Source organism: Camarhynchus parvulus, chromosome Z (assembly GCF_901933205.1).
Source record: "Camarhynchus parvulus chromosome Z, STF_HiC, whole genome shotgun sequence".
In the NCBI taxonomy this organism is placed as follows: domain Eukaryota; kingdom Metazoa; phylum Chordata; class Aves; order Passeriformes; family Thraupidae; genus Camarhynchus; species Camarhynchus parvulus.
The window spans coordinates 35,557,601-35,692,230 of NC_044601.1; the positions used below are offsets into that span (position 1 = coordinate 35,557,601).

General features: G+C 37.9%; 1 protein-coding gene across 1 annotated transcript; it reads right to left on the bottom strand.

Moving 5' to 3' along the window:
- Window positions 1–20,760: 20,760 nt before the first annotated feature.
- On the bottom strand, window positions 20,761–86,190 carry LRRC2 (leucine rich repeat containing 2). The gene is made up of 8 exons (XM_030969073.1): window positions 86,066–86,190; window positions 74,170–74,380; window positions 60,983–61,139; window positions 47,402–47,538; window positions 26,575–26,720; window positions 24,317–24,472; window positions 22,344–22,480; window positions 20,761–20,810 (listed from the first exon to the last, which is right to left on the bottom strand). Exons 1-8 carry the CDS (start codon window positions 86,188–86,190, stop codon window positions 20,761–20,763), a joined length of 1,119 nt encoding a protein of 372 aa, XP_030824933.1.
- Window positions 86,191–134,630: the final 48,440 nt, after the last annotated feature.

Here is a 134,630-nt window from a genome sequence, read left to right on the forward strand (position 1 = left end):
GTTTGGTTTGAGATTCTTTGTTTGAGGCTTTTGATATACAAACCAGCTGTGCTCTCCAAATGCACAATATGATCCTCTAAGATCAGAAGGCTTAGCGAGAGAGAAAGGAAAGGAAGGTCTTATAGAGAAGGACACACTAATTCATCATCCAGTCAGTCTTCATTGATTAGGTTATTGTCAAGACTTTACTTCTTCTACCTCTTCCAAAATAGTGATTTCTTCTTGAAGATAAGTTGCATTTAATTTTCTGAGGCAAAGAAAGACATAGTAGACATAGAAACAAAAAGTTATGTCCTTTAGGGGAATGACAGTTCAATGTCTACAGCAAGTTAACATGAAAATATCTGATAGACACTTCTTGGTTATTCAGAAATAGCAATCTAATAATTATGCAAATCAAACCTTTCTCAATCAGAGTGCAGGGATTTACATAATTGAGAAATAAACATACAATTATGGGTCAGTGATGGCACAGCGTCAAGGTACTTGAGAGGAAATATCTCAATATCACTGTATTTAAACCAAAAACATGGAGTTATGGAAGGGCAATAGATGTAGCATATTAAGCCTGAGTCTACAGAAATATGAAACCTATGAAAAATCTCATTCTGTGCACCAGAATAAAGTACAAATCCTCAGCTGCTAAAAGCCTAAACAGCTTCACTGATTGAAATGGAGCTACATCAATTTCCATAGCTAGAAACAGGGCGCTGGTAGAATAAGTCAGTATACTGTGCAATCAAGATGAAGACATGGAACCAAGACAAAAGCTCTTAAGAGAATTACAGCCTTTCCCACCCTCACCTCCCCCCGCCCCCACTCCCATTTCCTCAGCAGAATGAATATTATTTTGAACCAGGATTACCCCTAACGTTATGAAGATCTGATGAATTCTCTACCAGTACTGAAGGTGGGAGTGGAGCAGCAGTCTCACAAGGTCACTGCTTATGCTACACACCAGGACCCACAGACTTAGTGGCAGATGCTTGGGCAAAGCCTTTTTGCCCAAAGGTGGGATTAAATGTTGTTTTCTGGTGTAATCTTCCTCCAGTTACAAGAGTTAACTGCCTCACCTATTTAGTTTAATTTTAAATTTCACAAATGTATAAAAAGAATGTTTGAAAGTTAAATACTATTTTTACCTTTTTTTCATTTCATTAAGAAGAAGTAGGGGAAAAAATGCCTGTAATAGGAAAAATAAACCTGTCACATTTTTCCCAACATTATTAAAAAGACTAAAGACTTTGCTAGAGGCCTCACAACAGACTATGAGCTAATTTTCAGATAACTATTAAAAGATTATATAATTTTCTATGTATCTCTTCAGACCCTTAAACTTTGGACCTCTATTCCTGTTTGGGATTTTCCGATTTGTCTTTTCTTCAAGCAAGAGCTTCACTCTGGCTTTTCAGCTCAATTATCCTACTTTGTAAATTATTTAGCTTCTTGCCAAACATTGTTTCCACCTCTTTTTTTTTTTGCTCCTGCTGCAATCAATGCCATCAATCCCTTGAGTGTCAGTCAAGAGAAGGGAATTAATAAGTCATTAATGAAAGTCTTGTCCCATGTTACGGACATTTCTTAAACCATATAGCAAAAAGAAAGAAAAGCCTGCTAGACTTAAGAAAGCAGATTACAAAAACACACATATAGTCTGTATTCATTTGCTGGGACAGGGAGCTGGAAGAACAGGGAAAGATGACTATTAACCTTTGGTGGCACCTCATACATTATTTCACGGAAGATTTAGGAATTCCCAGTTTGAGAAAAATATCTTTGTCCTTACCTTTAGGATTTGTTACTTTTCTGTTTAAATTCTTTCCATATACTTAGCCGAAAGAGGTCTGTCCTTTAATTCATCTGTTTGCTTGATTGATTTTCATTTTGCAAAAGACTAAATCAACCCACAGGATGATTTCTATTTAGGTGGCTGAAACATACTTAAAGGCAACTGAAATAATACTATTACATCAATAACAAATGTACATATTGAGTTTTTTACTGTGTATAGTCTGTTTCCTACCTGTTGGGTTACAAGAAATTTTCTTGAAAATCTTTGTTTTCCTCTGTCCACTTTCACTTTGAATTGTTATTTCACAAGTAGTTAGAAAAACACAATGCAAAAGCATTGCAGAAACTACACTTTTTAAAAAACTTCAACCAAAATGTGTGTTCTCATTTGTCAATATAAAACATATACTTCACAATTATAAACTAATGGTTATAATAAAAATCTGCTATATCAAAATATTTCTATAAGGCAGACTCAAAAAATATAACGAATATAAAACAAAGGAATGACTCAAAGTGCCACATTAAAACAGAGAATGTGTACTATACAACATATTAATTAGGCTTTATATCAGCACTGATTTTGAAAGGAATGTATTTTCTCTTTTTAAGTTGTAACAGTTTTTTAAAATAAATAGCAGAATTTAAATACAAGAAAGATATTTTATGCCTGTGATATTCAGTGACTTCCCACTGGCCTTATACTAGTGTTTTCTGCCTCATTTATATCTGACTTAATCTTACTAAGTTGAATGTTTCTGCAGTAAATTTAGCAAAAGCTATTATTTATTTTAGCAGAAGCTATAAATTATATCTATTTCCACTCTTATCTGAAAGATCATATAAAATGTGGGCACTTGTTTTCCTTTCATTCAAGATGGTTTGAGAACAAAATATAATCCAGAACTGAGTCCAAAAAATCCTTCTTCTCCTTAGCTGCACAACTTACATGCAGTGACCCTGGAAACCTGCACTTCATATATTTATAAAATCATGGAATTGTTAAGGTTAAGATTGGAAAAGATCTCTAAGATCATTCATTTCAACTGTTTAACTAACCGCTTTGTGGTCATCACTAAAGTGTGTCCCCAGCCACCAGACCCACACGCGTTTTGAACACTTCCAGGGACAGTGATTCCACCAGTACCCTGGACATTCTGTTCCAAAGTTTGAACACTATTTCAGTGAAGAAATTTTTCCTAATATCAAACCTAAACTTCCTCTGGTGCAATTTGAAGCTGCTTTTTCTCATTGTGTCACTCTATTACTTAGGAGAAGAGGTGGACCCTGATCTGGCTACAAACTCCTTTCAGGTAGCTGTTGAAAGCAGTAAGGTCCTCCTTGTCCCTTCTTTTCTCCAGGCTCAACAATACCAGGTCCTTCAACTGCTCCTCATGTTGCCAGGTGAAGAATTGCTTGCCTCTAGTGGGCTAATACAATGATAATTTTGCAAAATCATTAGGCCATGGAACGGCACAATCAAAAGTTACAATAAACATTAACCAACGAGAGAAATAGGAAATTATGCTTCATCGATCTGAGGATTCACAAAATAATGGACTAGACCAGATATGTTAACTTCTCTCCTAATTTGGAAAAATAACACCAGTTCATCATGTGTTTGGAAAAATAACACCAGTTCATGACCACCAGGGATCACCAACAACACCGTCAAGACAGAAGAAGCTATGTGCTGATGGAACGGAATATATTTGAATGGCTTTGGGGAAATTATAATTTCATATATGTTTCTTCTGGGAAAATCTATGAATGGGTATGTGAAATATAGTATGCAAACAGGTGCTTTTTCCACACTCAACATGTAAAACTGGAGCTGTCCCCTGTATATCTCATGTCACAATGAAGAATGCCCTGCTCCCAAATACAAAAATTATAATCTTAGGGAGTTTGCTTTCTTGTTGGTTTTTGCAACACTCATAGATCTTGTGCTCCCTATCCTTTCCCAGCTTTGATGACCTTCTTCAAATTTGCTCCAGCATCTCAAAATCTTTCTTGTAGTGAGGGGTCAAAACCTGAATAAAGAATTCAAGATACACCACCACCAAGTACAGGGAAAGGATCCCTTCCTAGTCGTGCTTGGCACACTATTCCTGATATTTGCACTAACAATGGCAACATAAAAACATGACTTAGCTTCTATGCTAATTAAAAGCTGTAAATGTTTTTCTTATCTTGCTTTTCTAATTGCCGTAGATTTAGCACACCTCCTTAATAAGTACACGGCATCAGCGGCAGTACCAGGTTGCTGGACAAAAGGAAAGAGAAAACCTCCACAGCTCCAAAAGTGGAGGAGCTCCAAAAGCCTTGGCAATAACATGTGGCAAAGACAGTGAAAGTACTGTGAATAAACACTAAAAGGTGATTTTAAATTTCACCTTGTAAGTTTTTTAATTAAAAGAGCAAGCTAGTTTTTTTACTTCCTGGTGGTTCCTCCTGGCTAAATTTTAAAAGACAGGCTAGATATGTGGCTGAGGTTTACTGTGCTTAAACAGGCTTACATTATTCAAACAGGGGGTGTTATAAGGTGAATTAGGAACCCACAGTTTAGCAACAAATTTTCATTTCCTTTTTGGTCACAAATCCCAGAAAAATATTGATACTGATCTTAATAAAACATTTGATTCTCTTGCTCCAAAAGGCATTTCTGTAACAAACTGATTAATTTCTGAGAAGTGAAAGCTTCACTGTATGTGCTTTTTATTTTTCTGTATAAAAGGGGAAAAAAATCTAATATTCAACTGAATAATCAAATTCACTCTGAAATGTAAAGAGACCATAAAATTAATGTTTCTATTGATATTTGTATTTATCATTGTACAGGATTTGGTCAGGATGAAATTTAATTTCTACACAGGGACCTATTGGGTGCTATGCTCTGGGTTCATGGCTAGAACACTGTTGGTAGCACACCTGTGTTTTGTTTATTGCTGAACAGTTCATGCTTACACAGCATTAAGGCTTTCTGTCCTCTCCCTTGTCCCCTGCGAGCAGCCTGAGTGTGGAGGGTACATAGCAAAAAGAGCTGACCAGATGTGGCTAATGCATTATCTCCTAATATTTGACAGCAATGAAAGTTCAGGGAGACAAGGAAGGAGGGATCTTTGTGGTTCTGGTATTTGTCTTCCCAAACAACCATTATACTTTTGCCCTGTTTCTCCAGGAGCAACATCTTCTGGGGAGTGGCAGACACTTCTCATTTTCCTTTCCAGGCGCCTTTTACTTTTCTTACTAAAATGTCGTTGCCTCTATCTATGAGTCTTCTCACCTTTCTTTTTTGTTCACATTCTGCAAATGTGAGTGAAGAGCTAGAAGGTTGTTTGCTGGGACAACCCACTAAACTCATTCTATGATTTTATGTGATTTTTTGCACTACTCATTCACTTTAATATTTCCTCTCTACTGCTTACCTTCTCTGATTAATGTATTCACCGGAAAATCTTTACATTTTTTGCCTTCCTTCCCCCTTCCCCTTCATATTTCCCTGTGGAAAAGTGTGTTTGATCATTTTAAAAATACAAGGATAATTCAATGAGACAAATGAAACAACTATGTGTGTCTCTGATGGCACACAAAATTAAGATTCTTAAACAGAATTATAAGATGTTTCATTTTCATAGAACCATAGAACATGCTGAGTTGCAAGGGACCCATCAGAATGATCGAGTACAAATCCTGGCCCTGCACAGGACCCCACAAAAGTCACACCATGTGACTGAGAGCCTTGTCCAAATGCTCCTTGAACACTGTCAGGCTTGGTGCTGTGACCACATCCCTGGGGAGCTTGTCCCAGTGCACAAACACCTTCCAGGCGACAAACCATCTCCTGATATCCAACCTAAACTTCCACTGACTCAGCTTCAGGCAGTTTCCTTGAGTCCTGCCACTGGTGAGTATTCTGAGGGTAGGAGAAAGCATATGTTTAACATTTGAGAAATATTTAAGAATATCCATATAGATATCCCTTCACAATCCTATAAAAAAGCACAAGGGCTTACCTTTGAACTTAATTCAAAATTTCCAAAAATATCAGCTGATTTTAAGGTGGAATATTTCATGATGGCAACATAATAAAAATTAAGAATATTTTAAGAGACATTGCAGAAGTATCCCACAGGCTTTTACACAAAAAAAAATCCTGTTGCAAAAAGAATTTCTTCAAAACAAAGCACATTCATTTTGTTTCATTGCAAATAAGTGAATGAAGTACTTGTGGAAAACTGAAATCATAATATGGAGACCCCTAAAAGTTCTATGCACTAAGAAATTGGTTAAAATGTAAGCCATGTGACTTCCCCTTGAGCATTTCAATTATGATGAGAAGAACCAAGATTTGTCAGTAAGCAACATGATGAAAAATCACCAGTGCGGGCATCCATAGAAAACCAGCACATTTTCTGTACATGCTTGAGTATATGACAAAACTCTAATGTTGCTCCACACAGTAGTGCTGAAGCACACACAGCATGATGCATGCCACTTTATTCACCAATATATAAAATAAAAAAAAGAAAGAAAAAACTATATATATATATATATTTATAGGGGGTGGTGTGTGTTGCTCAAAGCAATAAGACAGAGTAGACATCCTAGAATCAATGAACATACCATTGAGAGAGAACAGCAGATCTTAAAGAGTAAATGAAAATTGTTTAAGAATGAAAAATTTTGCTGATGCTATGCATAAGAGATGTATAAGGACAGGGAAAAATCTATTTAAGGGCAACCTTGATGCAGAACTAAACAAATATAAATGTTTGCTGCAGCAATCCACTACACTCACTCTATGATTTTTCATTATTTTTTGCACTATTTATTCACTACACAAAAATAAAAAGAGAGAAGGAAGTTCCTAATTGTCAGAATACGAGGCTTGACAACAACATTTGAAAGCATTAATAATGTGAACTTGGGAAAAGGGAAAGGATGTCATGAAGTTTCCCTTTTTGCTTGGCAAGGAAAACATGCATTAATAGATTTTGAAAAAAGTTATATCTATCAGAAGGCAGGTTGATGGAGCAATTTTTGCAATAAGATATATGAGTCTTCCCACAAGAACAACAAATGTAATTTAAAAAATTTTTCTTAGAGGTTAGTATAAAATGACTTTGTAATATAAAACTATAAGGCTGGACAATTTTAAAATAATTGCAAATAGCCAATTTATTCAACATTCAGTTAAGACCAGGCAGTCAAGTCAAGAAATACAGTGAAGAATGTGGTGAATCAATTACAAACTTCATCGGCACATTCTCTTAATTTCCTGTAAGTTCGGTATGACATCTTAGAGGACTTTTTATTAAGCACAAAAAGTCACTTGGCGTTAACACCAATGCTGGTTTACAAAAATAATGAAAATAAAAATACTTCCAATAGCCAGTTAAAGAAGAAAACAGCATCTGCTGACTTCAGATAAACAGAGCGCTTGCTGTGCTACTGTTTACCCAGCTATATCAATCTAAATTCTGTGGCTGCTTTCTTTTGATATCATCAGAATTTTTCACCAGATATATTAGTAATATCAAATTATAACTTCTTTTATGAGAAAGAACTACATTTTCAATATAAAAAATGGCAAGAAAATAGTAATTTTCTAAAACAGCTAAAAATGCACTGAAGATATCTGTAAACTTAGGTGAGAAAAAAAGAAAGAAAATAGATATGGTCTAAAGAGCATGGTTAAAACAAGGAAAATATTAATGTAATTTTTTAATTGTCAAGAAAAACAATAAAGTTACCTTGTGAAATTTATGCATCTATTACATAAGTCAGGCTACTTCCTATATGACATTAAAGCTGTGGTAATAATCTCATGGTACTCCTCTGTCTTTTTCCCATCACATGATAATTTCTGTAGATCTCTCCACGTAATTGGTGTGGAAGGGAGAAAGAGTAGGGGGTAGCTCACATTTCTGAAAAAAAATCTCACCTCTCAAGCTGAATCAACAAGTTTCAGAAACCTCACAAAAGAAAAGTTACTAAGAATGGTGTTTCAAGTATTCTAATGAAAGTTGGCTTCGTTGAGACTGAGACACTACGGGAGTGAGAAAACACAGAAGACATCCATTTGTGGGACAGCGAGGTCTGTAAGATAATTTGGCCAGAAATCAGTCACAGAGTACTTACACTATGAGTTACAGTCACTACAAGTCCAAGTAGTACATGTAATCCACAGGATAATTACAGTTTATGAATCTGAAGACATTGCCCTGTAGGAATGGAGGAGACAGTCATAGGAGATGTGCAAGCTGGAGGCAAAGTGAAACTATTCACTACAAAGTGAACAGCTCCAGAACTATTAAAAAAGCTGCGTGCAGTATAATGACGATGATACTGTAAATTCACATTTACTTTTTATTTTTGTCATTTGATATAAGGATTCTGGAAGTAGAGGAAAGACCTATAGTGCACTTGACAGTCTTTTCCACAGTGCTGGAAGTTTCATCTAGATACCTTAAACTTATTTATTATGCAAAATAATCCCTTTCAATCAATTTCATTGCTACAGTGCACTCACTGCTGTAGTCTTCTTCCTTCAATTCTACTCAAACACCTGATTAAAAAGAAGGATAATGTGAACATAAAATTCATGCTATTTTCTTTAACCAAACTGATCTGGACAGACACTAAAATGCTGGCAAGTTTCTACCCTAAGGCTTGGTACTGTAAAAGAAATTAATGTATATGAGTGTATGTAATTTCCTGAAAATTTCTACCATGACATCAAAAGTCAAAGCAGAGAATGGGAACACTTTTCCCACGGCAAAATGCCACTGATTTCCAAGCCAAGACTTATATGGACTCAATCACTCCAATGCTGTATAGCTTCCCTTCTAATAAACCTTTCTACATCTAATGTATGACAAGGCTTTATATTAAAGTGCTAGATATTACAGTAATCTTCAGAAGCACTACAACTTGGGAGCAAAATCTTTGTATTCTAAAGTATACTTATGAAACACAATTCCTAATAATTTGATCAAAATCTCTCTAAAGTGGTTGTGAAATTGGACTAATAGAAAGGTGCAACACATATTTATGGCCTCTAGGGCATAACACCAATCCCCAGGATAAGGCAAAGACTGATACATGTAGCATTTGTGCTGGACAAGCCGCTTCCAGCAGCTGCATGCCAATCTTGGGCACACACCTTTTCTCCAGCCAGGCAAGGAGAGGACATGAAATGCCAGTGAGCCAAGGTGCTCTCCGCAGCTCACCCTACTATCGGTGCATTTTGCAGAACCACAACAAGCAGGGCTAAATAAGAGAATTTAAGATTATTGGATGAGTGAGAGCTGTGCTTTGTGAATGTGGGAATTTGTGTGGGAGCAGTTAGACAGATTCTCCCAGGGTTTAGAATAAGATCAAGGTATACAGTAAGAGTAGGGAGAAGGGGCTGGAGGCTGCTACCTGTCTCCCACATTTGACAGCATCTGTCAGCTCCAGCTACTCAAGCCTCCTCTTTGTTCAAACCACTTGTGGTGCCAAAAATATGTCACATTAAGAATCTCAACCAGACCAGAAAGGAAGTCTCCCCTGCACTTAGCTGCCATTTCCTCAGCACTCTGCTGTCAGACAGAAGACATATGAGTAGGTAGCTTGCTTGTCACCACAAAAATCTTCCAGACACACCACTTGTCTCACTATCTGCCCTTACAGACAGCCTCTGTAGTCCCCCATGTGCCCTGCAAACTAGGAGCAGTTTGCATCTGGCTGAGTTGGAAATGGCCTTGCACTTACCTTTAGACTCCTCACTCCATGTCTATATGTCTGACATGGCTACAATAGTAAATTTCCTACTCACATTACAAAAGACAGAAGAACAATACTAAGCCATGGCAGTTTCTACCAACAGGTGTAATTGCTCTGCTTTCTATGTACAAGTACTGTCTCTCTAAAATGAAAATGAAAATTTCTTTCCCGCAAACAGAGGACCACAGAGATTCAGAAAAAAATACCTTCCTGCTTCCCACAGTGTAGTACTTCTTCATATATTGATTTTTCGCGTCTTGAAGTGACACAAATGAGGAGCAGCTAAATCTTCTGGGTTAGAAATCTTTCTAAAACTTCAGAAAGCCAAGCTCATACAAGTTTGGAGGCTTACTTTTTTTATAGACCACTGGTAAGTGATAAAATAATAAATGTCTTTCATGCTGAACTTTGAGCTACATGGACTAGAGCAGACAGCATATGGTCTTTTTCACATTAAAAAGACAATCTCTGTGACTATGAAATGCTACACTTAGTTTACCATCCCTCTCAAAACTAAAAAAGTCCTGCAGTCTCTGTTGCCCCTGCATTACAGAATTTCTGCAAGCCAGTCAGTCCTTGCTTTTTTGCCAACAGATGCTGAAATTTTACCTACAGATAAAGCTAAATTCTAATTCGTTGTCTGTACATTGCTTTTTGCCACAGTTGTTGCTGTATCTGGATGTAGGCTTCCAAAATGCTCCTTTTGGTCAGAAAGAAGACAAAAATCAGGTTCTTAAATACAAATGTATTTTAAAGCTGCATAATACATAATAAATTATTAAGGGTGAAATGTAGAATGAGACATGATGAAAAGGTAAAACAAGGAAAAATCATACTTGATAAAGGTGTTTTATAAGAAGTAACCTTGACTACAATAGTGAACACAATTTCAAATTACACAGTACTAACCTAGTCTTCCTTAACCTGTTGATTTTGTTCTGTTATTGTTTGGTTTAGTTTCCATTAGGGAGGAAGAAGTGCATAACCCACACAAAAATTCCAGTACCTTTGAAATAAAAAGCTTCTTGAGGTATTCTGGTACAGCCTGAAAACCCTTCAGACACGGAAGAATAGACCTGTTTATATACTGTAACATTAACAGAGAGGGAATAGAAGTCACAATACATTTTGAAATTAAAAGGTATTCCTGGCTGAAGATGTACATTTCTGATACTTTTCAAAACTCCTCTCTCACGTAGCATGCAACTATTCTCTCTCTAAATTTACAGTCGCATACAACAACAGCTGACCAAAAAACAAGTGAAAACTTTGAAGCTTAAGATCCATGCAGCAACATAAATTAAAACCTTTTCAAAATTCTCAAGTCTACAATCATGCCTCTCAGACAATAGGAGACTACTCATTTAATTTAGAAACACCTAGAGAAATCTGTTGTGTAAAATTTTTGGACTTTGTCTTTCCTAAAGCCTCAAGCCTTTTCCTCCATTCACACCATTTATCCTGAAATACCTTATATTGCCTCCTAGAAATTTAGAAAATTAAATAGGAGAAAAATGCCATGAAACTGGAAGGCATTAAAAAAACCTGAGCCTTGCACTTTGGATTGCAGTAACACGTTGAACCATATTTCAAAGTGCATATACATCAGTGTTTCCTTCTAATCAGTTGACCCTTGATGCTGTACAAATAATTAAAGACTTAAATTTATTTTTTTATGTTAAAAATACAATAATAGTCACCATTTCCCCTTTAACTAATCTATATGGTTTGATTAAATTAAAAATTCTAATGGAAAACTTGTCCAGAAATGTTTCTCTCTCTCCAAAATAAGTAACAGAATGATCAATGAATTCTCAGTCAGTGTTTATGTCTTGGGTTTTCTTTGTTTCTGATATTTGTGTCTATGTGGTTTTCAAATAAAATATAGAAATATATTATAAAGAATTCACTGGGAGCTTTTGAGGAAGCCAGATATGAAAGCTGTTGAAATTAGTAACTGCACAGAGCATAAGGAATGGACTGCAATTCCCAGAAGATTGCATGTAAAATGCAATACTTAAGTATTACAAACATGGCTGACAGGTTTTTTTCCCAGAGTTCATTCCTATTCCAATATTACAGAGGTGGTGGCACTTACAACTGTTACTCTGATATTTCACAGCAGCATTTCCCATGTGTATCTGCTACATTGATTTTAAATGGATCAGAAAATTTCAGGAGCCAACAACTGCGTAATCTACAATGGATAACCTACAACTTCTCCACAAACTGGTTGCTAATGAGGCAAGGCTGTAGTTTGGTGAACATTTATTTCAGAGGAAATGCTTTACTAAACCCCTTTGTGACAGTAGAAATAATCAGATAGAGAATTTACCGGAATTAAAACACCCCAAAAAAAATTAATCCACATGAGTTCCCTGAGGGGACCAAAAGCAATATGAAGAATAAATTAAGCTAACACAACACTAGAAAAAGAAATTACTGTCAAACTCTGACGAAGATACTTTACTGGTGACTTCAGAGATTTCATCTGAAACTTTTCCTACCTTCACTTGGCATTGTATATTTAAAACTATTTTACTTATTGACCTGAGCTTCTCAGAGCTACTCTTATTTCTGATTTTATTTTAAACACAGTTTTGGAGGGGAGGGGAGGGGAAACAGAAATCTGAAACAGAATCCTGAAGTCTTTTCTCAATTATTCTGAAACTGAAAGCGCTAAGTATTTTGGCTTAATAAAATATATTCTTCAGCTAGTCCAAAGGGCAAAAGGAACCATGGGACATCTTCTGAGCAGAAACTTTTCTATAGGAAGACTATCTAACATGTACCAGGTGTACTTATAGCATAAAAGCAGATATATATATTTTTATCCATAACAAGGTGTCATCAAAGATCACTTTAACACAATTAAAATACTATTGCTTTCTTTATACTTTCATTCCTGAATCATGAGGTACCATATGCCAACATGTTCTTTAACAGACAGCTTCCTTAGCTATAGAGAAAGTAAACCTGGCAGTACAGACCTCTTTAAAATGTAAAAACAAAACCATACTTACTTTCTTTTTTCTTTTCTTTTTTTTTAAATAACAGCTTAATCTCCTTGAGTTGCCTGTTTTTATCAAGTGTTGCCAGTAGTGGTTCCTGAAGTGGCCAATATGTGACCACTGAACTCACCTTCTCTGAATGCTCTCAGAGCAAACAGAAGACCTGGCATATTTCTCTGGGGCCAGGGCAGCACAACAAGCTTGGGATCAACTTATTTTCAAATATTTATCTTGACAAAAAGTTGTATAGATATCACAGGTGAAATATTATTACAGTTTTGAAATCAACAAACATTGAATAAGAATGAAACACTGAATAATATTTTATCAATTTAGAGCCCTACAGTATAACAAATTGGTTTTTGCAAATGAATTATTTTATGTCATTACATAATACACAGGCTCAAAGGGCGACTGTGCTATAAATTGTGTAACAAATGAAAAAGAAAATGCAATGTTGTATATGTAAATTTGAACTCAAATATTGCTCTTGTATAGACTAAAACTGATTTTCAGTTCTCTAAGATTATATTCTTCTTTATAGATCTATTCACCAGGATTTGACAGCAAATTTAATTACTTTATAAATGTCACTGTATATTTTAGGAAAAGTTTAGAAGTATTAATGAAAAATAGAAACTCTGAACATAGCCAAGGCAATATGTTTAAGATACAATTGCATTTTAGATATAAAAAGCATCTTTACTAAGATTTTGCTGAACCTTGAGTAGTTATGTTGCAGCTGGCAAGAAAACAGAAAGTTCCAGGGAGTAGTAAGAGACAGTAATGATCCTTTCATATTAATGACAGTCAGCAGATAATGAAAACACCATGCAAATGGCCTATTTACACTCAGCAATACCAGAGCTGTTAATGGACCAGTGAAGTGAAGAAGAGAGCAAGCTGCAGTAGAGAATGTAGTCACAGCTGGAATCAGCCCAAGTAGCAGATTCAGCAATTGAAAAGAGAGGAGACTCTTCCTGAATTGCTTAGTGTATAGTAGTTACTCTAGAAGTACAGAACTAGAGTTATGCTGAGTTACAGTTCTATTTATGAGGACCAGTTCAAATGAGGTCTCAAAATCAGGAGAAAAACCCTTATTTCCCAACCTCCTCCCATCCATCATGAAGCAGGAGCTAAACTGTGCAGAAAGTGACACCGAAAAACATGAACATTGTTAGTAATTGCTGACTTCTCACTGAGAGTTGCTGAAGCACCCATTTGCCATCTGGACCTCTCTAGAGAGGTTTGCTGTCTACTGGGGACTCACATTCCCAAGGTCACAAAGAGGCTGCCACACCTGGTAAAACCAGAGGACTACCATGCACTCCTACTTTTCCACACAGGGCCAAATTAGGCTGCAACAAGGAGTTCGCAAAGTATGAAAAGGGGCTTCACATCCTTCAGAAAGATGTTGAAGGGAACAGAACCATGGCTAGTGTTCTGCTCTATACCCCTAGCTGGAGACTGGGGACCTGGAAAGATGAATGGATGAAGAGAATGTTTGATTGCATGGCTGGTGCCACATTTGGGGTTTTGGCTTCTATGATCTAGGATGCGCCCTTGAGAAACAGCTGACAGTCAGTGCAGCTCACCTGACTGCATGAGATGAGCATGCCCTAGGAAGGAAACTGGCTGGACTTCTTGGCAGAGCTTTAAACCATACTCAGCAAAGTATGATATTTCCAAGTGTCAGAGAGGAACAAGGAAACAATAGCACTTCCAGGAAACAGCAAGAAAATACCTGTAAATCATCAGCAAGGAATTAGGAAGGATTCTCCCAAAAGGTGAAGAGATCTCCAGCACAGAAAGGGCTATATGTATGTAGGTCAGAAAATAAATTCCAAGAAGAGTGTACTCCCGTCTCTGGTAGATGAGAAGGGAAATCTGGAGAAGGATATAATACTCAAAAAGCTCTTTGCTTCAAACTTCTCCCACCACCAGACATCCCATGTCTCTCAAGTCCCCAAACATCTAGGTGGGATGGGGGAGTGAGTTCTCTCCCACTGTCAATGAAAAGCAGGCTTGAGATCACTTGATGAAGGTGAAAAATCACAAGTTTACAGGACCTAATGACATGCATCTGGGGTCCTGAGTGGTGATGTTGTTGCCAAGCACTTCTCCATCCTATTTGAAGAGTCACAGTGATCAGGTGAAATCTTCAAGACTTGGAAAAAAGGAAAAATCACTCCTATTTTTAAAAAGGGGAGAAAAGAAGGTACAGAGAACTGCAGACTGGCGAGTCACACTTCTATGACTGGGGAGTCACACTTCTATGACTGGGGAGTCACACTTCTGTGACTGGGAAGATCATGCGGCAGATGCTCCAAGAAAATATTTTAAGGCACATAAAAGACAAGGAAGTGATCTGAGGCAGCCAGCACAGGGACTGCAGGTAGCAGAGAGGGGTTGGATGAGCTGGGATGACCTTCCACACTCCGCACTCGCTCCCTCAAGCTAAAGACAATAACCCTTCTGCCTCTGGCCCCATCTGAACCAAGGCCCCACAATAATGTGGGTGGTATGGAATGAAACAGTCCCAGAAACTACATCCCTTTTTTTCTATAACCACAACAGTCACAGCAAATTTGGCCCGACCAAACTGGCCTTTTGTGATGACCAACTGCAACAGTTGACAGGCAAAGACTGATCAATGTCATCTATCTAGACTTCTGTATGACCTCTGACACTGTTCCACACAACATCCTTATCTCCAAAATGAAGACAAAGTGTCTTCAAATTGGACATGGATTTGAAGGGTGGCTGTTTGGTAGGTAAGGATTTGCTGGACAGATACATCCAGGGAATTGAAGTCAATGTCTGGGTGGAGCTGATGACTAGCAATGTTCCTCCGGGCTCTGTGCTCTTCAATATATGTCTCAATTACACAGACAGTGAGGTCAAATTCTCCCTCTTCAAGTTTGCAGATGAAACAAAGCTGAGTGGAATTGTTGACACACCTGAAGAATGAGACACCACCCAGAAGGACCAGGACAATCCTGAGAACTGTGCCCATGAGAACCTCATGAGCTTCAACAGGGCCAAGTGCAAGGTGATGCACCTGTATTGTATTTGCAGGGATTGCCGACGAAGGCAGGAATGATGCATCTGACTCCATGTTCTCTTCTAGAAGGCTAATTTATTACTTTATGATACTATATTATATTAAAAAATACTCTATTATACTATACTAAAGAATACAGAAAAGATACTTACTGAATGCTAAAAAGATAATAATGAAAACTTGTGACTCTTTCCAGAGTCTCAACACAGCTTGGGCATAATCGGCCTATGAGTCAAAACAACTCACACCAGAGTCCAATGAGGCAATCACCTTTGGGTAAACAATCTCCAGACACATTCCACACAGGAGAAGCAAATGAGATAAGAATAGTTTTCCTTTTTCTCTGAGGCCTCTGAACTTCCCCGGAGAAAAATCCTGGGTGAAGGAATTTTTTCAGAGAATGTAAATTCCACACACCTGTGTCAGGGTAATCCGAGATGTGAGCACAGATGGAGAACTCATTGAGAGCAATCCTGATGAGGACTTGGGAGTTGTTGTGAATGAAATGCTGGACATGAGTAAATAGTGAGAACTCAGCCTAGAAAAACCATCTGTGTCTTGAGATCCATAAAAACCAGAATGTCCAACAAGTTGGAGGAGGTGATTTTCTCCTTCTGCCCTGTCCTTGTGAGACCCTACATGGAGTACTGCATTCAGCTCTGGGATCTTCAGCACAACAAAGATGTGGACCTGTTGGGAGAGCCATAAACACAAGCAGAGGGTTGCCTTCTATGATGACAGGCTGAGACAGCTGGGTTTGTGCAGCCTGGAGAACAGAAGACTTTGGTGAGATCTTATGGCAAATTTACACTACCCTGACAGGATTTTAAAAAAGAGGGAAAGCTGTTTTTTATGCAATCTGATGGTTTTAGGGCAAATGGGGAACCATTTTAAAATTTATATTAGAATTAAATTAAACATTAGAAGAAATTCTTTACTCCGAGTGTGATGAGTCACTGGAACAGAGAAATTGTGGATGCCCATCCCTGAAAATGTTCAGTGCCAGGTTGGGTAGAGCTTTAAGTAACCAGGTCAAGTGGAAATTGTCCCTAGCCATGGCAGGGAGAAGTGAAACTAGGTGACCTACAAGATCTTTTCCAACCCAAGCCATTCTATGATTCTATTAAATCTTCACAAACCAGGACCTAGAGCCTCCACATCAAGAAAAGGCCATTCCATTTTTCATTTTGCTTGGTGCTTCCTTTGCAGAAAATAAACACAGTAAATCAGTTCTGATGTTTCATAAATGCTCAAGAGGGGAAAAAAAGAATGTATTGTACAGTGTTAACTAAGCCAATATCTGATGCAAGACTATGTTATTCCTAGACATCTGTAAATTAAATATGAGGTTATTTGCTATCATATGTTTGTCTTCCTGGCTATCCTTAGAAACAAGTCCATAATACAGAATAAGGAAAAGGAGCAAAATTAAATATGATTTTCTGTTTTACTTTTGCACATTGAACCCATGAGTATTCTAGAAGACACATTTCAATTACTCCCAGTCTTGCTGCTTTGAAATAGCAGCTCCCTGTAAAGTAGAAAAAAGTGTTGACTTTTAGGAGGTGTAGTTTGGCAACTGTAGAAAATGCAGAGTGAGAGAAAAAGCACATTATTTTCCTTAAGGTATCTAAGTATCTGACATCAGAAGCTTGTAAATAACATAAATTGCCATTGTAGACAAAACTGCTGTCATTCATAGAATTATTCACTTTCAAGAATTGAAAAAGTATTAAACATGCCAATAATAGAATTCTCTTTGGTAGTGTTGTTTCCTTAGGAAAGATAATAGTTTAAATTATAATTGCTAGTAAAACAGGTAGAAAAGCAATACAATTAGATCTAATTCAAAATTAAGCACCTTTGATATGCATATGTTTTTACTAGAGTGGAGGACTCTAATAAAGTTATATTTAATATCATATGATAAATATGCAAAGGACATAGAAGAATTACTCAAATGGAATTATATTGGAATTAGGTATTTCAGTAACAGATGGCAGCTGCCATTACCCACTGCATGTCTTAGGTGTAATGGAGACCATCGTACACCATTTTCCCCTTAAAACAAAGGTATCTTAAAAATTCTGTTAACAATGGTGACAAAAAAAATTCTTATCTATGGATAATATTTGAGGAAGTAATGTTCTATAAGAGCTAGGAATAAAAGCTTTCAGCATTGTGGGGGACTCAGGGATACTTGCCCATATGCCGGTTTCTAATGAATGTAGAATAGATCATGAGCTAGTTATGTGTTCTTGCAGCCAGAAAACCAGCCCTATCCTGCAACAAAAGGAGCAAGACCAGTAGGTCGAGGGAGGTGAGTCTCTATTCTGCTCTCCTGTGACTCCACCTGAAGTACTGCATCATTCTCAGCGCAAGAAAGATATAGGCCTTTAGAGTAGATCCAGAGGAGGGCTACAAAAATCGCTGAAACACCTCATCTTTGAGGAAAGAGCTGAAGTACCTCTCCTTTGAGGAAAGGCTGAGAGAGTTGAGGATGTTCAGCCTGGAGAAAAGAACTGTTATTGCAGCTATTCAATATAAATAGACTTATGAAAACATTGGAGAAAGATATTTTTTACAGAATTTTAAGTGACAGGACAAAGGATAAGTTTCAGTAAGAAACTGAAATGGGGTAGATTTACTTTTAGATTGGATCTAAGGAAGAAATTCTTTATAACAAGATTGGTGAGCCACTGGATGTTTTGGGTGTCCCATCATGGGAAATATTCACAGTCAGCTTGGACGGGGCTTTGAAAAACCTGATCTAATGAAAGATGTCCCTGTCTATGACAGAGTGATTGGGATAGATGATCTTTGAAGGTCCCTTGCAATTGAAACCAATCTGTGATTCCATCATAATTGGATTGAAAGGTGTCTGAAGTCAAGATGGAGAATACTATTTGGAACCCCTGTATTTGCATTTTCCATGATGTAAGTGTAACAGATTTTTTTTTTTAGGAACACGTAAACCTGAACTTAAAGATTTATGGTGATTGAGAATTTGTGTTTTATAAGTAATCCCATGGTTACTTTTATGGAAAAACAGACCTTTTGTTTCTAACTCAGATATGTGAATTCAAGTTTTGGTCTTCTGCCTTATGTTTGCCTGCTTCATTAAAAAATCCTCCTTCTAGACAGTGATCTTGCATTTATAAATATTGACAAGCAAATGGACATGGGAACAATGCTGTTCAATGAACGTAAAAGCGTGGATTTCATTTATGCTAATTTTTTGTTTCTGTCTCCAAATTATTTTTAGCACTCTTATCTGTGAACAGCAAAAAATTTTTCAGTAAGATCAGCAGCAATGCTGAGGGCAATATGACTTCTCTATTAATGTACTTTCTGTTATTTATCCAATACTGCTGATGATGGAATTTGCACTGGCACTTTTGTTTTGTTAACTGTGTTTGCATCTCTAGTTTTTTGTAGTTGCATCTCCATTCTATAAACAGAGCCTTTGTGATTTCCATTCCTATAATTTTCAGTGGATCATATTAGACTATAAGAGAATTCTAGAAATAGAATTTCAACCAATATCAGAATAGATATCTTACAGAAGTTTATTACATCAATATCAATACTTAATGAAGTAAATTTATAATTTCAATAATAGAAAGTTTGGTAAGTTAGTTTCACATAGCCTAAGTTCTCTGAGACCATTTTGACACTATTTTTTCCTATTTAAATTTCTTCATAATAATAAAAAAAATGTGTTCTATTATTCTGCTTCAGATCAATGCCAATTTTTCTAATTTTTTTAAACTTACCCCTGGATAAGAACTTGTTTAAAATCTGCATTAACATCTAGAGACCATTTTGAGTAGGTTGCATTTTGATAGTAACAGAATTGCAAAAGACTGTAAGTGGAGATAACACACCCGCTATTTAAATTTTTTTCTTTTAAAAGATTGAATGCTAGAATGTTGAAAAGAAAGCATCTAAAGTTCTTTTTCTAAATGGAAGCCTGAGGAGCATATCCTTCATTGCTTTGTGTTTTAAATATAGATACTTAAATGACATTCTACGGCACAAAACTGAAAATAGATCATCCATAACAAAAAACAATGTAAATATTGTCTCACCTAACTGCACTCATAAATTCAAGACCAATTAAATTCTACAATTTGAGTCTAATTTGAATCTCAATTCTCAAAGTCACAAGTTTTTTAGATTAAAAAGTTGGCTTTATTAAACAAAAAGTACATGTAAAACTGGGTTTCTGAAACTCTACTCTATATACACTTAAATAATTGTATATAAACAGATAATTAAATAGCAATCAAAATAATGTTTTACCAGCAAACTCATTCTTACACTACTTGGAAAATTTCAACAAATGTCCACAAAATCCTGTGATCTGAAACCATTAATATAAGACATGTATCATCATTTTGCTGATAGTGTTAGCTGACACCACTCAGTGCCTTAAAATCTTAGTACTCTACTATACTATAAGACTGCTTACCACAGAAATTTCAATCACATTGGTACTTGAATTTGCAAACAGGTTAGAGCTTAAATATGCTTGAATAAAAGGAGAAGTGCTACAGTTTTTATATGTAAAGTTGTTGAAACTTATCTAAACTGAAATTCCAAGAAAAATTTTCTTGCAGAACAGAATATAAATGCAAACCAAGGGTGTGTTCTCATTCGAATATTTAAATACTTAAATGTGTATTTGGTCTTCAGAAAACAATAGATCACATTCATTTTCTAAATCAGTCTATCCCCTTTTATAAAAACAGATCTCTTCCTAAGATCACATTTTGTGTTTCACTGTTTCAGCTACAATACACAATGTCGTCATTCTTCAGCTATGCCTGTGTATACTTAATTACAGTGAATATTTACTTTCAGCAGGTCTACATGCAAATTAGTGGCTGTTGCTGTGAAGTTGAAAATAAACATGTTGACTTAAAATGTGAAACAGCATTTTATGAAGGTTCTACTGCTCCTTGTTTTATCTGTAGTTACTTGAAAAGACTACAGAAACAAATAAATAATTCAATATGATTTTGATGTCATTCTGGCCATATATATTTTCATGTGTTTACTATTCAGGTGGATAAAAAGAGTTATTCAGATATTCAGTAGAGATCTAGGGAGTTTTAATCTTCAGAGCTGGAGACTGAGCATTACTTTTGTAGTGTAGGAAGGAGTAGACTCTGCAAAAAGAGAAAAAAGAAATAAATCTCAGACTTCAGCTATATAATCCAGCACAAATAAATGAAGCCCTGAGCTAGAAACAGGTGGGTTTGGTCTTGTTTCAAAGGTACTCTACGAATTATCTCTGTGCTGGTTCATATTTTATAGAAGATATTCCTTCTACAGTCTGTTTTTCAAAAGCAGCTATTGGCATTTTCTATAGCACAAAAGTTCAGAAGCAGGAAATACAAAAGTTATTAATGATCCAAACTCTTCATAAAAAGCAGGGAAGTGAGTTCTGTCTAGGAAGGAAGAAAACGGTATCCCTGAGCCGCTTTGCCCCAGAAGAACATAAACCTGGCTTGTGCTCAATAGGGTCAAGGCAGGTTTCAGCCAGCCTGTCATACCTCCACGTTTCCTAAGACTGTAATACAACTCCGTCACTACATATTTTATGTCTGCCTCTAAAGCCAAATTATGACTAAAGTTTTTTCCTCCATTGTGTTCTTCTCTCCATTTTAACCACTGTTTTTACCATTATCAGAATCCAGCACTTTTATAGCAGGCTTCAGTTTAGAAATAGACAGAATGAATATTCACATGCACAACTTATAGATGTTAAGGAACAGAAGTCTGGCATAAGAACATGAAAAGTATTATGAAGTCACACCCTTTCTTTATATTTCTCTTTTAACAAGTTTTGTAGGACCACTATATAGACCACTTAAATTAAATGCAAGGAATGAAAATCTAGGGTAAGATTCATTCCACAAAAAGTCCTTTCTACACACAAGCAATTAAAGGAATTACAATGAGCCTATGGGGCATTCTGTATCACAGGAAACTTTCCCCTTTTTCCCTAACAAATCTTATTAAACAACACTCAAGAGGACAAGGAACAAGGGTTTCTCAATGACGGTAAATATAAAACGGAACAGCGACATGAAGAAATATGTAAAGTTGCAGATGCAACTTAACATATCAGATATAATAAAGATAAAATTAGGTATTTAACTATAATTGTACAGTGGTTAAATAGATAGTATCTTGAAGCAGATAATATTGTCAAATAATATTCTACCAATACAATGAGGCTCTCTTATATATATACTATCCTTTCTGAGGAGAAGAAGCACTTCTTAAGGAATTCAAAATCATTACTACTAATCCCAAAAGAAGTAAATCTAGAGAATGAGAATATTCTTTGTGTACACCATCAATCAGTTGAGGTTAAGGCATATACCAACACAATTAATTTTGTATACATTTGTTCAATATCAAGGGTCTTAATTGGGGTCCAAACTTTTAGGAAAGCAGATTTGGCATTTCACTATTACTCTTATTTAATACTATAAAAGACAACTAGAGTTTAAGGATGTATTGCTTGTCTTCTTAAAAATGAATTGTCACAGTATATGTCTGCATTTATATTCACATTATTAATGACATAAAAGACAACTAGAGTTTAAGGGTACATTGCTTGTCCTCTTAAAACTGAATGGTCACAATATATGTCTGCATTTGCAGAAAGCTTACTGCATATTTGCACATACCCCTTTCCCTTAGGTCTTCAATGTATGCCTTCATAAACTCTTTCTCAACTTGCTCACGTTCACGTTCATTTTCTATAATTTCTTCAGTGTCTTCACATACAATCGTTTCAACTGGACTGTCCTTGAGACTTACAAATCTAGACAGAGATTAGCACACAAATGTATGTACAGGCAGCTGAACATCACTGGCCATCATGAATGACAGTTTAGAAATTGCTACCAGAGCCAGAAGCAGAAATGTAAAAAACATTATCTCAGTTTTGCACTATGGCATAGTTAGGATACATCTACTATAGAAATACAGATTTCAAATGGAACTTTCTCTATAATCCACTTTCCATATAAAAACGATCTTTTTCCCATCAATCTTCATAAATCATTCTTTGTAATAACAGGTATATTTCTTTATTGCAGAGGTTCTGGCTGACTACACTGTAGTTTCCCCATCAGTTAATGAGCAATATGACCTTAATCCTAACAATATTGCCTAGCAATCTGGAATTTTGCCAGAATCTTTCAGCTGCAATATGTGCCTCCATTTTTTGGTTATTGCATTGCTCATCTTTTACAATACCTGACAGGACATGCATTACTTTGTAATTGAAAATATTGTAAAGGTACACTTTGCCTGTGAAAAACTAAGTGGTTACATAAACAACTTATATCATCTGCAAATAAGTGCATATCATTCTGAAAATCTCTGATTTTTACTCCAAGAAGGAAAAAAATTCAAAGTTGTTGCTTTCAAAAGAACACGTGTTCCAGCAAACTGTATGGCTTTCTAAAATTCTAATGAATTTCTGTAAATGTGTGGTCATCTGACTTGCTTGGCCCAGGTACTCACCAAACACCTCTCTCTGCCCCTCTCTTCAACTAGGCAGAATAGCAAATAAAGGGAGAATAGCAAATTTAAAAATTGTAGATAAGCTTAATGAGAAAAATAAAACCTATGCATAGAAGAAAAGGAAAGCAAAGCAAAAAAAGAAAGCAAAGCAAAAAAATTACTCTCTACTTTTCAATACGTAATGTCTAGCCACTTCCTGGGAAGCAGAGTCTCAGTATATCTAGCTGGCTTCTTTGGAAGAAAAAAACTTCAATAGCACATGATCCACCACCCCTCTCCTTTCTTTAACTTTATATGCTGAGCATGACACCATATGGTATGAAACATCCCATTGGCCAATTGGACTCCACTGTTCTGGCTGGTGTCCCCCGCTGTCCTGTCTGTGTCCCCTCCCAGCCTCCAGCTCACCCTCAGCCTATGGTGCTTTCTTAGGGGATAGTTGGAGAGACAGCCTTGTTGATGCGCCACCACTGCTCAGCAACTGCTAAAAACACTGATGTGTTATCAGCACCTTTCTAGCTACCAGTGCAAGGAAGAGCTCTAAGAGAGGAAAGGTAATTCCATCCACAGCTAACTCCACTCTGAACCAGATCCAGTATACAGTCTGAAACAATTCCATAATCAAAAACGTGAACTTGCCTGCAGAAATGCAATATCTCCGTAACTGCAGACTGCAATTTAGGTCTTTTAGTCCTATCCTGCATGCACCAATAAGATGGTATTTTACAGCAAAGAGCTACTAAACCCATGTGACTTTACCTAACATTTTCCTAGCCATGTCTCCCTCTCCCAGCAAGATGCTTTTGCCATCACATCTAGCTTATCAGCAGCTAGACTCCAGGCTACACTCTGAAGCACAGTTTTGCAACTCCAGAGTTAGAGCTGCCATGACCCAGTCTACCCAGGAATAGCACTTTAGACACAGAGATGCACAATGTGGGTAACTGGTAGTTGAAAGTCATTAAATTGCAGATCCTGTGTAATTTTCAATCTTTTTAGTGCCTTCTTTACCACTCTGATATAAATTGGGTTAGAATTTGTAGAAACATGCTCCTGAAAGCATTTCTTCTGGATGTATCTTACCTTATCATCTTAAGAATATTTCCTTTTCTTTCTTGCTTTTACTTACTTTAAACCTGTGGTCGACTCACAGATGGCTGTGGGTATCTCAACCAGGTCATCCCCACTGACAACTAGCAAACTGAGTTTTGGCATATTGACAAGAGCTCGTGGAAGATAAGTCAATTTGTTTTTCTGTAGGAGAAGTGTCTGCAATTCATCTAACCTGTAAAGATGTCAAAGATAGAGATGATGTAAAATATTTCTTTCAAATAGGAACATCCAGCCAAGATAGTAATACTGACTTGATCTTGTGTATAATAGGAGCAATTGCATGCAACATCTTTGTCTTAAGAAGTCACTCAAACAGTACTTTCACAAAATTTCATCAACTTTAATGGAAATCTCCAGTACTGGGTTAGCACTATAGTGTTAATAGCATACCTCTGACAAGTAATCAGAAGCATGCTCAAGATAAAAGGTTACAAAATTTACTGTGTTTTCATACAGAAAATGTGGACAGAACATGATATAAAGCCTCAGCATGTGCATCCTGTAACTAATGAAAAATACAGGCCAGCAGGTCACACTTTTGCCCATATGCTGGTTTCTATGAATTAGGTATGTCTGTGGTAGGCAGTACATCTCCATCTATTGTTTTTTACTAGTAATTAATACTGCGGGGAGCAAGAGAAAGACCAGCTCCTTGTCAAAAGGTTCTTGCAAGTTGTCCCAATGAAATCAATTTAATGACAGTGTTTTGTGGAAGAACTTTTGTTTTATTTCCCCTGGTTTTTCCTAATGCAATAGAAATTTGTGTCTGTGCCTTTATTCTTAATATTAGGTGGAAGACAAAGAGCATAGCAAATTGATGAAACAAATTTGTCTTATTTGACTGGAAGGGTCCATTCTTAAAACACTGTTGGCAGGCTATGCTTATCAGGCCCGTGCAGTTTGTTTGAATTCAGGTAAAAATATTAAGTAAGGCTTCAGTTTACTGTCAACTCATCTTTATTAATCATAGATTGTTGTAGTGGTATTACAGACAATGATAATTCACAGAGGTTCTTTGACACCACAGGCATTGAAATCACGAGAGTATTAGTTTACTGATGCAGGGTTTGTCCTGACATTTTTTAGTCTTCTGAATGCACACAAGCCCGAAGTCAAACAAAGAAAATCTTATTTTTTATTGTCTGATTATGATATTCTAGCATAAAATCTGACAACTCAGTACAAAATGGAGAAGATAAAATGTAGAAAGGGAATAATTTGAAGCTAAGGGGATGTAGGTTACAAGGGAAAAAAGGCCTATAAGGTGAGAGGCTATCCTTCCTTAAAAGAAAAATATCCTCTTAGGAACTCTATGAAGTGAGTTAAATCTCTGGTCAGATCCCTTGGGAAAAACTAGCAAGCTCATGTTGTTTGTTGAGAATTACTAACACAAGTTAAGACCAGTGCTGCTGTCAAAATAATCTGTGATTACACCATGTTCCAGAAAAGTCTTTTTGCCCAGCAAAAAAGGTTTTGTGAAAGTTAGGAGTGAATGAGTTTTCTGTGAAGTTTATTCTGCCTCAGGAATTTCTTTTCCCAAATAAATAAATAATCTTGAATATTTTTTTTAATAATCTTTAGGTAATATGTCTGGGTTTTTTCGCATAAAGCTAGGTAAAGTTTCATAAACCAAGTTGCTGCAGCACTCTAGAGTAAGGAGTTAAGCTCAGGGATAAGAAAAGTGGTTTCTCTGCTAGCAAGTCCCATTAAAGGGATCTGAATGATTTTTTAAAAACTAGTTCTAAGTGGTTATCTAAACTGGGAGAATGAGTATATGTGCATACATTCATATTTCCTTCAGAGTCGAAGGGGAGAATTGTCAATGTGGTTTTTGAATTTTACCAATATTTTTCTTCTTTACTAACAAAGTTTATTAGGCTTTGAGTAACTTAAATGTTCTTTAGTTCACCTTCTCCTCCCCATCTACCTTCCTGAGAATTACTGCTGCCAATTCCATATGGTGAATTCCCTGCGCTGGAACTGGAGCAGAGTATATCTGGTGAACTTCCCAAAAAAACAATGTCTAGATAAAATGACAAATTATTATGAAAGCAGCAAAAAATACGTTTTGTTAACTGACTGTCATCAACAAGCTAGTAAAATTAGCTTTTGTTCTCAGACCCAGTCCATCAATAACAGAAATATCTTTATGCAAAAATACTTGATGTGTATTCCAAATGTGACTTTCTATCAACAGTGTCCCTTGGAAGCTTCTTACTTTCTAAATTCACTTAAGAGTTCCTATACTTGTCATTGAATTAAAACATAAACTACCTGTCAATGTCTTCTGGGAGATCTTTCAGGCTGTTGCTGCTAATATCCAACCACTGCAAATTAGACATCCGGAGTACACAAATTGGAATAGAATGGAACTTGTTTGCCGACACATCCACAAATGTGAGCTGTTTCAGGTTACTTAGCTAGAAAGAAGTGGTGCTTTATTTTAGTTACTTTTTGCAAATACAAGAAGACATTTCATTCATCAACCATTTTTATTCCTCTGAAAGCACTTAGAACGATAAGAATTCATTTTTTTACTCAGCCATTTTCCAGCCTTGTCTGTTAGTCATCATTTTATTAAAAAAGTAATTCAGAAATCCCTACCCTCCCAAATTGTTCATCAACTTTCTAACAGCATCAGAGTATTGGATGAAATTTTTATTCTTTAAAACCCTACAGGTTTAGATGACAGGGCTGGAACCAGAAAATTAGTTGGTTCTGAGGTAAAAAAAGACAATTTTTATAACTAATAGGTTACCATTCTCAAAATCAAAGATTAGATAACCCCTATCAAAATTACAAAGATTGCCTTCACTATAACTCTACTGTTCACTGAGAGTGTATTAGTAGCACATGATCAGAAAATGAAACTATCAATTTAAGCCAATAGATAATTAGGTCCAATATTTTTCAAAGACCTTTAAAAAAACACCTTCATACTGCAAACTAAATATATAATAAAGTGCACTAGATATTTTATTGAAATAATTTTCAAAATAATTCTATTTTTATGTAATAAACACTAAATGCAATGAAGATTAAGTACAAATGTAAAATATACCTGTTAAAGAAATTAATAGGTTGAATAGAATTCTCTGTGTAATGAATCAATTATGCGCTCTACCCGTGTTCATAAAAGCATGCAGCTAGCTAAAGCAAATGTCAAAGGAGTATAAATGTTAACAAAAAAAGTATTATAGAATAGAAATTGTATTTCTGAGGTTCTTATCATCAGTCACCATCACAATCAAACTCTTCAGATCATGATACAGAAAAAAGAGTAGCAAAAAAATTTCCTTGGCCTTTACCTGAAGGTACCTTAGAATATAGAAAAAAAACCTCAAACCAAACACATTTATCACTTCCAAGGCAAGCAGAACACATGCAAAAGATAAAATCTGAAGAAATTATAAAGTAATAAAGTACATTATGAATTCTTGACAACTATTTTTTAATTATTAAGAATTAAGACCTGGAGGGGGTTTTTTTATATTATCTATTCCAGCTCCTTTTTATTGCAATACCGCTAGACTTTCATCTTAATTTAACCCTTGCTATTTAAAATCTTCATATTCACAACATAGTGTTGTGACATAGCTAGTTTCTTTAGGGACTTTTTGATGATGGCTTTTTGTGGGGTTTTTTGGTGTGTTTATTTTGATGTTGTTTTGTCCTGATTTTTGTTTTGTTTTGTTTTGTTTTTTGTAGTGTTGGGGTTTTTTGTTGTTGTTGGGGTTTTTTTGTGGGATGTAGGTTTCTTGTTTGGTTTGTGGTTTTTTGTGTGCAATTTGCTTGCTGTTTCTTTTTTTCTAGTTACAGCCTCATAAGCTGCAGAATCTTATCGTCTTGAGAAATATTTTTAAGGTTTACTGAAGCTATCCTATTACACACAACTACACAATGAAGTTTATTTTTCAAAAACATAATAGAGGTTCAGAGTTCCTGAAGTAAAAGGCATGATTTCAAAATTTCCCCCCCGCCACTGTCTTAAAACAGTCCTGGTGAGTCATTACCATGGATATGTCTCACCACAGATTCAGAGCAGGCAAACACATTTTATTGTAACACTTTTTACTTTCCAACCATTTTATCATTTTAGGGACTGACTAAGAGCAATGAACACTCCATCATATTCTGTAAATTTTCCAGATAATGATTCTATTTTCCAGAAAAACAGAACGAACAGCAACTCTTCTAGAATGTAGCAAGAGGACAGTATGGAAAACCACTGGCCCCATCTTTATACTGAAATAACTTTGTTGTTTTAAATTATTACCACAATTGCAAATCCCAAGCAAATATTTAAATTTTCTCTAAACTCAGAATAACTTACTAAACTGCTGATACATGTGTTTCAACAAACTCTCCTCCCAAAAATTTTGCAAGTACAGAATTAAAATAATATCCCACAAGCTTAAATACCACCCAAAATATTCTCAAACCACCCCTAAAGAAGAAAAGCCATGACCTCTAAATACAGAGTAGCAGATGCATTTTAAAATATACTTTCTTTACCGTTCACTCAAGTTCCTAAACACTTTACTTTTACATGCAATCACCCACCACACTGAAACAACTTGGTAACATTAAAATTAGATGGTAAATTTATATTTCTTCAACTAATCTTCCCTGAAATTGCTTTACTGAATTAAATATTACAAGCTATCTTAATATATCAGTGTTACTTTTTTAAGTGTAGTTGTTTCTTTCATTTTTCCGATAGTATGGTATATAGATTGGTTTAATTCTTTAATACTTGGTTTGATTAAAATATACCTTTTCAGGAGTTTGTATTCCCATAAAAATGTACAAACAAAAGACAAGGCCATCTACTCAATCAATACAAATTTTGGTTCAGCATGCCACAGAAGACTTGGAGCCAGGTTATATTGTATATGCTGCAAGCCCTCAGTACTTGTACTTTTAGGGTAATATTTAACAAAGCTGTCCATTTTCTAGAGTATGTTGAAACCTAATGGAGTTTTTAATTTAATATCTTCATGATATGTTACCAATAAATGCATTGATAGATGATGCATTGGAAATTATGGTAGCTGTGTATTATATTTTCTGAAGAAAACACTCTGTATTTTATTTCTTCTTAAAGGACTGATGGATTTTTGCACCTTTTGCCACATTTCATTTTCAAACAAGCGTGGGTCCTATATAATTTTTAAGTTATCATTCATTTCTGTTCAACATTGATTTTTACTATTTTCCTTTATGGTGCAACTTTGAATCAATCACTATATAGACTTCATGCAAGTTCCATTTTTGAAAAATAGCCATATTTAATAGTCCAGCTACCTGGACAGACTTATTGTGATACTTATGTTTAATCATCCTGTTATTTTTCTTTGACAATCTGCACCATTTATCTTCATAATTTTGTTCATAGAATTATTCCAGATAACATCGTAGAGGTCCACTGTTTCTTTTTCTCTCTAGCAGTTAAACCTCCTGTTGAAAGAAGAGGACAACATGTACTGAATTGAACTATTATTTGATTAATGGGTGTAGTTTTATTTTTCTTCTGCTTTTTTGCAGTGAAAGGGATTTGCACATAAGGTTGCATGCTTATTTACCATGAATTGCCTGCTACTTAACATCAACACATTAAAAGGTGCAACGTTGTGTTAAAATACCATAATTTCCAGTGACTTGTAAATAACAGAAACTGCAACCCATCAAAGTCAATACATGATAAGATATGCAAAGGAATGTCTCTCCATGCATTACAAATGTGCTTTTGCCCAGAAATTTCAGAGGTGACTGATCAGAGAAAATTTGTACCCCTTCAGTAGCGTAGGCTATCATATATATTGCTTCCCATAGATTGACACTCATTATTAACCTGCTGAACACAGTATGATATATATGAAAAAGAAACACCCTGGGAGCAACTGCATCGTTGTCCAGTTAGATATGGCGACTTCAAACCAAGTGCCTATCTTTTCTTTCATTGAGCTGTAAGTGTAAACTCTTCTATAATCTCACTGACATTCATGGATAAAAGCAGCAATTACAGAAATGTAGTACAAGAATCATTAGAGGCAGAATATATCTTTCATGAAGATATAGTTGTATATTTATAGCCCAGTTCACAATCAGACTGCTAAACTGGACTCTTAAACTTGATAAAGCAAAGGCTTTCAACAGTCAATCCAATGGCTTAGAAACAAAGTACTAATTTCGTGTGTCTTCTGACAAAACCCTCTGAAGCCCAAAAATACATGAAATCAAACAGCATTTCATTTGATTGTATCTTGTACAATGCCTTAAAGATCACAGTTGTCTGTCTTGAACACTGTTAAGGCCACTGTTAAGGAGAAGGACTTTGCCAGGAGATGAGATAAGCACAGAACGGAGTGACAGGATGGCACTAACTCCAGGGCTGGTGGAGGTGAGATCAGTGACAGGATGGCACTGACTCTAGGCCTGGTGGAGGTGAGATTGGGGTACTACATCCTGGACAATGCATCCAGAAAACATTCACACTGCGATAAACTCTGCAAAGAAGCAACTGCTCATATGCTTATCACCAGTCAGACAAAGTTTACCCCAAGCTATGGTATGGATAGCATCCATAATCAGTGACGCCCCTCTGAAAAGACCTCTGTGGATACCTGGAACTTGGACAGCAAATTAAGCCACCACTTCAGGAGCTTGAGATAAGATTAAGGTGGTGCTATTGTCTGAGTGTTATCTCATGGGGGAGGTTAACAAAGCTTGGGGTGAAGAATCTATCACTGATAATGACAACAAAGAATGCAGAATTTATGGGCTTAAGGAAAGCCAGCTCAGCAACTGTGCTGAAATTGTGTCCATCTGGATAAAAGGTAATTCCTGCACGAGAAGATCACGAGCACCGACTCACAGCCTACTGACCCAAGAAACCCACCAACTCAAAAGAAGAGAAAAACCAAGGACATAGATTTTACTATCATTACAAGCGAGGTAATCATATGACCAGAGAACAGTGTAGCCAATAAGCATTAATTCCTTTGTTTGCTAAATTGCATAAGTAGTGTATAAGAGTTTTGAAAGACATTAAGAACCCCATCACCAAGAAGCCCAGGGTGATTAAGGGCCAGCGGGATGCTTCTGGATTCATGGTGGCAAATATCTTCTACTTTATATCTCTCTTTACCCTCTGCCTTTTCTACTTCTTTCTACCTCACACTGATTGTTAAATAAAATCTATGTTGTTGACTTCAGCATATGGTGTTGTTTGCACCTTAATTAGGGCAGAGGCATTTCTCACTGATTGGATCTTGGTAAGCTATACCCAAGAAATGTAAGTGAAAGACAGCCTTCACCATGATGGCATCGTTCTGATTTTGCAGCGCTAAAATCCTAAACCTTTTGTAGAGTTAATCCACCAATAGACACTGTTATCCTTATACCAAACCATTTACTTGGAAGCTTAACATTGTCCCCTTTCATTGCTCATCATTTTGTCATCCGAACAGCTAAAGTTTAGTGTCTAATAAGGTAAATATAGCTATGATAATCTTAGTATTAGAAGTTCATAGAAAGGGACTTTGCTTGTTATTAAAGCAGGTTTTTTGTATGTACAAATCTTTCATTAGGTCTACAAAAATGAGGAAATCAGTTTTATTCAATATTTACAAAATGCATGCAATACATGCAACACATAAAATGTTCACAAAAGTATCAGGTATCAATCATTCACAGGTGATTGAAGAATTACATAGTAATAAGGACAGGACTATCATCATACAGTTAAAATCCCTAAGAATGTGAATTATGTATTTAAGTCTAAGTATAGGAGTTGTTCTAAGCCAACAGAAGAGTCACATGTATGAAATTAAGTACCCAATTAAGGATTTCCTGGGCTAAAGCCAAAATATGTCTTTTGTCACAAAAAATAAAATTACGTTGATTACTTATGTTAAATTTTCATAGCTTTGATGCTGCAGCTACACACTCTGCATATATTATTTGCCATCATAAGATTTGCCATCATAAAGTCATGTCATATTCAAATTTCCAAAACTTTTAAATTAAGGACGCACTTTATAAGGGAAAACTAGACCCTACCAAAGGTCAATTAAAGATTCTTCATTAACTTAAATAGGTCCAGTAGCTCAGTTTGGGAGTGTGCTCTTCACATGTTTCAATTAAAACCATTAGAAGAGGAAGAACAGCAATGTCAGTAGCATATGGGCATTAACTGACCTATTCAGCATGTTTGGAGATAAAGTGCCCTTGAACTTATCAAAAGACTCTTTAAAGATATATTCTGTTCCTTCACCAAGAAATTATCAATATTGCTTACTCTTACAACAGAATACAGACAAAGCCAAAAACATTTTTTTATTTCTGCTTCAGGTGCATAGCAATTGAAGAAATACTATCCAGACAGTACCATCTTAAGTATGATTTAAGCATGTACAACAGTTCTGGTTTGCCATGAAAACACAATGCATCCTGTGAAGTTACCCTTCTGGTTCAAAAAACTGAGTATGCCCATTTGAGCTCATTCAAGCTCATTCTAAAACCCAGAATAAATTACTATATTCCAAAATGGGATGTGGGAAAAATATCCAAAAGATATGGAAATTTTATTCTGTAGCAACTTAAAAAATATATTATAAACAAAGATGACAGCTCAAAGAAAGAATTATAATACATTGGCTATTTTGTTTTACATTGATAAAATAGTAACCACCCACCTCAAAAGAAAGGATTCTCAAGGATGCTTGAAGAGGGAATATCAGCACAAGAGAACCAAGTAATGATGCAATATTAACAGATGCAAAGTAAATAATTAGGCAAATTGTGGGAGAAAATCATAGAAATAAAACTAAGGATGTGGTTCTGTAGTTCTAATTTGTTACAATCACCCCATTTTGATGATTGAGGATGAAATTATTTCACCACATATATACTGGGGCTGGGCAACGACAACAATCTGTGTTCTACACCAGATCAAGCAGAGATAGCCTGATAAGTTTGGAAAAAAGACTTTCATGAAATGTCAGCCAGAAATCAGCTTACTAATAAATTAAGCGGAAGACATAATGTTATGGCCAAAAAGATACTTCTACCTCAGCAGCAGAGGTCAGAAGATTTGCAATTTGTGAGCCACCTTTATGATACCAAGAATAACCATCTCTGTGGGTTTTTTTGCCTTGCAAACAGAAATGGTAGAAATTCTTTTTTGTCATGGCACAGAGTAACTTCACCAAAATGTACAAGATTCTTGCCATTTTTGGTGCTGAGAACTACAGCAGCTGTGGACAATTGCCTACCAGAAGAAGAACCCTGCAACTTGGATCTGGATTTGTCTTCTTGAAGCAGAAGTTTCATAAAGAATATCCCCATATTTGTGAAATTCACAATGGAGATAAGACTGCTTTGCACACTGTCACATATCCCGTCTAGAATTAGACCCTGTCTAGTACAGCATATTGTTGTAAAATATCCATTATAAAAGTTATTTTTCTTGTAACTTCACAGACTACATGTGTATGACACTGATAATATACAAGCCTACGACTGAGGACACTGTCAACAATTCAACAAAACAGGCCACTGCTTTGTGGCTTGACAGGATTACAGCAAATTTTCTCTTCCTCCTCTTCCTTCCTATCTTATAGCACTACTAGACACACATGGCTTTTTTGTTTACTTTCCTTCAGGTAGCAACAAAGCTAACAGGAAAAATTTTGACTATATCTCTTCCCAAAGGATTCAATTCTCCCTATTTTATAACAGTATTTCTAGTAAGTTTTATGTTGTGCTTTGACATAAACATGCAAAACCAAATTGAAAATAAAGCTAATATTAGTAAAATAATCAGATATGCAAGAGGTCTTTTCCTGACATGGATAAGAAAGCTAAGGAATGGCACATATATTGTGTGTACAGTGAGCAGGATTTTGTGCAAATAGGTATCTGGCTACTTACTAAGAACTGGTTGGTGCAATTAAGAGCATGAGGCTGTGAATTCTTACAGTTCTTGGTGCTTCATTGCTGTTTTGCACTACTCCATCCAGTCTGTGACTGAGTAACCTTAAGGCATCCATTGAATTACGTTGTTCTTATTAGGTGTCTGATAAATATAAAAATGAATACTTATTCATATGCATACCTTAGAAAGCTTGCAATGAAGCTGGACTTTCAAGATGTATTTTAGAGGTAGAATTCCCCTAATGTAAAATTTACAGAGATGTGACACAGGTTTCTGGAGAGCAGTACTCTAGCAATACTACTCAGCCATGTAATCTTTGGTAATGATGGTTACATAGCAAGCCTACAAATATCACCTACTTTTCACTGGAAAGTCTGGAAATTATCTCTTTCTTGGGTTTTTGGTTGGCTGTTTGATTGGTTGATTGGGTTTTTTCTATTATACACTAATGAAGCATTTGCTGAAATGGTGTATAAAAAAAAAATTGCACCTGCCTGCATAGAATATATTGACCAGGTCTTCAGCATAGCCAAGATGCTCTTGTATTGCTGGAAGCTGCTAAGTCTAAATTATATCAAGACCTCTTCCATTGGCTCAGAGTACCTCAGGTACATATAGGCACAAATGCAGCAGAAGGCTTGTTCCATAAGCCCCTTGGATTGCTAAATATTGTCCTGTGGCTCTTAAAAAACAAGAAAAAAATGGCTAACAAAATCAGTCATCTGGCCTGTCCCAGCATAGGTGTTCAGAAGACAAATTGCGCAGAATCAGGTTTCTGGTACTGAAACAGTATAAGCTCAGATACATTTTATACTTTTATTTCTGTGCCCTATATCAATATAAGTAGCTTACAAACAGATGTTTTACTACTCAATTCCCTCTAGATTGCATCCAAGCTACTTATCTTTGTTTAGCTTCATATTGCTGCTAGAGGCATATACAGCCCCAGTAATTTTTTAATAATAAAACAAAAAACTTTGACATATTTGTGTATATCATGTGCAATATCAGATAATATTTTCTGTGACCATGACATTTTACAAATACTTATATAATGCTTTGAGTGTATAAAAACATGAATATAACAAAAGAAAGTAGGACTGCTGAGCAAATACATAGGAGTAACATTTATTATTAACAGCATGCATCTGAAGCTGTCAAGATTTTCACAACTGCAAATAAAACCTAATACCAAGTGCAAGCTAATGCAAGAACATTTCTTAAACTGACTGAAACCTGGGAAAAGATGGAAAAATGAAAAAAGTAACTTCATGAAAATCTTGCACTCACTATGCATTAGTGGTGAAAAGAGTAAATAAATCATTGGATGTATATGTAATGTGATATACAATAATTAATCCCAAATTACTTCCCACTAATTAAAACAACACTACACACAAAACACCATAATTCCCAATTTTTCTCTAGGTAAATTATGGGATTTGGAGATGAACAATAGATAATAACAGAATGAAAATACTCATTATTTTCTTTAAATTTTTGGTTTGTAGTAGTTCTGAAAGATCTAAATCAATTATGGGATTTGGAGATGAACAATAGATAATAACAGAATGAAAATACTCGTTATTTTCTTTAAATTTTTGGTTTGTAGTAGTTCTGAAAGATCTAAATCAAGATTAGGAAAAAGGTTAGAACAATTGTGCAAGAAGTTGGTAATGCATGACCTATTTTTCCCTGACAATGTTCCTCACAAGAACAACATAACTGAAAAATCATCGCACCTCTCAATAAAATGACACCCCTACACAATTAGATTCTAGAATTTGCAACAACATGTTTTTAAATTACTTTGCAGAATTCTGAGAAAACTGACATTTACACAAATAATTAAAACCTTTATTTCTATGTCACAGTCCAAAGAAGCACAGTTCAAATTGTTTCAACCTCAGAATATAGCACAAACACCTCACCAGCGTTCTTGTAAAATAATACTGCTTATTGAGATTTCAAATGTCATAACCTCTAAGAGTTTATTTTTTTGTAAAGCAGATCTGCAATTTAGCGTTTATGACTCTACTAATATTATTACCAGAGCACAAAAAACTGGAAATAAATTTCTGTGATGCAAAGCTGTAAAAAACACCCAGTAAGAGTTCTCTATTGTGCTGCTTCAATACAATGAATAGTCACTACAAGCAAATGGAAATAATGGAACACAAACACAGTGGCAGGAAGTCACTTACCAAGGTGAAAAAGTACATCGCAGAAAGTGTGACACAGGTTTCCTGATTTCTAGTCTTGAGATGCTGAGGACCACTCCAGGTATGTAACATAACAAGTATATCAAGACTTTAATTATGGCAATGAAATTAATTGAGATTTAATATTACCTATAATTTTAGAACCTTCTAATTTCTTCCCTTTTTTTGAAAAATGTAGTTTAACATTCTACAGTTCTGAAGCATCAGATTTGGTCCTCTAATCTCAATATCTTTTTTGTTGCCTCTAACCACTATTTCAAAGAGCATTTTATATCTGAGAATAAAAAATATTTCAGCTATATTAAAGACAGTTTGAAGTAGCCTGGCCTCTCCTTAAATCAACTCTCTTCACTGAAAGGAGTGTATTCAAAGAGAAACCATAAGGGCAGAAATGAAGAGCAAGTCATAAAATGGTGATGCCTACATGTGATCCAGAGACTTGTAGCCCCTCTGCTACCACTGTCACACTCTTCAGACATAATTTTCAACTAACCATGTCTGTATTTCAAGATGAAATGAAATAACAGCCTCAAGACTAGCTGGCAGCCAGCATGTGACATAGCTGAAGCTAGGAGTCAGCAGCAGCTAGCCCTCAGCCACCGTCTGTGGTGCGTACAGTCCCCAGTGATACAGCCATATAATCGTGCATTGTGTAACCAGACACAGTCAGTCACATAGTCATACACATTCTTCACACAAACTCTACACACAGGCAAGCACTGGTCACTTATACCCCACATCCGCACTGCACGAATAAACTGGCACTTGGAATCTCAAATTTTGAGTTACAGAATTTGGCAAACCAAGACTATCAGTATCACCTTGGATTAACACAGAAAGAAGCACTTTGATGTGGCTACAGCAATAACAGGTGATGGGGAATCCAGTAGAACACATATCAATTAAAAATGGATAGGAAAAAATAGGTTGATTTTGCAAAGTAAAAGATAAGAGCAGTCTGGAAATCTTATTCTTACAAAGCTGTGTTTTAACCTTTCCATGACCTCTATAACATTTGCTTTTATTATTCATAAAATTACACATCTCCTTCTAAACTCCGTCAGTAGTAAATGGCTCTATGACAAGTAAAAATAATTAATTAGATGGATAGTCTAAACAGCTAGTGAAGAAATGTCTCCACTTTTTGTACTTGTTCCAAGCTTTCCAGTCATTCATTTCTTAACCTGAGCTCATCCTGCTTTGTAATACAGTTAAGAATGACAGAAGTCCAGGCTTGTGAGTTGGCATCTCAGGATGCCAAAAGCAGGAATCACTGGGATATATCCTTCTTTGAATTCCTTTACAAATTCAACATCTTTTCCACTTTATATTGGTTATAATTCTACACTCTTTTATCCAGGACTAGTAAGGCAGAGATCTTACCCGAGTTTTATACAAGATAAAAAAATCCTGGGATGATGTCTACTTTCAAGTGATCAGGCTATCTATGTCTTCATTGTCTTTCACACTGATCAATGATGATGAATAAAAATGACAGTCAGCCTTACCAGGTGCTTTTTACAGCTGTGAAGAGTTGATCAATCATGTAACTACCTGTAATTATTTAACAACTGATAGAAATATATTCAGTAATAAATTAAACACATTAATTTCAATTATACTCTCCAACTTTATTCTTCTTAAGGAATAAATAATACCACTCATCATCTGCATGCTTGTCTCTCCCTCCAGCTATAACTCTGTTTTGATTCCCATCAATCCAGGTATGTTGGCACCAGAAACATTTTTCTGCTAGACAAAACATGCAAGTCTGGTAGTGCTATGTATTTGTTCTGCTCTCTGCTTCTATTCAATAGCTGTATAAAATCTGCCTCAGATTATCTCACAGACGAATGGAGGATGTATTATTTGAATTTTGAAAGCCTATTTTCCTTTCAAAGAGATCTGGAGCTGTTTTGAGAGAAAGCAGGGCTGGAACAGTACCAAATACTCTTTCCTACCACTGAATTCTTTTACAGTTATATTCATGCTTTTTGTAATAATATAGCCATGTTTTAATGCTCACTTTATGCCCCTTTGGTCATTGTTAAGTCTTCCCTTATGCTGTAAAACTACTTATCTGTCATTCCCTATTGCAAAAACGTTTTAGCCTGTGCAAGGTGATACTACTTTTACTGAACTAATGTGAAAGGTAAAGGAAAGGTCGCTGGCACCACAGCGTGGAGGTAAGCACGGGTCAGCTCTCCAGTGAAGTGGACTGTTATTATTAGCTGCTGACTTATTCTGATAGTGAAGTGGTTTTAAAATTATGCCATATAAATCAGAAGGCTTTGGAAGCACAGTGTCAAGAGTGGGATCAACTGTCACATTTTCCCATGCTTAACTTCATAATCCTATTTCCTAACATAGATCTGTGTCCTTCTTTAGCCCCTCAACTATTAAAACATTTATGAGAACTCCTGCAGCAGTAAGGCCTCTGAGAATCTCTTCTGACACCTAACACCTTTGCACCTGCTTTTTTTGGGTTTCACACCCCTCCTGTTAATGTTTGATATTGCATCTTTCCACAACACAGCTGTTGTTTTGCATGGATTGACACTTTGACCACCTGCACTGGGAAACAACTCATCATGAGCTTTAAGCAAATTCAAAGAGAATATAAGCCGTGAGCAAAGAGGACAAGATTAAATTCTGTCTAATTGAGATACAACTAAGCTAAGCAATTGGAAAACCCCTTCTGATACTGAAAAATGTATGTACAGAAATGATGGCCCAATCACAGTCAATTGGACTCTTCCCAGTGATTTAAAATTAAAAATTTACCAGAAGTTGGCTTCCCGGTTCCAAGTTAATCCCATAACTACAGTACTTCTCTCTGTTTTGTGGTCCTGAAAAACCTTCACAAATAAAATTCCATTTTTAGCAAAACTTACAACCATTTTTAACAAATATGATATGTGGCTCCTTTGAAACCTATAAAAAATCTTACAGACATAAAGATTCAACAGATTCTTTACAGCCCCATTTAATAAGACAGGAAGGACCTGTGGGTGAATTCTTCCAGTGCCTTACTGGATGCTGAAACCACTGGGAAGCTAATGTCCTGTACATTTGATTACATTTTTTATTTATAATTGTCACATGCATTAAAAAAAAAATAGCAATGAAACAAGACAGGTTTGGAAGCATACGGATTTGAAGAAGAATGCGCTGGTAAAACAACCTAACATTTTACATTTCTATAGAGATGGCTGATCTCCCACCTACCAGGTAATGAGTTTGAGATGTGTCACTCACTGATCACAAAGACAAGAAGTTATATGAAAATGCCCAGTGGGGACTTATTTTGAAGAAGTGTCCACTCATGCATAGAGCTTGTGCCTCTGTTTTTCCTGCTAAATGTATGGCTTTGATGAGAGGACTGGACAGACTAACAAAAAGAGGACAAAAGAGACTGAAAATTTTCCAGTTATTGAACCACAGTTTTAAAATATCAATTGGAATTTTATTAATGTGTAAAAAGTTATTTATGTCTGTTCTGGATACCGTTGTGTTTGAAAATCATAGGTGACTAATGTTAGTGCCTAATAAATCCCCGATCATGTCAAGGGGTTTTTTAGGGTCACACCTGTTAGCATTATTAAACTATTTAAGAGACAACTGTTTATAATTATATTTTTCAGGTAAGCAAAGAAGAGAAATAACACCAGTTATAACTCCTGTGACCATAGAAAGCCTTTCCAGAGGGAATGTATTCCTGCACCCATAGGTCATCAATGCAAGTAAACTAATTGGTGACCCAAAGATTAGAAGCAACCTGGGCTGCAGTTATCATACACTAATGGAATTCATGGTCCTGAGGGATATGAGTCAGTTGAAGAGCAATGTCAGGACCCTGAGCTTTAGGAAAGCAAATTTCCAGCTCTTCAAGGGCTTAGTCAATAGCAATGCCTTGGGAAACTTACATCAGGGACAAGGGTGAAAAACAGAGCTGGTAGATATTTAAGGATGCCTTCCATAGTGCACAAGATCTTTCTACGCCCAGGCGTAAATGATCAGGCAAAGATGACAAGGGACTAGAATGGCTAATCGGGGAACTGCTGGTAAAACTAAAGGGAAAGAAGCAAACACATAGCAGAAGCAGGGACAGGTAGCCTGAGAAGACAATAGGAACATGCTCCATTTGTACAGGGATGGGATGAGGAAGGCCAAGATGAAGCTATAAGTGGATCTCTGCATCTACTTGGATGTGGAGCTCCATGGGCTGCAAAGGCACAGCTGCCTCCCCATGGTCTGCACTATGGGCTGCAGCAGAACCTCAGTTCTGGCACCTGGAGCACCTCCTCCCCTTTCTTCTGCACTAATGTGGGTGTCTGCAGAACTGTTCCTTTTGCATGTCCTTACCCCACTCTTCTCTGGTTACAACTACAGCTGCACAATAACTTTTATTTCATTATTAAATATAACGGAAGCATTGCCACCATTTCTGACTTACCCAGCCTTCACACTGGCTCTCCCAGACTTGGAGGAAGCTCCTAGCAGCTTCTGATAGAAGCCACCCCTGTAGCACCACACTACCAAAACCTGGCCATGCAAACCCAATACTCTATGCTAAGGCATGCAGAAGACTGGGAGATGATTCTGGACAGCCAGCAGATCTTCACCAAGGAAATGTTCTGCCTGCTCAGCCTGGTGGCCTTCTACAGTGGAATGACTCCATCAGTAGATAAGGAAAGGGTCATCTGTATGGATTTCTGTAAAGCCTTTGACATGGTTCCCCACAACATACTTCTTGCTGAGATGGAGAGAGCGGGATTTGATGGCTGGAGAGGTCAGTGAATAAGGAACTGGCTGGGTGGTGTCATCCCCAGAATACTGGTCAATCTCTCAATATCTGAATGAGAGTTGGTGAGAAGTGGTGTGCCTCAGGGGTCTGTATTGGAACAGTGCTATTAAGTATCTTCCTCAATGATATAAGCAGTGGGATCAAACGGACCCTCAACAAATTTGCAGATGACACCCAGCTGAGTGGTGCAGTTGACCTGTTTGGGTGATTGATGTGATGTGATGAGATGAGATGAGATGTCACCCAGAGAGGTGCAATGTCATCCACAGGGACTTGGACTAGCTTGGGAACCAGATCCACATGAGCATCATGAGACTTAATAAGATCAAGTACAAGGAGCTGCACCTGGGTCAGGCCAATCCCCAGTACCAGCACAGGCTGGGGATGAACAGATGGAGAGCAGCCCTGCCCAGAAGGACTTGGGGGTGCTGGTGGGTGAGAGGCTGGACATGATCCAGCCACGGGCACTCCCAGCCCAGAGAGCCAAATGTGTCCTGGGCTGCATCCAAAGCAGCGTGGGCAGCAGGGCCGGGGAGGGGATTCTGCCCCTCTGCTCTGCTCTGGTGAGAGCCCACCTGGAACCCTGCATCCAGCTCTGGGGTCCCAGCACAGGGAGGACATGGACCTGTGGGAGTAGGTCCAGAAGAGAATAAGAGAAATTATCAGAGTAATGGAAAGCCTTCTCTGTGAGGACAGGCTGAGACTGCTGGCATTGTTTAACCTGGAAAAGAGAAGGTTTCAGGGGAGACCTCACTGTGACCTTTCAGTTCTTAAAGTGGGCTTCCAATAAAGATTGAGACAGTTTTTAGTAGGAACTTGTGATAGGACAAGGGGTAATGATTTTAACCTAAAGGAGTTTACAAATAGACGATATGAGGAAGGCAGTTTTAACGAGGGTGGTGAAACACTGGTACAAGCTCTCCAGAAAGGTGGTAGATATCCTGTTCCTGGAAACATTCTAGGGCCCCAGATTAGATGGGGCCCTAGAAACTTGTTCTAATTAAAGATATTCCTGACCATGGCAGGGGGGTTGCCCTAAATGATCTTTAGAGATCCTTTCCAACCCAAACTATTCTACAGTTCTATGATTTTGAAAGGTCTTCATGTCTGTGCTTGCTTATATTAGGACTGAACTGAAACTGTGCAGCAGAAATACAAAACAAGATTTAATTTGATCTTTTGAAAACACAGTGTGTTAAAGAAACCATGTAGCATAACATTTTAATTTCTCAGAATTTCAAAGATCAGTACATACAGGATTGACATGAAGATGTAGGTATTCATAGATACTCACTCTGCTTGACAAATTATTCACATGCTTTAACAGTCTCTAATTTCTTCATTTTGCGCTACCCAGATGATATAGAAAAAATTCTGGTTACTTACTGGGACTCCTCAGATGTAGTATTGAAAACTGTCCAAGGCATAATGATGTTGAAAAAAAACTTTTAAATTTGTTTTCTGTATCAGAACATCTAGCATAAGCATTTCTGTCTTGCTCATGCTATTGTGGAATGTCTTGCCTGTCCTGTGACTGACAGCATGTGCCGTACCAGATGGTACGGATGGAGGAAATTAGAACTTCTTCATATTCCCTCTCTTCTCATTGAAGTTCCTTTGGGTCACATAGATGCTGTTGGCTGCAGAAATACTATTGGCAGAAAAAAAGGAATCCACAACAAACCTATCTTTTTGAAATATCATGCACAGGAAACTCTAATTATGTGGTTCGGTAAATAATTGTAGAAAGCAATACTTTCTGAAGAAAGCACACCTGAAAAAAAAGTCAGAGCAGTTTTTCTACAAACTTTAATAATAAAATATATTATTTATAATACAGGGCTTTTTCCTGGAAGAAGAATTTTATTGCATAACCTGTATGACGATAATAGTGAGAGGAACACTATCCAACAGTTAAAATACAAATACCAGCATCATACTAATGCTTAAATTCACATACAAAATAGACAAGAAATTTGGAAATAAATCTATCCATCTCCTTCTCCCTGTAACTACTAATATATAGTATATAGTATATAGTATAATGACACTGTGGTGGGAGAGGGACTGGATAAGGTACCAGGCATGCCTCTCCTGAGCATCTTAGCTAGAAGAACAAATTCCTCTCCACCTAAGAATCTTACAAGGTATGTGTCATATCAGGGAGGATTATGCCCTAGGCCTCATAGTGTACCTTCCTCTGCTAAACTTGGCTACTGAGGTCTGTGAGTATCTGTTACAAGCTGACTACATAAACATAATGTCATGTAGGTTGACTTTTCTTATGTACACTTATATTTTATTTCAATTTATATTTTCACTCATGTCTGGAGGAAGATATTGCTTATTTGCAAGTGCAGCTAATATAGATTTGAACTCCACTGTAGACCCCTAAACTTTCTCTGACAAGTTTTACTTTCAATTGATACTAATCAAATATTGATTTTAACTAATAGTTAAAATGTTAGACATAATATCTAAATATTTTATTAGATAATATCTAATCAATACCTAAATCTAAAAATGTTAGACATCCAACAACAGAACAAATTTTAAAATATTGAAAGCAAGACATTGAAACAGATTTCTCTTCCTTGGACATAATATGGAATGGTATGAAGTTCTAATCCTTGAGAAAGTAAAAGATGAGAGCACACATCCTCAATTTTTTTTCATGTAGCATCAGATTACCTCATTTTAAGATTTAGTGAGATGACTTACAGAGTATTGAAAGTGGCCTTTACAAGCAGACAAAGCCCTTTTTGCCAGGAAGTGAGCAATGTGCTTTCCTCCTGGTGCTATTGCACAAGGCATGTCCCTCAAGGAACAGTTCCAAAGCACAGTTCCAAATAGAAATAGTCCAGGCACTTGCACATGCATGTTTCTTATAGGCTGATACAGCCACTTCATGAGGTGCATTTGGACAAGAATAATGTCATGGTTTTGGATGGGGTGTCTCTCTGGCCATTACTCTATGTAAAAAAAAAAAATAAAATAAAATAAAAAATTCTAGCGGGCTTCAGCTGGCCTTTATTACTTCTCACTATGTTTTACACTGAAGAATACTGATGCCATTCTCGCACACTCCTTTAATCTTCCCAGAAGAAACTTTTAAGGACTTGAAAGTCAAATAAAAATTTAACTTCCTAAGAGAGGATAAACAGGAAACATATTTATAAATCTTCTGTGTTATTTTTTTCTATTGGTTGCCAAGTTTTGTCTTTCTTCCTAGTTTGTAAAGAGAATCCATTCTCCTACTAAAACAGAGCTTGCACATATTTGCTTTGTTATAATCTCCAATTCCTAGTACTGACTCCACATGAGAGATGCAGCCAACCCTTATGAGCATTTCACTGGATTAACGGATGTTAGCAACAATTCTATTGGACAATAAATGATATAAGCTAACTTGTGGTTATTAATACTTGTATTGTTTGTCCATGGCAATGTGCTGGCAGTGTGGGGAGTTCAGGGGAAGATGCTCTGCAGAAAGACACCAGAGGCTGCCCTAAATGGATACCAACAATTCCAGATGGCTCCAATGGATCAAGCACAGGACACAGAAAAGCTCCTCAGCAAAGTGTGTGGTGCCACTCTAAAAACTGATTTAAGAAAGAGGGAAAGATCCACCAGAGAAAGGGAGAAAATAGAAAGAGTGAGAAAGAACAGAGGAAATACCAAGTCAAAGCAGGAGGAAGTGGAGGTGCTGCATGGTGGAGTAGATCTCCACACTACAGCTCATGGAAGACTCATGCTGCTGCAGATGGATATTCCTGAAAAAAGCTCAGCCCATGGGGACCCCCATGACATGGCGACCCCCACGACAAGGGGAGAACAAAAGTGTGAAGATGAAGGAGAAGCAGCTATAAACCACTGCGTTCTGGCTGTAGCTTTCCTTGCCACCCTGCACTACTCAGGGACAGAATAGGAATCTGAAATTAAGCTGACCTTGGGAGAGAGGGGAAGATTTTTTTTATTGTCTTTGTTTCTTGCTACTGAAATATATGTTGACAAATATTAAATTAATCTTTCCAAAGTACAGCCGGTTTTACCCACAAAAGTAATTGAGAAACAATCTCCCTGTCTTTTATCTTGAACTATGAGATTTCTCAAAATATTTCCTCCCAATGTCATGCTGAAGAGGGGGATAAAGTGATCAGACAGGTAGGCAGTGATCAGACAGGTAGGCATTTGGCTATTCTAAGCTAGCCCAACACTATTTTTTTGTTTTCCCTTTTTAGACTGTTAAGACCAATTCAATATTTTAATTTATTAAACAGTTACCTGCTAATCACTATTTGTCTGAGAGTCAACATTAGACACCTATTATGTCAGCAAGGATTCTGATGCATTTGTTCTGCATAATATGAGCCATAGTGAGTATGCTAAAGGCCAAACACTTAGCAGCATTTCACAGCATTCAACAAAAGTGTTTCTTTAATTGTATGTTCAGCTTCCAAAGCTGCCCTTGAAATTTTGATTCTGAGAAACTGAGTTTATAATCTGAATCAGAAGAACTTGTGTAGCTTACCTCCCAGATCACTAAAAATATAAATTGAGTTTCGGCCTCCAGAGAAACACAATAAATAATGCCAATATTTTTCTTCTTGACCTTTTGTACCATACTAGCATGATGTTGCTTGCAGTTTTTACTATTATATACAATTATTTGCACAACTCCAATTTTTTTTCCTAAGTTTTAAGTGAACCATTAGGCCATAACCTACACTCACTTTTGTAGCTTTCAATTTCATTGAATAGGAGACTTTAGGAAGGAAACAATATTTTAGAGCTCTCCAAAAGAAACATCGGTCTCTCAGGCTCAGCCCTGAAAAGATTTACATGCACAGGTAGGTTTCCATGCAAAGGCTACCCATAATGCATAAACATGGGTAAATCCTTCCACTACAAGACCTACGTAAGCAGTTGGGAAAATACTCAGTGGTTTTAAAACAGCAGTGACAGGGAGTAAATTTACCATCCACAGGTTTGAATATACTCACATATTCTCACAATATCTTATATTCTAAGATAATTTTGTTTAATTCATTTGCCTCTTCAAGACATATGATTTCCTGATTTCGTTATGATTCCTTCTTACTAGTTAAATTCTATCTGTTTCAGTCACTGACTTTGCTATCCAAAGGAGAAGAGGCAGGAGAAAGGACACCTGCACTGCTTATTCTGTTGCTAGCATTTCTTTTTCATGTCCATTTGTTGTGGGAAGGTTCACTCTTTGTTTCCATTTTGTTCACTCAAATTTTAGCAATTCTTTTAAAATAAGCTTCTTTACTATGAAAAATCAGTGGAGGAAATTAATTACTATTACTTTCCTAGGGCTAAATCAGATCTCACATAAGTTTAATCCACTCCAACATTGCCAGTGAATTACCAGTAACAGATGTTTAGGGAAAAAGTAGGAATCAGTAAAGAAGAGTCTGACACTTTTCCCTGAAGGTTCCTCTACTCACCCCCCAGAAATCAGGATATTAAGAACCTGAGAAATACAGATGACAGCAAAAATTGTGATTAGGTACCAGCCAATGATTTTATTTCCCCCTGATAATAAGTCTCAGAGCAGCTGTGGCAGAGAGCAGTTATGCAGACAACAGAAAGAAAAGAATGCTGGTGCATGCCTGGGAGTCCTTTTCTCAGTCTATTATACATTCATGCCATTCCTCACATGTAATATCCTTTTCAGAGAGATATTTGTGCTAATAGCAAAATGCAGTGCTGTTTATAGAACTTTCCATACAGTTTTTAAACTAAAACAGACACTGGGAACAAAGTGTGTATGTGAATTTGACTACCAAGATGTATTTTATTTTTACAGAAAACATCTATTTGCAGCCTTCTACTTATTACCACAGCCAAATCCCCTTTAGGATCCTGTCCTCCTTAATATATCAGAATATATACAAGTAAAATTTAGTTACTGGAAAACCAAAACAAAGTACCTTGGCCCTATTTAAGTGCTTCTAAGACATTTTCAATGATATTACTAGTAAAACATTATTGTTGAAAACTTCAAGGAATATTATTTAATCTGTTAAGAAAAGATTTGAACACTATAATAAAATACATTTTACGCCAAATAAAAAAGATGGAAATGAACATAGATTGTTATCTTACTTCAAATGGGAGCTCTGTTATTTCCATATTTCCAGACAAATCCAGTTTTTCTAGATTCTCACAATCACCCAGTTCTGGAGGAACTGACTTCAAATTATTGAAACTCACATTGAGCACTTTGAGGTTTTTTAAGCAGCCTGTGAGGGTAAGATAATTCAAATCAGTGTACTTAAAAAATAAAAGAAAGAGAGAGAAAGCAAAAATAAAAGGTATACTCATTTAAGCAAAGAAAAAGCTCCTTATTGTGATGATGAATAAGATTAATAAATATTTTCTGCAGTGATCACTAACATTTTGAGGGGCAATAGTGCCCTTAATCAGCAATGTTTTTGGAGAGAGTTTGAAAGGAAACAGCAAAGACATTCAAAGATCTTGTTTCTTCTAACAATGAGATGACTCTTGACCTCATTTGAAACTAGTGAAGTTGGCTTTTGGCTTGGCCACTGTAGAAAATTTATTTACCTGCCAACTGAAACGCATCTTTGCAACTTTTATACAACCTCCTCATTGAGAACAATCTCTCCCACTAAACTCACATCAAGAATTCTGTCTTTAGTATCCTGCATAGCACACTTTTGATTATATAATGGATGTGTGCATGTGTTTCATTATTTTCTTTTTTGTGATTTATCATATCCACTGGCTTAATTTAAAGGCCATTATAATATTCTATGCTACATTTAGTAACAGTTTTTTGTTTCTTCAAATTATAACATTACATAATTGTGAACAAAAAGAGGGTTAGAAACATAATTAAAATGCAATATCCTGAAAAAAATGCAAGTTATTCAGTGATAAAATCAAACTGGAAGAGATTTGAATGTATCAAACAGTTAATGTGGTAGCAAAGGAATTATTAATACATAACAAAATGAGAACATTTTATGGAAAGCCTGGTTTTTGTATTACGTGAATGATCACGGAATTGCAAATCACAAATGGTTTCATTTGGAAAGAACCTTCAAAAATCATCTAGTACAAGGCCCTCTCCAATCTGTCTGAATACTTCCCATGATGAGTCATGCACAATTTCTCCAGGCATACTGCTCCAATGTCACATCTCCTTCATCATAAAAAATTTCTTAGGTCCAATCTACACCAACTCTCTTTCCATTTGAAACTGTTGTCCCTTGTCCTGTCAGTACAGGCACTGGTGAAAAGTCTCCCCCTACCTTTCCCATAAGTGCACTTTAAATGTTGAAAGGTGGCAATAAGGTGACAACAGAACCTTCTCTCCTTCAGTCTAAACCCTCCCAACTGTCTCAACTTTCCTTCATAGAAGTGTTCTGGACCTCTGGCAATCTTCACAGCCCTTCACTGAAGCCATTCCAGCAGGCTCATGCTTTTCTTATACCGGCAGCCCCAGGACTGGATTAAGTTTACCAGGTGGAGTCTCACAGTGGCACCCTCCCTTCAACATACTGGTCACACTCTTTTTGCTCAAGATACCATTGGCTTTCTGGGCTGCAAATGCACATTGCCAGCTCACATCCAATTCTCATTCACCAGTATTCTCAAGCCCTTCTCTGTAGAGCTGTTCCCAATCCATTCACACCCAGTCTGCACCAATATTAGAAATTGTCCCAGCACATGAGCAGGATCTTGTACTTTCCCCTGTTGACTTCCATGAAGTTCACATGAACCCACCCCTCAAGTTTGTCAAGGTGGTCCTGGATGGCATCCCTTCCTGTAAGGATATTCCTGTAAGGATATATATAAGGATCTACAATATTTCCCTCTATTAATTTATTTTCCTGTAGTATTGCCTTCTACCCAGTGACAGAATGCATCATTTAGAAGAAAATGCAGAAGTAAGAAACACAAATGCAATTCAGCAACTGGAAACTGGGAGAGAACAGTATCATTGTCAACAAGTTCTCAAAGCAGACTAGATATTTTTAATGCAAGAGAAGACACAGCAACCAAAAACTTACATAAATCAGAGTTCCAGGTCTGGCCAGGACAGGACTAATTTTTCCAGCAGCTGATAAAAGGCATGGCTAGGACCCAGACATTATTCTATATCACCTCACATCATTGTCAGGAGTGGGAGAAAGAGACTTTTTTCCAGCAAGAAGGGGTTCTGATTTGGGCAAGTAACCCTGGCGGAGGGAGCCGTTTGATTTATTAATTTTGTGTTGCCAGAGTTTTTTTTCTGTGTGAATGGCATCTTTTCTTGTAACTTCTGTCATTAGTATTGTGGTTGTTACTGTACATTTCATTAACTTATTGCTGTTTCTAGTAAATTTTTTCTTCTGTCAGTGTGCAATCTTTACTTTTTGTTCCTCCCATTCTCCTCTCCAGAGTGCTACAGAAAGAGGAGAAGGGGAAAGCCAGGGAGCAAGATGGAGTGGTGCATGGTTTGAAGAGTCTTGGGGGGCCACTGAATTGGGGGTACCACCTAAATCATAACAATCAGTCTTCTATTTATAACCAATTTTTTTTAAGAATCTGGTGTTTCGTTAGATTTGTTTGACACTGCAGAGTACAAAGTGTCCTCAAGTCAGTGTCGTAGTCCTTATCCTTAAGACATTAACATTTAGTTAAACTTCTCCCAAAGCAAATGTTGGCTTAGAGTTGTTCACCTTTTGCAATCTATGGAAATTCTCACCAGAGGGTATTTAGGGCTTCCACAGAAGAGGACAGAGAAGAGACATAAGGACTAGAAAGTCCTACATTCTTTTCCCTGAGAAGTTGCTGTTGCCAGAGACAGAGACATGTAGTTTGATGGCCAATGCTAGCAGTTGTCAGATCACACAGCATTTTACAAAAAACCCCACAGTTTCTCTTGGACACAACATTGTCTTTAAACAATGACTGGACCACCCAAATCATCTCACATGTGGCAGACAAGGCATATATTGTGATAACTCTGTTGCATTAATCTCAACAAGTTACAACAAAGAAAAACACAGGGTCTTCCACCCAGCTTCCTTCCAGTTCTAGCTCTGCCAGAAACTGAGGTGTATTTCAAAATTCAGTTTTCCTTTTAGGATTGTGACCTTATTTTCTTTTACTGTAAGCTGCTGGTTTAGTTAAAATAGAAGAAAAGATTTCTGTAAGACTACAACAGGCATCGTTTTGCCAGTACACTATTATCTGACAAGGGTCATTGGGGTGATAAAACAAATTTAATTGTATCAATATGTGAACTACATTTTAATCACCTGAAAGTAATAGAAGTTTAGTCTACTGATCAGGAAACCTCACCAGGTTTGGTATCATAATGTAGATGACAATATTATATCACGTGCTAAGTGTCATAACCATGAATTTACCACTTCATTGCAAAAAATTATGACTGAGACAGAAATGCCTTAAAACTAGAGAATCAGAAAATCACAATTTACTTCCTCAACCAACTAATCCCTTGATAAAGGAGAGAAAATCCCATTGGAATGAAAGAAGAACCATTTATTCAATAGCCCTGGAATGCTTTGCCTGTTCTTTCAGCACAGGAATATTGTACTGGTTCTATCTGGAATGGAGTTAGTGCTTCTCATAGCAACTCATATAGTGTTATGTTCTGGATTTATAACCAAACAATGGTAATAACTGAACAGTGCTAATATTGCAAAAAAATTTTTTCTCACTCTGGTGCCCCACTGAGTCAGCTAGGAGTGGGTGAGAGGCTGAGAGATGACAAGGCTGACACATTGGATCCAAACTGACCAAAGGAATATGCTATAGTCACATTCAGCAGTAAAAGCTGGAGACAGAGGGGGAATGGGAGTGAGTTTTAGGGTCTCTATTGCTTAGAGACTGAATGTGGATCAATTTGTGGTGAATGACTGCTTTTGCATCACTGATTTGTTTACTTCTTTTCAAACTGTCTTTGTCCTGATGCATGAGTTTCCTCACTTCTGTCTTTCCCTTTTTCTCCCTCTCCTCCTGTGGGAGACTGGACTGCAGGGGGCTGAGCAAGCTGTATGAAGCTTAGCTGCCTACAAGTGCTAAACCACAACAGATATTGCTAATTTTTCAGTCACTGAAAGTTCTACCTCTCAGTTCCATTAGTAATCGAAGAACTAACTACTAATGGGAGACTCGGCAAGGCATCTGGAGTTACCAACACGCTAGTCACTGTCTCATCTAACTCTGCTCAGGTGGTCATCTCTGATGCATTAGAGACATGGAGCAGAACCATTTATGAAAAAGAAATCACAAAAATATAACAGCCTTTCTGGGTAGTGGGATGAACTCAAGCACAGCTTCTCTGCCTGGCTTTCACAGCACCTGACATGTATGTCAATGTTCCCAGTATGGTTTGCAAGTATGAGAAAAAAGATAAGTTAAAAATGCATCACATTTTTTCTTGTCATATATAGTCTCTCTCTAACACAACAGAAGGGCACTACAGATTCTAGTCAATTTACAGTAATTGCTGTGACTAAGATTATGAAAATTACTGGGAAAAGGCATGAGTCATGCAATTGAATTTTATTTCCATAACAAATGCAGGACAACATAGATGAATGGGATGAAGCTTGTCAAGATCTGCCTGCAGGGAGTAATCTCTTGGAATTCTATAGGGGCTATTTTTCACCTCTGGGCTCTTCAGTTGATTAAGTTATGCCACTTGACAAGCGAGCAGTAGTCAAGCAATAACACACCCTTTAGGGTGATAAGAAATATATAAGACTAACCAGGATATCCTGGATAAAATCCTTGCATGACCACTTCACATAATCACGTTTTTTTTCATTTCTCACATTCCATTTGGAAAGTAGTTTATTTTTTACATCTGCTGCTATTATGCTATTATTAGAAGTTACTGAGTTTCCTAATTTTCTTTATTTTGAATAATCTTCAGATTGCTAGCCTAAATTTATTTGTAGAAGTTTTATAAACATCCATTCTTTTGTCTAGTTCATCTTTCACTAGTTTTTTTTTCCTTACCTGGTGTTTACTTCTGATGTTTTCATAGTTAACAGACATCTCAGAATTAATTTTACTAGCCTGAATAAGCCATTTTTTCTAGTCTCTGCTGACAAAATAAAAATTCCCCATCTTAAATGGTCTTAATAGACTTATTTTGCATCTGTTCTCATCTAAAATTACTGTATAGTCCTCCCGTGACTGTTAGATTTGGAATTTTATTTCTTCTGTTTTTTGCATTTAATGATCTCTGACATGCTGCACAAAAACTGAATACATGATCTTGAGCTCTGCAACTGTGAATTTAATCTCTGTATTTTTTTAGAAGTCTATCTGCTCATCAGCCTTTCCATATTTCCACCTGTTTTGCAGCGACAACACACAGACAAACTGCGTCAGAAAATTTCAGTAACCCTGTTCCTGAAAATTGCTAAGTGTCAAGACTGATCCTTGAGAAAATCCACAAATTACCTCCTTCATGACCAACACCTTCTCTTTCCAAGTAAACACATTTTTGCCTCTGGTTTAAGAAGTCTTTTGCTCATTTCACAATTGTGGCATCAAAGTGCATTCTGTTAGAGTCAAACATTCATTTTCCATAGTTCTCTCAAACATTCATTTTCTCATAGTATCAAACTGGTCATGGAATACCAGGTAGACAAGATCTACTGCTTGAAGCTCAATCATATTTTGGAAAGATAGAAACCAAATTAGTTGGGAACAATTGCTTTTCCTTTATAAAATTTTTATTTCAAACTGGTTTCCATTCAGCTCCACACCTCTAATGATTCCTTCCTGTAAATAACTGTTTTAAATGTTTGTAACAAACAATGTAGATGAGGACAGAGTTAGGCTATATGAGCTGTCAGAATGGTAATCCAGATTACAGAGTGAAACCTGCTAGGCAAACTTTGTAAGAGAGAGAGCACAAATGTCTGACTGTAAAAAACATGCATGAAAACTAAAGATTCTCAAATTCTGTGTTTTGACCTAAAGTACACAAAATTGTGGAGGGATGAATCCCAAAATATTCTTCAAATACCACAGACATTGCCATTTGGAGGAGAGGGAATAAGAAGGGTGATAAGGCAGTATGGATTTTCACAACCCTGAAACCTGCATCTAGGGGCTTATTTATGTCTTCTTAATGCAGAAGTTATCCACCATCTTTGGTAGGGTGCCCAGTAAAATCAGGCTTAATGAGCACTTAATACAGCCATTGAGGCACTTCAGGAGGGGAGTGAGGAGGTGACATCCCTTCCATGACTGCATAAATGCAAAACAGGATTTGACTCCCACACATGTTACTTATACATCCATATAATAGTCAAACACAATTTCTGAATTAAAAGTAGTAATAGTAAAATCATTGCTGTACAATACTCCTTTTAACTATGCTTCATGCTGCTGAATTTTCATTCTATAAAATATGTAAATTCTGGAATTAAACAGATAACATTTCTGTGTTTTCCATGGAGAGGTACTAAAAACCAAAATTAAATCTATGATGTCCCTGAAAGTTTCCCAATTAAGATTTCTTTTTTAGATGGGAGATCCAGTGTCATAGTTGTCGCACTTATTCACAGCTTAAATTTTTAATAAATTTTTTAAAACCTGAATTGGTAATTAAAATCTGCATCTGAATCGGTAATTAAATTCTGTAATTTCTAAAGAGCAAAGCAGCATTCTAATAATGCTAGTACAAATTCACCTTTTACACAAGCCTACATTAGTGGTTCTAACAAGGCGTCAGAGACAAAATACAGATGAGGTTACAGAATGCCTTATTGTCTAAGGATCCTATTCAATGCAAATGTAGATCCACTTGGAAAACGCTGGAAAATTTTTCCATTAATTTACAAGCATAGAATAATTGAAATATGGAATGGCTTGGCTTGGAAGGGACCTTATGAATCATCTAGTTCCAGCCTCTCTGCCATGGGCAAGGCCACCTTTCACTAGACCAGGGTTCTCAAAGCCCCATCCCCATCCAGTCTGGTCTTGAACACTTCCAGGGATGGAGCATACACAGTTTATCTAGGCAACCTGTTTAATTGCCTGATCACCCTCAGAGGAAGACTATGTAAGATCTAAACTAAACCTACCCTCTTTAAGTTTATGGCCATTACCCTTTGTCCTGTTACTACATGCGCCTGTAAACAGCTATCCAGCTATTTTTAGAGGCCTCCTCCAGGTACTGAAAAGCCACAGAAAGGTCACCCCAGAGCCTTCTTTCCTATAGGCTTAACAAGCTAATTTCTCTCAGCCTGTCATCATAGGAGAGGCCCTCCATCCCTGTAATCACCCTTGTGTCTCTCCTCTGATATCACTCCGACAGGCCTAAATCCTTCCTGTGCTGGGACCCCAGAGCTGGATGCAGGGTTCCAGGTGGGCTCTCACCAGAGCAGAGCAGAGGGGCAGAATCCCCTCCCTGGCCTTGCTGCCCACGCTGCTTTGGATGCAGCCCAGGACACATTTGGCTTTCTGGGCTGGGAGTGCCCATGGCTGGGTCATGTCCAGCCTCTCACCCACCAGCACCCCCAAGTCCTTCTGGGCAAGGCTGCTCTGCATCTGTTCATCCCCAGCCTGTGCTGATAGCAGAGTATGCCTCAACACAAGCACAGCACCTGTGTTAAATCTCAGGAGATTCACGTGATCCCTTTCATCCTTTCTACTTTCTTCTAAAATGGGCACAACATTTTCCATCTTTCAGTCACCTGGGACTTTACCTGACTGCCATGACTTTCAGAGAGTGGCTTAGTGGCTACATCAGGTAGCTCCCTCAAGCTTCTGGGATGCATCTTATCAGTTCTCATTGTCTATATCAGTCTATATTCAGGCTCCTCAGATGGTCATGAACTGGATCTTTGCTTACAGTGCAAATGATTTAACTCCCTCAGCTCCTGCCCTCAGTGCCATCCACTCAGGAAGTGTGAGAAGAGAGGCTGCCATTGAAAACTGAGTCCAAAATGACCTCATAAAAACAGACAACTTGTGACACCAGTGTTTAATACTGCCTCTCCAATGGAAGGATATAAACAAAATTTTCCTCTGTTTCATACAAGATCTAGCTGTTGGAAAAATAACACTGAATACTGAATAAATAAAGGTAATAGATGAGATTGCAGTTCCTCAGAATAGGCATTTAAGTTAAGAATATGTATTTTCTTCTTGGAAACTCACAAAACACACTGGGAATCTTATTAATAGAAAAAGCTATTTTAGGTATCAAGAAGTCACTTAAAATTCTATTACTAATAGTTTTCCCTTCTGAGTTCTAGAAAATTGGATTAATGATATTAACAAAGGAAATTTTATACTGTGCGTAGAAAAGAGACAAAAATTTTCTGTGATTTCATAATGAGGTATGCCTAAAAAGCAGTTATTTTTAATCCTAAATATTTGGAAAATCAAAAATGGGAGAGGACGCAGTACAAATATTTTATTAACAACCATTTGAGAAGTATAATTTATGGGACAAAAAAATCCCAGTATAACCTTACAGTTCCACGCCAGCACAAAGGCTTTGGCAACATATAAAACTTCAGTTCACTACTTCCTATGCGAATATGAGGATATGTTGTTGGATATTTTCAATTATAGCAATTACTAATGTACTAGCACTACTTTACGTGCAACAATTGCACTGCACCCACAGAGTCAAAGCCAAAGCTGTAATCTCACTCAGAAGACAAAGAAAACCCCCTTGCTACACCTCATTCATGATTTTTTCTCTGTTATTCCTAGGCAAACCATTTTAAGACAGACAACTCCATTCTGCGCTTCTTTTCTTTTTTCTTTTTTTTCTTTTCTTTTCTTTTCTTTTCTTTTCTTTTCTTTTCTTTTCTTTTCTTTTCTTTTCTTTTCTTTTCTTTTCTTTTCTTTTCTTTTCTTTTCTTTTCTTTTCTTTTTCTTTTTTTCTTTTTTCTTATTCTGATTAGAATATTTGCTATTACACAAGTACTATCAAATCAAAAGTATTTTCAGCCATTTTCTGTTACAAATATGTTCTTGTTCATTTACATATGTGACTATAAAAATCTGATATGAAATATCTGATAATGGATTCAACTCTTTCTTCTCTCTGATTCAGAGTGTAGCATTATCTTCTAAATCTAGTAAAACAGGAATATGAATGTCAATATTCCAGAAGTCCAGAAACTTCTACTGCAGCAATGATTCTTTTCATTGGAAATATTCCTGTCACCTGATGTTCTCTTATACCTTTACCTCTTGTGAGAATAAAAAGTTGTCATAATATGCCTAACCAGGTTATCCTCTGCTGGATGATTTGTTGATCTAAAGTTGACTTCAATTCTGTCTGAAGATTAAAGACTCAACAAAATGTAGTTCACTGCCAACATCAACTATCTGTCATTGCTCTCAAGTACGTTTGAGCCATGATATTTAACTAGTTGTTGCTATTTTGTAAGCAGAAGACAAAATGATGAAAACCTTAGCACTTAACCTTTTCAGACACCTTACTTTCTGATTTAACACTCAGTCCTCACTCTTTGCTTAGAGCTCCCAAATCAAACCTACATCGATAATTTTCCTTGTGAAAATTTAGTAGATAAGTTGACTTATATATAAGTATACTTAAAATATTAAAGATTTATTTAGAAGCAGTATTCAAAAACTTCAAAATATCCAAGACCTTCCATAATATTGCCTTATGAAAATAATTAATATTTCCAATACACATTAATATTCATCTCTGTATGTATATATAGTACATGAAATAAAAGCACAGCTATTTATAATTTGCAATCACAACCCTTTACACATAAACAAAGAGAGCATTACAAAAATTAAGACTAAGCTCCTCTGTAATTCATGCCATAACAAAAGAGCAGTTCCAGTGCCTTGCTAACAGGTGGCCTGTCAACACACAACATTCAGTAAGACTGAAGAGCATCAGGAAGTTTTGGCAAAAAATGCTGAACAGTCTTGGATTGGATTTTTGTATTGTTTAATTTTAGACTACATGAATGATTATGCATTATTTTCTGGATAGGCTAGAATTACTACTGCAATATAGAATTATATATAAGTTACATAGATAGATAGATATTAGATATAGATAGAGATATGGGTATAGATATAGATTAGATATATAATATATATATATGTAGGTATAAGTAATATCTATAGCTTAGCAAACTTCTTAATTTAGTTATGCGGTGTCTAATGTTCAAATCTATGCTTCCACTGAGGAGTTATTAGATTTAATGAATCTTGAGAAATAAAATTTCTGAACAAAAGTTGCCGGGCGAGAGGAGGATGGTGAGTGCTTTAACACCATGTCTGAGGGAAGCCCTACAACAAAGGATTTTCTAACATTCTCTGGCCCTTCCAGGCAAATATTTGCATAACAAAACAGCAACAAAAACATTGAAAGAAATAAATCATGGGTGTAAGCTAGCGAGATAAACATATTGGAGGGAAAGTGAATGGGAATTACATAGAAGATACTGATGAGCAGAAATCCCATAATTTTAATGCAGTTGAAAGAACAGTGATTGCTACTAGAAACAATGAGACCTTTTTCCTTGTTTCCCAAAAAAAGACTGATAAAGGCTCCACATTACCTTCTACTAGAACAATCTACCTCTCCCCTGGTCATCAGTGGTGTTCCCCAGGACTCAGTGTTGGGGCCAGCCCTCTCTAGAGTCTTTATTACAGAATCGCAGAATCACTGGGCTGGAAGAGACCTTCAAGATCATTAAGTCAAACCCAGATCATCAAGTCCGACCCAAAGATCACTGAGTCTAACCCAAAGTCACTGTTGATCTGGATGTGGAGATCAAGTGTCCCCTAAGCCACTTTGCAAACAACACTAAATTGGGTAGGAAGATTGATCTACTAGAGAGTAGGAAAGATATTCAGAGTCATCTGGACCAGCTGGACAATGGACCAAGGGCAATTATATGAGCTACGTCCTGTCCTCGGGTCACAATAGCCCCAGACAGCACTACAGACTTGGGGAAAAGGAGCAGGAAAGCTGCCTGGCAGAAAAGGACCAGGGGATGCTGGTTGAAAGCCAGTTCAGCAGTGTGCCCAGGTGGCCAAGAAAGCCAAACACATCCTGGCCTGTATCAAAAATAGTGTGGCCAGCAGGACCAAGGAAGTTTTTGTCCTATTGTACTCAACATTGGTGAGACCACACCTCAAATCCTGTGTTCAGTTCTGGGCTCCTGTCCTGGTTTTGACCAGGAGAGGGTTAAATTTTGCAGCTGCCAGGAGGGGGCATTCCTAATACCCAGAAGTTATTCTATACCACTTCACAGAGTTCACAGGGGTAGGAGAAGGGGTCTCTTCTGGTCAAGGAAGTGCAGTTGGATATCACTTTGCTCTGTAACTGACATTCCATCTGTTTCTAGTACATTGTTCTTATCTCAACTCGTGATCTTTACGTTTTGTACCTCAAATTTTCCTCTCCACATGACTGAAAGGGGAGGGAAGAGGGAGACAGGAATGAGTGAGTGGCACATGGTTTGGAGTGCTTCAGTGGGAACATTAAATTAGGGAATACCATTTCTAATCCACAAACCTCAGACACTGAGGTGATGCAGAGCATCCAGAGAAGGGCAACAGAGCTGGAGAGCACAAATTTTATGGGGAGCAGCTGAGGGAGCTGGTATTGTTGATCCTGGAGAAAAGCAAGGCGACCTTATCACTCTCTACAACTGCCTGAAAAGCAGGGTATAGCAAGGTTTGGGTCTGTCTATTCTCCCATGTAAAAAGCAGGAGAAGTGAAAGGATGAGAGGAAATTACCTCAAGTTGCACAGGGGGATGTCTAGATTAGATATTAGATGAAAAATTCTTCACTGAAAAGTTGGCCGGGCATTGGAACAGGCCACCCAAATAACAGGCAAAATTACCATCCTCGAAAATGCTAAAAAAATGTGTGCGTGTGTGTCACTCAGGGACATTGTTTAGAGAGGAACACAGTGGGGATAGGTTTATGGTTGGCCACAATGATCTTAGAGGCCATTTCCAATCTTAACAATTCTGTGATTCTGAGATCTGTGTTCATGCATTTATTGTAGAAAGAGATCTTAGTAGCATTAGTGGGTGTTTTTTTTTAGGGATCATTTTCATTAACAGAGCATAACATTATAAGAATAAAGAAAAATTTTAGTGCTTCTACCTGCCTTGATGGTTAAGCAACAACCCCTTAAAACCCTCCGTTTAATGCTTTAGGGTAGCATCTGGCAGCAAACTAGCAGTCTTTCCCTTTTCTTCCATGCTATTTCCACTTTCTTCCAAACTATGTCTTATAAGGAGTTTGTCCATTAAACTCACTGACCTATCTGAGTTCTGCGGTTGAAGTGCTGATAAAACAGTTAATGTTCATTTTATGTCCATTATGTCCTGCTCGTGTCTTGTTTACTATCTGTTAGTGTGTTTAGATGCCAGGCTGAAGCTATAAAATGGAGCTTCATGTCCATGTAAAATTTTCTCTCTAAAATATAGTGCTAGTAAATAAATCAAAAGCATGAGTGTTACTTGACTAATAGAATACTAAGAGAGTAGAAAGTTCTAGCTCAGATTTCTGTGTTTTGGGATGCTCCTTCTCTTCCTGCTTTTTTTAGTTAAACTTTTGATATCAAGAGAGGTGAGGTTTTTATTCTTTAAACTGTTCTTTCTTAATGTAGATAAGGAACGGCACTCATGGGAAAAGCTTAGGACTGCTGTATTTCAAATCAAAGGCTGAGGTATCAGTACACCTAGGTACATGAGCTTGACACTGGTGAGCCCACAATGGGCCCAGTTTCTTCAGCTCTCAAACATGTCACCTGTTACAACTATATTTTTTCATTGTAAGGGTAGTAAATCCCTCTCAATACCAATACAAGCTTTTCTATTGTAAGACTGAAAAAATTAGGTGAGGCAAGCGTTAAAATCATTGTTACGTAGCTTAAAATGGCAAGGACCAAAGTATTTAAGCATTGAGAATTTGTTTCTCTAAAACTTAGAACACCAGGTTGAGTAGATTTGGTTTAGATATCATAAAGAAATTCTTCACTGTAAGGGTGTTGAGGCACTGGCACAGGTTGCCCAGAAGAGTGGTGGAAGCAACATCCCTGGAAACATTCAATGCCAGGTTGGAAGGGGCTCTGACCAACCTGGTTTAATGAAAGGTGTCCCTGCCCACAGCAATGGGGTTGGAACTAGAAGACCTTTAAGGTCTCTTCCAATTCAAATTTTTCTATGAATAAATTGGTCTATGATATGTCTCTTTAATAAATTAAGATCATTACTGAACTCTTAAAAAAATTAAAATGTATATTTTTGCAGGATTCTATTTTTTTATTCCATTTCCCCGCAATCTTATGTTTCAATTCATCTTGTTTGAGGCCTAAAATTCTGTAATATTTCTATTTTTCTTAATCTGTAAGAAATATAAAACACCACCTGTTCCACAAACAACTCTCCATCTATGTGAATACAAGCAATAACTGCCTTAGATAACAAAAACGTCCTAACTTTTTCCCACATCATATTCATAGCTCTCAGGGCAATTTTGCAAGTATAATAAAAGCCAGAGAGATATAAAAATGTAGTGGGGACTGTTCAGTGTAAAGGAGGAATACAATTATCAGTAAATTAACAAGAATATCCATGGATACTCATTTCTCTGCAATAGAGTTAAATGGTATGAGTATAAAATATCTGAACATCTTGGACCAACTCACCAATCTCTGCTGGAAGATGGTTGATTTGATTTTTTGACAATTCCAATACTCTCAGATCTTGAAATAGTGCAAGGTAGGCTGGAATGGTTTGTATCAATGTATTGTACACATGCCATTCTTTCAGATAGACCTGTTCTTTCAGAGAATCTGGGAGCTCCTGTAAATGAAATAAGAGCAGGTAAATAGAAAGCATGAACTTAGAATTTTGTTACCCTGTTTCCAAATAGGGAGAAAAATTCACTTTGCCTTAATTATCTTGACGTAGAATAGTAGTTTGCCAACGCCTTAGAGAAGCTGTCTGCTTTTCAGGAGCACTGCAGCTGTCTTCATCACCACATATTCATTTTTTTAATTCCTAATGCAATTATTTGCTCTAAAACAGAAACCTATCTGAAGAACTCAATCTGTTTGGTGTCTCACACATTATTTCCTTTTTCCAGATGGAGGATTTCTTTAAAACGCATTTCAGTGCTTTAATTCACACATCAAGATGTAGTAAAATGCAGCACAGAACAGAGGGTATAGAGAATATCTAAACAGTGTTTGCTAAAAAAAGAAAAGAGGTGTGATTTTGCTCTGAATGCCTGCCAATGTTTCAAAACTTGTTTTCCAAGAGGGAACAGAAACCATTTCAGATACTATACACAAATATCACCTGGCTTAACTTCCTAAGATATTGTAGCAATGTTAAAAAAAATTTAAAGGATTTCCTTAGAAACAATGAAATTGATTTTTAAATTTAAAAACAAAATTGAATTTTCAATTGGTCCACATTTGCAAGTAATTTTTTATTTAATCATGCAAAATCCTTTGCTTTCAAAATTCAAAATAATTTTGAAATTTCCTGTAATTTCTGAGTTATTTTCAGATTATTCTATTTAACAAAAGTCTTCAATATATGAATGAAACCTAAATTTATAAAGCTTTACATTCTTACAAAATTGCTTTAATTAATTGGTAGTCACTTCAGATGTACATGTCTTTGTTTGAATTGTCACCAAATTCTTTGAACTTGAAACAGACAAAAATCAATTCCAAAAGTTGAAGGTCAGATCATTTAACCCCCACTTTCTTAAGCAATGCATAATTTGCCAGTCTGTCCTACCTTTTATAGCACTGTGCACTGGTAACGTGTGGAATAAATAATCTGGAAGAGGTTCTACCACTAACTTTGCTCTGTATGAAGAGATGTAAGTGTTTTGGCCTTTGATTCTTTTATAAATTTCAGATTTGTTTCCTGTGCACGAAGAATATGGCGCAGTAAGAATTACTGGTTTTTATAAAAAGGATGTTGCCCTCTTCTTTTTTTTCTAGATTTCACAGTTTTCCCAAGACATGTGTAAGAATGATGCATTTGAAATTTTTAAAAATGTTGAATTTCTAGTATTAGCAGTAGTGCTACTTAACTCTTAGTTAAATTAAAACATATAACTGTAATTACAGATATTCTGGACTGTTAATCAGAAGCCATTTTTTGGTTGTTATTGCCTCTCGTTTCAGTAATTTTCAAATTTACGCATGCAGACATAAAATCTATGCTTTGTTGTTCTGGCTTGCTACCTTCCCTTCCATATTTTATAAGATAATTTCATTTCTTACTTCACTTTCTGATTAGGTGTATGTGTGTATTGCATTGTGATCCATCTTCTGTATTTGTCAGTTTATGACAATTAAAAAATAAAATGCCTCAAATGCTTCAAGGCTGGTAGTGAGAAACCTCTCCAACTTTGTGGAATTAGTTACTATTTCTCATCTTCAATGCTGTACATTTTTCTGCAGCAAAATAAAATTACAGAGGACAACAGCAAATGCAATTAGTATTCTCTTTCCTCTCTTTAAAGAATAGAAAATTCAGCACAGAGGAGATTATATTTAGCTGGAGTGTAATAGATATCTCTGTAGGGAAAACCATGATTCAGAGAGAGAGATTAATACCCATATTGGAGAGGAAAAGATGTCTATATTAACAGACACTATTTTCCACTCTATTTCTCCACGCTGCAGGTCAGTCTCTGCTTTTCTTTTGACCTAAAGGGTTTTTTCACGTTATTGTCATGACACACCATCTCCAGCTCTTGGGTGGCAAATACAGCCCTTTGTCCCCTGAAGCCAACAGCCATGCTCTTCTCCCACACTGAAGGGAGAAGAAAAAAATTCTCCTTGATACATGCAGCATACAAGGCTCTCTACCAGATCAGGATCAAACTCATTCACCATTTTAGAAAAATTAAGCCAAAACAGAAAAAATATTTATTATTAATGCATAAATTTTTTTTAACTCTTAATGTCTGAGTTAAGACTTGTTTAGAGCACCAAGATATTCCTGTGCAGCAACAGAAATACATTTAGACACTACTTCAAAAGAATGGAAGTAGATTCCATTCTTCTACCAACTGCCAACTTGTTTTCCTTTCTTGCAAATATTTCTTTATATCATATGATCGTATTTACAATTTGCAAATGCAAGAATGTAAATACTTTGCTACTGTGTGCTTTTGCAATATTTTCCATTTTAAAATGTATTTATGTTTGTGTTGCTGAAACATAAATTGATGTGATATTTTGCTTCATTACAAACTAGATAGGAATGGGAATGAAACTTCCACAAGCTTTATGTTTGTTTTACTCTCTGATTCTCTTTTGTTCTTTTGTAATCTTCTGCTGCCATGCTAAAGCTGGAAGCCTGCTGATAAATTGCTGCGTGAAGACTGACACTTGGAGGATAGCCAGTCTTTTGCCTTTAACAGCAAAACAATACCTCGGACTTGTTTGATTTTTGGAAGAGAAAAAAAGTTTTAAAAGGAAATAAATAACAAACATACAACCATTGCTGATTATAATATCTCTAATTAGAAGAGAATTCACCTGCTAGACCTGAGCCTGAACTAAAACTGTGATCAAAGCTCTAAGTTTAAATTTGGTTTCTTTTCCAGCTCTATACTTTTATCCGTAATGGGCCAAAATAAAATTTTGAATCCAAACCTCCCACTCTTCTAAAAAAATTTGAAGCTAGTTCTAGGCACTCCTTGCTGCAGGTTCCCAGCACAACACTGGCACTGTCCTCATGCCCCTCCTGTCGTCCTAAAACAACTGTGTGTTTTCTTTCACCCAGTGTGTGAAAGGCCAATCCACACAAGCATTCTTTGATTAATTTACAGTTCTGCATAGAAAGGGTTGCTGGGTGGCAAGCCCTAAACTTTAACAGGGCAATTCTATCAACAATCCTTCTGACATCTGGACATCACTCCCCAGTCACTGGCTGCCCAGGCTGGGGGCACCCCAAGCAGCTGAAGGCAGACAGGGCTGAGATCAGCAGGGCCACAAGCACTCGGGCTATGTGGGAGGGGGTGGTTTAGGTCAGCTGGAGCCTCTGTGTGGGGAAAGCAGGGTCTGCCAGGCATTGCTGCTTCCAGCTGGGTTCCCCCAGTCCCAGACAGCTCTGCACATGCCACCCTGCTGTTATGAGGGTGCTGGGGTGTGTGGTCCATTGCCACAGCAGCACATTCCAGGGCCCTTTGTGATGCAGGGCTCTCATGGTGCCTAGAGACCACCGTTACACAGGGCCACGCCCTGACCCTGAGGTTACTTAAAGAGCACTAAAACCTGGAGTGCCCAATCCCAGGGGAACACTTCCTTCAGGAGGTAGCATCTCCCCTGGATGCCTCAGAGGCAGAGATTGCCAAAGGGGTACCGGGTGAAGGACTCAGGGGATGGGACCACCAGCTCCTCTTCCTACTCTTCCTCTTCCTCTTCCTCCTCTTCATCTTTCTTCTCCTGCCCACAGGTGGGCAACCTGCAGCCATAGGCAGCACTGCAGGCAGACAACCACTGTGTGCCTCTCACCACTGAAGCTCAAGAGATGTCCAAGGCAGCTGCTTCTGACTTCATCAAGCAGGTGACAGCAGCAGAGGCAGAGAGCCAGGGAGCTGCTGCACACAGCCCCTACAACCCACCCAGCAGCTCCTCGCCAAGCCCTTTGGAAGCCCACATCCTCCACAGGCAATGGGCAGGGGCAGCAGCAGGGGCAGTCCTGGAAGTACCAGAGACCAAGAAGGTCTTGGTAGAGGAGAGGGAATGCTTGAAACTCTACGACCTCCAACACCGCTTTCAAGTGGAACACAATGAAAACCAAAGTTGGAGTGCTAGAAAAGAGAAGCCTCCCCTCCCGTGCCTCACACGTCAGGCATGGTCAGAGTACTGGGGTTTTAACAATGGAACATCCAACCTCAGCAGCCCACCTCTAAGAAATAGAGAAGTGGGCCCAATTTGGACCCTGTTTTATGAGCCCCCCGGAAAGCTGAAATGAGGGGTATGAGGATGACAGCACCATGCAGAGCAGCAGACAGAGAGAGATAGAAATCTGCAATTCACAGGCCCAGCTGGTCATGCCCCAGCTCCTCCACATCAAGCTAGATGGAAGCCCATGTCCTCATCAGGCAGCAAGGAGGACTGGCAGCAGGGGCACTCCTGTCATCAACAGCAACCAAGGCAGAGGCCTTGGCTAAGAGGGAGAAATACTGGGAAGATAGCAGAGGCCACGAGCTGTCCCAAGAAAAGGACAGCACAGACGAAATTTGGAGGACTAAGGAAGAGAGTCTTTCCATGCCCCTTCCACATGAGGCAAAGGAAGAGCCCCGGGACAGTCAGCTACACACACCCACAAGCACCAAATTGGATGCGCCAAGGTGGGTCTATAACAGGCCTTCTTATGACCTGGATCTTCTGTCTGGCTTGGACAAAGGCATGGATTGGGAGGAAGAATGTTTTTTCCACTTTGAAGGCAATGACATGTGGGATATGAGGGAAAGAATCCCTTCCAAAGAAAACACTTTCTGCCAGGAAGAGTTGGTGGCATGCAATAGGAAATCATTTGAGCATATCCCATGCATATATGCACCTACAGCTCTCCCCACGCATCAGGTCTCCCTCTTCAGGAGGGCACTCGGTGCTCTGTGCAAGTTGTTCCACTTGCATCACAAGACAGACAGAGTTATAGCATCCCCCTGCCAGCATCAGGTGGACCTCTGGAGATGGCAGCTGGCCCTAAGCCTGTGCAAAATCTCTGTAAAATCCCAGAAGATAATGGGCTAATCTGTATGTCTCAAACAACAATATACAGATGGATAGCTGTGGATCCAGCCAAGTATTTTGGTAATAAAATATAAGAATTGTTGATAATAACCAAGAATTTTTGGTAATGACATCCCATGGGAAAGAGCAGGATGCGACTGGAGAAGGCAGCCATGCAGTAAGCTGTGCTGGCCCAGGTAGAGCTGCACTTTTCCAGGACAAACATCTTGTTGGAGCTTCCAGAGATAAGCGCAACACAGTACCACCTAAGCACATAACAAGGCCAAGATGCAGCATTTGACTGCAGGGGGATATTAAGGCCACCCAAAACCCCCAAAGTCTTCCATTCCAAAGTCTTCCAGAAATGCATTTCCAGAAATGTCTGAAAGAATGGACTGTTCATGATGACAAATTTGCATGGCAAGTGAGAGGCCTGCCTTTAGGGCAGGAAAACCTCTCTATAAAAAGTACCTCTAGTCAAGTCCAGGGGGAATTTCTCTCGTGATATTAGACTTGTGGAAAAAGGAGATAATTGTTTCCACTCACTCTCCTTGTAACTATTCTGATTGGTCAGTAAAAAAGACTGTATTTTTTGTAAAAACAGAAATTTTCTGTAAGTTTAAAAATTTAAAAACAAAATTTAAAACAAAAATTTAAAAACAAAATTTTCTGTAAAAACAGAAAATAGAGATTGACCATTAATTATGGAAAATTAAATGTGAATATTGCACCTTTAACAGCAGCAGTGCCTAACATTGCTGAGTTAATTGCCATAATACAGGAAGGCCATAATACACTTTCACCAAATACCTCAGGGAGACTAGGACTCCTTCATGCTAGCACATTTTACCCTAGCCCAAAAAATTATCTATAATTCCAGTAGATGAGGGGATAATAATATATTGATGACGTATTGATTATGGGTCCAGACACAGATAAAGTGGGAAATACTCAAAACTATATTATTAAGCACCTTGAAGATGTAGAGTTAAAAGACCCCAGAGGATAAAATTCAGTGCCCTATTTCCGAGAAAAAATCTTGGGAAAGGAGGTGCTGTTTGTGTCCCTGCTGAGACATTAACCTCAGTGTAGCAAGTAACTGTGCCACAAATAAAAAAGGAGCAAGGCCACCTAAGAAGCTCTGCCCATAGCCTGTCATCTCTGCACTTCTATCCCAATATGGTACCCCTTGACAAAGCACTGAGGGATGTTCCCACTCCCAAGCACACACTCCACAGGCCTAATTTGGGACTTTTTCACCCCGTGGCTTGACTTTGGCCCCAGTTCCTGGAAATCAAGATGCACTGGACCTATATCCAATAGGCAGTATTTGTGCAATCCCTCACACCCACTGCCTGTTAAAGATTATTTTGCTCCCATAGTGTCCCTAAATATATTTGATGGACTATAATGACACCTGAATTTGCAAGATGAGGAACTGTCTTGTACCATTTGGATTAGCTTTGAGATTTAAGATACACCTTATATAGTTATCAGACCACATCAAAGGGCAATAGAAAACATCACATGGCAAATACATATACCAAGTAATTGGACAAAGTATGCCTCTGGAGAACCAAAATTGCAAGTCCAATAAGTATCAAAAAAGGCTTTACAATATCAATTTCTTAAAGAACAAGATGTATGTGGTATTCTAAATTTAGCCAACACAGAATGTTGTATAACCATTCATTTTGCCTCTACTTCCATTAAGGAAGCATGAGCTGAGATGAAAGAGATAACTGGCTAAATTGCAGAATTGTTTCAATCCATGAAGCCAAATGATTGGCTTAATGGTTGGAGCCCCAGGTAGACATCCTGGCTAATGTCTACATTCTGATCATTAGAACTCCTTAGGGTGGGGCTCATGGTTACTGCCATTTGGAATGATGTTGTTAACTGGATTTATTTTCTAAATTATTGGAATGGTAATTGTTTCATACATGTTTTATTGCATTGTCTCTTCTGCTTCATCCTTATTTTCTCCCTCTGTATGGTATGTTCACATTACCACCACAGATGAAGACTATGATCAAAGACTACAACCACTGATCAAAATTTAAGTAACAAAGTGGTTAAAGAAAGGCTTAATAACATTTGCAGCATATACTTTAAACAAGCACTTACTGGTAGCTATCTTCTGCTTGTACTATTGCCTCTACCACTTTATCTCTCTCTGCCTCCTCCCCACCTTAGTCTTTTTCCCCATACTCTTAATAAACTTGGTACACAAAGTAAAATTTGTGTTATTGTACAAATATAGTGTACAAATATAGTGTATAGTATTTGGTCGCATTTGCACCTTCATTTGGGCAGAGAAATTTAATATCAAATTGTAACAGTAATTTACTGATAAAGCTCTGTGAGCTTTTTGGGGCCCTCTGGCTTTTGTCATTCCTTTCAACCATGAGCATTTACAAATCTGTGGTGGGACATCACAGTCCCAAGGGAGCAATGTGGGGGCCTTTTTGTGGCCATGTCAATCAAACAGGATGATTTGCCAACTCTCCTCACTTGTGCCTGTTGCTTCTTGAGAGAAAGAGGACAGCAGGCAAAGCCCATGCCGACAGGCAGAGCAGGAGAGCCCCCCTGCTCCTCTTCTATGGGCCAAGCAGACGCCCTGCCCTTAGCCTCTCCTCTGCCTCTTGCACTCCAGCTCCTGACCGGCTGGAGCTCAGAAGCAAAGAGGGATTTCATCCTGGCAGTGCCGCCAGGGTGAACATTCCCCAGGCGTTTTGGGTCGCTGGTTAGTTGGTGGACCTGGCAGTTAATGGATGGAATCAATGAACTTAAATGTCTTTTCAATCCTTACTGATTCTATGATTCTGTGAAATATAGTATGTCATGGGACCACCTTTTATAATAAATGTGGTTGTGACTGAGTCAGGAATGTCTTTTTCATTTGGCTTGGATTTTTTTTTTCCCCAGGGTGAAATCTCTGGGGAAATCACTGGAATTTACATAAGTGAAAGAGAGATTTTCCCTGTCCTTTCAATGCAGCAATGCTTTTTGACCCTTTGTATGCAATAAATGCATCAGTGTGAGAAACAGTTGGGAATAACAAATGGAAATTTACTGTTCTCTGTGAAAATACATGTTATGTTAGACAATAAAATTGTGAGAATAAATACAAATATAGTTGCTTGCTGCCTTGTTTTGTGAGGAAATTAAATGCAAGCAAATCATGATTTATGAGTAAAGAATTTTACCACCACTCACTTACTTGCACATCTGACATTAAAGTTTTTTAAAGTAGGTATGCATCCAAATCCTTTACTTAGGAAAAGCAGCATAGCCAAGAGCAGTCCTACTCTATATTTAAGGAACATCATCAGCTTTCCTCTGCCAATATTGATATCATAGCATTTAAAAATTTGTTTATCCTGAATGTTTTGTGAAAAATATTTAAAATTCACTGATTCGCTGGAGAATAAACATTCATTAATTAACAGCAGAAAGCAAACACTCAGAGGGGAAAACCAGAGTTAAAGTGATTTAGTTTAAAAATTCCTATGAATATTCATGGCATTATTTTGCCTCAGTTTCTAGTTCTAATGGTTCTGTTTCTCTGAAGAACTAATTTAGTTGAGTAGATACATGTTTATGTGTACAGAGGTTCTCAAGTGTTGCATCAATTTTGCTTTTTTTTTCCTAGGCATCCAATTCAAACACGAAATTCAAAGGTCCATAATCCATCCATATATATATATATAAAACTCCCAAATAAGTAATTTTATTTTTCTGGAACATACCTTGGAAATCTGAAATTACTTGTGGCACAACGTACCACTGTCATGCTTTCAAAGTCCCAAATGTTTTGCAAACACAAGAAGACTTAGAAGGCTCACTGCTGCGGTAATACAACTGGATTCAGCCCCTTTTTTATTAAAAGAGAAAAAGAGGAGAAAACCCGTCTGATTGCATTCACAATATCAGGTTGTGATTCTGTGATTATGAGACCAGATGATTTTTTACGGTATGCTTTTTTCTTACCTGACAGCAAATACTTATTCATTACTGTTGCCAGCTGGCAGAAATGCACACCCATGGGAGGTAGACACTTGAGTCACAGAACCACAGAATCACAGAATTATCTAGCTTGGAAAAGACCTTCGAGATCATTGAGTCCAGCCTATGACCTAACACCATCTTGTCAAACCATGGCACCAAATGCCACATCCACTCTCTTCTTAAACACCTTCAGGGACAGTGATTACACAAACTCTCTGGGCAACCCATTCCAGTGCCCAATCATTCCTTCTGTGAAGAACTTTTCCTTAGTGTCCAGCCTAAAATATTTGTCCAATATGTAAAAGGGAGACAAGGATCCCTGAACCTTAAGGTTGTTGTCAAACAGCCCTAGCCAGATGGAGGTTTGACAGGTAAGGTTATGTCATAAATGTAGTTATCAACCACTGCCCATAGGCTGAAGCTAACTACATGAGCAGGCATGGTTAAACAACAACTCAAGATACAAAATGTCTTTCAGATTCAGAGGGAATTGAATAAGGATCTGCATAAAGAGAAAACATATTTTTCAAAATTCATATACTGTAAAATTAAGTTCAAGGCTCTTTAGCTTCTACTTTGTGTCTACTTGTCTAACCTAGCATTTTTTGGTGTGAGCTTTTTGCTTTCATGTGAGCTACACAGAGCACTGTAGTGTGTCATTCGCTCTTGCAATCTAACATTTTCTCCTTTTGTTTTCCTGGAATCAAGGCAGTTTTCATTTCTATACTTATCCCTTTCAAGGCATGACCAGTGCTAGCTGTATCATGTTTAAGACTGTTATTCTTGCTTTTAAGAAAACCTGATTTGTACTTGATTCTTCTTATTTCTGGTCTCTTTTCACTGATGTCACTGTCACTCTAGCTTTGTTAAAAACACAAACTGCAATGGTCCCCTGTCTTTAACACTTTAACACTGTGTCATAATTTAAAGCCACACTGTGGCTTTAAATCCATAAATCACTCACTCTATTCATCTTCTTCGCAGAAATACATGCCTTTAAGGAGGCCCATAGACGTGAACACTAAAAGTAGAAATATACCAGAAAGTGTTAAAGGCTAATTACTACAAAATTATTACCCTTTTTTCCCTTACTATTTTGTTGATGTCAAAGAGCTTTATCTTTTCTCAGATGTGTTAAAATAATTACTTTACAAGGAACAGTGGGTCTCCACCTAATGAAAATTCATTATCATATAAACAATATTTGAGAAGTGGGGAAAAAAGTAGCGCAAAGTCTCAAAGGAAGACATTCCTATTAGGAATTCAAAAGATGTGATCTGCCCTGATTTTCACCTTTACTAAGGTTCTCAGAAGAGGGTCTGACATTATTTTCAAAAAGGCAAGACCCAGATTATTTTCAAAGTATTTACCCAAGATATCCCAAACTCTTGTGGCTGGGTGAATATAATTTTGTATCCAAAAGTACTCTGCTGTGCAGGGTATCCTCAGAGATAAGGAGAGACCATGCTCTCCAGGTGTCAGACAGACTCCTGGGCTTTTGCTGAAGCATGACCAAAGCCAATGACTACATCTCTCAACTGCTAGGTTAACAGTTTTTCTGAATGAACTTAAGGGTCTTCTCCAGCCTAAACAATTTTATGATTCCATCATGTAAGGTTTTACAAATTCCCTTTTTAACCTCCTACTCAACAATGCAGTATCAGTAAACCAGATGCTATATGAATATAGAGCACAAAGCAGAAGCTTCTTTCCAACCAGGCTATATTTTTACCATCTAGACAGCCTGGGCTCTCTGACACTGAGACCTGTGAAAAGGATGTGTTAAAGCCACATCCCTGTGCTGGGGATTACTCCTCTGTGTGACTTAGCTTCCCAGCATCCATAAAAAGAAATGGTATAGCTCAGAACAAGCCTTGTTCTCAAAATTAAACCTCTAAGTCACACCAACAACCTACTCAGATTTAGCTATCAACTGTCTAGAGGATATATTACTGCTTCACTGATGGGAGAAAAGGGGAAACATAATAGTAATACTTATCAGGTAAAAGGAAGATAGAAGATTCAGCAGCTCGTCCCCAAATGGATACTTTACAGGACTGTGCTGTTTCCTGCTGCCAATGGTAAGTGGCCAGTCAACAGCAAATCCAGCTTGTTATGTGCCCATAAATCTGCACAGGTAATCCCAACTCTGACTTCTCCAATTCCCTGAGTGCTTAATCACCGAAACTTTCAACTCATAGATGCATTTGTGCGCAAAACACATAAAAAAACCTAAACCACAATTGACACTACAGCTCCCAGCTACATAACATACAGACTTCTCTGAAAAACTGTCATATGTCCACATATTTTATTCCTGTGCAGATTGCTAGACAATGCAGCATTGGTTTTACAGTCTGAAAATTCATTTTGCTTAAATGTGAATATTTTCTTTTTGTGAGAAAGTAATAGGAGAAAAGACTATAGTATCTGATTCTGTCTTTGGTTCAGAAACAGCAGTTCAGATTTTAAAAAGCAAAATTAGTGGTATGATTTGTATAAAAGACAAAAAATTCTGCAGTAAGTGATATACACTTCTTTCAGAACTTTGTCTAGTGGGTTTTCACAATTTTAAAATAATTGTTATCTGTCAGAAGGTGACATTTCAACTTTAAAGAAGTACTGATCTAGATAAATCAGCTGTGATTGTATTTTTGTCTGCAGACATCTGAGCTATTTTTGTCTGCAGACATCTGAGTAACAGTTTGTTGTTGGAACAGGAAACCCAATTTAGCTAAGCTAGAGCTGGACAATGAGACTTGAGGGCTGTTTGATATGGACACACTGAGCATCTGATAAGAAGATATTAAAACCCATGGTGGTTAGGAATGTACTGCTCAAGGTGGCATAATATACATAGCAGTACATCAATTTCTCTTAAATGGAGTTTTTCAGGACATCAAATTAAAATTAAATGTCCTTGAAAAGACAACAACACATGCATGTTTGATTTTGCCTCCTAATGTAAAGCTACACCCTGATACATTAAGGATATTTGCAGGTTCTACTATATCAGTGTCTAAGTAGCTGTAATCTCTTTCTGTTAGGTTTTTTTTTTTCTTAAAGTACCTCTAAACTAAAGTACCTGTAAACTAAGGTTTATAATACCCAAAAGAATGCAGTATTTGACTATACATCTTAAACATCACTTTCAAAATCCCAAGTTCTTGAATGAAGAGATGTGGTAGCTCCCCAACAACCAGTCCTACCAGGTCAGTGATTTGTATCAGTTGAAGAGTCTCCTTAGTAGAGCTGAATGGGAATCAGGGTTTTCTATAGCCCAGAAATTTCAAATATTGTATGTTTATTCAGAAGGAAATTAAAGCAAGAAAGAAAAATGAAAACTGAAAAAGAAAACACCATGAGATTCAAGATCAAATCTAGGATAAAGTTGCACTTCAGGTCAATCAAAAAATAATTCTAGCTTCTTTATCAACATTTTGACTTCTATTTTTTGGAATGACAATACCACATGAAAAATTCAAAATTTTAATTTCATATTATCATTAATAACATTTCTCCAAATACAGTTCAATCAAAGCTTTCACAACTCCAGAAATCTTTAGACAAGCTGTAACCCATCACTTGCTCAATTTCAAGCCAGCACTAATTCATATCTTACCTGCAAGCTGCTATTTCACATCAAACATATCTGCAATTCAAATGTGGCATTTTTTCAGTAGGACCCTTGTGGATTGATATTAATATTAGTTTTAAACTGAGCAGAGCTTGAGAAAGTGTTATCACACCATTAGAAAAATAATACAAATCTCTGATTAGTAGAAGACAGCAATAAGCCAACAAATATTATTTTCATGTCTCTTTGTGCACTGGGGAATTTTAGAGAAAGAGACCTCATTGCAACATTATTGCCCATACCAAAATTTTTGAGGGGGATGAATTACATGTATCAGCAGAGAATTTAAAATGCTGATACCTGAAAACTAAACCACTACTTCAGATTGAGGTAGAAAATACTTTGGTCATTTCTAACACTGTGTAAAAGCATCAGTTTCATATTTGCCATGAAAAGGGTGAGATTAAAAGATACAGTCTAAGAAACCCAAACTCTTCAGCAACAGAAACATATTTTCCATTAGATTTACCGTCCACTGCTCTCCAGAAAGCTGAAAAATAAACTTGTTTTGTTCTTTATTTACTCCATTTGACAAGGCATGACTCTTCTTGAGCTCAGGATTCTTTCCACGGGTGTCCAGGTTCTTCTCATTGATGTCTACAAAGCCATTCTTGAGGTATTTTGATTGAGGAATACCTTTCTTACGGCACTCTAGTATAAAATTCCATTCCTGCTTTATCCTGAAATAGTGCCAAAAAATGCTTATGTGAAAAAAATATGACAGGTAAGTTCTAAAGCTTAATCTCTGCTTGCAGAAATACATAACTAAATATAATTATTCATCTAAGGTATTGGCTATTTTTATATATATATATATATATATATATATATATATATATATATATATATATATATATATATATATATACTAAGAAAATATACATTTCCTGGAGTTACGCTGAGATTTTCTAGACTTATGTGTAGATTTCAAGGGATCAGGATTTCATTCACTGACTATAAAACAGTGAGACCCAGAGAATAACAGAAAATTAGAGACTGAGCAAACTCTTACAGAAAAGAGTAAAAATTATAACCTTTATTTTGGTAAGATAGGAAATATATTCTCACAGAACAAATTACATGCATAAACAAAATCAAGTTCCTGGTGATATAGGAAAACATTTTCTTTGGGGAAAAAGAGATATGAAGTGCCTTTTTTCCCTGCTCTTTCTGGATCAAGTATAATGATATATTTTCATTTTTACACCAATATCTTCTTAGAAGGTAAAGGTCAAAGTTATCTCATGCCAACTGATTTCAGATTCAATTTCAGTGCAGCTTCTACATCACCTCCAAGGCAAGCTTTTTCTCATAACTTCAGGTGCAAATTCAATTAGGTATAATTAAGCATTGTCAAGAGCTCATGCTTTTAGTTAGGAGAGATTTATTTCAGTTTAGTCAATTAAAGAACTGTTTGATTTTTAAAAGGCAAGCCTTTCTTACACCAAAAAAAGACTCTGCAGGGTCTCTTGTATCATAAATCTGACCTCACACTTTGAATTCTATATCCTGTAGTACATAAGACTCGTTTATGCCATCTCCATCCTCGGACAGAAACTTCAAAGGATTGAAGAAAACTGAGAGCTTAAGGAGGACACAAATTTCAGGATAAAGTAGCCCTAGAGAAAGTAAATAGGTTATGTCCCAGAAAGAGAAGCACATGCAAATTTATAAAGTTCAAACAGGAAGTAACAAAATATTTACACATATTACCACTTAATCATGGAGTTCTTCTCTACAATGTTAGGATGTAAAAAAAAATATCACATGAAACAGAATCATGAAGTAATAGAATTATTTGGATTGGAAGGGATGTTGAAGAGCATCTAGTTCCAACCCCACTGCAATGGGCAGGGACACCTTTCACTAGACCAGGTTGCTCAAGTTCTCCCCTCAGCCACAAACGAACCTTGAACACTTCCAGGGATGGGGCATCCACAGCTTCTCTGAGCAACTTGTTTCAGTGCCTCATCACCCTCTCAGTAAAGAATTTCTTCCTAATGTCTAGTCTAAACGTACTCTCTTTCAGTTTGAAGGCATTCTCCCTTGTCTTGTCACTACAGTCCCTGACAGAGTGACTCTCTCTGGCTTCCTTGTAGCCCCTCTTCAGATAATGAAAGGTTGCTATGAGATCTCCAAGTAACTTTCTCTTCTCCAGGCTGAACCACCCAAACTTTCTCAGCCTGTCTTCACAAGTGAGGTGCTCCAGTCCTCTTATCAATTTCAGGGCCTCCTCTGGACTTTCTCAAACAAGTCCATGTTGTCTTTATTTTGTGGGCACCAGAGCTGGATGTGGAGTCTCACAAGAGCAGAGCAGAGGAATGGAATCATCTCCTTTGACCTGCTTTTGATGATCAGGAGGCAGTTGCTTTCTGGACTGTAAATACACATTGCAGGATCGTGTTTAGTTTTTTCTCAAATATCACCTGCAAGTCCTCCTCAGGACTGCTCTCAATTCCATGCTCAGCCTGTAATATGTCTGGGATCACCTCAACCCAGGCGTAGCACCTTGCATTTCACTTTGTTGAATTTCATGAGTTTTGCACAAATCCACGCCTCAAGCCTCTCAAGGTCCCCCTGGATGCCATCCTTTCCCTCCAGCATGACTACAGCGCACAGCTTGGTATTGTGAGTGAATTTGCTGAGGGTGCCCTCAATCCCACTGTCTATGTTGCCAAAGCAGAGATATTGAGCAGCCTTGGCCCCAGCACTGACTCCTGAGGGACACCACTCATTACTGGTCTCCACTTGGTCATTGATCCGTTGGCCACAACACTTTGCATGCGGCCATCCAGCCAGGACTTTATCCACCAGATGGTCCATCCCTCAAATCCACGACCTCCTATGGGGTCATGGGACATGTCATGCAAGACAGCATTGAACATTTTGCATGTTTAAGTCCAGGTAGATGATGTGAATTACTTTTGCTCCTATCCACCATATCCACCATGGTTCCATCATAAAAGACTCCCAGATTTGTCAGGATTAAAACCAGAATATCTGGTTTTAAGTCACATGCAAGAAACCCATTGCAAATTTAGGTGAAAGAAGCTTGTCCCAAAATTTTGTGGAAATAAATTATTTTTGCTCACCCATAACAAGGTATGAAGCCACAGTGTAGAGCACTCTTTTGGAAATATAGTAGCACAGATTAAAAGTCATAGATGACCTAATGCTATCCAAAATGTCTTTAGAGAGTAAAACTGCATGCCTAGATAGAAAGGTATTGAGATAGTTGTATACATTGTGGAAGTTACAGAAATCTCAGGGGATTTTAGAGAGACTTGGAAGCAGACAGCACAGCAATTGCAAAGACACAGAGCACAGGGACACACTGCAGGCACTTTCTACACTTTTGGAAAATACATATAACCATTTATCAGAGAAGCAAGCCTGAGGGACCACCAGAGGAGAGTTTCAAGGAGCAGCACACTACACACGGAACATAAGAGAACTGAAAAAAAGCCCCTTTTGTAACAATGACTGCAATGCACTGTAAGTGACATCTTTATAAAGGGAAAGCACAGAAAAGCACCTTCTACAAATATTTCAGGAGGTGAATTAATGGTGAGGTTGGTTAAAAGGTAGCTCACTGCATAAAATGTTGACAGACTATAGGAAGACAGGACAAACTCAGACTAAGTGCATTCTAATGAAAAGACAGTAAGGATCTCTTTGTCCCTTATTTCAAAAATTATAGAAATATTTTTTAAAAGATAAAATTGTATTTACCTTCAAATGAAAAAAATTACAAAGAAACACGAGCTCTGATAAACACCAAAAAAGCAAATGAAGTTACTACAGGTATACAAATGAGTAGGAAAAGTATTTGTAGCATATCAGATGAAGGAAGCTTCACAAAGATGATGGGAATAACTCCTCAAAATATGAAAGGAGCAATAAAGGAATAGTTATAGAAGATATTGATAGCTGCAGAAATGTTATTCATTCTTGGCTTCAGTTTTCATCAGAGAGATAAAGATGTACTTCACAAGTCAACATCTGGAAGAACTTCTGGTGTCAAAAAGTATCAATAGAGGAGGTGAGAGAATACTGAAATATATTTGAAATAATAAATCTCCTAGTTTCTCTCAGTGTCTACTGCATTGTGGAATGTTTCATACCACAGCAAGCTGTGGTACAAAATACATACATACAAGTGATATATAAGTGAGTCAAGAAAAAATAGACTGGACAAACAGAAAAACATTCAGCCCAGCGAGTCTCTAGTGTGGATGAAAGGTGTTGGCACAGTCAAGATGCTAGCATAGTCAAGGGGTTAGCACAGTCCACCAACTATTCACAATATCTCTGCAAATATTGTCTCAGTTTACTTAATAAGACAAAAACAAGAAAATAGATTAAAGCAGATACAGTTCCTTAGCCCACACTGTAGTATGTCATCAAGTTGTGCCTAATATTTCTAAATTTCTACTGAGGGAGAAATATCCAAACATCTGGTGTCACCAAGCAGCCCTACTAAGCTGCAGTCTAGAAGGGCTCAGATGACAGAGTTTTCCATATCAGCAGACATGATGGTTCAAAAACCTTTCATATGCTTTGACACATGAGCCAATTCAATTTTTAGTGTTGATTTTAACTATTCAATCTGTCATTTATACCGCAGAAACTGCCAACACAACTGAGTGTGGATATTGTAATAGCAAGAGGTTTCTAGGAAAAGCTACAAAACAATATTCCATATACTATAAGGAAAAATAAACAGTCCCAAATCACCTACTCATGTTTTGTTCCAAAACTTGTCTACCAGTGAGTATAACTATATAGATATAAAAGCTTTGTACAGCTAGGAAGTGAAGTGGTATGGGGAAGGTGTTAACTGAATTTCAAGGAAGAGAGCAAAATTATCTGAACTAAGAGGCAGGAGCCATAAGGACCATAGGATCAAACAAGTAGAATTCTTTTTTTCTAAAATATTCCAGATTTTACTTACCACTGCTGTTCTGCTTTCTCACATTCTCCAGTACACCAGATAGAGTTTTCTGTCCTTCTCTGAAGCTTAATTCTGCATTACTACCCTCTCATTTCCATGGAATTCCTTCATTTTCTATCAAAGCAATAAATATTTCACTCAGTGCATACTTTAGTGCACTGAAAAAGATTGCACAAAATGCAATACAAAATGGGGGGTTTGTGTTCATTGCTCTTCTTTCAAGACCAAAAAATGACTGACTCATTCCTGACGGTATAAATTCTAAGCATGTTAGAAACCTAAAAAGAAATAAGAGGTCAAAAAGTCTAACCCAATAAAAAGTAAGCTGCATTACTACACATCAAGGCTGGCTCTGTCAGGTAGACCCCAGGAACAATAGAGTAGAGGGCTCAGGTCTAAATTTTTACTCTCTCAAAACAAGGAATTCAAAAAATGGTAAGAAGAGAGTTACATTAAAGCAAAAAAAACAAACTGCCCTCTGACAGTCTGCTGATAACACGTATAAAACACAAAACTCAGGAGGTCATTGCTAGCCAACTAAAACAAAATACATACAACAAAAATGGTTGTTAAGCAAATCAGTCAGTGATTTACCTCAGAAGAAAGATTGGGGTTAAAAATCAAATCTACTAGGGAACTCAGTATGTATATTGCACACTGATATGAAAATCCTGTGTCAAATTTTCTCTTTACTCATATATTAAGTTGTAGTAACATGCTCTATTAGGCTTTTAAAGAATACAGGTATCATGTACAAGCACATTTAGAACAGATGGAAGGTGAATTAATAATGGAGCAACAAAAGTGCATAATTTTGTACAGTACCTTGCAGAATGAAAACATTATATTTCCCATGGGCAAAGGGTCTAATAATTTACAACACCTGGCTTTACCCTCAAGTTACATACTACCCAAATTAATCACTATGAGACTTACTAGCCTGGAGTTGCAAATTATATCAAGCCAGTGTGTATCATGAAGAGAAGATGACAAAGCTGTAAATTTGCAGGTTCAGTTGAGACCAAACCAAAGGGATCTATTTGGCTACATGGCTGTCATTCTGCTCTGCCATTGTCAAAAAATTGAGATGATGGTACTTTTTAGGGCGTCATTATGAAAATAAAGACCTTTTAAAAAAATCTTCATTTGGTGACAATCCTCAAATTATACAGAATTTCCACCCTGTTTGTCATATCAGGAGGCTATTACATGAATCTTTAGGAAAGATTTCTAAAACAAAAGGCCTCTAAACCATTGAGGCAAAAAGAAAAGAGATATTCACACAAATAAAATAATATTTTAAATACAAATATACATTTAAGAAGTAATATTTCTGGTCTTGACACTTTAAAGACTCCTGATATTCCAGAAACACATTTCCACATATGACAAATAAGCTAAAAAACCACAGCTCTCCTGAAGTTTATATCTTTTTAATACTATTTAACAATAAAATATTTTCATCTTCCTCTAGGCCTTGATCAAACAGTTAAAGTCAGATTAAAAAAACACAATTATTTTCAACTGTAAGAAAAATGAAGACAGTAAAGTGAAGCCTAATTTAGGTGGGATTATGAACACGAGAGATACTTTTCTTGGACAAAGAGCCCAGATGAGATGTAAGGTTCCAACTCAGCTAACTATCATAGTATTTCCTCTTCAATCATACAAATAGTTCCCCTAATTTTAAAAAAGGCTCATTGCATGCTGCTTATGTTTGTCCAAAAAAAAAAAAAAAGGAAATTAAGTTTCATACCTATATATCTGTAACACAAAAACACATCTGTCACATCACATCTGTCATCTGTTCATAGAGGAATTTTACTCTGGCAAGTTATTTTCCAATATATTGCCTTTTTACAGTAAGCTTCCAGGACAATACGTTACAGTTATGAAACAAGATCAGCAGGGAAATAGAAGATTCAAGTATTTTCATTTTGGTTAGTGCTGTGTTCCTCTTCAGGTAATCATTTCCCAAATGCTACTTCACTATTGGAGTGTACCTTCAGAAGAAAGATTCATGGCATATATTTTTCATTATTACTATACATATTTCTTTTCAAGGACCTGGTAGTTCCCTTCTTGAAATTTTATTTTCTCCAACAAAATAATGAATCTAACCCACCTGATGCAAAGAATTACCCTACAATAAACCCAGTGATTGGACCCTTCAAAGGAGCAACCAGTTTGGAAAAGAAATGTGCATGGGTAGGAATTTCAGAGCCATCAAAGCAAATGAGGAGTAACTGGGTTTCTTTCAATTGTTCTCCCTTCAGCAGGTACACTCTGCTCAATGTCTGATTAGAAGCCCTTGGAGGAAAGCTGTGATCCCTAGGTAAGGAAGGGAAGTTTCGTTAGATGGCACTCTTTCCTCTAAACCAGAGCACAAGGATTGACTGGGACACTACATGGTGACACCAGTTTAGAACGCCTGAGCAATGTTTAAATCAGAGTCACTAGCTGCACAGGATCATTAAATAATCCTATGGAATTTTTAGAATATTATCACAGTAGAACTGGAGCTCAGCCCAGAATAATATTCCTGATGGATGAGTAACATTTGCTTCAAATTCAATTGGATTGATTCGATTTCAGTATCACTGCCAGGTTCTTCCATGCAATTTAAAGGATTGTGGCTGAACATCAGCTTTTATCTTACAATGCACTGCTGTGCATTACTTTAGACATATGGTCTGTATGCACAAGTGCCTACAAACAATGGCAAATAACACAGTATTTTTATTAGTGCTGCAGATCGAAACCAAAATTGTTGACTGCAATTTGTGTTTGCAGCCAAGAGACTGCCAGCTCTAGTTTTAGACTAGCTTGGAAAATGTTCTGCATTGGGTATTGAGTAGGAGAATAAAGATAAACATAACAAATGAAATCTTTGTTAAGGTACAAATAGAGTTATAACACTGAAATTTGGGAGAGTGATAGAGACAAATAGTTTTTATTAAACTTGTAAACTCTCGGGGGAAAAAAAGTCAGTCTGCCTGCAATGTGTAGTTTTCTTGTTGCTTTTTATTTTTAATATTCAAGAAATATACAACTCAAAAAATAATACATGCACATTGAATTACCCAGACTTTGAGAAGAAATTTTTGGAGAAGGGACAGCAGAAGAGGTAGCTGAACAAACTTTTATTTTTGCTGCATGTTTGTTGGTGGACAGAGAAGGCTGTGCCATTTCATAACAAAGATTTAGATAGCTAATTTGGGCAAACAGCTCTGGCATTTCCTCACTGGGATGTTTAATTTGTTAGCCTTCAGATTTATCTTGCCTACTTCTCACACAAATGACAAACATGTTGCCATCCCTCAAAAAAAAACCCTAACTGTAAACTTTATAAACTTTAACTCTTTTTCCCTAAAAAAAAAAATTAAAAAAAAAAAAAGAAAAAGAAAAAGAAAACCATTGAAAAAGAAATCTCAATGAGGAAAATCATCACACTACATCAAGGTCATCTGACAGTATTCAGGATTTTGGGGAACAGTAAAAGATGGTTTTAATAAAAGATCACCACTACAAAAATCTAGAATATTAAATATAAAACAGTGCTATAAACACACACTTCTTTCCATAATATGCACTTTCATAAACACATAGGACAGTCCGCACTATTTTTATCAGTTTGTGGTTCATATTCTATGGGAGATTTCAAACGGACTTGTCTGACAGGATCAAGAAGATGACATAAAATGAAAATAAGCCTACCCAAAGCTGTTCCATTTCCTTTTCTTTTATATTCAGTTGTTGGTTTACATGTGTTCTTTAAGCTGCCACACTTTCACAGTCCCACAAAACCAAAGAGGAAACAGAGAACTGAATTAAATCCATAAAGAAAATTTACCTGATACCAATACCCAGAAGGCCAGTATTCTCAGTAGCTGGTTGTCCAGAATTAGCTTTCACTAGCCAGTTGCTTAAAAATCTACCTTGTAAACAAATCTTTACAAGGCTTCACCATTAATGCTCAGCTGAAGCTTTTCATTCATTTGTGGGATTTTCCTCTGAAGAAAATCTTCAGTCAAAAATTGTCTTACAAGTTAGTTTAATGAGGCTGCATGAACAAAATTACCTTGCCTTAAGGCAAACAGAGCTCCCTAGAGGTTGACTGGGAGTCTGTCCTCGAATAATACATATTACATTTCACTGCATGTTATCAGGTCATTTTACATAGTAATGCAGCATATAGAGGAACTGCACAGTCTCAAAGGCATTAGCAAATTATAACCTCTTTGAGGAAAAATGTTTAAAAAACAAACAAACAAACAAAAAAACCAAACAAACAAAAAACAAATAAACAAAAAAAACCAAACAAAAAAAAACAAAAACACCAGCCCCAAAGGCCAGATTCCAAACTCTGTTGCATGAGTATATTTGCAGAGGAACTCTATTAACTTCAACACTACTTAAGAATTCACTCTGACTTCTGACAGAATTGAATATCTAGAGCCTTAAATGCTAGAATGTAGTCTTCATTTCAGGAAAGATCCCTCTCTAAATATCTTTTGGAAGCAATCATTTTCGATCAAAATACTTTCTTACTGTGGCACAGTATGAACTTGCATTGATTTCAGTGGACCTACCTGACAATAATCAAATTTTAATCCCTGAGTATGACACCTGAATTAAGTCAATGTAGAACTCCATAAAGTAATGAAATGTATTTATACATGGAAACATTATTTCTATTATTTAATTAGAAATACAATTTTATCTATACTTTCAAGCTAAAAATCAGCAAAGTGTTCTCATATTTTTGGTCTGACATTTGAGAGCACTGAAAAGCACATAAGAAATAACTTGTAAGCTGACATTTAGGACCTAAATGCCAGTGGTCACTGCACACCTCATAAAACAAAGAGGATTTTCTTTTAACTGAATTTGGCATATTACCAATATTCTTATTACTTTGACTATTATTCTATCAGCTTTGACCATTCTATAAGGCCTGCACCATGAGAATGAACATGAACTTTGCCATTTGTTTCAGTGGGTGAAATACTCATCACTCATACTCAGGAGACAAAGTCTAATGTATTTCCCCCTTTTTTTTCCCAGGAGCTCTACAAGTAGTACTAACTGGAAAGCAATCTGAGTGCATGAAGACACACAGCTAAACAAAGTAAAATACATTAATTTTAATTATTTAAAGGAAGAAAAAGATCCTTTGCGCATGCAGCAAGTGCACCTGGGAACTCTTATTTCTGTGCATTATATCTCAAATTTCCTATCTTTGAGTGGTATGGGAAGATAAGATAATTAATTTGGACTTCATTAGTGGAAAGAATGCAGAAAAAGCAGTGAAGCTCCACTCTTTCAGATAGAAGTGTGTCCAAAATAATTAACCACAGGCAGAGAAAAACAGGTAGAATGCATTGGTTTCATGGAAAAGACAAGTCACTGTAAGAACTTATTCTTAACATATTCTTAACTGACAAAAGCCATGGGAGCTCAGATTAGCTATCTCAGAGGACATAAGGCTGTCCTTATTCACTCTTACAGAGAGAACTTACCATGTATCAATTGCTTTTGTACTAGTGAACTCAAAAGTTATCTTCTGCACCACAGAAAACCAAAACCAAAAAAAAAAGTGGCAGGGGGATGTTGACATGTTGTCCACATTAGGACAAATAAGGTTTGAATAAGTTTCATCCTAAGTCCTTTTACTTGTGCTTTCTACCATATGGGAAACAGCAAACAACCATCTCTCAGCTGTCATGGTTTAACCCCATGTTAACCAAGTTCCACACAGACATTTACTCCCCAGCCTCCCCACATCTGCATGGGCAGAAGAATCAGGATAAAAAAGTAACACTTCTTCATTGAGTTAAGAATAGTTCCACAATAGAAACAAAGTAAAATATAATAATAATATTAATATTCATTGCAATAATAATAATGGAAAGAGAGAAAGAAAACCCAGATAAATAAATTATGTCAAATACAACTGCTTACGACCTGCTGACACACTCCTAGTTGATTTCTGAGAAACAAAATCACTCACTTCTGGCCAATTCAACCAATTTATATAGCAAGAATAAAGTTCTATCATATGGAATACCACATTCAGGTCAGCTGTCCTGGCTGTGCTCCCTGCCAGCTCTTTGTTCAGCCCCTCACTAGCAGAGAATGAGACGCTGGAAAGTCCTTGGCTTAACATAAGCACTACTTAGCAACAATCCAAACAGCAGTGTGTTATCAAAATTATTCTCATACTAAATCCAAAACACAGCACTGTACCAGTTACTAAGAAGAAAACTAAATCTATCCTAGTTGAAACCAGGACACGGCTCACACCAAAATGAATGCTTATCCTTTCTAGAGAGTTCAATCTGAAGGATGAACTTATTTTTTTCTTTTTTTTCTTCTGTTTTTGTTAGGATTACAGTATTTATTGTAAGCTTTGGTGGAGGTGGGAAAACCAAGACTCCTGCTATGGCTGTTTTGAAGTGAAAGGTCCCACAGAAAGGATGGTCAGACTCTGTATTATCCTGGTCTCCTCCTAGACCAGCTGCTCTGTTGCCAGGGCAGCTGCCCTGGCAGTGAGAATCTACTAGTGAGGGTGTCCTGAGAGCGCTGAATCACCACACAAAGGTTCAACGCAATTATGTTCTTAAACAAGGGCGCTGTTTAACCCTGTGCATTTTATTTTTAAAACAGAACATGATTTCTATTTTTTTCTGTTCTCGGAGGGAGGATATTGATAAATCCTGTGTTTTCAAACTTCCCAATGTAGTTTAATATTTAACAGTGTCTTATAGGAAACAAAATATTGCTTAAAGAAAATATAAATTCAGTATAATAAAAGCAATAAAATTATAATTGGTGTAAGCATTATAATCAAACCTTCTTTAATACCTCAAGAAAAAATAACCCAATAATTCATATTCTCTTTGGTATTACTTATTCAGAAGCAACTGAATATGTCCCCTTATTTAACTCCTTTTCTTTTTTCTCTCAACACAACAAAAATACTTAAAGTATTTCTTAGTACTGAAACCTGTGAGCATATGTTCACTCATTCTAAAATTAATAATCCCTACTTTTATGCAGTATATTAAAATAAAAACATACAAAAATATATGTTATTTTTATCTTCCATTTATGTCTATGGTTAACAATAAAATATATCATTAATATAGCTTGATCTACATAGGAAAGAGCAGAAACTAATGAAACATAAGTATTGTTTGTGCTTCATTTCTCTAACTATCATGTGAGGAAAGGAAGTAAGATGTCATTGAAATCAAACCCAAACCCCAAAATTTTAATAAACAATTATTTTTAGTATATTTATCATATTTATTACATATATTTCTATTTATTATATTTAGTATATGGCAATGTTAGTGGATAATAAGAACAGATTTGGTTAAAATAATTAATACAAAAGTTGTCTTACTTCTCCAATGCACTTTGTTCTAATCTTTCTTTCTCCTTCCTCTGACGTTCTTTGCTCTTCTTAACTCGAGTTTCCCACAGTCCTCTTATGACAGAAAAGTCAAATATTATCACCTGATGCCCCATATTGTTGACATTAAGCTTCTCCTGCAAAAACAAGCCAATTCTTCAGAAAAAGTAATAATGAGAAAAATAAAGCTCCAAACTATAAGGTTTCATTAAAATTGTGTGGGGAAAAGAGCTGAAGTAATAAGAAATATTAACATAGTATGATTTCCATCTTGTCCAATTTATCAAGGGTTTTGTGCTGACAGTAATCAATGTAGCATACAATTCATTTCTACATAAAATCCATGGCAACAGCTACACATTAAATTTTTTGTATTCCTTACAGTTTTTCCTTTTCACGATAAAGACAGAGTTGCAAAAAAAAATACTGGTTTGATTAAGTAACACTGATGAAAATAGCTTTAAAGGCTTTGCATTTTTAATAATTTCTGTGACTAATATTAAAATGAACGCTCATAAAGAATTTATTCATTTTAAATCATGCAAAAGCACTTCATCTGGAGTTGCTGTGTATTGATCTTTATGACCTCAAGCTATCCTGTTTCAATGGAATTTGTGAAATTCCTGTGTCCCCATAAGTATCTGCTTACCTGTGAAAGGCATCAAAAGATCAGCCCCATAACACACAAAAAAATTCACCTAAGACAGGAGACATGGGGAAGTTTTGGTGAATGTGTCATGGTCCCCACTTACTAACATGTCCTTATTCTGGCCAATCAACAGGGTTGACTTTGCAGCAGCCAGGAGGGTCATGGCCAGGACCCTGAGGTTCTTCACCTCAGCACGTGGTGAGGTACTCACACCTGCCTTTTTCTCTTTACTGGACTGCACACTCAGATGAGGTCATAATGAGAAATCACATGTGAATCATTCACCTGTCTTGTACACTGTTATTAGTATTGTTGTTACTGTTTTTTTTTTTTTTATTTCATTGCTATTTCCACTAAATCATTCTCATCTCAACCCATGATCTTTACTTTTTTGTGCCTCCATTCTTCTCTTGATCCTGCTACAGGGGAAGACAGCCACAGTGAGAGAGCAGCACATTATCGGGTGTGTTTTGAGTAGGAACACTAAATTGGGGAATTAGGAATTCTTAAACCACAACACACATCGAAACACATTCCAACAGTCAGAGGCTTGATATCAGTGTATCAGGTTCCATGCAGTTAGGAACTGATGTGAGCCAGAAAAGGAAGCTCAAAGAATATATACCTGATATAAAATGCTGGAAAACTTGTAACAATGGGCAAAGAGAAAGCTTAGTTACTCATTCTTTAATGGCAACCTCTTTTCCAACCCTTCTTGACTGGGTGGACTGCAGGATGTGGACTGGAAGAGAAAACTCCCTCTCACAAGATCAGTTTCATGACCATCTGAGGAACCTGAATATGCTTAAGTTTTTGATGAATGCATATCAGATTCTGAAGGAATTGGCTGATGTAGTTGACAAGCCAATCTCCCTGCTATCCAGAGAGTCATGGAAGTCCAGGGAAGTCCCTGGTGAGCGAAAAAAGGGAAACACTGCATCCATCCTTTAAAAAGTTAGAAAGGGGGACCTTGGGCATTACCAAGCTGTCAGGCTCACCTCTCTGCCTGGGAAGGTCCTGGAACAGGTCATCCTACTAGCTATGCTAAGGCACAGAGAGACAAGGAGCATGATTTGGGATAGCCAGCCGGGCTTCACTAAGGGCAGCTCTTGCCTGACCAACCCAGTGGCCTTCTATGATGGAAGGATTACACCAGTGGACAAGGAAAGGCTACAGATATCATTTATCTGGACTTCTGTAAAGCCTTTGACACAGTCCCCTGCAATGTCTTTCTCTCTAATTTGACATGGATTCAGCAGGTGGACTGTTGGATGGATAAGGAATTGACCTGACAGTCACATCAAGAGGGTAGTGGTCAATAGCTCAGAGTCCTGATGGACATCAGTGACAAGTGGTGTCCCACAGGAGTCTGCATTGGCACCAGTACTAGTCAATATCTTCCTTTATGACATATACAAAAGGATTAAGTGCACTCTCAGCAAATTTGTAGAGGACACCAAGCTGAGTGGTGTTGTTATTACACCTGAAAGATGGAATGTCATCCAGAGAGACCTGGACAAGCTTGAGAAGTGGGCCTATGGGAATATCCCACTTATTTTTCCACTTTCCCATTTGCCATAAGTGCGACTTGCTGCACTAAGTGCAAGTGCAAGGAGACCAAGGGTGAGGTGCTGTACCTGGGCCAGGACAACCCCTTAAAACGTAGGCTGTGGGATGAACAGATGGAGAGCAGCCCTGCCAAGGACTTGGTGGTGCTGGTGGGTGAGAGGCTGGACATAACTCAGCCATGGGCACTTCCAGCCCAGAAAGCCAAACACGTCCTCGAGTGCATCAAAAGCAATGGTCAGCAGCTGGGGGTTGATTCTTCCTTTCTATTCCACTCTCATGAGGAGCCAGCCTGGAGTGCTGGCTGCATCCTCCTCTAAGTTCCTCAGCATAGGAAAGACATGGACCTGTTGGAGCTAGTCTAGAGAAGGACTGACGCTAGCTGTTTATATACAGACGCGAACAGGACATGGGGCTGCTAGGAAAGTGTCTAGAGCCGTTTATTTCTCAGCATCAGCTTCATACATGATTTTTTACATGCAAGATGCGAGCAGCTCGCTATCCAGGCAGCAGTCTAAAGAAACTTAATGTTACAACATACTAAATACTTGACTTAGCTAATTACACAAAGCAGAAGCATATTGACAGTGGCCCACATTGGACCACCAGGAAGATTAAAGGGATGGAAAACCTCTCCTTTGAGAAAAGACTGGGAGAATTTGGATTATTCAGCCTGGAGGAGGGAAGGCTTTGGAGTAATTGTAACAGTCCAGTACCTGAAGGAAGCCTGCAAGAAAGACGGAGACAGCATGTAATGATAAGACAAGGGGGAATGGATTCAAACTGAAAGAGATGGTTTAGATTAGATATTCCAAAGGTACTCCTTACTGTGAGTGTGGTGAGGCGCTGGAATATGTTGCCCAGAGAAGCTGTGGATTACCTATCCCTGCTCAAGAGCAGGCTGGATGGGGGTCTGAGCAACCCAGTCCAGTGAAAGTCATCCCTGCCCTGGAACTGGATGATCTTTAAGGTCCTGTCCAACCTATCCATTCTATGATTCTCCGTGTGAAACACAGCATGACTTACAAGATGGTGTTCCTTATAGTCGTTCAGTACCAGCATAGGAAACTAATCACCTACTAAATCTCTAATGCAAGTACACAAACAAATCTTGATAAAAGAGGTGGAACTATACTTTCTTGCTGAGAGTCACTAGTGGGGATACGATCATCACAATATACTGGCTCTCATAAACTGTATCTAGATTACCAACAGAGGAAAGTCACTTATTTAAACTTTGTGTGAGTTTTTATTAGAGAACACATTTATTATACTGTTTATAAGCTTAGGGGGAAAAAAATAAACAGTAGAAGAAAACTCTTCTTGACCATCTATTATCAGTTAAAGAGCAATCCTCCCTTTTCCTGTGCGTTTTCAAGCTCATGTCTATAATTTTTCCTCAGATGCTACTGTGATCATTTTTTCCAAGCATTGTGTCCTTCAGCTGGGGCTATTTATTATCTGTCCTTCTGTTATAATATTGAGGACAAAGGGGAAATTATTCTCCCCTTTGTATTTTTCCCTTGTAACTTTGCAACTGTCCCTTTTCTCTTTCACCCCCTTTCACCTACACATCCTTCTTTAGTACATAGCATACAAAGGAATAATTTATTCTGAGCCAGGAAAACACTCTCATGTCCTCTGGAAAATGCACAGCATGGACTAAAAAGAATGATGCATAGGTACATCCAGAGCAAAGGTACCTACCTTCTCACCTTATTAGTCATCTCAGTAAGAAAGGCCCTCTCAAATATCAACAAGTATTGGCTCAAAATTGGTCAGAGACCAGTATCATTCTATTTACATGGTCTTCTGTGTGTTAGGATGTTTATATAAAATGTTATCTTTGTTGTTCATAAAACTGCACCTATTGCTTGTTTATCTTTGCTAGCACTTAAAATGAGGCAAAAATAGTTCCTAACCTATCTGGAGCTAACAGCTGATAGCAGCTGAGTCAAAACACCATTAAAACAGTGTAATTAAAACAGTGACCTTATTCTCTGTGGAAAGGTTTGTCCTTCTAAAACATATTCACTACTAATTTACAGGAACTGTTTACCTCATAAAATAAAATGTTCACCTCTGCTTACAGGAGAAAGAAATCCAGTGACAAGGACTTCACCCCCTCACAGTAACTGCAGACCAGCAGTCATTCTGCAGAGTCTAATTCATTTTAATAGACCAATTCATAGAAGTGTGTTTTGGTAGAAAGGCTGTTGCAGAAGCTGAATTGTTGCGAGGCAGTGAAGTTGCAGCTGGACACTTGACCTCTGTTGGAACTAGATGGCCTTAATCAACAGAGAGTCTGAATAGACTGTGAAAGCACTCCTTTTCCTTGACTCATTTCTCACCTTCCTGTCTCACAGCTTAAGTCATCCGTTCTTTATTGAGACACTGATTTATTAAACACTAGGTTGGAAAAGTTCATTTTATCCACATATTGCTTTTATCCACATATAGCTTTTACCCACATGTTGCACTAAGCGGCAAGGTATTGTGGGGTTTTCTTCTATGATAAAACCAAGCAGAGGACAAACTTGGGTGGGAGGTGAGAGCTGTCCATCATAACGCCTCAGAATTAATCTCTTCGGAAGGAGGAAAGACACAAATCCTGATCAGATTACAGGGTGACTAAGGCTTTAGAAATATGTATCAGGACAAATGTGAAATGCTTTTTGACATCTACAGCTCTGAAAAGGTCACCTAGCAATCTTCACAGGGCTGTTGCTTTATCCTATATCCTTGTCTAAAAAATAGGCATAAAGTATCAAGCATGATGGCAGAATAAGTATTTGCCGAAATTCAGACACCGTCATTCTCCTAATGAAGAAATATTGCCCAGGAAGGAAAACTGGCTAAAGCTATGCTTAACTGATACTAACTATAGGTTCTTCAGGATACCTACTCATGCATGGCAAGAATTTATCACAGAAGAAGCAACTACTAATAATGATTTTGATTTCTAGAAATACATATTCAAATTCACGCACAGTAGTTTCTTTCTTCTAAACATCAGATTAGGCCTGTAGAGGAAAGCTTAAAATTATCATCTATTATTCACGGTGGTAAGCTACATTTGGATAGAGAAAAATCTCAGTCATACTCTTCTTTCTGACTTCTTAGCTTCAACTAGGAACACCACTATTTTTCCTCCCATACTTAGGCTATTCACAGGGAATCACTGTTATCATTCTGTTCATTGTCAGAAACCACAGTGAAGTTAGACAGGACCTCTAGAGATCACCTCATCGGACTGCTCTGCTCAAAGCAGTCATATTGTTCTGTACATCCAGCAGCACCCCTCCTTTTCCAATTTCCCCATCATTTTGTAGTTCAGCATTGCTTCTTTCTTATCCCATACTTACACATGACCATTAAGGACAGGCTTTTGTCATACTTCTGAGGCTTTCCCCACCCATCCATATGGCAGTAAGTCAAAAACAAAAAAATATTTCTTACCTAAGAAACAGGCACCTTTGTTTTCATTAAGGACAAGTCCTGATCACAAAAGCAGTCATGGCCTGCATTCCCAAGATCTTACTTCATAACTACACTGAGTTTGCGACTTAAAGTCATCTTGACTTAAGTAGCATCTAAATTTTGCTGCAGATCATCAGCACACCTTTCTTAGATGATGCATGGTTATAGCATTTACCAGTCTTTTGAGTTATTAGAGAGATAGGCCACAAAACAAGGCTATTCAGTAACATATGATAATTAACATACAGCACTTTTTAGGAGAAAAGGGATTCAAGAACACAAAAAGAAGGCAATGTCATTTACAAGAGAATTACATATGGAGAAACTAGTTCTCTGTGTCTATGGAAGCAAATAATCTTATCCCTAGCCATTTACACCTCCCAAGAAGTTATCTGCAAGACCTTAATCAATATCCTTAAAAGGCAACATACCGGGAAGTCAAGCTGATCTTGTCTTCTTTGTAATGATTAGCTCAGAATTCAGGATACTTTTTTTTCTTTTAGCTATTCTAGGATTTTCCCTTCAGAAGCAGCTACACATTAGTTTAAGGAAATACTTTTAGGTAATATAATAAATAAATAAATAAATAAATAAATAAATAAAATCATCTCAAAATTTTTAAAATAGCATTTTTTTAAATAAGCATTGCAGTACTTAACAAGGTGATATGAGAATCTGTAACCAGAGAAACTTGTATTAGTGGCAAAGACATTTTTTTTTTGCTTCACTCCTTCCTGCTCTTTAGGTTTTTTTTAGGAGGAGGAGGAATAAGAAATCCCTTTGAACACCACGACCTTTGCATCTCTTTCTCAACCAGCAGGTTATGTCAACCTTGTCCCTGTTTTTATCAATAAGGAAATCACAGGAATCTCTGTAACTAGAATTTTCCTTCTACATTAAAAAACACAGATTCTTTCTCTCCCCAGGGATGTACTATCAGTTCAAGATACAATAGCCTGCAAAATATTCTGAATTTCATCATTCCAGGGTCCTGTGCCTTCACTAGAACACATTACCAAGCCGCTCCCCTACAAAGGAATTCTCTCTGACTCTTCCTATTGCAGGCCCCATTTCAACACCGAGACCCATTTTCTTATCAAGTGAATTTAATAATCTGCCACTTCTCCAGGCCAGCTGAGGTGAGAAGGAACACTTCTCTGTAAGAGCATTCTTTTGCTGCCAGCATTTGGGTTTAGGTGCCCTATTGCTGTTAGCTATCCCCATACACACAGAGCAGAAAAACTCTTTCCAGACACTTATGTGCAATTTCTATCCTTAGAAAAAAGAAAACACCTTTCCTTAGTCTTGCAGAAACTTTATTCATTTAAATGTATCTATAAATAGGGCTATTAAAATCAAACGCAGGCCTCATGTGTATAATGATATTGAGCATTTGGAGCATTTGGAACATTTGGATGCTCTTAAGCATTTGGAGGATTAACTGGCAAAACACCACAATATTAGGGATAATACTCATCATATATTTTTATTTAAATGGTATAATATTAATGCCAAATATTATTGCTACTAAAAGCATCTGCCTAAGTATCTGCATGGGTTTTTTTATTTTATCATTTATATTATCATTTATTTTACTTTATTGTATAAATTCACCTAAAAGTAGGCAGACTGGTCTCTAGCATCTACTTCAGAGATTATTTTTTAAATAGTAGGAGTACTCAGAAGCCATGAAACAGACTCTCTTCAGCAAGGTGTTGAAAATATACAGGATGGAAAAGGAGATAACTACCTTGTAATCTCCATAGTCTTTATTATTTTTTATTCATTGTTATTCATGTTGTTGTTACAAATATACACATACTTCATATTTCAACTCTTCAATAAAACTGGAGAGGTTTAAGTATGCTGTGCCTTAAATGACTTTGCTCCCTTCAGCTGCTGCTATCTCCAACCCTTGTTTACAGGTCTGCCACAGATGCTACTACAGCCATCTTTGATAGCAGCCAGTGATCTCGTGACCACTTATGTTTGTTTCCACTTGACTTCTGAACCCTGAGCAGGCATTTGATGACTGGGTTTTTTCCTTTTTCTTTTTTCTTTTTTTCCCCCTTGGATTAAGGGGGAAATAAAGCGGGAAATTTCTGACTTTCAATAACTCTAGAAGTGTCACCAACCTGAGTATGGAGGACCACTGGAGGCAACTAAGTTTCAAAGTTAGGTTGCCTTTTGGGAGCTCCTGGTGTTTAATGCTGAAGGAGTTTCATCTCCATCACCTGCACTTGCACCACAAGGTGCCATGGACTACCCGATCTTCAAAAAAGAGTTTAAGGATATATGAGATAAAAGCAACACTGAATTCTGGATGGAAGGCCTTCCATGGATAAAAAGTGCTTTTCAAATCAGCAACTTCATTGAAAGAACAGTTTTCAGCCTTTCTGCACTTGTCTCAGCATCCGAGATAGATCAATCAATGCGTAAATACCTTGAGAAGCATACTACCAAAAAAAAAACTGAGAAAAAACATAAAGACAAGGCAAGGTCTTCTTTAAAAAGAAAAGTAGTGGAGCACAAGAGAAGTATTCTTAGATACGATGACTGTGGCCCGCCAAGATTAACTGTACCAAACTCTTCTACAGCTCCTCTCTGTTTACCAATACTATCTGTCTTCTCTGCAGCGGGTAGAATACAGACAGTGATAAGTCAAAATTGCATTGGCTTTATTATAGTAGAGTTTAAAGTTCTCTGAACATAGCTGGGATTAGTGTTAATGCTGGCCAACTTGTGTGTGCACAGTATTCTGTAGAACAAGACTTGAGTCTTGAGTCTGAAAGAGTACAACCTAATTTTGAGGCTACAGATCCAGCCAGTATTAGTCTCTGTTAACAGCTCTCCTGATTTCACATGGCACCTGGTTGTCCTAAAGCACAGCACTGTGTATACTTTCCTCTGCTGTTTTACATGAGTTATTAAATTATTAATGTTTTGGTTTCTTCAATTTGCTTAACAACCTGGCTCACTTGGGCCCTTTTTCTTTCAGATAATCACTGTGGGAGATCTGCTGCACTCTAATGAGTATTACTGGCAGGATTACATGGGGGAAAATATGAGTGAAATATTTCCTACCAATGCTGCAAATAATTTCTTAGGAAATAAACTCACTCACACTGTTCTTTGGAAACATCAAGTCATTTATCTATCAAGTTTTTAAATAATTCAGAGGAAACCTGACATTTGGATAGCAACAGAACACATTTTTTATGTTATCAAGAAAAGATTAAATTAGAGAAACATGCTGTGATTGAAAGAGCAATAGCGATTGTGGCAAAGTTCACCCTATACAACTATATTTTGCTAACCGAGCACAGCTTGGAAGTGGGGTAGTGCTTCTCTGTGATGTTTGAGGAGCAGGAGAGGACTGCAAAGTGGGAAGTTGCTCTTCCCTACCTTGTTTTGCTTCTGGTAACAATCTCTTATTGTTCTACACTAGCAGGGAATTATCCTTCCTGCTAATTTGGTTGGTTTAGCTGTCACTAGTCTTGCCAAAAGTGCAGATTTGACAGTGAAAGTTTGAGGTCTGGGATCCAAGATAGATTGTGTTTCAGAGCACATATGCATGCAGGCATGTGATTGCTGGGTCCTGGGGAATATGTGGGCAGGGCAATGTGATGGATCACAGTGGGTGTCCCCCTGAAGGCCTGGGTCCCCAGAGATCCAATAAATGTAGCTATAGCACAGAGTAAATACAAGAGGAGAGGGACAATCTGCTCCAAGACTGGAGAAGGCAGTCCTGACACCTGGACATGAGCCCAGATGTTTTGGGAGTTTGAAATGTTCCTTCCTGCTCTCTCAAGAGTACAGTCTCAGCCAGCTGGCTCCTGCATAAACAAACACAGACAGTGACACTTTCAAGCTATTAATTAGTCCAACTTTCAGTGTAGTTAATTTCAGAAATTAGTGTCTTTCTGTATCATGGAGCTTAATCATGAACGCTTTGATGAATTAAGGTCTTTTTTAGTCTTCTTCTTTAGCTGCTTCATGGAAGATACATTTATGAATAGAATCTGACGTTAGCCTCTTTCATACACAAATAAATAACGTTTGCATTGTTTACATTCCCCAGCTAAGAGAAAACATATCTTTTTTTTAACCTACTCATTATAACTCAGGTAAAAATAGCTATGAACACTATAAAATTAAAAACAGATATGCAAGAGCTGAAATTGGTTTCTACACATTTTTATGTGCATATTTCTCTTTGTCCATTGCTGCAGCATAATGCTTTACTGACAGTTTTCATTAATCAGTTCCTATTCTAGATGTAAATTAACCAGCCTCACAAACAAGAGTCCTCTTTATCACTGCAGTCTTCACATCTTGATTTTTAGACAATTTTTCACAGGGTTATTCATTAATTAGATCTTTAATTATGGATTAATTAGCAGCTGATTTACAATATTCCTTATACTTTCTCAACTCTTGTAACACTAATATGTTTGCCATCAAGCATGATAGATGTTACATATGCAAGGGGATTTATTACAGATGTATTCCCCTAGCACTTAAGTGAGCTGACTAATTATTCTTCCGCTGACAATGAAGCTAATGAAACACTGGACTGATGTCTCTGACAAAAATCCATTCTTTTTCTTTTTTTTTCCACTGGATATTGCTGAGGAGACGTCTAATTTTCTTAAGACTGAGAGAGGGATGATGTATTTGAAATGGGCATGTATTTTGAGGTTGTTTCTTATCAAAGGAAAAACAGCTTAAAAGTGTATTACATATTGGTAAAGGTGTTGAATCTACACATGTAGCTATAGTCAGCAGGTGTAAACAATTGTCTTGGACTGCATACAACAGAGTCCTGGGAAACTAAAAGCATGTTTTAAGAACTGATCAGAGAGATCCCCCTTAACTTCTCATACATAGACCCATAGCAAATAAATTTGCATGCTTTGTCACTGAGCAAAACACTGAGGCTTTCATATACGATTAGATGATCTTAATTAACCATAACATCACACTCTCTGGTTTCTAAAACTTGTTTCACATCCATTGTCATTTTTAACACAATGTTTCATTGACTTCTTATTTGTCTTAAGGTTCCTGAACAATTCCCAAGAATGGAGGCTACTCTTACTTACCTTTCATGTACCCTTAGAGGGTACAGCCTCTGATGTTACCTCTGTGAATGACAACATCATAAATGTTATTTTAGACTCTCTGTCCTAACTGACACTAATTAAAAACCCTCAATATGTATAATTTTCTTTTTCTCCCTGGGGAGGCATTTTGCATGTATTGATCTAAGAATTCAATCCTGTCACCTGCCTCTACTGCAGAAGGAGAACAAAAACCTATGTCTTACCTACAGCAGTCCTATTTCCTGTGCTAGAGACTAGATCATTAGTTGTGTAATGAGTAAAATGGTCATAGCCAATTGCAAAGATGTTAAATTTTGTGATTTAAGGTGGTAGATAATATAGATAAACTAGAGATTATGCTGCTTTCAACTACTTCAGCAGTCAAGTTATTTTAGCTCTAATGACCCCAAAGCCCACCACTTAGTCATGAGGTGGCATCTGTATTTTATCAGTTCTCTCACCACAGCTATGTCTCTAGTCTTTCCCACAAAACTTTCCCACGTCTGTGGAGAGCAGACACAAGCAACATTGACAGCTGGACACCTTCCTTTGGAATAATTCTCTACTTTTATTTTCTGTCTGAGAAGAGCAAAGTGAGTGAAACTCTTTGGTATGATCTACCTCTTTGCTTAATGAGCATTATCATCCATCCCTGATCCTTGAAACTATGCTCAGCTAACTGCTGTTCAGAGGAAGAGGGCTGGTCAGTACCTCTTAACCTGCAGAAAGTAATATGTCAATGATAGCACATACATGCTTGTGGTAGCAACAACAGCAATAATGACAATATTTGACTTTAAATGATAGGCTATGTTCTCAAAAGATGTAGCGGGCTGTATTTCCTATGCCAGTTAGATTAACTGTAAGTAGCCTTCAGAAACTGAAGTTCTATAACTCTTTTTAAATTCCACTGTAAATTCTGACAGACAGCAAAGATAAATGACTGACCTCTCAAACAATTTTTTTTCTTGAAAATCATTCTCACACCAGCATATGTCCTTGAGATGAAATAGCAATGTTTTATTATAACTGAGTCACAGAATAGAACTTGAAAGGTTTCCTAAATTATAAAGTTTGGATTTGTCACAAGTGTAAATCTATTTACAGGAACTATGTACAGGGTGAATCTCACTCTCTTCAAAGATATCCACCAAACATACTGCCTTGGACTAAATGCTCTCTGTTTCAACTGCTTTTCCCATATGCATTAGTTTTTAAAGATCTGCAGCACAACCGGAGCAACCTGATAGCTACTTCTCACTTTTCCTGCTATTTTCCACCTTGACCCCACATATCTGAAGAAACACAATAATCAGCAAAACTGTCACTTACCTACTACTAAAGAACACAAGTGTCCAGAGCTCCTGAGTGTGCTCTGCAGTTATTCAGTGTGGGACACTGATGTTGTTTATAGCATAGCACAGCTCATGGTCAGCCAGATTTGTTTGAACCCTGCAGCGTGACTAGCCTTCCAGATATACTAATATGCTATATTTGTAAAGTGATAACATGATCTGTGGTCTTACAGCAGAGACACAGGCAGGATAAAGTGTCTGCACTGCATGAGTCAACACAGGATGGAAACAACACTGCTAGGACAGCATCTCATTTGCTTCAAGGGAAGTGTGACAGAGATAATATTACTCATACTCATGTATTTGTTGGAAAAGGGCAAGGAAAATAAAAGAAAAATGGATATACAGTCTGAATTCCTCTAGTATACCTTTTCCTTATTCCTCTAGCTACCTTTTCCTTTCCATGTCCATTCAATACTGAAATAAATATACACATGGGTACACAGACTATTACCATGCAGGTTGCATGACTGATTGATTTACAGCAAATTCTGCTTTTTCTTGCTGATGGTGGCTCACCATTTTAGGACAATGCTTGTCACTTGTATTCCTGCTTATTGTTAGTGGCCCAGAAGGGTCGGGCTGTGGGCAGCCAGAGATTATCTTGCTGCAGGATCCGCATTGCCAGGGCAGGGGCTGATAAGCTCAAGGGGCTGATGTGAGCCATGGACAAAAGGGCTAGGTCCTGAGGATGCAAGAGGGAAGATGAACATGGACACAGAAGCCCATCAGGACCTTCATGGCCCTCCCTGACAATTCAGCATGAATGTTTGGCATTTTCTCATTGTACCTTTGATGAAATAAGCCCATTCATTTCTAATTTGAAAATAGAGGTCAGGGAGGGACGGGAGGGATGGAGGCAGGCAGGCAGGCAGGCAGGCAGGAAGGCAGGCAGGGAGGCAGGCAGGGAGGCAGGGAGGCAGGGAGGCAGGCAGGCAGGAAGGCAGGCAGGGAGGCAGGCAGGCAGGCAGGCAGGAAGGAAGGCAGGAAGGAAGGCAGGAAGGCAGGCAGGCAGGCAGGAAGGCAGGCAGGCAGGAAGGCAGGAAGGCAGGCAGGAAGGCAGGCAGGCAGGAAGGAAGGAAGGAAGGCAGGAGGCAGGAAGGAAGGAAGGCAGGAAGGAAGGCAGGAAGGAAGGCAGGAAGGAAGGCAGGAAGGAAGGAAGGAAGGAAGGAAGGAAGGAAGGAAGGAAGGAAGGAAGGAAGGAAGGAAGGAAGGAAGGAAGGAAGGAAGGAAGGAAGGAAGGAAGGAAGGAAGGAAGGAAGGAAGGAAGGAAGGAAGGAAGGAAGGAAGGAAGGAAGGAAGGAAGGAAGGAAGGAAGGAAGGCAGGAAGGCAGGAAGGAAGGAAGGAAGGGAGGGAGGGAGGGAGGGAGGAAGACTATTTAAAAAATAAACGTTTTCACCAGAAATATTTTCAAAATCTGCTTGAAATTTATTTTTCTTTAAAATTCAGCTTTTCTATTAAAATAGTTTCATATTTTTAAGGTTTTTTTAAAAACCAAGCTTTTTCAACAATTTCTGCTTATTTTTCATCCCTGCCAGTAACAATAACCATCAATTACTGTATCTGGGCTCGGCTTGAGCTTCAGGTACTAGTTTTACATTGCTGTGCTTTCAGTGACCTTGCTGAAATCACATCATATTGGGATGGGAAAGTCATGATCTGTGAGTTTAAATGTTCAATTTTGTCTTCAAGTCGGAAGGAGATAGTATCAGGATTCACTTTGATCATTTTTGACGCAGTGTGTTTCAAGGTATGGTGACACGCCTGAAGGATCGTGCGTCACATATCCTCACTCTTCAGTCATCTTAGTCTTCACAAACATCAGTAATAAATAGTGTGATCACCACATCCAATTTTTCTAATATATTTTTATTTTCTGATAAAACTACCCACAAATTTGCATGGTTTTTTGCCATCGCTGTATGGATTTCCTGCAGTAGTGATCATTATCAGACTTCAGCCATAAGAGCAGATGAAGAAATCAGTGAGGGAGACAATACTTTGGAACAGGGAAAATGAATCCCTTCTATATTCAGTAGCATAGTGTGTAATTCTCCTTTTGTGCACACTGCCTAGGAAAACATGGTGCTATATTCTTGTTCAGAATGTGACAACATTAAATAATAATTAATTAGCAATTCTATTAAGAGAATACTGACCTCCATCTCACTTTTTCAGGATCCATCCCTTGCTGTGAAGGCAAAAGAAGGTAAGAATGTTCTTTAAGTGTTTAAATACTGAAATGTGTTTCAGTAACAGAAAGCTGAGCTTGCAGTTAATTCCCCAGCCTTAGCCAAGGATTCATAGATCAACTAACCTTCCAACTACAATCATAGCTTACCCATGACAGGGAGAGGCTTGAGACATTTGCTGGAAAGGGAATGAGAAAAGAGATCAGCTGATGAAGTAGTCATCACCTACATTAAAAAATAAAAAAATAAAAAAATAAAAAGCGGCTATCCTATTAAAGAAAATGCACTAAGGATGGGAAAACAACTGAGGAATGGCATGAAAGATTTAGAGGAGTATTAAAAAGTGACTGAATGGGAAGAGAGAGAGAGAAGGGGGAGAGGGACAGAATCTATAATGCTGTTTAGTTGTGGATCTCAGTGTACTTGACAAATAATACAAAGGAAAAGGAAAACTGTAAGTTAGTACATAAATGCTGGCATCGTATGAAAATACCACAAGCAAGGGAGTAGTAGAGACAGCGCACTGCTCAGCCAGTGAACAGACAGAAGGCTTGCTTGCTAACAACAAAACCTGTTGGGGTGCATGTTGTTTTTCACTGTTTTAATGTTCTGGAGTTGGGTTTTACAAGTTTTATATTTTATTTCCATTAAGTATAATGGAGTTAAGATGGCGTCTGAGTAGGGGATTTCCAGGGCTCCCTCCCCCTTCCACGGTGTCAGTTATTTGTCAATCAGCCGGGTCCTCCTTGTTTTATGTTAATTCTCATGTCAATCGGTGTTCCCCCTCCTCTGTTTCCCCAGTGACCCCCCTGTCCATCACCCTCACCCCACTCCCAGAGTCTGGAAGGTTCCCTGGGGTCTGGGTGGTGATTGGGCTAGGGGGGAAAGCCACTCCTCAGTGTCCAGTTGATTTGCTGTCCAGTGTCACCTCATTTGATGTAATATTTTCTGATTGGTTCTGCATTGTCTCTCCCTCCCCCTGGGGTCGGCTTTATATAGCCTGACCAGGGGGAGGTTCTTTGTCAGTTATTCGTGGTTCTTGTCCGTTATTCGTGACCCCTACCCCTGTCCGTGCCTGCCCTACCCTAAATAAATCCTCATTTTTCCACGGATAACTGGCTGGTTCGCGTGTTCCTTCGACGACTCCACCTGCTTCTCCCTGCCGCTACCAAGCGACCCTCCTCTGCCTCTCTGGAGCGCATCCTTAGGCTATAACACCAAGGGGCTCCAGGTCGCTAGGGAGCAGCTCTGCCCTCGGCAGCCAGCTGCTTCCCGGCCAGGACAGACTGCGGCCGCTCGCGACCTTCTGCAGTCGTCTCGTGCTCTGTGGAGCGCCGCCCGGGCTTTCTAGCGAGCGACGGCAAAAACCCATTGACAGGCTTGAATCTATTTTAAGGCATGCTAGAGTGACAGAAGCTAGTTTGTTCAAAGGTGTTTGCCTACTGCATCCTGCCTCCCAGTTCATCATCAGCAGTATTCAGCTGTCAGAGACAAACTGCTCTTGGCTCAAACACAGCCTTGCATGACTGCCACAGTGTTCCCACAGGAATTGCTCCTCATCTAGGTGATCCGATAGACTGACCAGCATCTATGTACTCATATGGCGCTGCAGTCTACTGAATCATCCTCCTGGACGAGGACCATTGCCTGGGAAGTGATACAAAAACAGTTATTTCAGAAAGAGGCCTGGTCCATTTTGGCTGCTGAGTTCATCAGTCTCATAAACTGGAGCTATTGTGAAATACAGAAGTAGCCAGCAGTGGACTCCCTGACAACCAAGTCTTGGAAACAGCTTGCAAATCTGCCCTAGCTATTGTAGTTTGAAGCCAGCTGCTCCAGAAAAGCAGCTGTATTGCTTCCAGTGATAAATTCACTCTGAAATCAAAACAGCCCTGCTTATAAATCAGTGTACTATCCTAGGATAGCAGATCCTCTACCCATGAAACTGAAAAATCCACCACTCAGATAACCCAATTGATGTAAATGAGAATTGACTATAAACAAACACACCAAGAGATATCATCTTTTTTCCACTGGTGCATTAGCTGTAACAAAACTTCCCTACCTAACTCAATCTCTTCTTTATAGAAAACCCACAAAGCAAAGGCAACAAAGATAATAGCAACATAATCTGCTGTATAAATAATTGCTGCATAAGCATATTTACACTCATTTTTCTGGTCTATTTTCCTTGTTCATTCTAAGGATAACAATATGCAATCAAATTAAGGTGAGTAGAAAACTCTAAATGTTAAGGTCAATGTCTGGGTAACACAGGCTGCAACCAGGACTTAGCATGGGGTAGAAGTGGGAGCAGCATCTCATGTAGACAAAGCACCTTCATACCAGCCCTTCAGACCTCAAAGACCGTCAACAGAGTGGATCTAGCATAGCTGTAATCAAAACATCTACTAGAAGGAAACACTTGACAAGTGACAGCTTTTTAGGGACATATTTCCCATAAATATACAACAAAGTAAAATCCATGCAAAGACTTAGACAAAGTCAGGCTGAAGAAAGAATAGAACTTGCTACAGTAATTTATCATGTACTGAACAAAACTGTTCAGCAAAAACAAAACATCTTGCCTGTTGCTTCGTTTTCATATCATCCATATGGCTTTCAGTCTTGAGCTGTCAGAGCTGCTGAGTAAATGTAATAATACTGCAGAATCTGTAAGTCACATTAGAAATCACTTCAGCAGGTCAGATTCTTATATCTGTAACCTTTCAGTATTAAGGGGTCAGTCCTTTCTGATGCAATCTCAGCATGGACCAAAGAAAGATCCAATTTATAGCTCCTGACAAAGCTACAGCCTAGAGATGGATGACCATTCTGAAATGTGCCTGGAGCATTATTATGACAAGTTGAGTCTCAGGCAATGTTCATAATTCTGGGCTCTGAGGGTTTTTTCTCTATTTTGCTGTCCTACCTGTTCTGTGAGACCTTTTTTGCAGATTTAACTCTGTTGTCACACAGGTGCTTCAGCAGGCTTGGCTTGTGGTTCATCCTGTATTTTTTTGTTGAGATTGTACAGTTCTTCTGAAAACAAACCCTTCTTCTGCTGCTCTTTAGAGACTTCATTGGAGACTCTGCTGACTTAATACAGAAATCCTCAAAATTGCAGCTCCCGAGGGATCTGGGAATCAGCAACTCTCAAAGAACCACAAGACGTCTGAACATCTGTCCCCAGAATTTCATAAATGCCTTTAAGATAATTTCAACTCATTAAGACTGTATGTCCAGAGGTAAGTCAATCTCCAGTAAACATGCAAGGACATTCAAATCATGACAGGAAGCATGTCTAAGAATTCATGAAGGATTGCACAGGCACTGTGAGGACGAAATGTAGCGCTTAAAATAGAGAGTTGTACAAGACAACACAGACTTTGAGTAGACAACAAGGCTGTGACTGATTGAGGTCCTCCCAGGAGGTTGTTAACAAGGTTATAAAGATTCTCAAGATAAAAACATATCAGAACTTACATTAGAATTAACATAAGATCAGCCCTCTGTGTGAGTGATGTACACATTTGTAAGTGGAAGCAGAGTTTTACTCAACACACACAGATTCCTTTTAGAGCTACTTACACTTGTACCTGATTTGAACTGAATCACCTCATTTAAGAAACATTTTCTGAACTAAATAATGGGCATGTCATCTATTGATCTCTCTCATTACATTTAATTGTGCAACAAATTAAAGATACAAGAGCCCACCAAGAGCCCACTGGTGTGAATGAACAGAAATTAGATGTGTGTTACGTTTGATTGACCAGTAATTGTTGAGAACAGGAGGTTTTTTTGGTAGGAGCCAGGCTTAGGAGACAGCCTCATTAGATGTGTCATTAAAGGGAGCCAACCATAACTATCCCTCCACCCTGGCCAAGTCAGTGAAGTAGCACAAGCTCTTTTTGCGTGTGCATATCTTCATCAAGGTGCAACAGGGCACTATTAAGGGACAAAACTCATAGTTTTCTAAGGATTAAACCTGGAAGAATGAGGGGAAATATAGGAAAATTCAGTTTGAGCTTTGCTGGCCATGAGGTCAGGAGGAAACAGACCACTGGACTACCAAATTAAGCACCCTTCCTTGGCAGCTCTAGTGGGTTAATGCTGTCTGGATTCCAGGCACAAACCAAAGCCTCTCTATCACTCTCCTTTGCAAATGGACAGGGGAGAGAAAATAAAATAAAGGTTCCTGGGTTGAGATAAGGACAGGGAGAGACCACTCACAAGTACCATCATGGGCAAAATAGGCATTAACTGGGGATATTAACCGAATTTATTAGTAACAAATTCAGAGCAAGATAATGAGAAGTAAAATAAATCTTAAAAACATCTTTCTTCTACCCCTCCTCCTTGCCAGCTCTACCTCCTCCACCCTGGCAGCACAAGGAAATGGGAAACAGGGTTTACAGCCAGTTCATCACAGTTGCTTCTCCCACTGCTCAGGGAGAGTAGTCCTTCCCCGGTTCCAGTGTGGGGATCCTACCACAGGAGTTCTCCACAAACTTTTCCAGTTTGAGTCCATCACATGGGCAACAGTCCTCCACAAACTGCTCCATCATGGGTCGCTCTTCCATGGGTGAAGTCCTTCAAGGAGAGGCTTTTCTTGTGTGTGTCTCCCATGGATTTACAAGCCCTACCAGGAAACCTGCTCCGGTCTGGGCTGCTCTTTCGATAAGTCTGCAGGTCCCTGCCAGGAGCCTGCTCCAGCACAGACTCCCTATGGCACCACAGCCTCCTCTCAGGCATCCACCTGCTCCAGCATGGGTCTCCTCCACCAGCTACAGGTGGATCTCTGAATCCCTGCGGATCTCCATGGGCTGCAGGGATCCAGCTGCTTCACTGTAGTTTACACCACAAGCTGTAGGGGAATCTCAGCTCCAGTGCTTGCAGCACCTCCTTCTCCTCTTTCTCCAGTGACTTTGGATATCTGCAGAGTTGCTCCTGTGTTCATGTTCTCGCTCTGCTCTTTTCTGGCCACAATTACATCAGTGCAACAACCTTTTTTTCTCATCATCTGTTATCCCAGAGGCATTACCATCATTTCTAATCGATCCAGCCTTGCCCAATGGCACATCCATCTTTGGAGCTGCCAGGGATTAGGTCTGCCAGACACAGAGGAAGCTTTTAGCAGCTTGTGACAGAAGCCTCCCTTGTAGCACCCCCTACTACCAAAACCTGGCCACACAAACCAAATACAGCAGCCTATTTGTGTCTGAGAGGACAAAGCAACTGTCTACCTTGTAAAAGCCACAGCATGCCATGGATCAACACAGATTTATGGCTCTTGCCCCATGGCTTTCCACTGTGGTACAATAAAGAAAACAAAGAAAGGTTCCTATTCTGAGCTAGCTAGGAAGGAGTGCACACACTGTTGTCACCCTCCTCCTGCAGACTTGTTGCTTTACAAAACCACAGCAGAAGGTGATGTTTTTAAGAAGAAACAAAGGGTGCCATCTGTTGTCCAAATTAAAGGGACGTCCACTTCCTTGCACTTGAAGCATTGAACCCTAAGGTTCTTCTGCCTTTAACTACACTGCTGCTATGGAGATGAACATAAATACCTGCTTTTTCCTTTGTTCCTGCATGCCACATGGAGCCTCAGAGATAGATCTGCTTTGGGAGTCTATTTTATGGAGCGGAGGTATGTGCAAGAATATGCTACTAGAACACAGAGTAACCCTCTAGCATGACTACCTCATCTCAGCAGTCCCACTGTAGAGCCATTCATATACAATATGCAGTTCAAAGGGCTCCCATGTCTATTACTAGGCTACAGAAAGAAATTTTCCTGATGTAGGCATACTAGCTACAGATAGAAAAGACAGAGAGGAGAAACTGTCTCTGTCTACTAATCCAGTTGTTTTTGTTCTTAATTTGTGACCTGCTGCTAATAAACTAAATGGTTCACCAATAAACAACACTATATTTACTTTTTCTTTTTTTCTTTTTTTAACTTTTTTTTCCTTTTTTTATTCTTTGCAGCCCACATGCCTTGTAGGCATTCCTTAACCATCTCATGCTTGGAAATAATTGTCACAAGCCAATGCAAAAAGAAAATAAGAAAATAGGACTGACATTTTCGGAGCCCCTGGTATAAAGGGAATGAGTTTGAATTGGATTAAATGTAGGAAAATAAACACCAAAGAATTAAACCAAAAATACAAGAAACAAAAATCAGTGAGAACTCATGAAGGTGCCATGAATCTGGCCAGTGAGTGAGGAAAAACTGAGACATCAGACAACAAATTTGGCCTGCAGTGCCAGGTGCCTACTCCTGTCTTTACAGGGAAGAAAGCGTAATCTGACCTCATATCACCATTCTGACACATCAGACGAGACTGGGATAAAGGCTCAGAGAGACTTTGGGATTCTGACTCATGACCAAGGATTTCCTGCCACAATAATAAATGCCCTTGCATTGCCCGCTGCCTGCTCCCCACCAGCTGCGTTGAGGTAAAAGCAGACTATAAAGGCACATTTGCCAACAATATTTTGGGCTGGCAGCAGAAATGCCAGGTAGTTTTAATGTTTTGCTGACTCAGGAGACACTTCTTGGAGGGCACATGAGCCAGAAGAAAGAGTTGATTACAATAAAGGTGCAACCCTGGCAACTCAAAGAAAAAATTTGCCTTGAGAGGTTTTAAAACTTGTTTCTCGCTGATGTGCTGCCAGATATCTTTTCTGCCCCTTTCTGCGCAATATTGTTGAGCTTTTTCAGAATTCTTATCATAACTTTGCAATGGGAGACAGAGCCATGAGGCAATGGAGTTTTGGTACACACCTACAAACTTCAAGCAGAGAAAGTATAAATATGAACATGACCTCCTTCAAGAGAAGCAACCTTCAGATAAACACAGCAAAAAAAATCGCTAAGTGAGTTCCCAACTCAGTGCCATGCTAGTGATTATCAACTAAATTTAGATTCCACTGGAATGACCTAATAAGTATTAAAAGAGTTCAAGTGATTGTCTTATGCTTGGAGTCCATATGAGTAAAATAATTTCCAGTTTTAAAGTGACACATAAGAAGCTAATTCAAGCTAGAACAATAAAGCTCAATCTAGGGCAGCAACAAAAAGTTTGTGTTCACTGCAGACCTTGTGCCATCAGAGTTAAGCTAATTTTGTAGTGCTTCTCTCTGTAATTTATTTCATTCTCTATACTGTGAAAAGAGCTGGGAGAAATTATACTGAGTGAAAGTTCACCCTCAAAACACACCATTATAATATTGCAGTTGTAAAGACCGTGGGAAGAGCCCTGAAAGGAAGAGAAATAACTTAATTGTGCCCGTTTGATGGATTGTTAATGGTTTTCATTTATATAGAATACAAGTTTTTTACGTAATAGGAGAGACATACAAAGAAGAAGATTAACAATGGAGTACTGAAGGTGGATAAGGAGAAGTTGTAATTTTATTAACATTCTTAGCACACATTAATATTGATAAGGTAATTCACCTAGTAACAGTCAGACATCTCCTCTACACATGGCTCATGGGGCTAGTTATCGAACCAAATATTTAGCTGAAACAGAGTACAGGCTCTTCGCAAAAGAACCTCTATACTGCAGGGACAAGACATCAAGTTTGCTGACCCCACAATTTATAAATCTCCACATAGCCAAAAGCCACAAGCCATATATCCTCATGCCATGGAGAGCCTGAGGGTCTGGGAAGATCTGTAAATAGTACATAGGGTGGATGTGGCACCCTGTTCCAGAAGTCCCACCAGTCACCTACAGAAGAACCTGGGTTTGGCAGGTGCTTTGGTTCAGGGATGATTACTGACACTGATTTTAGCAGCCCAGACAGATTTGTTAATCATTCCTGTGATCACACTGACCCACCCTCAGGTCTTGTGTGCCATAGTCTTCAAGTGGAAGACACACTCAAAGACCTTGCCAGCTTTTGCAGATGAAAGGCATCACACCAATTCACTACCAGCAGCACAATAACAACAGCCTTATTCATTACCAGTATATTACACAGTTGAGCTTTGTATTGTTGACAACAGCAAATATTAAAGGTGCTACAATCATTAAATATATATTAGCTTTCAGTCTGTCAAGCAAATATTACAAGAGAGGGCAGTGGCAATTACAGAAGGTAATTACAAGTGGAGACAAAGCAGTTTATCACAGCAGAAGATGAATTGTAAGAACGGATGAAGGACCCTTGTTCTCTCTGGGCAATTCATACAGATTAAACAATAGTTTTAAAGTAATTAATCTAGTAGAATATAATGATTTTTTAAAACAGTTTAAATGGTGCTTAATTTGTTTAAATGAACTATCCCATTAAGACCCAAATTCATCATTTTGATTTGGAAGGGAAGTTTTAATAAACCCAAGCTTTAGCAGAGCTTTAATAATTGTATTACAGGTTTATAGATTAATGTCTGAGGTAGAACAGATCCTAGTACAGTGAGCTCATCAGTGGTACCGATAATGATTTCTCAGAATGCTTAGAATCAGAGACACAGAGAATAATTTTAATGAAAATATTTGGTTATGTTTTCAACTATTTACAGAAACAGATAAATGTACATTTATACTAGGAGAGAGGTTTATAACATCGATTCAATAAGTCATATGAAGTGCTTAGGTACTACAATGGTATAACAAAATATCTTAAAAAGAAGAGGTGTTACTGAAACAGCATTTTCTAGACAGTCACTGTGGTGAAAATATCTTCTAGGAAGGCCTTTTCAGCTTCAGGTTCTTCACGAACTGAGTTTTCTACTGCTGCAGGCACCAGTCAGACAGAGTTTTTCAGCAGCTGATCAAACACCTCCAGGGCTACTGGAAAAGAGGCTCCTGCATCTCATTGTTTGGAGACTTGTAGCCCTCTCCTTGTGTTCTACCCTGTATATATAGGGTAGCACAAGGAAATATAATTACTCACAGCCAGTTTGTGCTGTTGTGCAAAGGCTAGCACAGCCTTGACCTGCAAAAGCACAGGAACTAAATAAAGCATACCTCAGTCAGATTTCTTGCCTCTGCAATATTTACAAAACATGCAAGATGCCAGGACCAAAAGAACCAAGTAAAATACACACTGTGAAAAGCAGAACAATTAAAACCTGTATTTCTCAATACTGGAGAAAAAAAAAAGTATTTAATCAGCACTTTGAGTATCCACAAACAATAGGTGCCAAAAAAAAGGGAGACAGTAAGTTGTTTTCTGACTGTCATTGATTCCCAGGTAGTTTGTGCCTTAAATAGTTTTTCATTCCATCTAATAAGGCTAACTGGAAGACTGTATTTCAGAGATTTGAGATCTGCATTATAAGCAAGTAATTGAGGGGCACCAAAATGAGATTTTTTTTAAAGATGAAAAGACACTTTGTGACTGATTCAAGTCCGTTTTTAATCCCTTGGAGAACTACATGAGGTCCCCGGTAGGAGGCAGAAGAAGCTGGGATAAAATCTGCCAGGAAAAAAAAACCTACTAGACCTCCTGCAGTCATTTTAACTTTCTCTCTGCCCGGGACATATCCATCTGCCCTTCTTTTCTTTTAACACAGGTACCTGCATTGTTCCAGACACAGCATGTTTCGGGAGCTAAAGCATAAGAGGAAAAACATCCCATCTCTTTTGGCAGCATTAATTTCTGCCAGCTGAAATCCACGCCTGGCAGACCTCAGCAGGTGAGGAGACCTGCAGCAGAAGTGAGGAGTCCCACACTTCCACACCCCAACGTAAGCAGGACCGTGGCAAAGCCAAATTAGCTCAGCACTTGGGAAACTGAAGTCTCACCCTCAGACAACCAAGCACCAGCTTTTTGGACTGATGACAAGAGAGCTAATGACTGTACTGCTACTGAGCAGATTCTAGGAGACTTAAGGGTCTTCACAAAAGCTCCAGGGGCCTCAAAAGTCTTTCTGTCTTCTATGAAGGGATTGTACGTAGGTATTTAAAATCCTATATTTTTTATAGTGCATGTTGACTATAAATATTGATAGGGTTGGCTAAAGTGTGGATGACAGTATCTTGAATAAGCTCCAGTGGAGTAAAAAGCACCTACTCTGCTGTGCTTGTCCTCTGCCATGATCATCAGCTAAAAGTCAATGAACACATCAGACTTTTGCATTGTTCTAAATTATTTCTCACCAGTGTATGCAAGGCATCTCTTAGGACCCAGTATTTCCCTGTTTGTGTCTGGTCCATACCGACAGCAGTCTGCTGGTGTAAGATTTTGGGAGTCACATCCAAAATTTCCCAATGTCTTCAATAACCTGTTCTGGAAGTGAACAATAGCAGTTTCTGCCTTCAGACAAAGGTCTGAATAGCATATATGGGTGTATACAGGCCTTAGTTCTCTATGCTGATATGTAGTCCAAGCCTGAGTGTAATGTTCAAGACATGATTCTATGAGACAGAGTGAACTGAGCTCAATTTCATCAAAGGGTAGAAGATTTTTTGCTCCTTCTTGCCTTACATGTTCAGGTCAAAAGAAAAGGATGAGGAGAGGCAAACCTCATCCTGGGGGCTCCTTGGTAGAAAAGCACACCTGGGTGAGCGAAAATTCCTTGAAAGCCCTAGTTCCTTCTCTGCTGCTGGGTGAATACTTCCATCCTTTAACTTGTACCAACTCTGCCAGTAAACAGTTCCTCTTTGTGGCTTATAATTAACTCATAAGAAAGAGTCCCAGCAAAAAACATTAGCAGCTTTCTGAGAACACAATTAATTTGTAACAGGATTTCTGAATCTAACACATACCAGCACAAGTGGGTTGCTCAGATGAGAGTAGAAAGAGAAATAAAGCAGAGAGGCAGAGGGAGATTTCATAGCATAGGGTAGAATCACAGGCTATCCTGAGCTGGAAGGAATCCACAAGGGTTATCAAAGTTGAACTCCTGGCCCTGCAGAGGACAACCTCAAGAATCACAGCATGTGATTTACCCCATCAGTGAAGACAATTTTTTATGTTCTGTTCGCCACGATATGAAACTATTTTAAAATAACTGAAGGGGAGGGAAAAGGCGGGGAGGGAGAGAATGGGAGAGGGAGGTGGGCCCTCAGGGGTGGGTATTGGGAAGGAATGTCATAGTAGTATTTGTTTTAAGTCATAAATGCTTGAGACATTCTCCAAAGATAGGACGTTCAGCTTCTCCTCTGGAGTCATGTTGCTCCAGTATCTAACTCAGGATCATGTAACACTCCATGTCCACATCATCTCCTAGGATTTACAGCTACACAAGGGGAAAACTCACAGTACGTTTACTGACACAGGCTTTTTTGCTTTGATTTATACCTTAGCAATTACAAATACAGACGTGGGTAAAAGAAGACATAGATTTGCAGGATCTGTAAGTTGCTGCTCATGTTTGATACATTCATGGCACCCTTCTTCCTGAAGAACACAGAAAACATGCAGAGAAAAACACAGTTTAATAAATTCCAGTTTACACAGCTGGGAACTTAACCTATGCTGTTGAAGCAACCTCAGCACATACCCCTCCTATGTTGTCTAACCAGTTTGATGCAAAGTGGGAATACATCTCAACAGATACAGTCCATAATAAAAACATGCTGTTGGCCTGCTGGTCAGTCCTTGTACCAGCATATTCACATTCACATGGAAGTCTTAAAAACTGTGTACTCTCATCACATTGCAGATAAGAGAGGTTGTGGTGCTTCTGACCCAGTTTTTTTGATTCAACATTTTGTCTTTACATATTTCATTAATTCTGTTCCCAAGGCTGATTTCAGTGGGATTGGTGACAGGGTAAACTGACAGCAACAGAAGTCATGGTTCCCACTCCTTCTTTTCTAAATCCCTTTCCCACTTCTCCTGCTTTTGACCGAGAAACACCCAATCTGATGTCAAATGAGCCAATTCAAGTCGCAGACCAAAGATAAAACAACCGCTTTGTTTTGTTATTCAATATGTTCTCTCTCTGAAGGAGTGAGAAGGTGATGAGCCAATGACAAGGAGCAGCTCAGTGGACGGGAGCAGCTCATGTATTCCGTATTAAATTGCATGACCTCCACTCCCTAATCCAGAAAGCCCTGCATCACATCAATATTGATGAATACCAACAGAATTAAAAAAAACTCTGCCTCACTCAGACACCAGGAACCTTCTGTATTTTCAGCATGACATGAATAATGTCATAACCAACTCGCTGGTTTCACTGTTGAAGTATAGCCTCTCCCTGTTCTGGCTCAACAGTGAAATGATGCAAACTGCTTGTAAAATTGTATGAGCATGTCTGATCAAAAATTTTCACTGCTGCTTGAAATCACAGCTCACCCTGGGAAAAGGAGTGCATTCAAATGTAAATCTGCCCGAAGGGTTATAACTCGTAACCCCACATAAAACGGTTCACGTACTTATTTTGTGTGTGTGTGTATGTGTATGTGTGTTTGTATAAAAGAAAATTAATCCCGTTTTAATCAAACTTGGAAAGGCTAGCACAGCTGGAAAACTCAGGACATTTGTGTGGAAAAGCTGATAACAGCTATCACTGGCTCCTCATTGACTCTTCATTGGCAGCTTCACACTTCTTGCTGTTCTGCAAGTATCAATTTAAAATGGCCTGCAACAGTGCCAGCCCAATTTAACGCCAAGAAGCTGAAGCTAGTAAAAAAGAAAGTATTGAAAAAACTATGCAAGTGTTGCAAGGGATTCCATGAGTTTAAGGTAGTACAACTTGGAACGTATGTTGCTTCTCTGTTTCAGCAGATTTCTCTTTTTGCTTTATATGCATATATGTATTTTTACATACGTATCTGTGTGTGTGTGTATGTGTGTGTGTGTTTATATGTGTAAATGTAAGGAATGCTGGTATCCCAGAGTTAAATTTTAGTTATCACCTATTTATATGTGGCCTTTAAAGTTCCATTTCCCCAAGCTGCCTAGCAAATCATTACACATTTTTCTCACAGCTTTACACATGAGAAAAAAAAGATGCTTTTGTTCCAAGGACTGCAGTACAGCCATTCTGTTGTGCACTCAGTAAACTGCACAAGCCCTTGTGAGATCCATCCTAAGCAGCTGCAGATGATGGTGTACTCAAAGCACAAGCAGTGGTTACCCAAGGGGCTGCCACTAATTTCAACAGTAGTGGAATTGACTGCTTATTAGACCCCATTTGAAATTTTCTTTAATGTAATGGAGATATGGCTTCTAGTCCTTTATTCTCTATTGCCTTGACCTTGTGTTTTGACCTTGTATTGCAAAATGAGTGCATAAATCCATATTGTCAAACTATTTCTCTCAAAGGGTTGGGCCCTTTGACATGGCAATTTATGTGTAATTTACAATGCCCACAAAGCTTCGATTACTTGTGCTAGGCTTAAAGAGCCTTGGCCAGCTGCCTGACATTCACCTGATGATTTGTTCAAATTTAAACTTTACAGGTGCAAATTTCCTTGAGGCAGGCACCATCTGCATACAAGGCAAGGTTAGCATACAAGGCATTCTGTTTTGTGTTGTCTTGGCAGATCCTTAAGCCTACCTAGAGATCCTGTGATTTCATGAAGCTTTGACAGTTCTAAAGGCTTCATTCCTTACAGCTTTCTGTTCCATGCCCAAGTAATGGCCATGGCTCCAGTTTGGAAAGGAAGGAAATGGATTAAAATTGTCTGCTACTGCATGACTCAACACTATTAGACATCCTAGACTTAATATAATTAGGATTCTTTCTAATATGAGAAAGAATTCAATTCATTGCTGCAGTTTTCAGTTTTTAATTAGGTATTTCTTTGAATGTGTTACAGATATAGGTTTTTTCATTCACAAAAATCTTTCTGCGCTACCTGCTGTCTTTCCAAAATGTTCCTGGGGCAATTATGTCTGTGTAGGTATAAATAAATCTTCATCCCACGAATACCAGTGAAAATGCATCTGCCTCTGACGCCTGCTGCAAAATGTGTGCAGCGCTGGGGCAGTATGTGCCAGAAACACGGGCAGCCTCTATCTGCTGTGACATATGTTCACTCGGGTGAGCTGTGGTGGAAATATCCATACTAGGAGTGAGAGGTAGACAGGTGATAATTGCCTTTCAATTGCTTATTGACTAACTTGCTAGGCAGGAAAGCCGAGGTAGCAGCATTTAAACCTTACAGGACACATCTTGGAAAGCTGCTCCAAGTTCTCACAGCAAGCTGTTCTTGAAAACAGACGTTGGTAAGCAGCGGCTAGAGAGACTTGACAACAGAATGCGCTGTTACTCTTTCCTTGCTTCTGAAAATATACAGAAAGATGATGAATAAAGAGCTTCCCTACTAGGCTAGAAAGGTCAAGATCCACTTTACAGCTCTTTTAGAGTTCTTGACTTATTTTTTTAGCAACTGAAGGGGAAAGATTTTGTGCTTTTCTAGTGGATTAGAATTTTGTTTACATGAACTTTTGCTAAATTTTTTATCATATATACAACTTTCAAGGAATTCCTCCACCTTTCTCACCTACGCTGCAACTTAGACTTCTTCTTGCCTCTGCTGAACCCCTTTTTGTGTCATGGATTCTTTTGTGTTCTGCTTCTGTTCTCTGACACACTGAGGCTGGGACTGGTGTTTGATAAGGGCTTTTCCACTCAGTGTGCTAGGGAAGATTTGAAAATATTTTCTCCTCTTTTTTTTTTTTCTTGTAGTATATTTTTTAGTTTTTAAAATTAAGATCACAGCAGAAGGCATCCACAGAAATGGACCAGGACTCAAATTTTGGATTCTCCCTAGAGTATTAATGGAGCAAAGATATTTTCAGAGGTATAACCTAGCTACCTCTCCTTGGCCTCACAGACAGTAAATCCCTGTGCCACCCTATAATTAAAGATTATGCACTGGAGAAACTTTTTGCCACAGGAATGGTGGCAACTTGGCTGAATAATTCACATTAATTGCCTTAGTGACTTTTGCCTCTCCTTTGTCTTTTGCTAACTGTGAACTGATTTCTTCACTCTTCAACTAGTTATTAAAAAACTGAACTCTCCATCTCTATCTAATTTCTAAACTTTTATTTGACCTCCATAATATTCTGCATGTTTCTAGCCCTTAATTTAGATTATTTGTCTTATTTTAAGATAATTACAACAAAATATCTCAGCTGGAATAATTCTTGTAGGAAAGTATTTTTGCAGATAGTAAGTTTTTTCCCTTTGGAAAACTTAAAACAAATAAGAACTACCAGTTATGATAAATGTGTAACCTTGCTGTGTACCCACCAACCTCTGCTTCAAGCTGTTAAAAGTTTTGTGTGCTGGAAGCCAGCTAGAGCTTACCGTTTTCAAAGAGCCTATTTTCCAACCACTTGAAGAAAATATGTTTTAAACCAGAAAAGTCATTTGGGAAATGAAATATACATGCTGTGCCTGAAAAATATAATTTTTATACTAGAAGAGACTTGGTCTTGATAGGAAAAAGCCACTAACAGGTGAGGGAAACAGCCTTTTATGATCATACTATCTAACTTTGGTGATACCCAAAATTTCTTCAGTTAAAATCGGTTTTTTTAGGTGCAATGTTACTTGAAAAAGACTCTCAAGTTTTCTCTGTGTCCTTTCCAAAGTGTTGCTGGCAATACATTAATTCAGCTCCCTGGCCACAGAAGAGAGGTGAATTTTTACTAAACATGTTGTTACAGAACCATTTCCTCCAGTCACCCTGACTTCAATCTGCGTTAAGAAATAACATGAGGAAAATACGATACTGAAGGACAACCCTGTTTCTCTGTTTCTGCTGAAAGAATATCAAGCAATTACAGAGCTACAAAAAGGGGAAGGCAAGGCATCAAGAGGTCATCTCACCATTTTTTCCTATGGTCCAGAACAGGATAAAAAATATCCAAAAGAAATCTAATCCTTGTACAACAGACATTTCCAATATTTCTCTATTTTAAAATATTTTTCCTTTATTTTTTTTCAATACTGTTGAAAGAAATTCACTATTTATAACTTTCGGGTGATCAGACACAAAAACACGTATATATGTGAAGGCAGGATTTAGGAGAAGAGCACTGTTTTTAATAGAAGTTTACAAGAAAGTTGTTAAATTGTTAAACTTTGCTGCAAAAATGAAGAACTTGTACCTTGGGGAGTTAGTTTGGTTTGTCTTTTGGGGGGTTAATGTCTTAACATTTCTGTGGCTGGTACTGTGGGTGATGGACATAGTCACAGTGAAAACATATAAACATTATGAAAAACATAATGGAAATTTTCAAAAGATGTTTTTATTCTACTCCTTTACCTATAGGCTCGTTTTGAAATAAACATTTTGTTTTCTGTGCTTAGCAGAGACTGTGAAGCTGTTATCCATGGTTCCTTCCCATACAAGTGTGTTTGTAGGACTCTGCATAACATAGCACGTACTTCAAGACGACTGTGGTAAGTAAATTAGCTTTAGGGGCTGAGACAGCAGATATATAGTGTGCATTTTCTCACTAAGCAGGATCCTAAGCTGCTAGGTTGCAGAAGGCTGCTGACATCAATATTACAACTAGGACATCAAACATGCCAAGAGAAAATCTTGGAGAAACCTCATACTACAGGACAACTGTCTAATTTATTGAGGGGGGAAGATGCTAAGTCGAAGATCTGTATTGCTAAAACCATAAAACAGGGGAAATGTAGGTTTATAAAAAGATTATTTTAGAAAGCTATGTAGAAACCCAAAACCATGACTTTTTCCTGCTAGGTAAGGAACAAACTGCTGCTCTAGCTTTTCTATCTTCCCCTACCTTCTCTCTTCTGAATGTAACTGTTAACAGCTATTCACAGCTCCTTTGAAATTTCCTGTGCTCCTGAGTGCCCGCCAGAAATGCATTCCAATGGCTCAAAAAGGTTTTTGAATAGAAGGGGAAAATGTGCATGTTCACTGCAGAAAGAATTCCTCCTTTTGATTTCAGCTTCTTAAGTAAAGTAAGGATGAAGAGGAGATACTCAAAATACTTTCCCAGTGTCTTACCAGCAAAAAACATCTGTGGTTATTTTCACACTACTCTGCTTTCCAGAATGGAAGCGGAACAGAAAGTTCCCACTTTTCTTTGGGCTTCAAAGTGTGATTTCAGGATTGGTCTTTCTTCATTAATAGAAAATTTTAGTAGTACCTAACTAGCAATATTGGCTTCTTCTGTATGTTTTAACAGTCTTGAGAAATTAAATGAGAAATTTCTTCTAAAGTCGTGTTTTCCTGTACCTGCAGGGATCTACATTTACCACCGTGGAAGGTGTAACAGAAAAATCAAGCTGATTGTCAGTATACCTCAACTCACTATCGGGGATCTTCACACTCTTTTGTGAGGGGAAAAAGAAAGGGTAGGGGGGTGGGGAGATTGACAAATAGAGATTTCTACACAGGATGTAATTTTCTACAGTGTGTAGAGAACATAGTTGTTCCCTTAAATATATACATTTTTTTCATGGACATCTGACAAGCCTGTTAGTATCTCTCTAATTGTCCAAAACTGACTTCCTTGAAAGGAATGGAATTTCCCAAGCAAGGTTTTTTCCTCACAAGAACTGAAAGATATTTTCTTTAGGAAAGAATCTAGGCTTATACTGTATTTGTTTCAATGACTGATACTAAAGCTAAAATGGCAGAATAAATAATGCTGTATCCATTTACATAGTTCAAACAACTACTTTTTAAACCTTTCTTTTCCTAGGCAACTAGATTACTTTTCTTAGGAGTCTTCATCAGATAACACCTTGAAAATTTTGTTTCTTCTTCCTCATCAAGAAATTTGAATGCCATGCTTACTTTAGACATTTACATGTATACGTATCTCCTTCTATGGTCAGAAGCAGTTCCTGCCATGCATGTGCCAGTTCGGTGAAGATTCACAAATCTGTTTGTGTAGCCAGCTCTTCTAGCTATCTCAAAGCCTGTACTTCAATCACGACAAAGTAAACAAACAAAGTTCATAATACTGTCCCAGGATCTCCCTTAAATCATTTACCTCTTATTAGAAGAAGAAAAAAAACCGGCTTTTAGGAGTGTTACATTTCCCCTGTTTCTCCTTGAATTTTTTTCCAGTTTTCAGATCTCACGTTTGTCCACAGCTGATACCTGCTTTGTGGTTTTAGGCTATCATCTTTGTGTTTTAAGAACATCTTCTCTGTAAAAGTATTTTTACAGCATAACACTTGCTGGACTTTTTGCTGAGTGGCAGATTTTTAAATAAGGTTGATTTCGATCTCAGAATGGCCATTCCCTGATTTGTGTAGCCCAAGTCAATCAGAAGAATTTTCCATGTGTGTACACATGCAATCTTCTCTAAGAGTGGCTATAATGGGCAATAGCTTGTGCTCACAACTGCTAATAGGCTGCGGTTTTCCATGAAAAACAAATTGCCTCCTGCTGCAGGGCTGTGGAATGTTCAGCCTTTGTTTTAACCAAAGCAGTGGCAAAATATAGCTACAACCTATTATGGAAAGCCTCTGATCACCAGCTTCCAGTAGGGTCCCAAACTGCTGGCCTGAAGGGATTCCCTGAAAATTAGCAACTACAAGTGTTGCAAACCTGATTCACAATAACATCTCATTTGCTAACAAACAACACCAAGAACTCACAAAGATGGGCCCAATACAAAAAGAGGGAGAAACAGATCCTACTGTTGTGAAGATGACAACTTTTATTTGGCAATACAGATAAATTAGGAATTAATTAAAATTCACTACTGTTTTAAAGGTGTAAAACCTGGATCCAAAGACAGCATAACTCTGAGACAAAACCTCCCCCTGGAGAAAGTAGCACTTGATTGCCCGAAGTTCGGAATAGTTGCTCTGCTCTAGGGCCATGGCCATCAAATTGGGAGTCTGATGAAAATTTAGTTGCTGAAGTAAGTTTGCACTTAATGTCCTTAGTGAAAGTTTAGAAAGTACAGATTTGTAATCCAGAAAAACTAGTTTTATTGCAAACAGAGTGCTCCCAAAAGCTGCAGTTAGTCTGTGAGGAGATGTCACTGGGGAGAAATGCATAGCATCTAACAATTCTGTGTTATCTGGCATTAGCCTGTTTCTGAATTATAGCTAGTACATTACTGTCTTTAAAGGATTACCTCATATCAACTAGACACACTCACTTGCAGGACAATTTGACCCGTACTTTCATAAAAAGTACCAAAATTTTAACCTGCTTTTGAGTTTCTCAACTTCCCTCTCTCCCTGTTTCCTTTCTCGTTTCTAATCTCATTACTACCTTAGATACCATCTAAATAGGTTAATAGACTGCTGCTGTGGAGCACTGAAAATCCATCTAGGCAATCAGTGGTCTGTTTAAAGCAGTCAAGTGAAGCTTTAAAGATGGGGCCTGAATCAAAATGTTAGGTCTAAGCACCTTTACCTACTGGGACAAGCTGAATATAGGGTCATGATTTGTGACTCTTTGCTGATCTGTTCAATTATCGTGCCTCACATTCCACCACCAATGGGAATTTCAAATTTTCTTTTTAAGTGTTTTGAACAGAAAAAACCCAAATATTCAAATAGAGGTATATTAAATAGAAATAATCACTGATGATTAAATAATGTCTGACCTAATCTTTTCAGTAGGTGTACTGAAAGGTCCAACGATCTATGCATCACATGGATAACTAGGTCCCGATTCTCCTTGGTCTCCTTTCAGTTCAGGAGAAAAAGCAAACCAAGTTCATGCCTTTGGGCCATCCCACAATTATGTTAAAGGATGAAGCAGGCCGAAAATCTGAAAACAAAAGGGGCTATGCTACCCCTGTTGTTCCAAATTAGACTTTTTTTTTTCTTTTTTGTAGCGGACATCCTTGAAAAAGGAGCGGATAGACTGACACCAAGGCATTCAGTTATTACTGTAAGTTTAGATTTGGCTTCTAGATGTCCAATAGTAGCAGATGGAAGAGGAAAACAGCAACGCTGTTATCTAAACAGCTTACATTGCTGAATATTGAGGTATGTGAGAGCCTTGTCTTAAATGACCCGATAATTAACAGCACCCGTGATATAAACCAAAGCAAAGAAGCTTCCTCTGGCAAGGTAAGCCTTTCTTTGGAGATTTCCTCCAGGACACCTAGTTTTAGCAGGAGATTCTGACTATAACATAATTCAGAAGTGTCTTCATTACATTGTGATAAGCTAGAGGAAAACCTCGAGGAGCACAAACACTTCACCCAAATCTACCTCTTTGTGAGGGTACAAACAAATCAGTACAAAAGAGTTTTAAAGCCAAAGTTCTGGCCAAACCTGAACAATTCTCTTTGTGTTTCTTCAAAAAGTATCACAGAGACATATAATATAAGTAAACACCTAGAACTAGTAAGAAATACAGCACAACCAGCACTGTGAGCATGAATATCTGACTTCAAAGACCCTCAACAATAATACAAAGCTTATTTTAGAGAGATTTTGGTAGCACAGGTCTCACTGAAGAAACTCTTTCATACATTTCTCATTCTGACCTATGAGCTCTGCTGCCTGACAAAATTACCTTCAGCAGTATCTATCAACTTTTTCACTGCAACTCTAGCTATGATATGGATTCTCTATTGCTTTATCTTCCTCTGAGATAGCTGAAAATAAAAGTATGGATTCTGCTGATTCTCAGGGGGGAAAAGTATGTTGTTGGTGTAATTACACTTATGGTAGATTTTTCATCATTTCTACAGAAAATGTCTGTATCAGTACAACTTGGAGGGAAGGAGGGAAGGAAGGAAGGAAGGATGGATGGATGGATTTTGAATGTTTTGATTGTCCTCACTTAAATTACTTGGGTGAATTTTTTTGCTAGCAAAACTCAGCATCTTTAATACTGAATCTATGTCTATCTTGTTGCTTATAAATACTTTTTCAGCCCCATTTCAGGATGGATCTATATCCTCTTGACAAAGCCAGAGGTAATATATATTCCTCAAGGAGGATCAGGAGGAATTCTGATCCTCTTTAGCGTCTTGTGAGTATATGCTCTAGTTTGCAGGGGAAATTCCTGCTGTGCACAGCAGGAGCTGGTGCCAGGCTGCAAGCTCGCAGGATATTTTGTGACAAAGTCTGTGGGTTTTTTTCCCCATATATCTAAAATTAACCCATTCTCTGCAAAATCTTAGCTACTGTCTTCATAATTTTGAGTTTTTCATTGTAACTGAATAATATGCTGACGTAATAATATGTTATCTTTCTTTCCACTGGGCAGTTACTTTTTATTTATTTGGAGGGTTTTGTCTCTTCTTTTATTTTGTTAGGGTTTTTTTTCTATTTTTTTGTGTCTTGAGGATTTTGTTGATAAGTGGTGCTTTTCCCAATATCAACCTACAGATAATACATCCATCTCATGACTTGACTGTCTCTTCGAGAAGACTGAGTGATCATCTTGAGCTGCTGATGCTGGTGTAAAGACTTAACATAAATTGTTTGCTTGACCTTTTTAGAATTGAAAATCATTTTTTTTTTTTTTTTTAGCTCATAACAATGTATTTATTTTGTAAGTGGAGAGAAAGCTTTCCCTCTCATTCACCCTTTGCTTCAGAATGAGAAAAAAATTTATATGCTGAGATTTTGCAAGTTATACTACTCTAAATATCTCTTTATGGATTGGTTCAGACTTTCTAAAACAGGAATCCTTCTTATGAAAGTCATTAGAATTTATCCTGGTTTGAGAGAGGAGCCATATTACCTACATAGTTAAAATTGATGTGTTGCCTAATCTGGTAGACTAAATCTGTACCAATAACTTAAAGTAGATTAAGTTACTGCAGTAAAAAAAGTGTTCATAATTATTCCTGAACAGTTCCATAGTTTGAATATCTTAACTGCATTATAAGTGCAAGAGCACATAAGGATTAATATAAAGTGATCATAACCTTCACTGAAATTATTGCAACAAGAAAATACTTTAAAGTTTTGGTCAGTTAAATTATCTCGCTGAGACATCTCACATCTTTCTTTTCTGGAGTAAGGTTTTCTCAAGGACTGCAGCCCTCCACTGGGTAGTTATCTATATAAAGGAATTAGGATTCACCAGATATTATCCCATGCAGTGGCAACCCCAGTGTGAAGATGCTACACCCCTCTCATTGAGCCTGGTACAAGCTGCATTGTTTTTTCCCTAAGGTCATTCACACAGTTTAGGCCTGGGGGAAGGGTAAGGTGGATGCACCTTTTGTCTGCCTCAACAGCAAAACTTGTACAGAATTAAAGAGCAATACATTTTATGTTGTTTTACTAGGCCCAGAGCACACATCACAATTCAATTCAGAGAGAATATTACAGATTTACGGTAATACCTGATCTGTTCTTAGACTTTCTAAAAAATGTTGTGTAAGGCCAAATTAAGGTCTTATTGCAGAATTTTATTTCATTCTGGCCACTAATGAAGTTTAAAAGTTTGAATAGGAACAGATTGAAGGCCAAAGTCTCCTCTCTAAAAAATGAAAAATCAGCTCTTAAATACCGGCTTCTACTGGTACTGTTATGTCAGTATGTCTCAGCCAGTATCTTCAGGGAGTGAAAAAAAGAATTAATTCTATATTTCCAACCATTTTGATCATTAGGATAAAAATATTTTTGTACCAGCTAGGTTTCTTCAGCTGCATGGGTAACCTAAGAGTCATTCCACATATTTCCCTCTGCTTGAAATCCAGTCACTTCTTCAGGTGTTAGTCAGGTGAGCTGAACCCATAGGAGACTGTAGCTAAAAAGTGCTAGCCTCTCCAGCTGAAGACAGACTCCTCTCTACAAAGATTTATCTACAATGAAATTATTGATAAATCCATCCAGGATATTAATTAGGCATTGTGAAAAATTGAACAGATGTAAAGAAGAGCTATAATTCAAAATGTAGGCTACCTGTTCTTGACTTCCTTGTCATTATTCATAGGCAAACATTGTCTGGATCAGTGTCAAAATTGGGTTGTCCCCCTCCTTCTAATACATTTGTGTGCACAGCTAACAAAAATGCACAGCATTCTTTAGGGAATCAAGTCATCATACCTCTTCAGCTGATTGCATTTAAATAATTTGATGATTCTGATACCCATCTTTATACAAACAGCTGCTCATCTAGAAATGGAAAATCTTTTTATTAGCAGAGCAACTCACTTTCATCTCTCTCACTCACAAGCTGAGGGCTGTAAGCACCATGTTAGAGGTTATCAGTAGGGGCATCCTTTACTGCAGCTGCTGAGCCTGTGCTAGAGCAGAAGCTCACTGGATGAGCAAAAAACTACAGAGTCATACTTCTGATTTACTCTGGTGCACTCATTTTCAAAGCAGAGGTCTGGGCTGCCTGCATTCATTTACAGATTTCTTTATGATTTCCATAGAGACAATTGTGATAAATATATATATATTTGTCAGCACAAAAGGACTATAGACTAATCCTTCCTAGTTCTGTATAGCTCATAGGGCTTTTTGATATACGGGCACATAGCATCAAAGGATTGGTTAGAAGTATAATGAACTCTGCTATGAGTCTAGTTAGGTGTTACCTGATCTAGGAGACATGAGTTTAAATTGCCTTGGGCTGGAATACATGTGTCCAGCCACCTACTGTCCAAAATTCTGGTATAACTCTTATCAATAAAATACCATGAAAGTGGAGAACAAAAGTCCCACAGATTATATATGTTGACGCCAGCAGCTCATGAGACACTAGCAGAGTCAAGCTAGGAAAGCATTGTGAACACTCAAGCTATGTCACTTAAAAGAGCAAATTAAAGTGAGGAGTATGAGAAGTCCCTCATCACACTCTACTATTTAAAACAGACAGTTATTTGCCCTTTGGTCTCACCATTGTTCAATGTCTCATCCTATTCCCACAGAAATAAAAAGAACATAATCATGGCCTAACACTGGCCAGAAAGAAATTTTGAAAATAGACATTTTGCTTTTTTGTGTCATTAAATAGTGTTACAACAGCTGCTGCTTCTTCCAGCCCTGGCATATCCCAAACCCAGTGATTTTTTTTTCACTGTTAGCTCAGAATTTTATTTACATAAGCATTTAACAGAAATCCATTCAAGTCTTTTATGCACCAAGGAAATCCTAAAGATGTCACTAGCCAGGGCAGCAGCCTGGGCTCTGGCGGGAGCTACCTTGGTGTAGTCCCAACAGGTGAGCTGCTGAGGGGATATTGGCTACCAGAGACATTCAAGCAGAACCTTTGCCTGTGAAGGGATAAATTGATATCACAGTCGCTGGGCTTTTTGTTGAGTACTTATTAATCACCCCAGCTGGAGAAGTAGTCAGGATTGACAGGATTCCATAAGGTATGGAAACCTGGATATGCACACCCTCAAAACCATTTTCTTTTGTCTGTGTGTGATGTAGGGAATTTCTATTCCCTGTATTTTTCACTCCTCACACAGATTGATCAGCATGTCCCACACACTTTATGCTCACTGTGGTTACATTTTGGGCAGTAATTTCCCATACCAAGATATCAGAGTCCTGGAAGCCAAAATAAGTGTTCACATGGTAGGACTTTTGCAGCGATTGAACAGATACTTTTTCTGATTATGTAGTGAATATGAAGTCCACTGCCCTCTGATGAAAAAAAAAAAGAGACATTTTCAATTCCATAAGGTAATATTTTTATGTGACCCAGCCTATGCCCCACAAAATATACTAGGATATCCAAGACAATGTCCATTTTATACCTATTTAATTTGAACTTATTTAGGAAAAGAAGATACTATTAATCAACTCTGAAGTTTTTGTGTTCACACTTTCAGGGAAACTATTGCTTAGAGCAAAATGCCTTATAAGTCGTTGCCTGTATTGAGCTACATGGGTGGAGAACCAGACAGCCTGCCTTTAAACATGACAGACAACCTGTTTTTAAACATGAGTATGAAGAATATTACTAAAAAAGACAAATTCTATGGACAAAGTTTGGCAGGACAGACCAAGCTCAAAATATCCCTGGCCACATCCAAGTAATCTATATTCTGTGAAAGCAAAATTGCATGACTATACTCAAACCTAACCTTCTCAAACTTCTAAGATATTAAAATTTTCTACTTACCCCTCTCCTCATTATATTTGTCATGTTTTGATTTGTCCAAACAACAATTTCAAAAAGAAAAAAAACCTATAAAACCAAAAATGCTAACCTCAAGAAAATCCCTTTTGTTCTCCTACTCTTTTCCAAATATCTAAATGCAAAAGTGACCTGAATCTGGATTTCAAAGCTTTCTTTATACTGCCCATAATGACAAAACTAAGACAATATATGTCCAACTAAGACAATATATCTACAACTTACAAATCTTTCATGATGGGAGCAAAGAATGGTGGTTGCAAAATAAACAAAATAATTAACAAGAGTTAATTTTAAAGTTCCATCCTTGGAAAGTAATGTGACATTAACAGAGATTACAGTCTAGTCCAGAGGTCCTGCAGAGAGGCAAACAGATTAAGTTTCATTTCATTGCCTGTAGGCTTTACTTGTAACCTTTTTTTTATTCCTAAACTTCCAACAAAAAATAATCCCTTATTTCCTCTGAAGGCTTCAGTTGGTTTTCATTATTATTTTATCTTCTATTTTGTCACATGGTCTCAGAAAAAAACACATTTCTGAGCCACAAAAGTTCAGAGCCTTTTTTGGGTTTTTACAATCTGTCCTGTCCTGCCTGGTACAGTGAGTAGAAGACCTGACCTGTACTGGCTACAGACCCCCACTGGAGCCGTGGCCTGTGACTGTCCCAACACCCACAGCTGAGGCATCATTCCTCAAAAACACCACCTAGGACAACTCCAAGGCCAGATGAGAGGGCACAGTCCTGGCCATCCTCCTGCATACCAAGTATATGATAGAGCTGCACATCCTTTAACTGCCATGTTGCACTACAGCTTTGCCTCCCTCCAGCTTCCCACATCTGCACACGGGAATCAGAAGTACCAGCAGTAGCAACAAAAGCTCAGAGCAACAAAAAAAGACCCCTTCTTATGAATTGTCCCTGGATTTGTTGCATTCATTTGTAATTGCAACACACTGCTTGTATCAAAGCTATTCACTCCCATCATGAAAACAAACAGGTTGACTTGTTAGTTAGTAAAGAGATAATACCTTTTGCCTGCTTGAGGTAATTCACTAGAATAAAATGAGTGAAAATAATCCTGCTCAAAACCAACAGTTTAGTTGCAGTTAGCTTTTGTGGGAAGAGCTGGCTTTGACTACATCACAAGAAAAGTTGTAGATTTCTGCCAAACAAATGTCTCACTGCATACATGGGTATAGAAATTTTTTTTCCTGTTGACCATGCAGGAGAAGCAATCTGCCAAGCTGCTTGACAAAGACAATCTACCCTTCACCCATTTAATTATGCACAAAACATACTTAAACAGACAGGATCCGAGGACTGTGGTGCGTAAGCCCTGGATGCCGGACATGCGCTGACATCTGAAATGAAGAAGCTCAGAAATGGCCCAGATGCAGCCAAGAATTTATATCATGTGTAAACTTACAATTAGAGTGAGGGTATCATATCTACTTTCCACCCCTGATTTCTGCAAGCATTAAGCAAAACAGTTAATTCTGTTGTAATTTTCTGTTATTTGAAAAACCAAACAAATTCACTATGGAAATCATTGCAGTCAGTGCAGTGTCCTTTACTGGCTTTTCCCCTTATATTATGATTTCAAAATGGACATAGAACTTTTTTTTTATTTTATGATGAGCCCAGTTAGCATTCTTTAGGCCATGACAGATGGCCTAAAGGCACCGGTGTGAATCTGAGAATAGAATTAGAACATACTTGCAATTAAGCAAGGGTATGATTACACAGGGGACTTAAGATTACACTGAAGAGAATGGGAGAGGTTTGGACTTTCACCAAAAAAACATTCTTTCCTTCCCCATTCAGAAAAATTTTTAAAAACTAATTTATGCCACCTGGTAACTGTTATTTTTTACCTGTTTCTTTGCCAGTATTTATGCAGTAACAAGAAGACACAGGTCAATAACAGGATCAATAAAAAAAATTAAAGCTGAGGATATTAAAATTAACATAATTATATTCCAGACAGATCTGGGCAGAAAATTGATTCCCTGTCCTGCAAATGTTGAGATGTAAAATGTATTCCTGTCTTGCATCAGGACAAAGCCAAGGATTTACTTTCTTTTTTTCACTGTTATTATTTAAAAACTGAAAAAATAATCTGGAAAAAAAAAGAGAAAGACAGAAACAGAGGAGCACAGACAAGCTTTGAAATAGCTGATAGTCTTTTAGATAGGTCACTAAAACTAGATTTTATGAAAGTCTGGGTTCATTCTTTAGGCTAAATCAGAAAAAATAGGAATTGAAACCTAGGTCTCACAAATCCCAGCTGAGAGCTTCAACTGTCAAGTTATTTTCCTTTTTTTGAAGGTGAGTCCTTCTTCCTGAACAATGCAGTTCCACAGGATCTCATTTAGAAAACAGGCCCTCTCCAATTTGTCACATTTCCAAAAAACCATAGTTACAGACTGCATGCTTATTGTCAGACTCGTGGAATGGCTGCCTGAAGGTATCTCTATGCAAGCACAGAAATTTCTGTCATAAACGCAGAGCATTTTATTTCTTACCTTTCCCTCCAAAGATGAATGTTCTTTTTGCTAAATGGACGCTTGGGAATGGACATAACTTCTGACAGAATGAAAACTTTGCACAGAATAAGCTATATTGACAGTAGGACTCTGTTTTTAAAAAACCAAAACAAACCCTTTATTTGAATTTTTGGCAATGGACTGTTTTCAATTTAGTTGTGATTTTTCTGTCTTTTACTCCCTACTAGACATGCATTTGTCCTTTCAGGAGCAATAACAGCGATCAATATTCCCATTTCCTCTTGTCCTTCCTCCAATCTGCACAACATACTTCACCTTCCTCTCAGGCTACTTAAGTGTTTGGCAAGCTGTGTTGTAAATCAGATTGGACTAAATGATCAGACTGGAAAATCTTTTGTCAATCTACCTCCCTCTTCTTGGTTAAAAAATTTACAGACAAGTCACTATCTAAGAGATGTAAAGTTGAGTAGACTCCAGAAAATTTTTGTTCACAGTTTCACTGATCTCTGGCCTGAAGTCTTTTTTTTTTTTGCTCAGGCTGATCACACAGAGGCAACTTAAAACTCACATCCAATCCTTTCTGTTCCATGATAGCATCATACCAGCAAACCTAGCTTCTCAGAAATGCGTTGAAGCACGCTGGAATCTTGTAGCAAAAGCAAGCCCACAGCATAAATGCCACACCCACTGGCATTGCCTTGTGTGGTCTGAGCATCAAGCATCACTCACCTAAAACAGGTAAATTAACTATATCTAGTATATATAGTAGCATAGTTTACAGCCTACAGGTTTTGTCACCTTGGATATGTGTTATTTGCCCTGTTCTTTCTAAGCATCACTAAAGTAATCCAGTAGTCCCTGTGATTTGTCTTTTTTTTTTAAGTGCATTTTCTTCATTAGACAACACTTTTTGTCTAGTATTGCCACCCAGTTTAGGAGTTGCAAGACTGAGACCTCCTGAGATGGCAATTTATAGACAGGGAGTCTTTTCACAGCTGGAGGAGAAGCAAGATATTCAAAGTCTGTAAAGCAGAACCCCATAAAATCAAATCTCCCAAATACTCTCTCAATACTTTTTGAGTATGCTTGGCATTCTGTCTTGTTAGTGCAAATATATATATATATATATATATATATATAAAATCTCTTGCTATCAGGAATGTGATAGTGGACATAAGGGAACAGAAGTGGCATGGCTCATTGAAAAAGCTGTTTCATACCAAATGAGATATTGTTCTGGTCCTTTGATCTGCAGAAGATTATAGATGCTTCCCCAAAGCTCCTAATGCTGCAAAAGTCCCAGCCACTAATGAAGAGCTGGACTGACTTTTTACAGAGTAACTCTGTACACTTCTGAGACCTTCTGCTGATCCCTGCTTGGCCGTGCTGCTCTGCCCAGCCTGAACAGCTGCAAGCACAGACACTCACCAACATCTGCACTCCCATGCACAAACCCGCGAGGGTGTTAAAATGTTAACACTGGGTCAAGCCTGGGAGAGAGAGAATAGAGAGTATTCAGTCCAAGAGAAAGAAAAACAACCAGACTGAAGATCAAGAAGTGGGACCAGCAGGTAGATCATTGTTTTGAAAAGTAGCTTTTAATTTCCCCTATTCTCCCTTATTAACTTGAAACCATGATGCTAGATGTTGCTCTGAGAACCTAGTGATCTATAAGCTTTATAGAGCAGAGATTTTTCTCTTGTTGGCTGCATCTATTTCAACAGGGTCCTAGATAATTACAAGGCCCTTGCTGATAGCAGCCAAACTGAGAAGTGGTAATGCTCAGCAGAAACATAAAATGCAAACTATATTGACTGGGGAGAGGTTGGCCTCGGGACATCCTGGTGAATCTCCAGCCACTGTGATAAATACTGACCAACATGCCAGCACAGTCAGTGTAGGAAGGGGTTAAAAAACCCAAAACAACTCACTTTGATCCTTACTGTGTGCAGGAAGGCACACATTAGCCTCCAATCTCAACACAGCCCTGAAAAACTCCAGCCAGACCCTAAATAGTTAACATAGCAATGTGTGCTCAGAAGACATCTATGTACTCAGATGTGGCAATTTTAGGGAAAACACAAGCCTAACTGGAGAGAGCTGTCTCAGAATAGAATGACAGTAAAGACAAGACACATAAAATTATCGTGATGTAATCACTCGGGGTCAGGCATGCATATTGGCATTGGATCCGATCAGTATGTGGGTGCAAACATGACCCAGAAAAGAGTGCTAGACTACATATTTGCTAAGGTAGCTCTGCATCTAACTTGCTAATTCTTTTGCCAGACATTTTGCAGTAGTTTATAGAAGGCAGCCATAATTTTGACAACAGCACACTAGACATCTGCATGCAAGTACAGATTTATCACTGTGGGGTTGGTGGTCAGGGGTTCTTCAGTGAGATTAGCTCCAGCTAATACAACACTTCCATATATTGGAGGGTATATCATGATGATGTGATTCCTTTACCTACATCAGGGATTGTGTTTCTCTTCCACAAATGTTTGTGGCTTTATTCTTGTGAGCAGAATCTGTTCCACTGAATAGATTTAATCTATTACAAATACACACATAAACAGAGAAAAGACCAAGGAAGAGATTTTATATCACTAGGTAAACATCAGCACAATTTACTAAGAAAAGAAAGCATTTTTGTTTTGTCAATTTTTATGTGTAGAAATGAAGGGCAGTTTTCTAAATGATGAACTGCCACATCCTCCTGGAAATCTTCCTGTGTCCCTGTAAATGGAGGAAGATTTAACAGAGAAAATTGTAGATTTTCACTTAAAAAGGAAATATATAACTGTTCCCAGAGCAACGATTATGCACCAGTGGAAATTATTTAAGCCTAGCCAAGTTCCACCATAAATGTCAAACACACACTCAAAAGTAAAGTCATCCCAAATTTGCAGATATTTTCTTGCTGCCATTGCCTGAGATAAAGTTTATTGCTCACTAGAATTCCCCAGCTATTTCTTTTTCGTTTTTAGACATACAAAACTACATAATCAAAATGCACACACACTGAGTTCTCATTTCAGGATTCTATGTCTCTTGGAGATTCAGGGCACTGTGGTAATCTATTAAACTTGCTCAATATATATTTTTTTAAAACTCTAAAGGTGGTTAAGGTAAACACTACTGAAAAACCACCATATTTTCAATAGTTCTGTTTCCTTCTTCAGTCATTCATGTGTTCCTATTCAAACAAGCTGAGCACATGGATGAAGATTTTCTTTAAATACGGTCATGTCAATTCAAATTTTTTGTCCTCTGTGCTTGATCTGTTAAAGGACCAAATTTAAATTAAGTTATTGGAAACTTTAATCTTTACTCTGCAGTGAAGGATGACCATATTGATCTGGCAGCACAGCTGAGGAGATAGGGCTTACGAGAGGAGAAGTAAGTCAGAGAGCTCATAAAAATCAGCTTTTCTGACAGAAAAAAATTTGCACTACTATACATATGCATATCACAGTGTGAAACTGAAGCTAGCATCTTGTCTTGTGCCTTCATAGCCCTCATTATCAAGAACAGTTGTGTTCCAGAAAAAAACTTCTTTTAATTTACCATTCCTGGGTTAAAGAAATACCTCCTCAGAGTTTTCAATGTTATAGCAATCACATCATTAACATAACTGCTCACAGTACACCTGTGTTAGGTGACTCAGAATTTTTCTACCCTACAGTCTTCATTAATTCATCTTAACAATGTTCATGCCAAAAACACTGGTTTCTGTGGTTGAGTGACTGCCTGTCACACCAATGTTATGTTCCTAACCTGAGGAGTACCTAGACAATTGGGTTTTCTCAATCCATCTATCCACTCTCAACTACCAAATGCCATCAGGCAGAGTTTGTCATAATTAGTTATGTTACTCATAGCTGTTTCCTCTCGCCATATAGCTTGAAGAACAAGAGTAAGGTTTATTTAAAATTTGCATTTAGTAACAGATTATGGAACGACACCATTCACTTTTCTTTAAATCTGTACCCAAACCAAAAGGGAAAAGTGATGCCAGAAGGCCAATCCTCAAGTCAACCGTATGTTAAGATGTGCTCTGCACTTAAGAGCATGACTCCATCTGAGCAGATCCCACCTTTGCATTTACTTTCTCCCACATTGATCCCACTGTCAGCATAGAGCCCTCCAGTATGCTGGAGTCCAGCATTGCTGAAAGAGAGAGAGCTTGTTTCCTTCTGGACCTTCATCTAATCTAGTGTAATCTAATTCCTTAAAATAACCTTTGTATTCCAGATTTCATTCATGGGGTGAGTGAAATATAGCTTGTTTATCATAGGATTTTTTTATTCTCAGAAGAACTTCACAGGCTGTGGCTAACACCCAGAGCCTAGAAACTTTCAAAACTGCACTTTGAGACAGCAACCTGTTCTGAATGCCTGGATGAAGATATTAAAATTTAGTTTTGCAGCTTTTCCCAAGCATATTACATCTGTAGTGCCTCTGCTCCATAGAAATGGTTTTCAGAGATGTTGACCTGCACAGTTCCAGCTCAATTCCTGCAGTTCCCCAGCTAGTATGGAGCAGAAATAAAGCCATTGTAGTGGCAGAAGTTCGGCTTCAGCACACACCTCCCACTTTGAGCACAAGCCATCTGCACTGTCACACGGAGCACATTTTGGATTGTTGGGCCAAGGCCAAGCTGGAGCCCCAGCCTGGCACAAAGGACAGGATCCCTCAAGTGTAGCAATATTCCAGAGAAAAAAGGAAGGGCTGGCCTGCTGACAGCACTACAGATTATGATATAGTGCATTGTTTCTACTTAAATTGACACTAACATTTAGGTGCTATTACCATTGATTAAAATAACTGCTGAATCTCTCATTTTTGTCTGCTAGCCCTGGTGCCTAAAAGGCTAAGTCCAAGAAGGATGAAGCAAGGCACCGAGGAATTTTGAGGATAATCTGATAACTCACAAGACCTGAAAAGGTGTCCTGCCCACCTCCTTCTATCAGCCACAAATTCCCTCACTCCTCCTTTCCCCACAGGACTTCTTGCTGAGATGCTTCAATTCATAAGCCAGAAAACTAGCTCCAGAAAAAAAAAAAAAGACTGATAGGTTTATTCCAGGTAAACAAATTGATTCATTTCCATAAGAGATTAAACGCCACTATTGTCAATGCAGATCTCTGTGTATGCTTGACTTGGGAATTTGCTATCTAACATTGTTTCAGCTTTCATGTGTAGTTTCATCTTAAAGAAATGCCAGCATATTTGGCGAGCTTAAAGATCAAATGCAAGATCTATGTAGGGATTTCCATTCATGGCTGCCTGGGATATGCATTTCCATCCTTGAATTAGGCTGTGGGATCATCGCTTCCTCAGGGATTCCTTCAAGGCTGCTATGAAATTCATAGTTTGTATCTTGCCATATAAACCCAGAAAGCTTTCTGGTGACATATCCTACTGCAGCACTGTTAACAGCAGGCTAAACCACACCAAAATACTTACAAATTAAAACAGTGGGGGAAACAACTGACAGATATTCAACCTTCAAATTGTTTCTGTTTTTACTGCTAGGGTGAATCACTTCACTGGGTAAAAATTTCACTCTAGTTTCACTAGACAGCACCAAACAAGACTGCAAAGCCAGGTCAAATATGCCATAAAACTCAAGCAATTGTATTTTGTCTATGGTAAAGACAGATTTTTCAAGTAATTTTGCAAGTGAAATATAGCTTAAGTGCATGATTGCACTGATACTCTATCCCCACATGGCCCCACAACAAAACACCACAAGACTTGTAAGTTTTATGCAGACAGAAAGAGCCCATTCTTAAACTGCAATGTTGAAACAACTTCCTGAATGGTTAACAAGACAGAGGTACACACCAGACAGTACATGGCAGAGAAGTGTACTCTGCTAGAAATTGGGGCACAATTCTACTAATTCAAAAATTAAGGTTTTTTTCAAAAAAACTTTCTGTCTCGCTGCAGAGCCTGTGGTAGTTAAAAGCATCATGTTATCAAACTTCAAAATAAATAATTGTGCCATTTTTTTCCCTCAGTACTTAGTTTTTCTTCAATAAAATACTAAAAACTTTTACTTGAAGTAGAAGAAGAAGCAAAAAAGTCTCAGTTTGCCAGTATCTTGGTGTTAGTGTTGATTTATTTGCCAAAGAACCTTTCCCTCAGAGGAGGATGACTGGGATCTTCTTAATCACTTCCCATGTGCACTGGCAAATTCTCTTTTTTATTTTTTTTTCCTCTACAAAAGACAAAGACATGAACTACAATCATTTTCATTACAAAATCTTCATAAAATCATGTTGTATTTTGTTAATGACTAACCATCAGACTCAAAGGAGGGAAAAGCTACATAATGCTCTGAGACTTGATTTACTCTATGAATTTGCGTTGGTCTGTGACAGTGCGTTACCTCTTTGTATAACATTTGCATAAGGCTCCCTTTCCAAGGGAGAGCTGTAGATGTTTCCTTTCATTTAGTAATATTGATCCCATCACAGTACTATGATCCCATCATAGTAAACTTCATCCATATATTGTCAGAGAGATGTGGGATGATTGCTCTACTTCTCTGTATATAATGCTAATAGGGTGAGCGCACCGAAGGCATCATCATATCAGTGGCTACATATGGTTTATTTCCTAGGGAAGGGAAGAACAATTTAAATATAGGAACTGAAATCTATTTACACTATTCCATAGTCAATTTAATCTGTTATAAATCAACTTGGCTACAGAAAGGGGCTGCTTGTC

Coding starts and splice junctions, on each gene's coding strand:
- LRRC2 (XM_030969073.1), bottom strand. CDS start 86,190: ATGGGGCATCAGGTGATAATATTTGACTTTTCTGTCATAAGAGGACTG. Junction 74,381..86,065: donor GAACAAAGTGCATTGGAGAA/GTAAGACAACTT, acceptor GCACTATTTCAG/GATAAAGCAGGAATGGAATT. Junction 24,473..26,574: donor CTCCCAGAAGACATTGACAG/GTAGTTTATGTT, acceptor ACATCTTTACAG/GTTAGATGAATTGCAGACAC.